This window comes from Gorilla gorilla, chromosome 8 (genome assembly GCF_029281585.2).
Source record: "Gorilla gorilla gorilla isolate KB3781 chromosome 8, NHGRI_mGorGor1-v2.1_pri, whole genome shotgun sequence".
In the NCBI taxonomy this organism is placed as follows: Eukaryota; Metazoa; Chordata; class Mammalia; order Primates; family Hominidae; genus Gorilla; species Gorilla gorilla.
Window position 1 is genome coordinate 141,359,673 of NC_073232.2, and position 144,179 is coordinate 141,503,851.

The following is a 144,179-nucleotide window of genomic DNA, read 5'->3' on the forward strand; positions in this document are numbered from 1 at the left end:
CCGTGTACCCCCAGAGGTTCCCTGAAGATGAGGACCTTGCATTGGCTGGTATATTTGTTACAATTGATGAGCCAATGCTGATTCATTATTATTAACCAAGTCCACAGTTTACATTAGGGTTTGCTGTCTGTGCTGTATATTCTGTGGATTTTGACAAATCATAATGTCATGAATCCACCACCACAGTAACACATGCAGGAGAGTTTTCTGGCCCTAAAATTCCCCTTTGCTCTCTCTCCCTCCCATCCAGTTCCTGGCAAACACTGATGATGTCTGATTTTATAAAACACTGTCAGAGTGCTTAACATGTACCAAGGACATTCTGAGGCCATAATTTGCACGACTTTATCCACCCTCATAACAATCTGTGAGGAAGTTATTATTCTAATCCTCATTTTTAAATGAGGATTGAGGCACAGAGAGTGTGTGACTTGCCCGCGGTCACACAGCTGGTGAAGGGCTGCAATGAAACTCACCATCTGGCCCCAGTCCTTGCTCTTCCCACCATGCCGTAGGGGCAGACGACGGGGGTCCAGCTGTGAGTTATGAATGAGCATGGGGCGGGGCAGTGGAGACATTATCCAACACGGTTCTGTGCTGCCAGAGACGAAGGGTGTCAGGTTAAAAAAAGATTACAAGGTAGACCAAAAATAACAATGCCCATCATCCGACAACCATTTCTCTTAGGACATAGACCTGATGCCAGAGAGTGTCAAAAAGAGCAAACGACTGAGCACTTGCCATGCACTGCACCCTGCTCAAAGCCTCTGATCTGAATCATCTCATGTGACCCTCAAAACAACCCCAAGAAAGCAGCACCAGAATCATCCCAGCATCGTCCCACTTTACAGACGAGCACACTCCACACTAGAATGCTTCTGTGAGTTGCCGAATCTGAACACCTGGTGAATCGAGGGCTGGGATTTGAACCCAGAGGTGTCCCTCCTGGCCCATGCTCCAGCCCCTTTGCTCTGTCAGACATGGACTAAACTGAGCCATGAGCTGTGAGCCATGAGCTGTGAGCCGTTCCAGCTGGGGCTGTCATGACCTGTGCAGGTCACTCGACCTCTCTGGGCCACATTTGCAAAAGGTTTCTGTGGGTCATTCCAACCCTCAGATTGGAGTCCTCTTTCAATCCATGATGCTAAATTTCCGTGTGCATAAAATACGTGGATTATTGGTGCAGCTCTAGCCTGAACACTGAAAACCTTGGTTCTTCTTTGGAAAAAAGCATCAGGTGTGACCTGAGCCCAGGGAGTCAGCCCTCACCAGGGCTGCTGTGGGGTAGAGCCTGGCTGGCCACTGGCTTCCATGGGGTCCCACCAACGCCAACTGGCCATGAAGACAGGGCTAGGATGCAGGCAGAGCAGGGCCAGGACCTCCCCTGACTGGGGCCATCTCAATGCCTGCCCTGGTGGGTCACAGGTCCCTCCACTGGCTGCTGTTACCGGGGAGGAGGCTGACACAGACCGGACCTCCTGGAGCAGTTCCACCAGGTAGGGACCGGCCACAGGAAGGGGTCAGGCCATTGCTCGTATAGAAATTGTTCAGGAAGAAGCACTAGACCTTAAACAGGGTGCTTCAAGTGATAGGGGACTTGCTGTGGCCTTAGGCCCAGCCATCTACATGTGAGGAGATGAATAGGTCTTGGCCTGTTGGGTGATGGGGAGCAGGAAGCTGGTGCTGCCTGGCTTCCCAGCTGGGTAAAGTCTCCATCACCCTGTCTGTAAAATGTCCAGGTTCTCCCAGAGAATGGTGGCTCCCTCTGTCCGAGCCAGTTGGTGAGCAGAGCCCCTGCAGTAACTCCCTGGCCCACGTCCTCATCAGGACCTGGAGTCCAGGCTGCTGCTTACTTATTTCGGAGACTATGCAGCAGCCATGATTTTCAGCCTCAGGAATTAACCCTGTTTTCAAGGTTGTTCGCTGTCCATCCCCTCACCTGCTCCCTACCTGATCTGATCCTGTCTCCCCAGTCCATCCTCTCCAAAGCCTTTCAAGTTTGAAGTCAGCTGCACTGATGGGTCACACCTGAGTTCCAACTGCCCAGCCATCAGGAGATGGATCTGGCCTGGGTCCTTGCAGTTCCTTCCTTGTATGAGCATGACAGCCTCAGTGCAGAGGTCCCTGTGAAGAGGGTAGCTGCCCCCAGTACCCAGCCCTGTGAGGAGAGGTAGCTGGCCCCAACACCCAGAGAGCTGTCACTGTCACGTGGGGAGAGGTGGCAGCTCCAAGAGTTGAACTGGGACTGGAGAAGGGAGTGGAGGAAGCTCATGAGTAAGGTGGACTGCCCAGCCAGCAGGCATGGTCAGAATGGTGTTTCATGAGTTCTTTCTAACTGGATGGTGGTGGAGAAAGAAATGGGCTGCCCCAGCACTCACAGGTTCCTGGTGGCTCCAGGAATGTGAGTCATAAACAGGTGGGCCATACATCCTTTCATTCAAACACTCATTGAAAACACACTTTCCAAAGACATGGAATCAACCCCAATGTCCATCAGTGATAAATTGGATAAGAAAATGTGGTACATATACATTGTGGAATACTGTGCAGCCATAAAAATGAACACGATTATGTCCTTTGCAGGGACATGGATGGAGCTGGATGTCATTATCCTTAGCAAACTAACACAGCAACAGAAAACCAAATACCACACATTCTCACTTACAAGTGGGAGCTAAATGATGAGAACACATGGACACATAGTGGGAAACGACACACACTGGGGCCTGTAGGAGGGCAGGGGGAGGAGGGAGAGCATCAGGAAGAATAGCTAATGGATGCTGGGCTGAAAACCTGGGTGCTGGGATGATCTGTGCAGCTAGTCACCATGGTATACGTTTACCTATGTAACCAACCTGCACATCCTGCACATGTACTCCTGAACTTAAAATAATAGTTGGAAATAAAAATAAGAAAACATACTTCCCTCAGGCACTGACCTAGGCTCTAAGCATGTGATGATTAATTTAGCAAGGTGAACAGACATGTGGGTGAGACTATGTGTGATTTGTGCAATAATACCAGATACATGGGCCTGAAAGTGAGGGCCTTTGTCCATCTGAGGTGGCCACTTCTCACTTGCTCTTGTTTGGGTACAGAATTGTCCAAATGTGTTCTACAGGCTGCTGGCCTCCCATAAGATGATGTAAAGAATATCAAAAGCTTTGGTGCTAAAGAACATTCTCAATGCACTGCACTAACACAGCCCAAGTGCTCCTTTCTGCAAGGCTAGTTGAGCATTCATATGCTGATGTGACCAGGGGTCGCCAAGATTAGCCCACAACACCATGAGATCACGAGACCCACTCTTTCAACGGACTTCTCTAAAGATCGGTCCACAGAGCACATTTAGGAAAACTCTGGATTTGATACTTCCTCGGGCTCCTTTCAGCTCACAGATTCCACACTCTATCTACAACTGGTAGGTCCATCCCTCAAACTGTATAACCCTACCCACCAAGTTCACCGTCCTCACTCCCAGCTCCCCTGCAGAAAATCCTCCCCACTTCTACCAAAAAGCAGAGGCTCCCAGAGCTTCTAACCAGCACATTCTGTCCCGTGCATCCTGAGAAACTCCCAGCTGCTCTTTGGACATCAGGATTATGCTGATGTAAGTCCATTATAACCACCTTCTGGACGAAATGCTTATTCATTTGATGCCAAAGTGAAATGACACAGACCTCTTCATGCTTTGTTTTCTTATCTGTAACCTGGAGATCCTATTACAACCTACTTTGTAGAACTGCTGTGATGGCTAAATCAGGGCCGCCAGAAAAATACCGGGTGCCCAGTTCAAAATATGCTTTCAGATACACAGTGGATAGACTTTCAGTGTAAGTATATCCCAAATACTGCATGGGGCATACTTACACCAATTTTTTTTTTTTTTTTTTGAGATGAATTCTCGCTCTGTTGCCCAGGCTGGAGTGCAGTGACGCAATCTAGGCTCACTGCAAGCTCTGCTTCCCAGGTTCAGGCCATTCTCCTGCCTCAGCCTCCCGAGTAGCTGGGACCACAGGCACCCGCCACCATGCCCAGCTAATTTTTTGTATTTTTTTAGTAGAGACGGGGTTTCACCGTGTTAGCCAGGATGGTCTCGATCTCCTGACCTCGTGATCTGCCCGCCTCAGCCTCCCAAAGTGTTGGGATTACAGGCGTGAGCCACTGCACCCGGCCCAAAATTTTTTATGTATCTAACATTTAAATACAACTATGCATCCTGTGTTTTCATTTTCTAAACCCAGCAACCCTAATTAAATTATGTAAAGCAGGTCACACAGTGCCTGACACACGAATAAACTCAGTGATTGGTGCTAATGATAGTTACATTTGCTTATCAGTCTCTGGTCTGGGCTCCAAGTTTCTTGAGAGAGAAAAAAACTCTTATTTCCATCTCTGAGTCCTTGGTGACCAGGTTAGCAGCTGGAGTGTGGCTAAAGCTATGCACTGTGTGTTGAATTAAATGGTAGGCTGGAATTCAGAGCTTCTTGGAAGGACAGCAGTGCACGAATATGATCCACTATCAATCGTGTCCCCCTTCCTTTTTCCCTGTTCTGCTATAGTGGAACCCATGGTGGCTAGTTTAATTGTTTATTATTCAGCAAATACTTGCAGTATTCCTACCACTTCCTGGACATTTCATCATACATAGGGAGAGAAGAGATGCCTCAGAGATAGGCCTTTCTCTCTGAGGGAAAACAAAAAGTCGCCCAACCAGTACCCTGGTGCGGCGTGGAGTGACATTGTAATCCTGCCATATTGAGGAGTGAAAAGGACTTCGGTGGCTGTAGAAAGCTGCGTGCATGTCCTCAGCCAGGGGAACAGCTCACGCACTGACACAGAGGAGGGGAGGCGTGGGAAGGTGCAGAAATGTGGAGGCTGGTGGGGGTGTTAGTGCTTCATGGCTGCTGTCAGGAAAGAGGACAAGCCTGGTGGCTTAAAACAACTGAAATGTCGTCTCCCAGTTTTAGAGGCCAGAAGTCTAAAACCAAGTGTCAGCAGGGCCCCACTCCCTCCAAAGCCTCTTGGGGAGTATTTCTTTGCCTCTTCCAGCTTCCACGGCTGCAGGTACTCCTGCGCTCACATCTGCATCCCTCCAGTCTCTGCCTACATCTTTCCACCACCTTTGGTTCTCTGTGTGTGTCTCTTTTAGGACATTGACCCTTGGATTTAGGGCCCAGCCAGATAATCCAAGATGATCTCATCCAAAGATCCTTAACTTAATCATATTTACAAAGACCCTTCTTCCAAATGAGGTGACTTTCCCAGGTTCCAGGGCTGGGATGTGGATGAATGTTTTAGGGCCACCCTGGGTGGAAACCCAGAATGATGGGGCTAAGGAGCTGCTGGAGAGGAGTCGGAAAAAGGGGTGTGGAGCCACATGTGAAGGGTTTTCTGTGTGAGGCTGAGTGCAGGCTTTATGCTATAGGCCCTAGGGAGCCATAGATGGTTTCATCCTGAGAGTGGCTTGCTTGGAATTGTATCCTGAGAGGCGCACTAGGGTACCACATTCGGGGGAAAGGGAGCCAGGAGAGACAGGCTAGGAGGGAAGGAGGGAAGATACAGCAGACAAAGGGCTCCAGGGAGAGGACCCCACCCGCCGTCCCCTCCCGAGGGTGTCTAACTCCGCGATTGCCCATCCACTTCCCATCAGCAAGGCCCCAGCACAGGACCATGGTCAGGCCTCTTTCTACAGAAAAGGGAGGCGCTGCCAGTCAAATCCTGGTTCCGTGGATAGTGTCTCTGCCTTATGAGGAAAAGGGACGCAGTGCTCAATGTGGAAGCCACAACAATTAAACCATTTTTAAAAGCAGCCCCCATGCCCCTCCCCTGTGCCACCCAGCAGGAACAGAACCCCAGGCCTCTGCCAGGAAGGAGGTGAAAAGCAACTAGTTCCATCAGTTACAGAAAGAAAGGCCAATGAGGCAGCCACGAGCTCAAGTGACCTCAGCGTCCCCTTCCCCTGCACTCACTGGTGACAAAGCTCTGTGAAACGTTCCAGGGAAACAGGCCACCTTCACACAGTGACACAAGGACCACTCCGCCTTGGCAGAATTAGACTCTGCCTGGGACGTGTTCCCAATCCTTCCCCCCAAACCCCCATAGCAGCAGAATATCCTGCTCCCTCAGGAGCATCCCTGAAATCTCGCTTCCTGGAGGAAAATCCTGAGTCTCCTGGAACAGGCCAAGTCCCCAAGCTGTGTACTTGTGCAGACCACGCCCCCGGTATCATAGTTTGCAATGAAATACCCAGGCAGCCCTGAGGCGGTTTGATCCCTGCTGACCCACTCTCCCGCCCTGCTCTGCAATCCCTGTGAGGTCATGGACTGTGTTTTGCTCACCACTGCATATCCCAAGTACTGCTAGGTTCTCTGTACACCCCAGTATGACTAGGTTCTCCAGCACAGAGTAGGTGCTCCTGCAAAAACCACTGGATGAGGGAAAGAATGGACAAATGGCAGCCATGGAGCCATAGGCCTCGGGTATGGAAATGTGGAGCAAGACAGCACCTGCCTTTGAGACACTCACATTTTAATAAAAAATGAGACATTATTTCCTAAAACAGACAAATGAGCAGAATACTTTAGTATATTTGGTGTATGTATATGTATGCATATATGAAGAGAAACACGGGGCACTCAGCCTTCCTGAACATCCAGGGAAGCGTCTCAAACTGGCAATCCACTAATAAGTCCTCAGGCACCGAGCAGTGAACACAGCGGCAGGAGAGGGCTTCACTCTGGGAGGCGAGACCTGGTTTCACTCTTTCCCTCCTGTCCATGCGGAAGCCCATGGACAGCGGAATGGCCTAATTGATCCCCTGCCAGCCAAGTCCTGGTTCCAAGAGGCTGCAGCCTGCCTGTTTGGAGCTGGACGGAAGGGCCTGCTCTGCCCGCCCCACGCGAGCTCCGCGGAAGGCACCTGTTTCTGAAGCCTCTCACTGCACGTGCTCCGCTGGAGCGGGGCTCTCATTAAGAGAGGCAGGCTGCGTCACGGCAGGGCAGTGCTAATTGGATGTGGTTGAAGGCTCAGGAGGGGAAGCAGAGACAGTTACTGACCTGTACCCAGAACTGATGACGACACAGTAATGCGATCGCCCAGACACTGCGGTGCTGCCTCTCCTCACTCGACCCCCTCTTCTCTGTAATGTAGACATCCGACTATTTTTTTTTAATCTTCTTGTATCAACTGTTACATCTGCCTGTGAAACAGCTGGGAAGGATGCAGCGTCCATTTTGCTATAACTCCAAGCACAGGAGAGGAGAGGAGAGGAGAGGACAATACTCAGGTCAGATTTTCAGAGAAAGGCCCATATATTCTATGCCAATTTCATCCAGGAAAAACCTGAAAATAATTTGCACAGACGTTAACACCACGACATGGACTGAAACTGCAGCTTAGAAGCACCTTCATGTTTATTCCTCTCAGCAGCTGGCATTCAGAATTATTTTTTAGTAATAGAAGCAATTATCTGGTACATTGCTAGAAGGAATGCTTATGCATACAGAGTTGTTCAGCACCTCACACTCAGGAACTGCTGCACAGAGAGCCAAATGGCTCGCTAGGCAGAAACAGGAGTGTGGGCACTGGGCATGGTGCTCATGTGTGGTGTGTGCACATGTGTGTTGTGTTTACACGTGAATGTGTGACTGCGTGCATGTGTGGTCATCGGCACACATGTGGCACACATGTATGTATGTGACGTGTGCACACTTGCATTCTATGCAGTCACGTGCATTGTGCACATGTGTGTGAGGTCTATGCATACACATGCACGTGTAGCTATGTGCATCGATATGTGCACACATGTACACACAGGCCGTGCACATGTGGTTGTGTGTGCCTGTGGCTGTGTGCACTTGTATGTGTATGTGTGTGGCATGTGTGCACTTGTACAGTCCACATGGATGTGTGTGCACATGCATGTGTGGTATGTGCATGCGTGTGTGTCTCTGTGCACTCTCATGTGTGTGCATTGTCCCTGTGCTTGCATTCTCGTGAGGCTTCGGGATATGCATGAGTGTTTCTGGAGAAACACCACGGGACGCAGGGTCCTGGAAGTGCCTGGGTAGGAAGCTCGGCGACCCAACCCAGAGGTCTGGGTTCATGCAGTGCAGCTGGGAAAGAAGAGGTGCTGTGAGCAGACGCCCCACTTGAGCTCAAGGCCCTGGTGCTGGCAGCCTGGGCAGGAGGCCTGGCACAAAGCAGCCCCCTGGCTGCTGCCCTGTGGCAGCAGGGAGGGAGGAGGCATTTTGAAACTCTTAGTGGTCAGCCTTAAATAATCATGCACAGACAGGCCTCCAGGTGCCAATAGGAAGTGGTGAGGGGGTGTAGAAAGGGAGGGCAGCTTTCTTCTAAAGAAGCTGGCCAGGATCAGCGTGACAGCAACAAAGTGTCGCTTTGATGGTTTCAGAAGACAATAGCTCGTCCTCGGCCTAAATGTCAACTATAGAGAACTGCAAGCCTTAAATTAATTTGGTCTCAAACTCCTACTCGGAAAATCCCTGGAATGATGTAGAAGCTTGGAAATGTGACCATGTGCACTATGCAGAGAGAGCCCCGGGTACCTAACCCCTGGCACGTTTTCCTCTCTATCTGCCTCCTTCATTTAGACAGGAGTTGCCAGTGGGACCTGTGCCCCTGATCCCAGCCTCTAAGAATCACATATCGTCTCTCTTGCTTAAAAAGAGAAATCCAGGGCTGACTCCCACCCAGACCCATGGCAACCATAGCATGAGAGACCCAGCCAAGCAGAGGCCAGATGGCTAGAAGTGGGATCCCTCACCTCTCAGGACACTTGTGTGTGCCGTGGCTCACAGCTGTACGCTGACCGGCTGGCAAGGCTCAGGGAGGACAAGCCATGTGGTTGCTGGCAGGAAATCTCAGTCGGCAGGGCTGCACCTGCTGTGGGTGCTGTGGCCAGGCCGCTTACGGCACCCCTGCTGCTTGACCTCTCTTGCTTCGTTTGTACAGCATTGTGTCAAGCCTAAACTTCCAGTGGTGTTTTTTCTTCCAGGCACACCTTGAGGAAGGTCACAAGGTCCCTTTGGAAAGGAGATTGGAGGACAGCCTAATGAAACTTCAAGAAGCACCATTTCAAATATGGAGTGAGCTTCCAGGTGGCCTTCGGCTGCCCCCTTCAAGAAATGTCCCCATCTTAAGAATGGCACACTCAGCAAAAGGAAATGAAGATCTTCCAAAGCTACTGAGAAGCCATCAGAAATTTACATGACGAGAGTTCTTGAGGCTGGAACCTTTCAAAAGGCCAGAGCTGCAGTCTAGTGCTGGGCAGGACAGCTCCAGTGTCATTTCTGCAATGACAGGGGGTGTGCCCCCGCTCCCAGGAATTCACACGGGGTCCAGTAGCCTCCCTGCTACCGCATCTGGGGGGCTTGGCCACAGGAACCTGTCCCAGGGGAGAGGGCCTCATGTCAGCACCTGCACATCTCTGGCCACCCGCCCGCTTCACTCAAGCACAGCCTGGCACTACATCTTCTTACGGACCTCTGGTTTATTGAGAGGCCACTCAAAGTCATTTGCAGCTGATCTTCCACACCTGCCATTAAGCAGATAATTAGAAGAAGGGAAGCCTGGACCAAGGGCGTTCTACTCACCTCTTCGGCCTGTGTGTGTGCTTCTGTGAGGAGCCTCAACGTCGGTCCAGTCTGCAGAGGAATTCGGACTCTTGCTCACAGGTTGTACCACTCCACCACTGTGGGCATGCCTCCTGGGGACCACTGTTTTCATAAAGTATAGAGTGAATTCCAGGTGATTCCTAGAGTCACAGAAAGCCGCGATGACCAAGTCATGGCTCCCAGGGCTGGGTGTGTTCACGCCCCTGCACAGACCTGGTGTGAGGAGGGACAAGGGGCCGGGCACAGCAATGCCCTCTAGGTAGAGGCCCTCTGAATGAGGACCTCAAGGCAGCATGAGTCACAGGTGCCTGGGCAGGTGCAGCTGCAGGATCACCTCCAGCGTCCAGTAGATACAGAACGGGAGGAAGCAAGTTCTTCCTGCTCCTTTCCTGGATGAGCCTGATTTTGGCATTTGGCAGATTTATGAACTCTTCCGTGGATTATGGTGTGCCAGGGGATGGACCAACGTTACCATCTGCCTAAGGGTTCTCCTTCCATCTTAGTTTACCTTGAACGAAGTACAAATAAAACCTTACATTTGTATGATGCTTTATGGTTTATACGGTATTTCTGCAGGCATGATTTCCTCATCCCCCAAATCTGTGCAGTATGGTGGGTCTTTCCATCCTTGCCCTGACATGTGACTTACCCAAGAAAGTCACTAGAGTGGACCAAGCAGGTGTCTCAAGGCCAGTCCTTCTGCCAGCTGGTGCAGGGCTCTTTCTGCCACACCCCAGGCACCCGGATAATCTGGCTACTTTGCCAAATTATTGAACAATGAGGCTTCTTTAAAGCAGTGGTCCTGTTGCCTGAGGAGCTGTGTAGGGCTCCAGGATGGGCAGAGCAGGAGTTGGCAGCTGGGCCAATGCAGGCTTCACTCCAGCATCCTCATGGCCAGGGTGAGAGGTCATGTACTCGCCCTGGGCCTCCCAGTGAGGGGACTGGAGTGGACATCCCTTCAGAGGTCCCTCTGTCTATTTTTAAAAAGCATTAGAAAAGAAGTTGGAGGGGCTGAATAAATGCTTAATTTTTTGAAGTTCAGAACAATCTTTTGGTGAAAACATTCTAATGGGGAGTAGCCAAGTATTGTTCCTAAAGAAATGTGGTCCATCCCATTTTTTAGTTGTAAAATCTAAATGCAGTTTCTAACTCACATAGCTGCAGTCACAGAATGTGGCAGGCTGGGGGTAGGGGGAGTTGAGGTTGCTCTCTGTCTGGGTTCTGGGTGGTGAGGACACAGGCTGAAGCTGAATGGGAGGGCAAAGACTGCACACATCAAGAACTTCAGGACACAGACCTAGAAAGAAGCCACTTGGGAGCAGAGCCCTCGGTGCTCCTTTCTACTGAACTCCTCAATACGATTCGATGCAGATCCCTCCCACGCCATCGAGGAATAGGACTTGGAGCTTCTGTCCAATAGCTTCAAGAGTCATCTGGGCCTCTTTTGGTATTTCAGCTTAAAAAAGATGTAAAGGCCTTCTTCTCCTGTCCAGGGAGCAACCTCCCCGAGGTCACCTAATGATGGCTTGCATCCCTGGGCAACGTGGGAACAAGGGACAGAGTGGAGAAGCTAAGGACAGTTAGAAAATATGGCCACAGGAAGGTGGGCTTGGGGTGGAGAGTGGCTTCGAGGCTCTCCTGAAACCTCTGAGTCCCGCCAACACAGCGTGTCCCAGAGTCTAGGTTTAGGAAGGTTCTGTTACTCTAAAACGTGTCTCGACAACATCCTAAATCTCCCAGTGAAGACATCCATCTGGCTGACGAGCTCTTTGGACACATGTACAGACATCCCAGGAAGAATTCAGAGGAGGAAACCTCCCTGTCACAGAAGGACTCTGTTTAATCAGATGGCCTTCCGCACCTCCCAGAGACAAGGAATGAGAGAGCCTTTTCCAAAGTATGTTTTGATAAGCACTTTGTATAAGAGACGCTTCCTGAAAAGACTATGGATAGGACTTCTCAGAACCTTGTTCACTTTGCTTCCCCAAAGTTTCGAAACTTCTTTGACTATATGACCATTTTTGCCTTTGGGCCTATGCACATGGCTTAGGAAATGCTGCACTAAGGAGAGAGAGTTCATCTTAGAGTTACCTTGATCTGAGCAAGAGTTCTCTCCCTTTGGAGACCAGGCCCAGGAGTACACCTTGCAGAGGAAGTGGTCCCAGGGTCCAGGAGAGAGCGAGGAGGAATGGCGGACATATAGCCAGCTCTTCCTGGTCCTGACCCACTGGCTTTCTCCACCAAGACACCAGACTTCCTTCCCTGTGCCACAGCCTTGCAGGCCCATCCTTTTGAGAATCTCACCATCACTCAGCATTTCTGTTCTTTGTGTGTGTTTTTTTTTTTTTTTTTTTTTTCTTGAGACAGGGTCTCCCCTCTGTCACCCAGGCTGGAGTGCAGTGACGCTATCTCGGCTCACTGCAACCTCCATCTCCCAGATTCTAGTGATTCTCCTACCTCAGCCTCCTGAGTAGCTGGGATTACAGGTGTCTGCCACCATGTCCAGCTAATTTTTGTATTTTTAGTAGAGATGGGGTTTCATGATGTTGGCCAGGCTGGTCTCGAACTCCTGACCTCAGGTGATCTGCCCACCTCAGCCTCCCATAGTGCTGGGATTACAGGCATGAGCCACAGCGCCTGGCATGTTCTTTGTGGTCTTAAGCACCAGAGCAGCCATGCCAGCGACTGTACACACAGACACACACACACACACACACACACACACACACACACACACACACACACATACACACGGAGAGCTTGCTGAATGTAACAAATAATAGTTTTGTGGGATTGCAACTGGATCTTCTCCCACCAAAACTGCTTGAGTAATCCTGGAGGCTCCAGGGGCGGCTGCTGTGAGCCCCAGGCCCTGTCCTTATGTTTCCATCCCTGGTATACTAAAGGGAAGGCAAGAATAACCTAGTCGCCATTGGGCATGGAGGCATCTATCTCATTTGCCCCTCAGATAATCTCCTCTTGTTCAGTTCCAGGCACAGTGAGGACAAGTTAAATGGGGAACCCACAAAATTGGAATTTGCATTCGGGCTGATGACGATGGAAAGACAATGGTAATGAAACAGAACTTAAGTTTGATGTCTGGGTATGCATTTCATGTGACTCCATCTGAATTTTTTTAAGTCCAAAATATTTGCAATTAGACTCACTCATGACCAAATTAAATCGAGATGCCTCTTATTTCACACAATAGGCATAGTCCTGAGAAACTACATGAGAAAAGAATTTTTAAAAATCAAATTATATTTTTCAAAGTACTTTGAGAGGTTTCTATTTAAAAGAATCCCACAAGGAATCCTCCCTTAGAATGAAGAGTGCTATTGTAATGCAAATGATCACCTCCTAATTTATCTGTTTTCTAAATTCAAATAAACTCTAGTTTATTCAGAATGGTCAAAGAGTGGGGTCTTGTGGTTAATTGAATATTCATGTTAATTTGGAATCAGCATATATACCATGTGTTGATTACCAATTTTCACGAAACAAGAATATAATAAAATACAATAAAATACACTTAACAACGAAATGATGCTGAACCTAATTACTTTTTCTTTGATAATCCAAAGGCATGTAGGACCTCGAAGCACACAGGCTGAGTTTTGAGAAAGAGATTAGGCTGAATTTTACTGAGGCTGGGACAAGACAGGACACGACCTGGGAGCTTTGGTTTTGACATCGATGTTTTTAATTTTTTTTTTTCCCTCATCTTGTTTCAGAAAAGAAAAACAAAAGCCCTGAAGCTCAGAGTATATTTTTTCATGTCCTGGAAATGTGCAGTCTCCAGCTGTCTGGGTCGTTTCGATGTGGCGTTGACAACGTTGGCACAGGTAGATCCCTTTTTCAGGAAGCCAGTCAAATTCAGAAAGAAAATCAAGATTGAGCTGTTCTTCTCTGCTGGCTATCTAATGAGGTGGGGGAAAGGCCAACAGTTCTGGAATAGGCCACACTCACAGACAGTGTCTGCCCTAGGAATAGATGGTGATCTCGATTTCATATAATGATGAAGGAAATGATTCGTTTCAAAAGCAAAGCACACAGCACCCATCCCCCATCCCTGAAGCAAAGTCTTATCCTTTTGCTTCTCTCCAAATACCTTTCTATCCACGCATGGGCTTGAACTTGTTAAGCACACTCCAACCCCAAAGTTCTTGATGCTTTAAAATCCATTCCCTTCCCTGTGGTTTGTTAGAACTGCTTTTCCAAGGAGTCCAGCAACCATCTATTCCTATTTAAGCAAATAAGGTTAGCTGTCTTTTGCCATTCACAATTCAACAGTCCTCCTAAATTAATTTTTCCAAAAGTAATTCAAATAAAAGCTTGGTTGCCACTACTCTTTTCTGAGCCACAAGATTGAATAAGGCATCTGAATAAAAATATGTATTACAGCCTTCTTTAATATTTAAGCATGACATTCATTGATTTGTTTCTTGTTTTCTGCAAACCTTGACAACATGATAAAATAAATCATAAGAACAAAATATAGTGGTAACATCTTTTATGGACTTCACATAGTCATCAATCTCAAGCTGTGAGTGAATTATCAGTACGGCAAAAAGATCTATGTTTTAAGATCTCCAATAGCACACTAGCTGGGGGTTTTTCACAAGCAAACTCAAGGCGAGTGACTGATAAGCATCATTATTGTTTTCTGAGAGTCTAGTTTATGGTGTGTAGTGCAGGTGTTGGCATATATGTTTTGGAAGCAAAGGTTTGATCAATTCTAAGTAGACATCTACCAACATATAAAAAATATAACAAGCCTTCCTGCTGAGCAGAATTATAGTATCCGCCACCCCATGTCAGCCTGACAAGCCCCGTGTTGTGCTTCTGATTATATTTAATACAGAATTAACCTTTCTTAATGTGATAACTCTGTGTGAAACATGGATCAAAGTAGGTATCTGGACATGTTCCCCATTTTATGTGTCTTTTGATTTTTAGCAACATCATTGTAAATTCCAAGAAGAAAAAAAACCCAGGAATTGTCATCTAATTGCCACCCCTTGAACATATATAAACAAAAAACTGGAGAACCAGTAACCTATTCCAAAGGTGACCCAACCTGGAGCTGGTGCTAGCTAGAGTTCAGAATAATGGAAAAGAGTCTGAAGCTTGTAACACCAAGCACAACAAAGCCTTTTCAAAATCATCAGTGCCTACAACTGTGAGACTGTGTCCCCACCATGCCCTCTCCAGGGAGCCTGCAGCCTCCGACCCAGCCATTTGTGAACCCACCACACGGCCTCTACACGTTTGCAGACACCTGAACCAGCGTATTCCAAGTGCTGTCCTGTTCTTTTAGCATTACGTTCTTGCAATCTAAATGATACTTCCCTTTTTACAAAATGTTGCAATTTCTTCTGTGTGGATGGTGGCCCTCGGTGGGGCTGAAGGCTTTAAGGGAAAAATCACCAACAAGCGATACATAAGCAGCATCAAATTCAATTGCAGCAAACCACAAGAGGATTATTCAGTGAGATTACCCAAATGATGATCAACAGTTACTCCTGGTAAGGCAGAAGAACACACTAAAAATCTAGAAGGGACATTCTAGGGCACAGAACAGCATCGGTGGATTTACCAGAGCTTTCTTTCAATCTGGAAAATGGGTTAATGACAGCTTCAGATGTGGGAGGCTTCAGTCTCTGGGTTGCAGGAGGAAACATTAAGATGTTTTTTGACATGTTGAATATATGTGGTTTCCCACAAAGTTCCACAGTGCTTTGCACTCCATAAATATTAGTCCTCTTCCCTCACAACTTGAACTTCATGAAATACGATGCGGTGGTCCACTAGAACACAGCTGCATGTTCGTGGGTCTGGAGTCTCAGGCACAGCTCATTTACATAGTCGGAACACCATTCATCACCCTCATAATTAACTCAAGTCAATTACACCATTCTGAAATATCTCCTCTTCTAGGCATGTTGCATCATTACCACCTACTTTTAATAAAACTATACTCACTCTCACTTTAGTTGAGTCACTGTAACTCATGGTGGTTTCTTTCTCTCTTTTCTCACTATTCTAACCAATTAGAGTCACTATGATTTTCTTTACTTGGCCTAAGAGAAATTACCATCAGTGTTATTGCTTGTTTGACATTTTGGTTTTCCATTTGTTAAATTTTATTAGCAATATTGGAAATGTGAATTACTATATCTTTGCAGCCAGGACGTTCTTTTGAGGAGTTCACACATCACTGGTGGCACTATATACAGCCATTGTAAACCTTTCAGCGTCTGCACTTCGATGGGGGCTGCCCAGGCACTACCATAAGGCAGTTGGGAAGAAATCATGGCTAATGCAGAAAATACCACTGGGAGCATCAAAGAAATGTGAAGCTGGAGATGGCCCAGGGATCCCCCAGCCTGAATGGCTTCTTTCTGGAGGTCCCTGATTTTCAGAGTCATAAAAATTGAAGCCTCTGTCCATTGAGTTCACCCTTGTTGCTAAAACATCTAATATCTACATGAGGAAGGGCTTTACTGAATTAGATAATAAATCAAACATGGATCAACTTACCTATAGGCATGGTTTACAATTTATTTGAGCCTTTTTGATTTCCAAATCAGAAAAATTGAAGCCTCTGTCCACTGAGTTCACCCTTGTTGCTAAAACATCTAATATCTACATGGGGAAGGGCTTTACTGAATTAGATGATAAAGCAAACATGGGTCAACTTAACTATAGACACACTTTACATTTTATTCGAGCCTTTTTGATTTCCAAGTCAGAAAACCAAGAAATGCCTAGAGGGACTGTGTATACTTTGGATAAATAGAGTAAGAAACAAATAGTTAACTAGCCCCAACACACACACAGCACCCCCACCACCACCACCAAGGCTCACTCAAGCATGCCATGTCCTCATTAAAACTAGAGAAGGCTGGCTCACCAAGTCTCAGGGCTATCCCAAACAGAGTCGTAAGGCAGTCAGGTATTTTCCTGTGATACCTAATTAAACTTCCTGAGATGTAACTAATTTGCTGAGTTTGGCTGGGGTGGTGGTGTTGGTCATATCACCCTAGGTAGCAGATACTTAAGACTAACCTAGAATGAGTCCACTAGGCATGGACTGTGTCTATGGTGTTCATGCTATGTCCCCATGCTCTGCATAGTGCTTGGTGTAGAATGGGGCTCACTAAGAACCTGCTGAGTGAGTAGTCTGGTCAGCCGCTTCATCCAGGTGCTGCTCTCTAAATGCTGAGTTCAGCACACCTGGATGCATTTATTGGCCTCACACCTCCGTGCCTCTGTTTCCTCATCTGTAAAATGGGGATGATACTAGTGCCCACCTCAAAGAGCTGCTCTTGGGTTAAACAATGATATTCGTGGTGTGTATATATATGTACACACGTGTATGCATAGATGTAGGCAGACAGACAGCAGCAGAGAGAGAAGAGAGAGAATAGCACGATATCCACTATGTAGCCTATTCTCAGAAAAAGAATACACTGTCCTTACACCGTCATCCGTTTGATTTGGGGTTAGCATTGATCACACCTTGTTGACATGGCATACTGAGCTGACTCAGTCCTGAACACATCTTGAGGTCCTACTGAAGTCAATTTAAAAAACGATGAGTTCATGTCCTTTGTAGGGACATGGATGAAACTGGAAACCATCATTCTCAGCAAACTATCACAAGGAAGAAAAACCAAACACCGCATGTTCTCACTCATAGGTGGGAATTGAACAATGAGAACACTTGGACACAGGAAGGGGAACATCACACTCCGGGGACTGTTGTGGAGTGGGGGGAGAGGGGAGGGATAGCATTTGGAGATATACCTAATGCTAAATGACGAGTTAGTGGGTGCAGCACACCAACATGGCACATGTATACATATGTAACTAACCTGCATATTGTGCACATGTACCCTAAAACTTAAAGTATAATAATAATAAAATTAAATTACATTTTTAAAAAAGTAAAAAAAATAAATAAATAAAAATTAAAAAAAATAAAAATCATGTAGGAATTCTGATGTTTGGGACAAGCTTGTGTGTCCTCCATAATTTCCTGTATCTTGTCACCTGTGCCTTCTCACCACTAGAAAAATCCACACTGAAGAGTGTCTGTGAAGAGCAAGGACTTCACAGAGGAAGGAATCCATGAAAACCTCCAACCTGTGCATAAATGATATATTAGGATTTTTTTCTTCCTGAATACTAATATATAATTCTCGAGAAAAAAGGATCACGTGTCCCTTTCTATCTGGTAGCCTGAAAATAATCTATAATATTGCATCAATATTCACTTAATAAAAGAGGAAGTTTGCATTGCTTATGCTACTTCCATTTGGCTCACCTAGCTTTTAGATATTATGTGGAAGAGCAGTCCAGCAACACCTATGCCTTGTCAGTCATTTAATTAAGCAAAGAAAGCTTGCTATTCATTTTATTTCTGTATATGTTAATGTTAAAAACTAATAGAAAACAGCTAGTAAATTGTCCCCTGCATATATTGGACACAGCAACAATTACTCTGGCAGAGAAGATATAATAAAAGAGGAAATTTTAATAGTATCCTTATTCCATTTATTCTCTTGGGCTTCTGTTTCAAGGTACTGTAGAAATTAACAATTATTCCTTCTCATTGTTTTTGATGATCTTTTTATATTATGCTCCTGACTTAAAATAAAAAATAATTTAAACCTACGGTTTTTTTATTCAATTTTATGGTGCCCTGAGATTTATATTCCAGACATGAGGAAGAACTGAGAAGAATCAGAAAATAATCCAGAGAGCCTTTTCTTCTTATTTCTTGACAACTAGTTAAGGCCATGCCAGTCATTAGTACGACGGAGATTATCTTGATTTCAACTCAGAAATTCACATAATAAAAATAATTATCTTATACATCACCGTATTGACAAATGTGTCTTTCTGGTACTTTAGGAATATCTGTCATATGATATATCTAAATAGTTGCAGTAGCTCTACTATATAAGGCAATTAACTGAGTTTATATGGCAAATCGTCTAAGGATTTCTCCGGAATGCTTGGGGAAATCTAACAAACTGAAATATTCTTCAATTTATTGACATGCGACTATAATACGCTGAAAAAAGTAGGCCACCAATAAACAGCTTTAGTTTGAAAACTAAGATCTTATTATAAATGTAGAGACTGTGAGGCCCCGGACTTGGTTGAAATGAAGAAGACCAATTTTACCTTGTAAAGGTTACATTTGTTCTTTGTTTTGGCAGAAAAAAATGTGGTCATGATGAATCACAGTGTACAGTCAAGACAATGGGGTTTTAAAATGGCACGTTTTTGCCAGTGACAGTTTCACCAGAACCACTTCTGAGGAGACACTGGAACCTTATTCAGCTCAAGTCACCTTTGGTTTGCATTGTACCTCTCGTGAGCTTCTCAGAGGCTGGTCACTTCACTGGCCCTGGAAGGTATGCACTCAGGGCCGTTTGACTCTTCCTGGTCCCTCCTAGGTGATTAAATCCACAGAGCTACACACCCCTCCAGGTCCGGCAGAATAGTCACCCTGGAAATGCACAGACAGATTTCCTAAGCACGGAAATATCCACTCTTTCCTACGTGCGCTAGTGTTCCATTGCTCACTAAGAAGTCACCACAAATGTAGCCACTTAAAACAACACACATTCATCATTTCACCACCAAGAGTGGCCGTGGCTTAGCTGGTCCTGTTCTCAGGTTCACAGGCTGCAATAAAGAGATTGGCAGTGGAGCTGCACTCTTCCGAGTGGGTCCCCTTCCAAGCTCATGGGGCTGTTGGCAGAATTCAGTTCCTTGTGATTGTAGGACTACAGTGCCTACTTTCTTGCTGTCTGTCAATGGGGACCACGCTAAGCACCTACAGGCTCCCATGGTTCCCTGCCACCAGCTCACTGGCTGTTCACTTCCTCAAAGCCAGCAGAGAGGGCCCAGTCCTCTTTTAAGGAATTTCACCTGATTTACTCAGGCCCACTCAGGAAAATCACCCTTAATTAATTCAACATCAAGCTGATTAGAAACCTGGATTCCATCTGCAGAACCCCTTCACCTTTAGCAAATAATGTAACCTAATCATGGGACTGACATCTCACAGGAGGAGGGCTGGGCATCGCCTGTGGTCCAGGTAGGTGACCATCACACCTGCTTTTACAAAGAGCTCAAAGCCTCTCTTATTATTTAGAGAACAGCAAGGGTAACCGAGGATTATGAGGCCTATTTTGGGAGCAAAACATTATCTGTCTGTTGGTTTGCTCTCCTTTCCCCCAAGATACCTGCTTTTTGTAGAAAATCAGTGCAAATCCCACATCCAGAAAATACTACCTGTGTAGCTACCTACCCCAATCTTCTTAGGAACCTTCCAGAACCATCCAGAGTGGTGTAGGGATAGGGGGAATATTGAGGACATGCTTGGGGGCAGGGTGGCAGGGAGTCAGCAACAGGCAGTTACAGCTTTGCCACCAAAGAAACAGCTGTCGGGATCAGAGAGTGTGTCCCGTCCTCTGTGAGGCAACTCCACCAAGATCCTATCCAAGAAGCCTCTGAGTGGCTGCCGTGCCTTTGGAGCCTGCAGTTCTGGCTGAGGGGTGCCATCTCCCAGTAACCCATGCTTGCATTTGCTCAGAAGCATGAGGCCACTTTTAATGTATTTTTAATATTCTGGTTATCATGCAAAGACTCATCGATGAGGAAGTTTAAGCAGTGTGCAAACAAGGCAGCCTGCTGAGTGGTGTTGAGATACCTGGCACACCATGTCAACACGATGAGCCTCACGTTGTGTTTCTGATTATATTTAATAATACAAAATTAGCCTTTCTTAATGTAACATATTGTGCCTCAATGCCATTTGTTTGAAATAAAAACATCCCTTCCTACTTTTCAGTTGTATTAAAAGGACTCACATGGTGACTACAATTTCTAGGCATTTTCATGCATTTGCAAAACAGTTGGAAAACAGAGCAATTCTGTGAAACCAGGCAGAGAGGAGGGATGCAGAAATGGGCTTCATTACCCAAAGGCAAGGCAAATCAGTCCAGACACTTGTGGTTGGGGGTGCTTAGCGTTGACTTGTGGTGGGAGCACCGAGGCCACTCTATCCCGAGGGTGCAGTCCCCTTTTCTTTTTCCTTCACCCCAAGCCCAGTGATAAAGCCAGGAAAGTCTCCCCAGGCTGCAGACCCTCACTTCATGCACTCCAGCCCACTGAGGAGCCCAGCGGGGAGCACTTAGGCAGGATCTGCTGGTAGGGGCTCCTGGAAGTGTGTCCGGAATTGGTGGGTTCTTGGTCTCACTGACTTCAAGAATGAAGCCGCGGACCCTCGCGGTGAGTGTTACAGCTCTCAAGGTGGCGCGTCTGGAGTTTGTTCCTTCTGATGTTCAGATGTGTTCGAAGTTTCTTCCTTCTGGTGGGTTCGTGGTCTCGCTGGCTCAGGAGTGAAGCTGCAGACTTTCGCGGTGAGTGTTACAGCTCTTATGGTGGCGCGGCTGGAGTTGTTCGTTCCTCCCGGTGGGCTCGTGGTCTCGCTGGCTCAGGAGTGAAGTTGCAGACCTTCACGGTGAGCGTTACAGCTCATAAAAGCAGCGTGGACCCAAAGAGTGAGCAGTAGCAAGATTTATTGCAAAGAGCGAAAGAACAAAGCTTCCACAGTGTGGAAGTGGACACGAGTGGGTTGCCACTGCTGGCTCGGGCAGCCTGCTTTTATTCTCTTATCTGGCCCCACCCACGTCCTGCTGATTGGTAGAGCCGAGTGGTCTGTTTTGACAGGGTGCCAATTGGTGCATTTACAATCCCTGAGCTAGACACAAAGGTTCTCCACGTCCCCATCGGATTAGTTAGATACAGTGTTGACACAAAGGTTCTCCAAGGCCCTACCAGAGTAGCTAGATACAGAGTGTCAATTGGTGCATTCACAAACCCTGAGCTAGACACAGGGTGCTGATTGGCGTGTTTACAATCCCTGAGCTAGACACAAAGGTTCTCCACGTCCCCACCAGATTAGCTAGATACAGAGTGTCCACACAAAGGTTCTCCAAGGCCCCACCAAAGTAGCTAGATACAGAGTGTCGATTGGTGCATTCGCAGACACTAAGCTAGACACAGGGTGCTGATTGGTGTACTTACAATCCCTGAGCTAGACATAAAGGTTCTCCAAGGCCCCACCAGAGTAGCTAGATACAGAGTGTGTACTGGTGCGCTCACAAACCCTGAGCTAGACACAGGGTGCTGATTGGTGTGTTTACAAACCTTGAGCTAGATACAGAGTGCCGATTGGTGTATTTACAATCCCTGAGCTAGACATAAAGGTTCTCCACGTCCCCACCAGACTCAGGAGCCCAGCTGGCTTCACCCAGTGAATCCCGCACCTGGGCTGCAGGTGGAGCTGCCTGCCAGTCCCGCGCCGTGCACCCGCACTCCTCAGCCCTTGGGTGGTCGATGGGACTGGGCGCCCTGGAGCAGGGGGTGGCACTCGTCGGGGAGGCTCGGGCCGCACAGGAGCCCATGGAGGGGGTGGGAGGCTCAGGCATGGTGGGCTGCAGGTCCCGAGCCCTGCCCCGCAGGAAGGCAGCTAAGGCCCAGTGAGAAATCGAGCGCAGCGCCGGTGGGCCGGCACTGCTGGGGGACCCAGTACACCCACCGCAGCCGCTAGCCCAGGTGCTAAGCCCCTCATTGCCCGGGGACAGCAGGGCTGGCCGTCTGCTCCGAGTGTGGGGCCCGCCAAGCCCACGTCCACCCGGAACTCCAGCTGGCCGGCAAGCACCGCGCGCAGCCCCGGTTCCCGCTCGCGCCACTCCCTCCACGCCTCCCTGCAAGCTGAGGGAGCCAGCTCTGGCCTTGGCCAGCCCAGAAAGGAGCTCCCACAGTGCAGTGGTGGGCTGAAGGTCTCCTCCAGTGCCGCCAAAGTGGGAGCCCAGGCACAGGAGGCGCCAAGAGCAGGCGAGGGCTGTGAGGACTGCCAGCAAGCTATCACCTCTCAGAAGGACTCCAGCAATCCACCTCACATCGAGGAGAGTTGCGCCTCCAGACTGAACACACGGTAGGTTTAGTTCTCGCTCCTATGTCTTGCAGGGCATTCTGATACTAGATTTTTCCATCTCCCCTTTCTGTTCTGATATGGTTTGACTGTGTCCCCACCCAAATCTCATCTTGAATTGCAATAATCCCCACTTGTCATGGGAGGGACCCAGTGGGAGGTAACTGAATCATGGGGGCCTGTGTTTCCCATGCTGTTCTCGTGATGGTGAATAAGTCTCATGAGATCTGATGGTTTTATAAATGGGAGTTCCTCTGCACATGCTCTCTTGCCTGCTACCACATAAGACGTGTCTTTTTCTTTGCTTTCCGCCATGATGGTGAGGCCTCCCCAGCCACGTGAAACTGTGAGTCCCTTAAACCTACTTTTCTTTATAAATTACCCAGTCTTGGGATTATTAGCAGCGTGAGAACAGACTAATATATATCCCAAATAATTCTGAGTTCAAACATAAAATTTGCTTTCTGCTTCTCTTAAGTTAGCAGAGATCACAGGATGCAGTAGCATTTCAGTTTGAGAAGGAGGAGAGACCCCACTTCCTGTATTTTCCTTTTTATGCTTTCTTAGGCTCAACACATTCTCAAGAAACTTTTATTAAGCAAACACACAAGATTATGAAGACCTTCATTGACCCCCTAGTTATGCAGGACAGGACACAACAGAGGGCCCCAAGCCTACAGTCCCTACACATTCAGGCCCTTATGATGCTATAGTCCCTGGCAATCCACAGTTCTAAATAGGCATTGCAGAGCAAGCCGCTCAGGGCTGTGGTCTCCCACAGAACCTGGGGCTCAACTGAGCTCTGATCTGAAGCTGTGAAGACAAGGACTCAGAGCCACTCCCCAGAGAAAAAGGCTGACGGTAGCCAAGGAGGAAGGCGAAAGGTATTTTCATGGATGGAAAAGAGGAGGAAATGTTGGCTTCACAGTTTAATATGAGGTAAAGGACTAGAATATTTTCCAAATGATGATACCTGGGGATATGTCTTCAAGTGGCAATTCAACAAAAGCAAAACTGTCCTTCTAAAGAAATCTAAAGAAGCTAAAGCTATTTTTAGACATGCTTTAGAAAATTGACATGTCGGTTGATGAATATAATGCAGCTGATAAAAGTAAATATTGCAATCAATGAAACATCCCCCCAAGAAAAACAACACTTTGAAATATGAAAATAAACAAGAATTTCCACTTTCACATATTAGTGTATACTAACATGCATGTCATATGCAGCAAACCATGTGACTCCAGAAATTCCAGATGACCACAGCTACACAAAGAACTTAGACTAAAAATATAAGCCCTGAAAACATTAAAAAAAAAAAAAAATGGAGGCCAGTCACAGTCGCTCACGCCTTTAATCTCAACACTTTGGAAGGCTGAGGCCAGAGGATTGCTTGAGCCCAGTTTAAGACCAGTCTGAGTAACAAAGCAAAACCCTGTTTCTACAAAGAAAATTCTTTTTAAAAATAAAATAATGGAGTTATTTCAAATGTATGCAGGAGGACTAGATTACTCAATGCATGATGTAAATAACTGGTAAACTATTTTTCAAAAAAAGTTAGATCTTTATGATACATCTTACAACAAATAAACTCCAGATGGAATAAAGAAGTAAATGAAAAATAGTATTATATAATAAAAGGGATAAGGCCAGGCTTGGTGGCTTACACGGGTAATCCCAGCATTTTGGGAGGATGAGGCATGTGGATCACCTGAGGTCAGGAGTTCAAGACTAGCCTGGTCAACACAGTGAAACCCCATCTCTACTAAAAATACAAAAAAATTAGCTGGGCATGGTGGCAGGCACCTGTAATCCCAGCTACTCAGGAGCCTGAGGTACGAAAATCGCTAGATTCCTGGGGGTGGATGTTGCAGTGAGCTGAGATCGCGCCATGGCACTCAAGCCTGGGCAACAGAGCAAGACTCTGTTTCAAAAAAAAAAATTAGCCAGGTGTGGTGGCGGGTGCCTGTAATCCCAGCTGCTTGGGAGGCTGAGGCAGGAGAATCGTTCCAACCTGGGAGGTGGAGGTTGCAGTGAGCCAAGGTCGTGCCACTGCACTCCAGCCTGGGTGACAGAGCAAGACTCTGTCTCAATAAATAAATAAATAAATGGGATAAATATACATGATTTAAAAAAATATATATGTACATTTTGAGTGAGGCCTTTCCAAGCACAAGGCCTAAATAAGAAAACAGAAGAAATGACTAGAGATTTCTCTGGATAAAGATGAAAACACTGCTAAAAGAAGAAATACCTAAATAAAATTAAAATGAAAGCAAATTGAGAGACAATGTTTGCTAAATGTGTGAGTAGCCTATGGTTATTACCCTGGACATAAGAAAAGACTCACATATCAATAAGGAAAAGATAAATCCCTATGTGGAAAATGGGCCAATACTGTGGCAAAGATGATTCACAGAAGAGAAACAGGAGCGGTGAATAGAGGAGCGCGCACGCTCACCTGGGGCTGCAGGTGTCACCACGTTGGTGTTTCCGTGGTGTCTTCCCTGTCGTTATCCTAGGAGACCTAGGAGAGGTTTGTTTGCCTGATCTGTTCCGCCTTGCTCTTTAATGGCCATAGCACTGTTCTCAAGAAACCGGTGGAAGGAAGGGGAAATTCTCCTACGTTGTTGGGTGAAAACGTAAATTGGTAAAAGCATTTTTTTTTTTTTTTTTTGAGACGGAGTCTCACTCTGTCGCCCAGGCTGGAGGGCAGTGGCGCAATCAAGGCTCACCGCAAGCTCCACCTCCCAGGTTCATGCCATTCTCCCGCCTCAGCCTCCTGAGTAGCTGGGACTATGGGCACCCGCCACGGCACCGTGCCTGGCTAATTTTTTGTATTTTTAGTAGAGATGGGGTTTCACCTTGTTAGCCAGAATGGTCTTGATCTCCTGATCTCGTGATCCGCCTGCCTTGGCATCCCAAAGTGCTGGGATTACAGGCGTGAGCCACCGTTGGTAATTTAAAACATGCATAGTCTTTGAACCTAGAATTCCATTTCTAGAAATATTTCTGAGGGAAACTAGGACAAGTACAAAACGCCCTGTGTTCATCAAGTTCAACACAGTATCACTTACAGTATCAGAAACTCAGAAACATGCTACATTTGGGTCCACTAGGTGCCTGAGCTTCCAAAGAGTGAGCAGAGTAACACCCGCCTTTCAGAAACACTGTGAAGAGTCGATACCAGGAAATAGGTGCAGAGCATGGCACACAGCCAGCCTGTATCATATTATTAGTCTCGTTGTTGTTGTTTAGCCATACTATGAAATACCAAATGGATTTAAGAAAAATGTTGGAGAAATTTGTGTATTCACCTGGGGAAATTTGAGATATAGTAAATACAGAGAAAGCAAGCTACAAAACCGCAATTGCAGGGAATTTCTATTTTTGAAAAGAAAAATATATGAATATGTATCATAAGCATTCTGAAAAGAAATATGCAAAATGTTAATAGCACCTATCTGTGGGTTCTGGGAATATGCAGTAATTCTTTATTCATAATTCTCTGTATGTTCTTATTTATGTACAATGATTATAGATTTCTAGGGTAATGAAACAAATGAAATATATTTTAACTCTGAAAACGATGTAGAGACAAAGAAAATATTTACGATGCCGTCTGGGATGGAGAGATAGACGCATGGTCCACAGGTCAGGAGCCATCCCTCCCCAGCGGTCACACGCAGGCACGAACGCCAAGGAGGCCAGCCGTTCTCAGTTCCAGCCCGGCCTTCCAGGAACCTCTGGAGGCATGCTTGTCAAAGGAGGAGAAGTGATCACACTTTATGCAACAGCCTGGTTAGTTCGATGTATAACTTTTCAATACTTGGACATGCAGCCTGTGGATGCCTTTATAGACTCTTGCTCTGGGCTCCGCAATGTCAGGGGTGGCTTGGGTCATGAGGATATCAGAATTTTCTTGTGGTCGATGATGTTTTAATTTTCTTTACTATTGTTATAAGTGGTTTTTTATTACAAAAATTAGAAATTAGGTCATAAAATAACCAAAATGACAGGTTTCCTTTGGGGGGCACGGCATGGCAATCCCCAGCCCACATCCCCGTCAGCTCATGCCTGGGCCCCCAGAGTCGCCACATTGCCAGGCGCTCTGACCTGCATCAGCCTCAGGCCTTGGGCCTCCGTGGGCCCTGCCCCTGCACAGGCTCTCCTGGGCCCGGAGGCCGCGACCCCTGCCATCCCAAGTGTTCCTGCAGCAGCATCCTCGAGACCTGCATTCCACTGCCTCTCAAGGGTCTGGGGGCTTTTCCAGAAACACCCGCCCTGATGCCTTGGGCAGACGCTGGAACTCCCTGTTGACCGACTGGCCCACGACTCCAAAGCGTCTGCCTGGCTGCCTGTGGTGAGGTGACCCTCCTTCCCCCCGAGGGGATAGGGTTAGACGGGGTGTCCAGTTCATTCATGGTCTCCCACCAGGCCAGTCCCTATCTCTCTCCATCTCCTGTGTGTCTGAGTGTGTCTGCATGAGTGTATGTATGTGTGTATGTCTGTGTGTATATATCTGTGTATGCATGTGTCTGTATATATAAGTGTGCGTGTCTACATGTCTGTGTGTGCATGTGTGTTACTGTGCCTGTGTGTGTGTATGTTGGTGTGAATATGTGTATGTGTGTGTATGTTGGTGTGAATATGTGTATGTGTGTGTGTTTCTGTGATCATTTTGTGTGTCTGTGTGTATATGAGTGCCTGTGTGTGGACGTGTGTCTGTGTGCATGTCTATGTGTGTCTATATGTGTCTGTGTGTACCTGTGCCTGTATATGTCTGGGTGTATGTGTGTGTGTGTATCTGTGTGAATCTGTGTCTGCGTATGTGTGTCTGTGTTGTCTATGTGTGTGTTTATGTGTCTGTGAGCAACTATATCTGAGTGTGTTGGTGTGTACGTGTTAGTGTCTATCTGTTTTGTGTCTATATGTGTGTCTCTGTGTGTTTCTGTGTATCTGTGTTGTGTCCGTGTGTGTGTGTTTCTGAGTGCATTTGTGTCTAGTGTGTGTGTGTGTCTCTGTGTGTGTGTCTCTGTGTGTCTGTGTGTGTCTGTGTTGTGTCTACGTGTGTGTGTCTGTATCTATGTGTGTCTGTGTGTCTGTGTCTGTGTTGTGTCTATGTGTGTGTGTCTGTATCTATGTGTGTGTGTCTGTGTGTCTGTGTCTGTGTTGTGTCTACATGTGTGTGTCTGTATCTATGTGTGTGTGTCTGTGTGTGTGTCTATGTTGTGTCTACGTGTGTGTGTCTGTGTTGTATCTATGTGTGTGTGTGTTTGTGTCTATATGTGTGTCTCTGTGTGCGTGTCTGTGTATCTGTGTTGTGTCCGTGTGTGTGTTTCTGAGTGCATTTGTGTCTAGGTGTGTGTGTGTCTCTGTGTGTGTGTCTGTGTGTGAGTGTGCATGCACAGGAGGAAAGGAGATGCCCTCACGGGTTGGAATGGTGCACCTGCCTGGCTTTTGCGGGCTGAGAGGACTGTACCCTAAGGGAGGGTGACTGTGATGGACGGGACCCTAGTGACTCTGGCTGTTGCAGCGAGCACACTGGCTCTGAATCCACTGCCTAAACGGCCTGGCAGTGACACCACACTGTGTAGACTCAGAGACCTGGAAGGTCCAGGTAGCACACAGTGGCTTGGACCAGCAAGCAAAGGGCATAAAGTCGTAGATTTTTGATAAATGCTTGACGGATGAAGTTTGCTCCTTGGGCTCATGGCCAAAGGAGCCAGCTAAATTTGAACATGCTGCAAGAGCTGACCTGCTGGTGTTCCACGTGCAGACACTGAAATTCCCTCCTCGGGCACAGCCACCTCTACTCAGGTTTTAACCAAGACAGAACTAGGGGATTCCTAAACTCAGGAAACATGACGGAAGAGTGACGTATCCTTTTCCTCTGAGTGCGGTATTAGCAGCGTATCGTGATAGAAGTCGAGAGAGGCTTTGAGGTATCTGCAACAACTACATTATGACCAGGAAATGTCAGCAGTTCTCACATTTCATCTGAAAAGGTGGTTTCTTTGCCCACCACAGACTAGCTCTGGGATGTGTTAAAGAAGGGCATATCACATGTTTCTTACATCATCTATACCATCTATTTGGTTATTTTCTTATATGACAACCGCATTTCAATGTTCGATTTCATTTCACAGATTAAAAAGATCCTTCTGGGAAGGGAATCCAAAGGCCACTCCAAATGCCAAAGGGGTCTGTCCAGGGCAGAGATGCCAAGGGCCCTGCCAGGGGGTGCCATGAGCTTAACACCCCATCAGTCAGCAACTTCAGGTTGCAAACTGGGCAAAACGAGCATTTTCTAAGGGAACCCATCCTTACTTCATACCTCCCAGCTTCCTAAATTTAAGTGGCAACTCCAACTTTGTTCCAGCACCCGGTGCCAGGAGCTCAAGATGAAAGAAGGCCATGGGATGGAGCCAACCACAATACAGCCTTTGAGCCGGGAGAAAGAATAGACAAAGCTGGAAAATAAGCACAGAGCTTTGTTATTATGGTGACTTTGGCTGGTGTAAGAAAGCACAGGCTTTAAAATGCTCAGGGTCACACAGAAGCAAAGATCTGGGGCCTATTTGTTTGGGAGCCAGAGATTTGGGGAGAAACCGCCAGGATCATAATTCTGGCTGGCACTGCGGGTAATGACCCAGAACTGGTTTGTTTTGACAGTTAAAATCCAAAGCAGATCACCAAGATGCTGCATGCAGTTTAAACCAAGCTGGGCCTCGCAGGCAGAGCCCAAAACCAAAGGCCCCAGTCGCCTGAGGAGATCTGCGCTCTCCTTCTCTCCCACCTGGGTAGAATTGAGCATGGAGGTTACCCAGGAAGTAACCTGGATGATAAGTTAGGAAAAATTAGGCTGCTGGGCTGCTCGTGAAGGCCAGAGCACATTTTGCTGGTAAACCTGCCAGATGCCCAACCATGCCAGAGCCCGTGCTAGGGGCCCCAGTATCTCCAGGTCTAATTTTTCCAAGAGAAAATGCTTGCAATTCTTTCTCCACCTGAGATGGAGGCTGTGATCCCGACACATAACCAGCCCGTTTCGGAATAAGTGTAACGCCTAGCTTGGCATTTTAAAGCTATAAATGGATATTTCAATCAGTGAAAGAAAATCCACAGAAAAACAAACAGGATATGACCCTTTCTCAAATATCAAGCCCCAGCATAAATCCAGCCCGTCCTCCCCCAGGAACATTCCAAGTCCAGTATTAGCCCCTAGGGTTGGAAAGAGTCCAAAGGTGAATTTAAAGGGAATTTTGGGAAACTCTTATAAAGTAATGAACATGTCTGACATTCCTGGCTGTAACAGGGTAGCTTGTAGCAGAGTGATCCTGCCACTGAGAACAACTATAAAAGCTAGGTAGAAAAAAAAATCTGTTTGAAGACATTGGAGACCACTCAAGACAGGCAGGACTTGAGGGTGCGAGATCCCAGAGGGAAGAGGAAGCGCTGAGATGAGTCCTCACTCACGGATGCTTTTTTCCCACTGGGGAATATGCCAATTTACAGCACAGGGCACAGAGTTGACAGGAAAAATGGGAGAACCTAGAAAAGTCTCAGTGGGCTGAGAAGACAAAAAGTAAAGTGTTGTACGGCCAGAAAATGAAGGGCCAAGCTTCTAGTGTAAAGGGAACCCCTAGAGAAGGGAGCCTGATATTCTGCACCCAATTCCCCCTGGGGCATTTGTTAATGCTGAGCTTCCCAGACACAGGGCAAGAGGAAGAGGAACCAAGAGGAAAGCAGCTGCTAAGAGGCTTAAAAGCTAAGCAGGGATTTTGGCAGGCTCCCAGCCCTGGGGACACAAAAATGGAAGTTCAGAGCCCACTGAGAAGGAGGGGCCCTGGTAAGTACTGCACGCTTTTAGCTGAGATTCCTGAAGGAACACAGCCCAGGAGCAAGGGCAACCCAAAATAGGTCACCCCTTCCAAAGCCAGATGGAAGCCTGGAAGGGCCAAGGCCATCTTCCTGCACTCCATCCCCCTCAAGGAGAAAATGATAACAGTATCCAGGGTCTTTACCAATGCACTTTTACATGCAAGTTTTGGCATTCAATTTAAAAATATCAGGCAAGACATGCGGTAGAAATAAATTATCAAAAAATCAAGGGAAAAAATGATAATAGGAACAGGCTCACAGGTGATCCAGACGTTGGAGTAATCAGACATGAACTTTAAAATAACTCCAGTAAACATGGTTAAGAAAATGGGTGAAAAATAGAGAGCTGCCCCACCAAAGTGGATTCCATAAGAAGGAATCAAAGTGGAAAATGTAAGACAGAATGTAAAGATTCAATCAGCTGACTCAGTTGAACATTAGAGAGCGCAAAAAAGAGGATAATTGAACTGATAGATCAGTATGAAATCTCCAAAATGGGAACAGAGGGGAAAATTGGAAAACACTGTCAACGGCATAAGAGGTATTTGGGATATGGAAAAAGATTCTAACATATGGTAAATGGGAAGATTAGGATAAAAGCATCATTTGAAGAGATGTTAGTTGAGAATTTTCTACTTCTGACAGAAGAATGTCAAGATGTTCTATGAACCCACAAAAAGGATAAATACAAAAACCACTTCATGTAAAAATTGCTAAAAATCAAAGACAGAAAGAAAAATGTTAGAGGAAGATGGACGGCTGGCTTCACAAGAGAAATGAAAAAGTTAAAAGACAGTGGAAAGAAATCTTGAAGATGCTGGAAGTAAATAAGTGCTAAGTTAGGAATTATATGCTCATTGAAATATCCTTTGAAAAATAACACATAAGGTTCAAAAAACTCGAATGTTCATTTCCAGTAGACTCACACCAAAAGAAATGGTAAAGCAAATTATTCAGGCACAAGGCAAAGGTAGGAATAAACAAAGCACATCAGAAAGAAGAAATGTGGAGGCAAATCTGAAGGAATAATGATTGCTTAAAACAATAATAATAATATGTGGAGAGTTTGAAGTATATATAGAATTAAAATGCAAAAGAACAACAGTATAAAAGAGAAGAGGGGAATAAATGTAGTTAAATGTAGTTGCACCATTGGAGAAATGGAAAAAGAACTATACTGAGGTTGACTCTAAGAAGTCAAAAATGTACAAGTTTCCCAGACTGAGGTGGGCCCATAGAGGGTGAAAATTAAAGAATAAATGGTAATTAAATTGGCTGATGTCAGAAGAGAGAAAAATAGAAGAAACGAATGAATACCAAAGAATAAGAGGTCAAATAAAATCTCTTCATACCAAAGGTTACATTAAATGTAAATGGAATAAATATGCTAATTAGAAGACTAATATTTTCTTTTAAATAAATTGTTAAAGCCTAACTATAGGCTGCTTACATATATGCTAGATGATACTTGTTTTGATTACAAGAACAAAATTGAATTGTAAGTAAAACAATGAAAATAAGTAAAAGAGAGATCCTATGCAAACACCAGCCCAAAGAAGACTAATAAGCCTATATTAATGTAGACTTTAAGACAAAATGCATTACTAGAAATACAGAGAGATAGTCCATAATGATAAAACAGACAGCTCTGCAGTAGGATAAAACAATCCTAAATTTGTTTCATCTAATAAAATGTCCTCAAAATATATAATACAAACCAAAAAGAAATAAAAGTAAAGCCACAGAGATCCACAAATTTAAATGGGGATGTTAACACACCCCTTTCAGTGGAAGGTAGGCAAAGCAGAAAAAAGAAAATCAGTAAGTTTATAGAGGATTTGAAAGTCACAATGAACAGATCTGACTTATTTAACATATAGAACACTGTACCCAACAATTGCTGGATATATATTCTTTGCAAGAGCACATAAAACATTTTTTAAAGTAGACTATATGATGGATTATAAAATAAGTCTCAACAAATTTCAGAGGACTGGAATCATACATAATATAATCTATGACCAGAGTAGAATTGAGCTAGAAATCAATAACAGAAGGTTAGTAAGAAATTATTTTGTAATTATTTGGAAATTAAGAAAAGAAATTTTTAATAAAAGCATGGTAAAAAAGAAATTATAATGAAAATTAGAAAATATTTTGAACTAAATAATAATATATATAATATATACCAAAATTTGCAAATGAAGTTAGTGCCTAGACAGAAATGTGTAGCCTTACATGCACATGCTAGAAACAAAAAGTCTAAAAAATGATAATCCAAGCCAAAAGTATTTAAATGTTTTGGTCTCAAAATCTCTTTGTAGTCTTACAAGTTAGTAAAGGTTACAAAGAACCTTTGTTTATGTGGCTAATATCCATTTTTATTTACCACATTCTAAGTTAAACCTGAGAAATTTTTAATTTTTTATTAATTTATCTTAAAATAATAATAATAAATCCAGAACATCTTAATGTAAATAATCTTATGTTAAGAAAAATGTATTCTAAAGCAGACTATTTAGTGCCTTGGCATTGGGTAGCATTGTCTTCCATTTTTGAAAATTTCTAAAATATCTGGCTTAATGGAAGACAGCTGAATTCTCATATTTGCATCTATATTCAATCTATTGTTACATTTTATTTTGGTTAAAGTATATAAAGAAAATCTAGCTTCGTACAGATATCTAGTTGGAAAAAGGAGAAGTATTTTAATATCTTTGTCAAATAATTGTGTATGGTCTTCTTTGATACTACACCAAAATTTGGCAGGTGTAGTTTCTAAAGGCTAATTGCAATGTGAATCTGAATCCATATAAATACAGCTTTTGCATGCTGTTACATTAAAACCTATTGGTCTGTTTTGCACATTAAATGGATAGTTCACCCATGCATCATTTTGTAACATAATGCAATGGTTATTTGGAAAATATTGGCTAAGTGAGTTATGCACATCTTGTAAATGTTTATATGTGCCTTCATACAATTATTTTAAAATTATATTCATTAATATTCATTAATATCTCTACCTATCTCATCATAAAAGTCTTAAAGTACTGAGAAGCTGTTAAGTTAATAGTGGGAACAACCTTCCCAGTTTTCCTGGGACTATTATAACTTTAGCACTGAAACTTCTGTGACCCGGAAAATCCCATGGTCTCAGGCAAACCAGCATGGTGGACTGACAGTTGGTAGATGCACATTTTCCATAATTTTTAATTTTGCTTAAGTCGTTGAATTTTATCATTAGCAATAAATGCTTTTGGAGGTTTTTTTGAAATGACAGACTCATTTGATTCTTCTTTTGAAAAAATGTCTGTCAGATACCCAAGTTAGAATAACTATAACTTGTCTATTATTTGTGTTTTTTTTTTCAAGTGAAAATAGAAGTCCATGAACAAAGTGGCAAGTTCACTTTGCCTCTCAAACCACTACAAAACTACTTTACTTTGAGGCAATCACTAGGCTTCAGTGCGTGGCCAAAACACTTTATGCATACTTCCCACTGTGCCATACAGAATATTAAAATTAATAATTTTTGGCTGCTCATCAGATATATTTTTAACTGAAACTAGGATTTTGTTTGCAAGTAAGTGGCATTAAAGCATAAAGTGACTCCCAGTACATGGCGGTTGTCACTATGCTAATTCAACCTCGGGCACCAACAGTTTTATTCACCATTGTTTCTGCATCATCAGTGCAAAAGAAAACACAGTAGAAAGGGTAATAAATACTGTACTATTGTCTTAATGTTATTATGAATATATTGCTGATCTCACAGAGCTCCTAAAATTATCCTGAAGATCCCCAGATTTCCCAGAAGACACTTTGGGAACTGGCGATCTAAGTACCCATATCACGAGCCTAAAAACGACAGGTAAAGTGAGCCCAAAGAAATGAAAAGTATAAGAGAAATTAACCATTCAATATATGGATTTAATAGCATATTATAAACAGCAGCAGAAAAAAGAATAAAGGTAAGAGCAGAAACCAGTAAAATATAAAGCAAATATAGCAGAAAATAAACAAACACAGCCTGAAGTTGGCTTTTTGAGAAGTCCAACAAATTATATGAATGGATATAGTGAGACTAGTGGAGAAAAAGAGAAACAATAATAACACCAACAGCAGAAACAAAAAAGGACTCATCAATAGAGATATTCAGACATTAAAAAGATAAGTAATAACATGGGATTTTGAACAACTTTGTGTCAATACATTCGGAGAATTTAGGTGGAATGGGCAAATTTATTGAAACATACCAGACTCAGGAAGAAATAGGAAGTCTGAAAAGTTAAATGTCTATTAAAGAAATTAAATCTGTTGTTCAAAGACACTTTAAAGGAAAAAAATCAACGTCCACATGGCTTCACTGGTGAATTGTTCTAAATGTTGAAGAAAGAAATGACATGAATCTTGCACACCTTGTTAAGGCTAGCAGAAGAGAAACAACTCTTCCAATACATTTTTTGAAGCCAATATAATCTTGACACCAAAATCTGACAAGGACATTAATGAACAAGAAAAACTATAGGCTTATATCTCTAATTAACATAGATACAAATATCCCAAATAAAATATCAACAAACCAAATCCAGTGATAAAGAAAAGGTGGGTGTATCACAGCTCCAAAGTGTTTATTTTAGGTTCAAGTTTGGTATAAATTTGAAAATTAGTCAGTATAATTGACCACATTGATAGTAGAAAGGAAAAACCCTGAAAGCATTGTAGCAGAAGCAGAAAATGACTTTAATAAAATTCAGCATTCATTCCTGACAAAAATTTAGCAAATTAGCACTAGGAAGAACCTTTCTTAATTTGACAAAGCACACACATACACACCAGCAAAGATTACATTTACTGATGAAATATTGAAACATGCCCCCTGAAATTGGGAAAAAAGGCAAAGTGTCTGCTAATATCACTATAATCACAACACTGTACTAGACATGCTAAGTATTGTAATAAGACAAGAAAAATAAAGGTTTAAGTGTTAAAAGGGAAAAACTAAAACTTATTACTTTTAGTTGACGTGATTATGTATGTGGAAAATCTTACAGATAAATTATTAGACTTAATAAGTAAATTTATCAAAGTATCTGGATTGAAAGTTAACATACAAAAATCAAAATTGCATTTCTATATACTAGAATCAAACAAGAGAAAATGATTTTTTCACAGATATTAATTATAGTATAGCATGAAAAATTATTTATCAAGGAATTAATCTTCTGAAAGATGTACAACCTCTGCACAGAAAACAGCAAAACATCACTGAGAGAAATGATAGGGGCCTGAAATGAGTGAAGGTCTGTCCTGGGCACATTGATTAACCAACTCAATAGTGTAATTATGTCAGGTCTCTAGAGCCTCAATAAAATCTGTCTTAGAATCCTAGGAGGATTTGTGTGTGTGAGATTAACAAACTGGTCTTAAATTGATGTGAAAATGCAAATGGCCCTCTTGAAAATGAGATTTATTATACTTAAATAGGATAAGGAATTAATAACTAAAACTCATGATGCAAGGGTAAAGAATCAACAAACACAAACGTATACAGTTATACGTGCAGTTGTGGCAGTGTTTTGGTGGAAGACAGACCACATATACAAGGGCAGTCCCATATATTATAATGGAGCTGAAAAATTCCTGTTATCTAGTGACTTCCTGATGATCTTGACCCTGTGTAGGCCTAGGTTAATGTGTATGTTTTTGTCTTCATTTTTAACAAATTTTTTTTTAATTCAGCAAAAATGTTGAAAATAGAAAAAGGGTTATAGAATAAGAATAGAAAGAAAGAAAATATTTTTGTATAGCTGTACAATGTGTGTTTTGAGGTAAGTGTTGTTACAAGACTCAAAAAGTTAAAAAAATTAAGTTTATAAAGTAAAAATAATTATGGTATGCTAGTTAATTATTTATTAATTTATTATTAAACAAGAAATTTTTAATAAATTTAGTGTGGCCTGAGTGTTCAGTGTTTATGGAGCCTCCAGTAGTGTACAGTCATGTCCTCCTAGGCCTTCACATTCACTCACCACTCACACACTGACTCACTCAGAGCAAGTTCCAGTTCTGCAAGCTCCATTCATACAAGCATACCATTTTTTATCTTTTATCTTTTATTTTTACTGTACCTTTCCAATGTTTCGATGCACCAATAATTAGCACTGTGCTACAGTTGCCTAGAGTATTCAGTACAGCATCATGCTGTATAGATTTGTAGCCTAGGAACAACAGGCTAAACCACATGGCCTAGGTGTGTAGTGGGCTATACCATCTAGGTTTGTGCAAGCACACTCTCTGACTTTCACACAATGAAATCACCTAAAGATGCATTTTTCAGAATGTATCCCCATTTTTAAGCAACACATGACTGTGTATGTATAAATGTGTATGTGTGCATGGATGTGTATACGCATGTGTGTATGACCTTTAAACCTAATACATCACCAAATGCCTCTGGTAGCCAGTGGGGTAATGATAGCCTTTTCAAAAAATGGTGCTCTAGAGACTCGATATCCATGAGCAAAAAAATGAACCTGACACTTATCTTCCACCATACACAAAACTCATTGCCAGATGAATCACAGACCTAAATGTAAATGGCAAATCAATAATAGCTTTTAGAAGGTAATATGGGAGGATATCATTGTGACCTTTGGGTAGGCAAAAATTTCTTACATAGAAAACAAAAAGCATTAATCATAAAGGAAAATATGATTCATTGAACTTAATTCAATATAAAAATTTATATTTACTAAAAGATATCATTAAGAGAATAAAAGAAAGCACAGTGTGGGAGAAAATATTTTCCATACATGTGTACAATAATTAACTCAGATCCTGGATATAAAGGGAACTCCTACACTTAAATAAGAAACAGACAACTCAGTTTTCTACAAATAATCAAAAGTATGATCTATAAAAGGAAAATTGATAAATTTAGACTTCATCAAAATTAAAAACATTTATTCTGTGAAAAATCCTGGTAAGAGAATGAAAAAATAAGCTATAGTGGGAGAAAATATTTGCAAACTACACATCTGACCAATGAATAGTATCTAGAATATATAAAAACTCAACAGCAATAAAACCAACAATCCAACTGGGAAATGGGAAAAAGACATGATGAAACCTTTCACCAAAGAAGCTATACAGATGGCCGATAAGCGCGAGAGCAAAATGTTTAATGTCATTTGCTATTAGGAAAATGCAAATTAAAACCACAACAAGATATCCCTATACACCTACCAGAATGACTACAATCAAATACGGGGACAGCCCCAAATGCTGATGAGGATGCAAGGAAACAGTATTATGATCCATCGCTGGTGGGAATGTGAAATGATATAGCTACTCCAAAAAACAGCTTAGCAGCTTTTTTATAATGAAACATGCAACTATCACATCACCCGGCAGTTGAATTCTTGATCATTATCCTAGAGAAATGAAAACATAGGTTCACATGAAAACCTGTAGATGAATGCTAAAATCTGGAAACCACTTGGATTTTCTTCAACATGGCTAGACCAACTGTGTACAACCACATCATGGAACACTACACAACAATGAAAGGAGCAAACTATTGATACCACAACCTGGATGAAACTCGAAGGAATTGGGCTGAGTCAAAAAAGTCAGTCTCAAAAGATTACACCCTGGAGGATTCCATGTATATAACATTTCAGAAATGACAACGTTATAGAAATGGAGTCATTGTTACCAGGGATTAGAAACAGGGTGGGAGGTGCGGCTACAAAAGGACAGCATGTGAAACTCTTGGGGTGGTGGAAATGCTTTGTGTCTTGATTGTATTAAAATCAACACCCTGCTTGTGATATTGTACCTTAGTTTTGGAAGATATTGCCATTGTGGGAAACTGGGTCAAGGGTATACAGAATCTCTCCAAATTATTTCTTTCAACTGTTTTCAATATACAATTACCACAACATTTTAAAATTTAGTTTAAAGATAACTATGAACACCAATTTAAAAAAAACCCAAAAACAAAAAAGAGCTGATATTCACTTTATTAAATAGTTTAAACAAATGGATAATTAGCATATTGAATGTGTTCAACCTAATTAGTCATCAGAGATTTGTAATTTAAAACTACAAACATACCACTACTTATTCACCAGAATGAAAGGGGGAAAAAAATGACAATTCCAAGTGTTAGCAAGATGTAGAGTAACCAGAACTCATACCCACTGCTGATGAGTGATGCAGCCACTTGGAAATCTACTTGACAGTGTCTGATAACAAAGAACATTCATATAGTCTATGACCCAGCAATTTCACCTCCAGATATATACTCAATAAAAATGCATATTACTCACCAGGGGACATGCACAAGAATGTTCTTGGCAGTACTATATGTAATAGCCAAGAGCTGAGTGAAAACTCCACAAATGTCCATCAACAGCAGGATACATAAATGTGTTCTGATTCTCGCATGCAGTAGAATATTAGACAACAATGAAAAAGAATGGATTGCTGCTACATAAAACACCGTGGATGAATCTTGCAGAAATCATGTGGAAATAGAGAAGCCAGATGCCAAAGACAAAGGAGTAGAGAATGCATCATTTCATTCGCATAACGTTTTGAAACAGGCAAAACTTATCTATGAGGATAGAAGTCAGAACAGTGGTCCTTTAGCAAGGTAGTGACTACAATGAGCATGAAGCAGGCTTCTGTTGGCTCAACAAGGAGAAATGCAATGACATTAAATGTTGTTAGCACCAGAATGGGTGGAGCTCTTGTTAAGGACATCAGAAAATTATCCCACCTATTCAGGGTTGAAGGAGAGAGGTGATGAAGAATATAGAAAGCAGAAGAAACTCATGATGAAGGATGCACCATATCACAGCTGGTGATACAAACACAGAAACCTCAGTGATGGTCTCATCCTCATTAAAGTTTTGGAGGAAAACATGGTATTGCCTAAGGTTCTGTGATTCTTTGGTCCTGAGAAGAGAAAGCCAGGGGTTCATGTAATAGCGTATGGGAAATGTGAGTGAGTACATTTATCAAAGACAATTACAACATATGATTAGCTCTACAGAAGGGAAGAAATGTCTTGGCGATAGGGTACTGCTAGGAGGTGACTTGTCTCCGGTTTAGTAAGGAAAACCCCCACTTGTATCTAAATTATAAAGAACATTGCTTTTCATGCTGCAAATAGAGAGCTCACAAAAAAATCAGGGCTCCAAAGAGAACACACTGCTCCACCTTCATGATAAGACGCACACTGGTTTAGGAGTGATTTATCTACCTTTCCCAGTATCTGTAGAGTTATTAGTATTCCTCTTTTATATATAACTTAAGGGGGTGTGAAATTGAAAATTCTGTGAATTCACTTTTTTTAAATGCCAATTTTAAAATGCCACAAAATTATTTTTCCAGCTTCTTACTGACTTGATCCTCAAAACCATCCTGCCTGTCTGGGGGCAATCTGAGTGTTCCGTGAGTGAGCAAACAGGGTACAGGTGGAACCTTAGACCCATGGCTCACAATGGCTTGCACACACACATCCATCTATGAGTGCCCAGGCAGTGCCAGCAGCAGCCGAGGCAGGACGGGGCTGGGGGATTTTAGCAGAGTAGAACCATCCTTCCTGGCTCAGATTTGAGTTGGGGGAAATCCCATGTTCTTTCTTTTTCCTTTTGGGTACAGAACCTTGTATGTTTCCCTGCTTTCCGAGTGTCCCTGATACTGTAGTGATATCTAAATGAAATCCATGCCTAAAATGATTAGCCTCTGAAGCCAGATTCCTCCTGCTCAAAGAGGTGGAGATAGAGACCATGCTCCCCAATCACTGCTGCTCATTGCTATTTGCTGAACTTATAGGCAGCAAATATTCATTTCAGATGCGGCCAAAAAGGCTCGTCTACCAAATATATAGCTATGTTATTTTCTCCATGAATAAAAGATTTTAGGAAAGGAAAAATGTGATGAAACTAAAACGTCCTTACCTGAGGATCTCTAAAACCTGAAAACAATGAAGAAAGGAGTTTATTCACCAATGAGAGGCCTCTGTTTGGGGAGTTTATTCACTAATGAGAGGCCTCTGTTTGAGGAGTTTATTTACCAATGAGAGGCCTCTGTCTGGGGAGTTTTTTCACCTATGAGATGGCTGCCAGGGGTCTCGGGTAGGGAGCAGTCCCAGGGGAGGCACTGACTCCAATCCCATGAAGCTCAAGGACACGTGCGTCTTAAGGACTCCATGTCGTCATCAGATGGGGAGCGGCGGCGGGCGGTGGGACTGGAGTGAGGGTGGGCAGGTGCCATCAGCACCCATGAATCCATACTTGAACTGCCCTTTGTTCTAAGGGGTTTATTTCACCCATAATAGACTGTGTTGACTTCAAAGCAGCCCTCACACTTGTGGGGTGATAGGCCAGGAGAATAGAGCTCATTAACAATTGTCCTTTTCAAATGGAAATTGTTCTGCCTTTATGCAGGGTGACTGGAGAGCCCCTCATAGAATTAATGCTTTCTCTTTTCTCTCTGTGATTCTTTGGGTCCTTGTATGATTCTGAATGGAGATGGGAAAAGGGAGAGAGAGCAAATTAAAGAAATATTCATAACACTTTTCTCCTAGCACAAGCTCAATGGGTCAACCAAAATACTCAGAGACCATCCAGTCTCAAAGAATTGAGTTCCCTCACCAATGCCCCCCAAATAATAATATAAGACAACCACGTCTTTGCATGTCAAGCATTTAACCATTTGCTGCAGGGTCCATACACACATACACACAGTGGGCTGAGTTGAGCAACAGCCACATCTTTTCATAAAAAGGAACCACTGGGCCTGAGCTACTCTGTGGCCTCTTACACAATCACTTGGGAGACCATATGCTCCCCATGCTGGAAGCAATGTTTAAAAACCCAAGCCCAGCTACTCTGGAATCCCAGGGACTTTGAGGAAGGGGAGCTCCTGAGCAAGGGCAAGGCTGGGCGATATTCCTAGAGATGCAGTTTGATTCCTGAGGGAGGGCAAGTCCTGGTAGTGTTCCTAGAGATGCAATTTGATTTGATCAAGGACTAGGTCAAACCACAGCTCTAGGCGTGGCCTCCAGGGGTTTGTCTCCCCAGCGTGACCTTAACATGTTTTCCAGTCTCCCTGGGATCAGACAGCCTCTTGCTCCCACACCCTTTGTCCCCAGGGTCCCTGTCTCCACAGAGAAACCCCGCTGGGAGTGGGGCTCCAGGCATCAGGCTAGAGAAAGAAGAAGGACATCCTACACTGCTGAAAGGAGCCGTGGGGGAATGACAGCTCACCAGATGAGCATAATGGGGGCTGCAGAGAAATTTCAGGACAGGGAAACGACATTTGATGCCTGAAGGGAAAAACCTGTGGCAAGCTTTGGGATGTATTGCTGTAGCGGGAGACCTTGGTGGGGCTGACCCTTCAATACAGGATACGCGTTAATGGACCCAAAATATTGAAAGCAAATATTGACTCCAGCTCCTGAAAAGACTTTAATTATTTATTTTGAATAATTTGATACTCAAGTAAATTAATGCTAAAGCATTTCTCTGTTTGTGCCAAATCAGTGCTTCTCAGTGGGAACTCAGCCCATCTTTGCAGGCAAGCACTCACTCTCAGTAGGCAGTCCATTTCTGCAGAGTGCCATTAAGTTAATTTCAAAAAGAACCAGTAAAGGTATATGGAGCAGGCAGTAATAGCATGGAAAATATCCAAAATTACTAGACCCAGCAACAGAACTTGGATGCCATTTTCATGCACTAATAATTTGTAGTCTACATATTGAAGGTAACTATAAACTGACTACTTTCCCTGCTAAAGCATTCGGGTAATTAAAAATACACTGTTAGTTGTCTACCTTTCAACATGGGGGAACAAGATGCCTTTTTTCTCTTCCTTGGTAAATGCAGTTTGCAGACTATTATCCAAAGTGACGCTGAAGTCCTTTGTCACAGGGATTATTTCAGGTCCTTGTTTTCCTTCAGGAGTATCAGGTGGGTTTGCCCACCAGGCCAGAGAACAGAACAGAGATGCTGTGGGGGAAGTTCCAGGAAATGGTTTCGTTTTAGATGGATTACTGTACTAGGAATTTGTTAATGGGGGCGATTCTGGATGAACCACACAAAATTAAACATCTGACAACAGGAAGGCCCCACCAAAATACAGCATATGCTTTTGTTTAGAAGGGAAATGTAGAGAACATGGGCAGGAAAAAACTGTCAAACAACATTTTTAACTTCTAAGACCAGGTAAAAAGAAGACAAAGTATTTAAAGTTTCTATGAACCTCCTCTGTGTGGGTACTTCTTGCTGCTTCACGGATTTCCAGGAGGAATTACTTCTTTTCACTTCTGTTTCATCCCTGACAGCCACTGTTTAGGCTGTTTTTATAAGCTACCCATTTCTATTAATCCCTGTAGAAAAGAGATCAATTTAACCAAGGAAAGTTAAAAAAAAAAGCAATCTTTTTGCTATTCATGAAGGATATCAATATTATAGCAACCAGACTTGGCCACAGTCATTGTTCCTTTCCCATGCCTGGAGAAGTTGTAATTTCAACAGTACAAAGCCATTTAACTATTAATTGGGTCTAAGCTATACCCATGCAATTAGTCAAGTAATCACTCCAAAGGACAGCGGCTTTGATCTTCAGAACGAAGAGATATGAAAATGACAAAGAAGCAAAGTTTCATTCTGGGTTTTCCATGCAATTTTGGTTTACCTCAATTGGAAATGTGGGTGAGTGCTTTAATTATGGAGACAATGCAAGGTGGCCCCAGGGAGGGCCATGGCTTCCAGACCCACTCAGTGCTACCATCTGGTGTGGATCTTTTCAAGGCACTCTCCAAAATTATCAGATGGATTTGGTAATTCTCTCAGTAATTTACCCAAAAGAATTAAATTGTCTCTTGAGGTTTCAATCGTCCCTGGAGAGGCTGTATCCTGGCATTTTAAAAGCAACAGCACAGGCCGGGCGCAGTGGCTCATGCCTGTAATCCTAGAACTTTGGGAGGCTGAGGCGGGCAGATCACGAGGTCAAGAGATAGAGACCATCCTGGCCAATGTGGTGAAACCCCATCTCTACTAAAAATACAAGAATTAGCTGGGCCTGGTGGCGCATGCCTGTAATTCCAGCTACTTGGGGGGCTGAGACAGGAGAATCACTTGAACCAGGGAGTCAGAGGTTGCAGTGAGCTGAGATCGCACCACTGCACTCCAGCCTGGTGACAGGGTGAGAGCGAGACTCCATCTCACAAAAAAAAAAAAAGCAACAGCACAGAGGCCTGGAAGCCAAAGAGTTGGAGACTCAAAGACAGATTCCCTACTCATCTGCAACTCCCAGAGCTAGACGGACTCAGTATCTTCCCATCTGACATCTTGCCTGGCACTGGCTTTTCTCTTAATCCCTTCCATGTTCTATGGTCAGCTACAAAATACAGCAGACTCACACCACATGATGTTTTGCACCATAGTGGGGGTTGTTTCTGAGGCTCCTTCTGGATTTTCTGCCTTCCCAACCTCCCCAGTGAATCAGGCTATGTATATCATATACATACAAGGTCTACCTGACCTCCCCAGTGAATCAGGCTATGTATATCATACGTATGTATCAGTCAATAGTTGGGAATGTGCTTGAGCTGCCTTCCTCAGTTTCACCTCCACAGCTCCCTGGGAAGCTGACATCGCCACCACTGCTGTTTAGGCAAGTGAACATGAGGCACCTTCCCCAAGATCAAAAAGCTAGGTGGACTGAGGAGTAGGGCTCAAACACAGCTCAGATGCTGCTGAAGACTCATCCAGAGCCTGTCCTAACTTCACACCCTGAACACACAGGTGTGCTGGGCTTGGGCCCTGTGTGGTGTCCCCAGAGCTAGAGAAGTAAAAGAACAAGAGGGAGGTGTCGGAGGCTGTGGACAGGCTCCGTGTGTCCCCTCCCCTTCCCTGGCGCAGACGTGGGTGGTCGTATCTACAATATGAGTTCAAAAGAACTGAAAGTCCTCTTGTCAAAATCTCTCCCTCACTCAAGGCCTGACACTGAGCAAGAAATTCCCACCTTTCAGTTTCCTCCTTTAGGCTAAGTCGCACGTCTGAAAAGCTCTGAGAAGCATTGCATGGGAGGGGAGGCCCATTAACTCAGGATCCCGCATTAGCCCACATTTCCAAATTTGCACTCAGCAGGACCCAAAAGGAATGACATTCAGTACTGGAACATCTGGATCAGAGAAAAAGGGAGGGAGGGAGAAGCCGAGAGTAGTCATGGTGAGAAATAGGGCAGAGGGAACTTTCCCCAGGAACTGGGAAGCCCTTCATTGGCAGGTGCCAAGTGCCTGGACCGGATGAAGAAAAAGATGAAAGACAGACGGAGAGAGAGCGAAGTGGACAAAGGTGAACTGGGAAGCGCTTCTAGCAGCTGATAAGACTGAGAGGGCCCATTCCCCAGCTTTGCCTAGGATGGACATAGACAAGCCAAGGCAGTAGAAGTCACCCTGGTCCAGGACGCTTTGCAAAGGCAGCCAGCATGGCAGAGTGATAGGAGTGATTGAGAGCTTGCCAGCACCATCTCCCCGCCATAGAACATGGTACCACCATTAGAAATGAGACCTGGGTGCCTCTTAGGACAGGAGGAAAATGACTTGGATATGTGTCCTTCTCTCTTCCTAGTGCAAAAGATAGCACTACCACCGGACCAGGAAAGATATTGGAAAAGTCTTCATAAAAACCCTGAGTTGCCTGTCAGCCAATTCATAAAACCCTGAGATGCCTGTCAGCCAAGAGTGACCTCCAGGACCACTGCATGGGAGATATTTCCTTAGGGCCTCGCAGGCAGCTACAATGCAAGCCAATTTACCTGATGTTGAGATTTGGGGTGAGAAAGTGAACCCTCCAGTTTCCCAGAAGTCTGTCTCACCAGATGCAGAGACTCAGCCTCTTCCAGGAAGCATCAGGATTGGATTTGGGTCTGAGTGGCCAGCTTTCAGCAGGACTCATCCTGTGACTCCAGGTCAAACTTGCCAAATGTCTTCCGCAGATTAAGTACAGACCCCTGGATCAAACCCAAATGTGGAGGCAAGGAAATCCACTTGCAAATAGAATGAGGGTCTTAGACACATTGCACAGGTTTAGTGAGGGCCTGGAAACTAAATCTGTGTTATACCCACCCCCACCAGTAAAACTCAAAACTGTGGGCCAGCGTTCATGACGTATAGGAGTTTGTAACTTCATCTTCTATAATCCATTTCACACAAATGCACTCCGGCTTGCTTCCTGGGCTAAAATAATACAGGTACTTATAAGAATTCACCCACAGAGTTAACATAGGCAAATGCTTTGGTCCCATAATATATGAAGTCAATGCTTGGTTTCTTCTAGGATTCAGGCACATGCGCACACGCACACACACACACACACACACAAAGCAGAAAGGGTAGGTTTTCTTTTATCCAGTGCTTCTACTGCATAGAGAAAAAGCAAGGGCTATATTTTATTTAATACGACATTTTCAAATATTTTGTCCTACTTTCTCACACAGCACCAAAAATACCCTACGTGGTAGGAAAATAGAGTTAGTGTAAACAGAGGTGAAGTATAGCTTGCTGAAAATGTGCAGAATGAATTTTTGGTTAAAGGATGGAGAGATTCAGGATGGAGGCAGCAACTCCTCTCCCCGCTACAGGGATGCCCGGTAGGCAGTGGAGAAAATGTAGTAAGTACAACTAAAACTGGATTTAATCATTGCTACTAATAAAGGGCCAAGGCTATATAGCAATTTACTGTGCTGTTGGCAAAATGAATTGCTTAAGGCACATTAGCAGCACATTAGATAACACACACGCAGTAAGTAAATTATGATTAAAATAACCATAGAGTAAAGACTGTACATGCTCCACCACCATAACTCTTTTTAAAAATCTTTTAAAGATACCTCCCCCAGTGAATCTGTTTATCACCTCCTACAATTTTAATCAAATTCAATAAGCATATTTCTTACTCTATAAAATGTTTTCGATTGGTCTTTTTATTTTTTTTTCCAATTGGTAAATGAAAGAATGATGTCATATGACAGCATTAAATACTCTTAAACAGACCATAACTAACATCGGCCGTATAAATTATACATAAGCTGACATTTTTATGCACTTCGTGAAGAATTGCTTCTTGGGTTGTACAATCTTTTCCAAAACAAGCTCCTCAGAATAACGTGACTGCTTATGTTTCATGGCCACAAATGGGTAACTGAATTAGCATTCATTTATGAAGTTTTCACAGGGAACCCTTCTCATTCAAATACTTGTAGATTATAATTTATTTTTATCTGAGGCATAATTTTTCATGTGGAAGTTTTGCCAAAATCAATAGAACCAGAGCCAAGCCCTGTTCCCTATTCCCAACTTAGACCCTCCTCTTGGCTGCTGCCTCCACGTGTCTTCTCTAGCTGGGAAGGTAAACAAATGAGTCTGCCTCATAATCGTCATCTCTGCCAAAGTGCTGAGCTGAATATTATTTTTTACCAGTTCAGCCCACCGCACTTAGAACTCTATTCACACACGTTTTAAAATGGCTTTTTGCATTCTTACGCAGGAGTGCAGGCTCTTGTTATATGGCAGGAAAACAGCATATTTCATTTCTGATTCACAAGGAAAGTCCATGCCAAAAGTGTCAATGACAACCCCAGGTTTCGAAATAGCCTAGATTAACACAGAGAATGTGCAGGGGCTTGGGAAACCCTCTTCTGGAGGAAGGGGTCGTATCAGGTCCTCTTTGTGCCTGCAGACAGTTGGACTCTGTCCCAAACCAGACACAGTGTTTTCTTATAGACACGGGCAATGTGCAAAGAGAGCAGGATCTGGCAGAAAAAACGCTGAGGTATTAATCAAATAAGAAAGTCTAAGGGCCACCAGTTTTCCACAGTGTATCACCACAGTACACATATGAGGATGAATACCCTGTTTGCTGTGAGTTTAAATGTGTCTGAATAATCCTGGTGACGTTGCAGGGACTTTTGATTTCAGTAATTTATCGTATATGGTGAAAATTCTTTTGTTGCTTTAATTTGCAAAGGTTTTCTTTCAATTTTCTGAAGTCCAGACAGTACCATGTACCCAAGCAAAAAATGCACCAGGAGATGTGAATTGAGCTAACGCATGTATAAAGTGCTGGGCGCCTAAAAGCTTGACAAATACGGGACTGCTATTATCATTATTGGGATTTTCACTGATACCTCTGTTATGGCTCACATTCAAATGCTGGGTAATGTTGACTCTGGTTCAACATATTTGGGTGTATCTCTTGATTGGCGAGAATGCACTCCGACTATGCCTGTGCCATTTTTGTCCATTTCTCTATACATTTCATCCCTAGCCATACTGCTGTAGCAAATGCTGACACCCACTAGGATTTTACTTTAGCTGAGATATTTTGCATTTGCTTATAATTGAAGAAAACCCTCTTTGCACACCTAGGAGTTAGTGCAGCTTGTTAGCCCACACCCAACACGGATCTCAAAACTTTGTGAATCCCAAATTATCACCCTCTCCAGGTTTTGAGTCTAAAGCAGTTTGGACAAAGGGGCACATTCCCTGGCTGTGGCTTATTGCGGGCACGCAACTGGGTGCCTGGCAGATGCCCTGCAGAATACTGGAGATGGCTGAGTTATGACCAATGAGAATTTCAAAATAGGAGAGCTGATATGCAGAGACAGCTACTATGTCAGGGAAATTACGTGGGCACATGAATGCACGTATACATATGTATGTATGTGTATTGTATGTGCATGTGCACGTATGTATATGTGTATATGTATTGCAAGTGTGTGCCCACAAGCATATACATCAGACTCAAAGATGGAATTTTATTCCTATTGCAACTATTAAGGCTTTTTTGTAGCTTGTGGACACAGCTCTTTTCACCCTGGCCTTCCCCGGTGAGGTGCAGCTGGATTGTGAGAGGCACCCTTAACTCCCCCACTGGAAGTGGCCCAGGAACACCACAAAAACCCCAATGGGCTTCTCTGAGGCTTCTGAGTCAGGATGCAAAGAACAGAAGCTGGGGAATAGTAGTACATAAACTCAAAGCCCAAGTGCTGCCCGTGATGCTCCTCAATGAGTGTAGAAATCTGAAGCAAGTCCAGATTTAAAATCCTGGGAGAAGGACCAACAAGACAGAAATGATTGCATTTAATTTTTATACTTCGGACTGTAAAGCAAACGACCTCTTTGATTTTTTCAGCATTACTGAGACATGTGAGGAAGGAATTCTAAGAATGAGGACACTTTCACCCCCATGACCCTATTTGTCCCAAAGACTTCACTTACTGTCTTTGTTGATGACTCACAAATCGAAGTTTTCGCCTGAAACTCTCTCTTGAGGCCCAGACGGGCATCTCACAACAGCTACCATGCTCCAGCACTGAGCAAGTGCCAGGCAGCTTCTAGATGCTTCCTTTGAGTTAGCCCAACACAGGCAGGGGAAGCAGAGGATCAGAATGGTTAAGTCCAGGCCTATAGGCATCAGGGAGGGTGGCTGCCTCTGCAGCACTCACTGCAGTCAGCGTGATGGACTCAGCACCTGCCATCTTCACCCCAGTGTCCCAAAGGCACTTCCAACTCTTCATGTGCCACAACTTAACTCTTCTTCCCACTCCAAATATGATCGATGGCCTGTGATCCCTCCCTTGGAGAACAGGACCTCCCACCCTCAAGGGGAGAACATACGGGCCATGTGTGCCCAAAGGTGGGAATCTTGGGGGCCATGTTAGAACTGCTCTTGCCACAAGTCAAAATCTGAAAGCATAAAGCTTTGGCCAATCTTTGAGTGCATGAAGACAGTGGTCACCTTTGGTGAAAAGACACTTGGGGAGAAAGTCTGGGTTCCAACCTCCCCAGGAATGGGCCCTAGCATGAGGAGGGCACTGGCTGTTATGGCCATAGTCACCATGATCTGGCAGTGTGTATTCACTGGCACCCACTCCTTGCCAGGCACTGTGCCCTGTGTCCCTCAAGGGTATCACAACAGTTTGCCTCACCACAGGAGAGCTTTGGCTATGAGGCAGAAATTTGCAAAGAAGGGCTGGAGTGAACCACCTCTCCTCTGTGATACCTGCACTCGAATAGACAGGCTTTGATTTAATGGCCTGGAAATTAAGGGATGCACTCAAGGAGCTGCCCTCTGGCAATGGAGGGCAGGATGCAGGCATCTTCTGTTGATGGCATAGTCATCCCTCCTGTTGGCCAGTTTGTGGGTAATTCTGGAGCAAGCTGCCCAGGAAGAAGGGACTTGACTACCCTAGGCCCAGAGGAGGGCTAGCGTACAGAGATACCCCTGGCTGTTTCTAAGATTCTCTACCTGAGAGACGCAGGTCTGAAGAGGCCGACTCGTGGGCATGGGGTGGTTCATCTTCCATCTACCCTGGGAGCAGCCCTGCTGCCTCAAGGCAGGGATTCCTCAAGTCCAGGGGTCAGCAAACTTTTTCTGTAAAGGGCCAGGCAGTAAATATTTTAGGCTTTGCAGGTCTCTGCTGCAACTACTCAACTCTGTGGTTGTAGCACAAAAGCCACCATAGAAAATGTATCTAACAAATAAATGTAACTCTATTCCAAAAAAAAAACTTCATTTACAAAAGCAGGTGGTGGGCTGGATTTGGCCTTTGGGCTGCACTTTGCTAACCTGGCTGGAGTCGCCAGCCCTGAGTGAGCAGGGTGAGGCAGAGGCGGGCGTGGAGTTCACTCCTGGCTTTCTTGTTCTTGGGATTCTACTTCTCTGTAGATTTTCACATCACACCATTCCAGGCCATCACTTAAGCCCGACTACCATCACCCCCCATGGGGTAGAGTGGAATGAAGAGTGTCCTCTCAAAATTCATGTCTACCTAGAGGCTCAGAATATCACCTTATTTGGAAACAGGATTATTGCAGACATAATTAATTAAGGATCTCAAGGTGCAATCATCCAAGATTTAGAGTAACCCCTAAATCCGATGAGTAGTGTGTGTATTTATCAGAAGAGGAGAGGATGCAGAGACACAGGGAGAAGGCCATGGCGACAGAGGCATAGATTGGAGCGACACAGCCACAAGCCAAGGAACACCAGGAAGAGGCAAGGAAGGATCTTCCCCTAGAGTCCTTGGAAGGACCGGGATTCTGCTGAGACTCTCAAACTTCTGGCCTCCAGACCTATGAGAGCATGAATCTCCAATGTCTTAAGCCATCCACATTGTGGTCATTTGTTGTGGTAGCCACAGGACACTCATACAGTTGGGCTATCTTAACAGCCGCTGAACCAGAATTCCTCCCTCCAGCATAATGCAGCACTCCCCAGCCTTCCTCCACATTGCATCCAGAGAAACCTTCCTAAAATATACGTCCAGTCATCACATAGCCCGATGCTTAAACCCCTTCAATAGAAACTCCATTTCCTACACCATGACCAGGCTCCTAAACATGGTTCCCCACACACCTACACCTGTACTTCCCTCCACTCACGCCAAGCCTCGATCACACCGAGCTGCTTGGAATCTTCTGGTTGCGGTAGCAAGCTCTTACCTCCTGGTGTTGGTATGCACAGTCCCCCGTCTGAACTGCCTCCTGGCTCCCTCATCCTGCCACTCTCTCTCCTGCAAGATCCCTCTCAGAGGGCATCTCCTCTGGACAGATATCCTTAACCACCAGTGCATCATACCCTAAAACTTGACTCAACTCATTGATGTGTTTTCCAAACTTCTGACATCACCACCCTTCCCCAGGATTTTCCACATCTTTGCACAACTGCACTTTATTTTATTATTTTTTAAAATAAATTGATTCTTTTTTTAATCAAGTATATTTTGAAAATAAAAATCATTTGTACCATTATGATAAAATGGGGGCGGGGGTCCAAACTGCTTTTTAAAATAAAACTGTAACTGCAAATGAAATGAAGCAATGTTATTAACATTAGAACTAGATGCTGGGGAGGCCTATTTTCATATTAGGAAAAGAGACTGGCAAGCGAGAGCCTTTCTCTCTGTCATTATCAGAAGAATTCAAAGAGAATCCACATGGAGATATTGTAACTTTCTTCTTCTTTGATTCAGTGCTCCTGCACCCCACGCTGTTCGCCCCTGAAGTCTGCTCACCCGGGAGCCTGCCCAGCTCTCTGGGAAACGCTTGTGTTTGTTCACAGCTATCTCCCCTCGTAGCCTCTAATCTCCTGGGAGGCAGGACAATCCCCATCACCTCGTGCAATGCTGGCATTTTTGTAGATGACCAATTAATATTTGTGATCGAAATGAGTGAAAGAAAGACTGAGAAATACCCACAAAATTCTGTGGCTCATCAGACAATCAATGTGCTCTATTATCCCTGTCAGGCAGGGAGGGTTATTGGAGCCATGAAAGCACACTGGGGTAGTTCACACTGTGTTCAGAGAGGAACTTGAGAACTCTTTGATGGGGCCCCCCAGCAAGCTGCGGCCTGCTTGAATCTAGAACCAGATCTGTGCAGTAAAGGGCCCACTTCCTGAACTTGTTCCTTTCCTCATTCCGCTCCTGTCTGTAAGAACATGGGAAAGAGCAGACGATAACCTCACTTTCACATTTAACTACAAACCAGGTCCAAAATGAAATAGCTATCTGCTCAGACATACACATCAGCCTGCTTTTGATACCATAAGATCATTTTAGGGTCACCCAGGCAGAATGAGCTCAAACCTTCGCAAGGAAAACCAGGTCTGTGGCAGCCGTTGGCCGAACGGCAAGGCAGTGAGGGATTTGCGCTAAAACCCCTCTCCTCACCCACTTTAGCAGAGCACCAAAGCACTCAACCCAGAGCCTGCCTTTCAGAAGTGTGTGTGCATGCGTGTGTGTGTGTGCGTGCGTGCCCACGTGCATGTGTGCCTAGTGGGGAAGGGTGGGAGGTTCTGTGCATGGGAGATTCTTCTAATTGCACAATGTGTTTCATGCGTCTTCCTCCTCCTATGTTAGGATGATGTCCACAGCCACTCAAAACCTGGGCCTGGCCACAATGGAAGGTAGCATTTACCACTCACAAGGCATTTTGCCAGTTTCCCGGGTTAAGGATGCTACCTTTCTGTGCAGTGAAGGATGGCCTAGGCCTGGTCTTTCACAGTTGAATTAAGACATTGGGTTTGCATATTGAACTTTTTGCAAGAAACAAGTGGACTTCAGGATAAGTTTCATTTTCTAGATGCTTTTGATTAAAAAGAAACCAAAACTAATAAAAAAGAATATGGTGTGAGGCTTAGCATTGTGAAATGAGAATCAAGAGATGTGAGTTTGATTCTCAATTCTGCTGCAAAGCTGGGAGATTCTGGCCCTCAGGATTAGTATTTTGAATGTACCATTTCTTCACCTGTACTTAAAAGGTGAAATATTGGACCCAAAGGCTATACAAACTCCAAATTCTAATTTCAGGCTTTTTGGAAATTATAGGAAAGATGTGTGTATGATGATGATGGCTCCCAGAGCTTAGGCTGGCTTGGAGACACAGGGGAATCACCCCAGTGGAAAACAAGAATCCACACGCTATTGGGCTTATCCTTGCCCAGGAGTTCATTTCTCTGTCCCTCTCTGACCCAAGCTTCTCCCTCCAGCCTGCTGTCTGAAGTTGGGATGAGCTGGAAGGACCATGAGGCAGATCAGTCCTTGAGTAAAGTGACCCTTTTGCCACTTTGAAACTATCTATTGAGCTCCCATTCTGTTTCACGATGATTCTAGGTGCTCGTCCATTAGGGAACAAACAAAGATGCTTCCTTCCGTGGAGAGACATAAAATTAACAAGAAATGTCAAATCATACCTCACATAGTGAAGTAGCTGGTAACTGCTATGGGAAAATGTAGAAAAATGAAATGGAGTAAGGCAAATTGGCATTCAGGGTGTCAGGGCAGGCTGCCCATCAACAGATCCTCAGGGTAGCCACAATGAGAATGGGACTTCTGGTCAAGGATTTGATAGACATGTTGGCTGAGCCATGAGATTATCTGCAGGAAGTGTGTTCTAGCAGAGCTCACGGCCACTGCCAAGGTCCTGAGGCCGAGCCTGCCTGGGATGTTCAAGGAGCAGCAAAGAGGCCAGAATGCCTGAGTCAGGAGTGTGGGGACTTAGAAGCATAGGGGATGATTAATTGCATGTGGTGACTTGGCTGGGCCTCAGTGCCCTGATAGGTGACAAACATTATTCTGGATGTTTCTGTGTGGGTGCTATTGGCCAAAGTTAACATGGAAATGAGTGGACTTGAGTAAAGCAGTTATCCTCTATGATGTGAGGGGCGTCAGCCAATCAGTGGAAGGCCTGAATACAACCAAAGACTGACCTCCCTAAGCAAGGGGGATTCTGCAACAGACTTGAACTTGCCCTCAGACCTGAATGGCAGCACTGGCTCCTTCCTGGGATGCCAGCCTGTGCCAGCCCACCCTGCAGATTTGGGATTTTCTACCCTCCATAAACACTATTTTAAGTTACTTAAAATAGATCTCTTTCTAAATATGTACCATCCCATTGTGCTTTGGTGGAGAACCCTGACTCACCCAACACAGACACAGAACTGTGGGCATCTTGCAGGCTGCGGGAAGACCTTGCTCACTCTGAGGCAAAGCCCTGGCAGCATCTCCACGAGAGTTGAGGGTGGACTGCTTTGAACACCTTCCTCTTTCCCAGGACAGCCAGCTCCTCAGCACGAGAAGCTCAGCAACTCCTTTGAGGATAGGGAGTGGGAAATAAAGGGTCACAAATTGTATGATGTTTGACCTAGATGTAAAATTGCCTCCCCAATGTGTGAATAAGATGGAATAACCTTTCCACCAAAAAAAAAAAAAAAAAAACCATGCTGTATACAAACAGCATCCGATTATATCAAAGAAGACTCACTCATAGAGTACGGAGCCCAGGAGGCAGGCAGCTCAGGATGTGTCTCCACCACAGGCCCCTGCTCCTGGACGGCTCGGGGAAGCACACTGGTGAGGGCATCCCCTTGCCCACCCCCACCAGCCCCATCTGGGCTACAGCTAAATCCTCTACTTCCCAAGTCCAGCTTAGGGCCTTTTCCATGAAACCATGGGAAACCTCCGGAGGAATTTTCTCTTCCCTGCTCTGTTCTTCCACAGTGACCTATGGACATCAGGGTGCATCCCTCTGCCATTTGGGATCCTGCTCGCTAGGACTTTCAGGAACCCAGCAAATGCTGGCAGGAGGAAGGAGGAAAATGCCTGGTGGATTCTGATGGTGTTGGAGAGCAATAACATAACCACTCCCAGGCCCTGCTCACGACAGCTCTGCCCCTGGCCCTTCCAGGTCACTCTGACTTCTGATGGCTAGCTAGAGGGAAGAGCTTGGGATCAGAGAGGGAATTTTCTGGAAGCCTCCTGACATCCATGTCCTCCAGGGCATAGACCTGGGTACCTTCTCCCATACTCCACAGGAGGCCCCTCCCCTGCAGGCACCTGGCTGCCAGCCACTGTCAGCTTCCACTCCACATGCAGCAGGTGATGCAAACTGACTCAAGTTTTCACATGACTCAAGTCCTAAGTTGCTGACTCAGCACTGGCTTTGTATTTTTTCTGCATTTATTTCAGCTTCAAGAAATGAGTGTGTTGGAAATCCTATGCACTAAACAGTTTTTGGAAACAGACTCTATCACCAACTCCCTCTTGCATTCCCAACTTCACCACAGAGTCTCGCATTCAATCAGCATCGACGCATTAAACACATTATGGAGTGCGAGAGAAGCACAGTTATGAGAAATAAAAATAGGAAAATACATCTCCAATGATTAGAGGGCGTCTCAGGATGAAAACACTGGTCTTCTGTCAACATAGAACACCTTTGCGTCACACAAGAAATCAGAGAAGAGGCCCGCTGCCATCTGTAGTTTTATTTTCCCAAGCCCAGGCAGAGCCACTTGGCTCCCCACGTGCCAGGGACTTCACAACTTCAAAAATTCTTTTTTTTTTTTTTTTTTTTGAGACAGATTCTTACTCTGTCGCCCAGGCTGGAATGCAGTGGCATGATCTCTGCTGACTGCAACCTCTGCCTCCTGGGTTCAAGAGATTCTCCTGCCAAGTAGTTTGGATTACAGGCACCCGCCACCATGTCCGGCTAATTTTTGTATTTTTAGTAGAGACGGGGTTACGCCATGTTGGCCAGGCTGGTCTTGAACTCCTAATCTCAGGTGATCCACCCACCTCGGCCTCCCAAAGTACTGGGATTACAGGCGTGAGCCACCGCGCCAGGCCCAAAAATTCTTAATGTGAATCTTAAGTAGAGAAACAGGAAGAGGATCAGGAACAGTGAATGTTCATATCCAAGTTTGATGTTTGTTTTTCTTTTAACTTCTTAACTCTTGAAACATCTTATCAGTGAAACCACAGAGAGATGTTTCTCTCTCATTCGCATGAAATAACAGACCACAGCCCTTAAAATTAAAATAATGAAAACACTCAAGTAACTCTTGATGTTGTTAAATGCAAGATAAATATTTGAATGCTTCTTTTTTTGCCAACATTTTTTACATATTTGTGGAAACATCCAGGGAAAACTGTATTCTGTGAAGGAGAAAAATAAGATAGAGCCAGGGGAGTTTTAATTGAGAGTCTCTTACTAAATTACTCCCTATGTGCAATTTTCCCCTTGGATAAGCCACGGCATTTTCAGGGGCAAGATGCTTCTGGAACTTGGCAGTACTCTTTGGCACTTCCTACAACTGTCCACAAATATAAAGAAGGGAAATTCCTTGGTTAAGATTTACCTCAATGCACATAAATTTCATCTCTGGTAAACAAGTAAACTTTTGTCCCTTGCATAGAAGGAATTCTTAGATTCCCTCGTGGCTTCATGTGGCAGCCAGCATCCCACCATAGAGGCCAAGCCATTCTCCCATCAGCCTCCTCTAAGGCCAGGGGCATCTGAAGATGACTTGAGAAAGAGGACATCTCTATTGCAATGTCCCTAAGTGACCTATACTCTCAGAAGAAAAACCCGCTGGATCCAATGACCACACTCACAGGGGCAGAACCAATTTTAAAGTCTTTTCCCGCTACAAATTTTAACCCCAGGCGTATGGAAAAATTCTTCTGAGAGAGATGCTCTTTCTGGCTTTTATACCTCTCTCATGGAAAATTCTATAGCAAACAAGGTTTTCAGAAGGCGTCACTCTCAGGCATCGGAAGAGATCTGTGGAAACTAATAAGCCATCATAGAGCCTCACGCTCTGGATGCTCAATAAACACCAGCAGAATGAGCGTCTGGTGAGATTCTCCTACGGAGGTCCACAGCTTGGACAAACTAGAGTTGATAGTCAAACCATTTATCGATTTGTTTGCTCACTGTGTTTCTGTATCTAGAAGTAAAGAAATTAAGCTGTTTTAAAATTAATAATTGATTCTTCCCCAAAACATCTAAATTGGCTAATAATCATAAATTTATCAAAAATAAAAAGGTCTACCCAGGCTATAATTAGGATTTGGAAAATGGCCGGCTCCCTTATTAATGTTATCTTGGATGATGAAAACACTGAATTCTGCTAGTTCAGCAGATTCTATACCTACCCAGTAATACACGAATGGGTCAGGTCCCTCAAAATTTCAGTAATATTCTAATAACAAACAGCGTTCGGACAGAAATATTAGCTTTTGGAGATCAATGAGGTAATACTTTCGGTCATTTGTTAATATGATACTTGTGGTGGTCAATATTCTTTCAGATGCATGTCTCAAAAATACTGTGGTGACTGTCAAGAAGTAATACATCCACCCAAGTTCCAGGGTTTGTTAGAACCAAGTAATGATGAACGTGAAGGAGTGAATAGAAACAACTAAAGCCTGGGCTGGAGGGAAGCACAGATGTACTGGAGTTTTTGAAAATTCACATTTGCTTTCAGTCATTTAAACTTCACCAGGACTGACCCTAGCATGAATCCAAATGGTCATGTGATGTAAGGGCATTCCGTGATTTGCGGTGGCAAATGACAAAATGAACGCTGTCTTAATCTTGCAGACCTAGTCAAATTATGAGACAGGAAGCACCAGGTTCTCTCGGGGGATAAACAGAAAAATTCATGTGGACAAGACGTTGCAGCCTCAGTTATCCATCTGGCTGTCAACTTCACTAGGTGTGCGCCATTGAATGGACCCACAGCAGTGGCTGCATTTGTGAAGACAGGCAAGGATGTGAATATGAATATGGAATGGCTGTGGCTGTGGACTTGATTGTAGATGGATCAGGAAGTGGATGAAAATGTGAATGTTGCCAGGCACGGTGGCTCACACCTGTAATCCCAGGACTTTGGGAGGCCGAGGCAGGCGGATCACCTGAGATCGGGAGTTCACGACCAGCCTGACCAACATGGAGAAACCCTGGCCCTACTAAAAATACAAAAATTAGCCAGGCATGGTGGCGCATGCCTGTAATCCCAGCTACTCAGGAGGCTGAGGCAGGAGAATCTCTTGAACCCAGGAGTGGACATTGCGATGAGCCGCGGTCATGCCATTGCACTCCAGCCTGGGCAACAAGAGTGAAACTCCATCTCAAAAAAAAAAGTAAAGAAAATGTGGATGTTGAGATGGAGGCAGATAGGCATGAGCCTGTGGATAGAGACATGGATGTGAATGGGGATGTAGATAGGAATATGGTGGGGATGGGGCTATGGATGAAGATGCAGATGGGGAAGGGGTGGGGCATGGGGTGAGGATGGAAATGGATATGGATGTACTTAAGAATAGGAAGATGGATGGGGTGTGGGGGGGCTGCTGGGAACACATGGGCATGAGCATCTGTGTATGAATGTGGGGTGTGGAAGGGAACGGAATCATGCCATTAGCAGTTTGTGCCTCACCTCCAAATGTCGCAGCTACAAAATCTTATCCCCTCTTGAGATGAGATTCAGCCTGACCAGTCCACTTTCTCTGCCTGACATGAAGCATCTGCCATTTCTTGGGGGTGTTGATTTATAATATGGATATTGAGTTTTATTCTGAAATTTTGTGAGTTGCAGTAGTCCGGTGCCCTTTCTTCTGACCACCCAGATCTAGCTTTCCCACCCCCCTGGACTAACTGTCTATAGTCAATAGCCATTGACTAATAGTCATGGTCCCCTCACATCATCCTACACCTTCAGGAAACCTGTATCCTAAATGGGTGACAAAACAGACAACTGTGTAGTTGAAAAGTGAGAAACATTGATTATGTCTTTAGCTAGCTAGTATAAATATTTCCTGCACTTGGGGCAAATATTATGATAGAAACAAATCTTCAAAACACTATCACTTCCACAGTAATTTCTATCATTTAAATGCCTGCTAGAGCTGCGAATTTTTTTTCCGTACCCCAGGTTTACATTTGACTTGTTTCTGACAATCTTCTCTATTGAATTCAGGAATATACCCCTAACTAGTGAAGGTGCACCTGGCCAATCGCCTCCTCTCCTGCTATTGGAATGAGTCAATAAGTCAATTACGTGTTCAGCAGACATTTCAATGCTGTGGGTCACAAGAACCTTATAGCCTCTGTGCTACACAAACTACTCAGTCATTCACTCACACTGTCACTCACTGATTGCACAGTGCCTGGGAAATTATCCCAAGATTGCATAAGATTGATGGACAAATACTCTAGCCTCACTTTGCTGGAGTTGGAATGGCATTCTTCTGCAGTCCTCTGAGATGCTGTGTGCCTCCCTTGGGAGTCCCGGGGTAATTACACACCACAGTCACCATGTGCATCTCCACTGTGGGGTGGTTGGAATCAAATTCCTCCCCACGCCTGTCAGGTCAACGAGCTAAGAATCCCTCCAAAGATGTGAACTTAGCTGGTAAGCTCAAAGGTCTGACTTTCATGAGCCTATGGGACTCTCTTCTTTTTGACTGAAAGGCCACATGACAGATTTGGTTAGGCAAGCGGGGCTCTTCAAAGAAGTGTCTTTAGGTTTTGTCACTGTGCCAGCATCTATATGAACGCTGCTTCTGGTAGAATTTAGAATCATTAATATTATCCTCGTGGAGACTAGTCAAGGGTCACATGAGAACGGTTGGCTTTCAAAGGCATTCCATAGTCCACAGGGATCATTGCATGTGTGGAGACATCTCTCTTTTCTTGTGGGAGGCCCTGCCTCTTGGGGATCTGGCTGACAGAGCTCAGGAGGGGAATTGGGGTCTGTGGATGTGGGTGAAGCATCACTTCAGAGGGTAGCTGAGCCGGAGGAAGTTGAGCTGAGGCCTCCTCTGCTGAGAGTCTGTATGAGAGAAAACACCTCTGGAGTAGACTCTGTGTTGAAAAAGTGGCAAGGCTACTCCAGCCTGGCAGGCTGTCGGCCAGCGTGTTATGTCTGATGGGAGCGGTGACCACCTGGGTCTCTCCGCCATTCCCGATGGGTCAGTCAGGGCTCCCAGAGAACCAGGAGGTGATGTCTCATTTGGTATGGTGGTCTCATTTAAGTTGGAATGGGAGACGAAGCGGGGCTATGCCAAGTTTAAGAGGATCTAGAAGGAGGGGGTCATAAATCATTGCCATGTGTTGGCACCCAAAGTTTAGCAGCAAAGCTTATGATAATGATCAGAGCCACTGGGAAAGCTGCACAGATTTACCCGTTGACTTGAGCTTTATGAATCAGGTGGCCATTCAGGGAGTTCATGAAAAGCCAATTAGAGAGGGACTTTTTCCAGGTCATCTTTGGGCACTGGAAGGGTCTTTAAGGTTATGGGATCCTGCAGCTCAAGGACTGAGATGCTGGGCTATGCCTTCTGGGAGGCACAGGGCCTGGGGGCAGGAGGAAGAGCTCCCCTCACCAGGGAGGCAAGGGCAGGGTTGAGCTGACCCCACCTCATCTGTGTGTAGGCAGAGACATAGATAGTTCTGTCTCTCTGTCTCTCTCTCTCTCTCTCTCTCTCTCTCTCTCTCTCTCCATCTATCTCTGTATCTATATATCTATGTAGAGAGAGACATTAAGAACTTAGCTCATTAAATTGTGGGATCTGACAAGTCTGATATCCACAGGGCAGGCCGGCTGTCTGGAATCCCAGGCAGGATTTCTGCATGACAGTCTGGAGGCACGATTCCTTCTGCTCTGGGAAGCTGAGATTTTTGTCTTAAGGATTTTGAGGGATTGGATGAAGCTCACCCACATTATCAAGTACAATCTCCTTTACTCCAATCGACGGATTATCTACAAAACACTTTCCCAGTGACCCCTGTACCAGTGTTGACCAAATCAGCCAGGCGCCACAGCCTAGCCAGTTGACACGTAAATGCAAGTATCACACCTGGCAAGGCCCAGGTTTCCAGACACCAGCACTGCGCTCTCCATCAAGTCTCTCTTCCCACCTGGTGATCCCTCCCCTGCCTGTCAATCACAGTCTGTCTGGAGAGCACTGTCTTCCTCTCCTTCCCATATGGCCCTGGTAATTCATCTCCTGCTCCTGCCCAGACCTCCAGGTCACCCCTTGGGGACCTGCCCTTGGTGAGGGCAGGCCAGTGATGGAGGTCCACCATGCGGCCTCTGACCTCCCTGCCTCTGTGCAAGCTGCTATAGTTTCCACATATTGTCCCTCCCACAGCCACTGCATGTGCACCCCTCTTCACGTCAGGCTGGGACAAGATGCAAGTGTCCAGAGGGGGATCCCGCTGGCAGGACAGACTCAGAAAGCAGTACAGTCCCCGCAGGTGGAGGCAAGGAGCAGGCAGAGGCTCTGGAAGTGCGGAGTGCCCAGGACACAAAAGCGGAGCAGGGTAGAGAAGGCAGAGGGGAGGGGCACCAGGAGAAGAGGAAGGTTACTGGTCTCTCTGAGGGAGCCCGAAGGATGTGCAACCACCAACCGAGGGGCTCAAGGTCAGCTCCAGCCCATCCCACAGACCGGCCAGCACTTCTATTGACTGCCTGTCCCCAATACTTCCCTTAACAGGGTAAGTGAAGATACGTCTTGACCGTGCCTAACACAATGAAGAAATGATGCGTGGGAAGAAATCCCAAACAGGCTTTCTCTTCTGGTGGTAAAATGCTGACACGTCACATGGGGAGGCCACAGAGAAGCTGCGCCCACACACTGCATGCTGCTGAGGCCAGGCAGAAAGCCTGGTGAGATCAGCTTGCCTGTCCAGGCTGGAACCCTGCCCCGTATCCTGGGGACACAGTCAGTGGTGGTTTTCTGAACCCAGACTGAAAGTTCAGGTCTCCTTTCGGCTCCTCCAGGTGCCACCCCACCATTAGGGAGGAGCTGTGTGCAATCCGAAGGCTTCAGAGGCTCGTGGAAGTTTAGAGACCGTAGTGCCCACCACTCCATTTCAGAGACAGGGAAGCTGGGACCACAGAGGACAGGCCCAGGCCCAGGCCCAGGGCACAGTGCTGGGACAGGGGCTCGAGACTCTTTCCATTATATTCTGATCCTAAATCAAGGAGTACACTGATCAGCAGATCTTTAATGTGCAAGAAGATTTTCTGAGATTCTTAAATGTTTTTAATATACCTGAATTTCAAACAACTCTTTTTTATACAACTGTGCCTATAAAACAGTGCCCATCGACAAGGAGCGGTGGCTCATGCCTGTAATCCCAGCACTTTGGGAGGCCGAGGCGGACGGATGACCTGAGGTCAGGAGTTTGAGACCAGCCTGGCCAACATGGGGAAACCCTGTCTCTACTAAAAATACAAAAAAAATAACCAGGCGTGGTGGTGGACGCCTGTAATCCCAGCTACTCGGGAGGCTGAGGCAGGAGGCTTGCTAGAACTCAGGAGGTGGAGGTTGCAGTGAGCCAAGATTGCACCATTGCACTCCAGCCTGGGCAACAAGAGCAAAACTCCATCACAAAAAAAAAAAAAAAAAAAAGGTGCCCATCCTCATGTATATTCAAAAGGGCATCAGGAGGAAGGCTCCTGCCATCAGCCACTGCACTGATGAGAACAGCATCCCCGCTATGCTACACCCACCTGGAGGAGGAGCCAGGCTTCATGCCACCCACTGGGAACAAAGATTTCTCCTATCTGGTGGAGGAATTCTCATTCACCAAGGACTTCCTCCGAGGGACTGTGCTTGTGTTCTTCCAGGTTCCTTGTTACTTTGCAGGACAGTTTGAGATTTAATCTATTTGTATGATAAAATGGCGGGGGGCTGGAGGGCTTCCCTTCCTCTCCATGTGGTATGGTAGTCTCATTTGAATTGGAATGGGGGATGAAGCAGGGCCATGCCAAGTTTAAGAGGATCTAGAAGGAGGGAGTAATAAATCATTACCATGTGTTGGCAGCCAACATTTAGCAGCAAAGTTTATGATAATGATCAGAGCCACTGGGAAAGCCCCACAGATTCACCCATTGACTTGAGCTTTATGAATCAGGTGGCCATTCAAGGTAATCATGAAAAGCCAATTAGAGAGGGACTTTTTCCAGATCATCCTTGGGCACTGGAAGGGTTTTTAGGGTTATGGTGATCCTGCAACCCCAGGGGCTGAGATGCTGGGTTGTGCCTTTTGTGAGACCCAAGGCCCTGGGGCAGAAGGAAGAGCTCTCCTCACCAACGGGGGGCAAGGGCAGAGCTGAGCTGACCCCACCTCCCCTGGAGCATTTTTGGAAACAAACACCATGCCTGTGTTCTCTGCCAGGATATATTTTGGAGTGATGGTGGTTGGAACCATTTTGTAATGTTTTGGGAAGTAGATTTGGACTTGTTCCTCCAATGTGGGAATAATATTCATCTATGAGAGGCTGGAAGGAAACCACGCAGAGAACAGAGATGGGGAAGCTTCGAAGGCAAACAGGCAAGAGAGATCTGTGCCCAGTGTGAAAAGAAGATGGGAAAAAACAGGAGAGAAGGGCTGGCCTAGTTGACATCATCTCACAATATTGGAATTGAGAAACAGAAAATCCAAAATGCTGCATAATCCAAAACTCACTTCTAATTGGCTATGGAAGGCATCGTGGAATTCGTGGCAGCAGGTCACCATCTTAATTCTATTTTTTGGTCCATATTGAAGGGAACATTTCGGGAGGAGATATCAAAGCACAGCCCCGGGTGCAGCCCACGAGTTGAATGTACAGGTGGCAGGGTCCTCCCCAGAGTCAGGCCGTCCCCGGGGGTCATGCACAAGTGGAAAGAGCAGAGCCCCCAAGCAAGGAACAGGAACAGGAACAGGCCCACCAGACACCTTCCAGGATGCACAGGCTCTGAGACCCAGGCCCATTCAACCCATCCATGCCTTCCTTCTGCCCGAGAGGGGCACCACCTCTGAGGGAGGCTCCCCTTCATGCTCCTGCAAGAGCTGAGATGGCAGAGTGACAAACTCGCTCAGGCTTCTGCACCCAAATCCAGGGCTGTCAGTCTCCACAGCCTGTGGCCACTCCTCCCTTCAGGCCAGCGGTGGCTGGCAGTGCCAGTCCCCTAACAGGAGGTATTGCTTGGCACTGAAAGTAGGTGAAACTCCTGCTACACGAATGAAGATGAAACTCACTCTTGGCTGTGAAAGATTTGCCCAGGACTCTGAGGCTTCTTCCCAGGCACCCAGGCCAACTCTGGCAGGCCGGAGTTCAGGGTCCCTTCCTACCTTCTGGCTGGGCTGCCCAGCTTTCCTATACTCTAAGTTGCTATCCCAGCAGGAGGGCAGCACACCCGTCCCTCACCTCAGAGCAGCTCTCTCCCCACCTTGTCCTCTGCAGAAGGAGGATAATGGTGACGCTGATCCTTGCTGATGGAGCCTGGCCTGGCACCTGCTCAGGTCATCTATCGGAAGGGCCGTGAGACAGGTCCTGCCCGATGCAGGCGGTGTTCTCTGGAAGCTGACACTGACACGTACTGTGGGGCGCAGAATACTGATTAGGGATCAATACCTGGGAAAGAAGGGGGAGGATGGGACAGAGGGGACGAAGCCGCCACCAACTTAGCAAGGAGTTCTGGGGCAACTGAAGCCTGGGAGAGTTGGTTCCCTGTCAGGAGCAGAAGGCCAGGCCTTCGTACCCTACTTCACTCCATCACCTGCTGTGACCTGCCCAGGAAGGGCAGAGTTTGGCCCTGCAGTTCCTGATGGCTGGAGGCTGCCTGCTGACCACCCCCCATCGCTGGGCAGTGGGGGTCTGAGAGGCGCATACCTGTGCTACCAGGTTTGTGTTATCCTCCCTCTGCAGGTAAGAGAACCGAGGCATCGAGACGTTATCCACTGCTCCCAGAGTTGCACAGTGAGCTGGTGAGGGCTTCAGTGCCAGGTAGGCCAGCTCAAAGCCCAAATTCCACCCCCTACATTAAACCCCTGCCCATGGGTATAGCACAGTTTAAATGAGATAGAGCCTGTAAAATGCTCAACCTTGCGCCTCACCAATCTACTCAACCAGTGCTACCTGTAATATTATCAGAAATAATATTTCTGCTCTGGGCCGGAATGTACAAGGGACATAAAAATGGTTTCATGAGCCACATTGCATAGTGACATTGCAAACAGCACTGTCCCAGGCAAGGCGACAATTAGTGAGAATTTGAATCTCCCTCATTTACTTCTCTGTAAACAAGAAAGTTGGACTTACTGCCCCAGGGCACTTTCAGCCCTGGCGTCCAGGATGTGCTGGCCCTTGGCACTGCCCTAGAGAGCCAACCTTGCTCTGACCTCAGGGCCAGGCCTGGCTGCAAGGTGAGCTGGAAGTGCGATTCCTGAAAAGGAAGATATCTCCCAAGTGAGGGTTATGTAGCCGGGGACAAAGCCCTACGGCCCAGCTATGCACTTGCCCTGCTTGGATGTAGGACGAAAGGAGTACGTCATGGAACAAAGCTAGAAGCTGTGGAAGCATACTGAAACCCTTCAGAACTTCACAGCCATCTTAGCCACTCCTGGAAGGGTGTTGCCTGCAACATCACGGCCACACCCGTGACTGTCAGCATGCCCCAAGACAGATAAGGACAAGGAAGGCACACTCGCTGCTGTGTGACCTTGAGCAAGTCCTTAGCCTCGCTAAGTCTCTGCATTCAAATCTGTAAGACAAAGAAGACAATACCTAGCTGGAACCTGGGCCGCACACATCACATCGTGGGCTCAGCAGACATACCTGCTCTGCGTCTCCATGCACATAGAGGAGGTGAAGAGGGGGAGTGTGCCTTCCATGTCCCCATCTCCACCTCCTCTGCATCTCCTCGCCTGCACTGAAACAGCCTGAGAGGGGTCTCACTGCTACCCTTGGTGCACTTGGAGAAATCATGGAGAACCAGAAATGTGCCTGAAAAAGGAAAAAATGATCACCTTTCCCAAACAGGAAACAACCAATCCTGAAAACCATAGCCTGGTCAACTGGATGTGGATGCCAGATGGATCCCTGGAGGGTTCTAGACACATAAGATAGAGGAGGCAGTGACCCTCTGAGGCATCACAGCAGCTGTAAGCAGGTGCACCCACAGCCCAGCCCATGCACTTGCTGCTCTTGCTTCCTGTTCCGAAAGAGAAGGAACACTGTCATAAGGTTGAATCATCTTGATTTGGAAAAAGTACTCATCTCTTGAGGGCATTATGGGGGAGTTGTGAGAGCAGAGCACCGGGGGACCTTGGGTGGAGGGTTTGGGAGCTCCAGCTCTGCTGCTGCTCACCCAGCACCCCATTTGGGACTCCAGAGAAGCAGAAAAGAATTGTCACCTGTCGAGCCCACGATGTGATGTGTGCAGCTTGGGTTCCAGCTAGGTATTGTCTTCTCTGTCTTACAGATTTGAACGCAGAGACTTACGAGGCTAAGGCCTTGCTCAAGGTCACACAGCCAAAGATGGTGGAATTGAGAGTACAGATAGGCCCCCACTTACAGTGGTTCAACATATGATTTTTTGACTTTGTACATTCAATAGAAATTGTACTTTGAGTGCCCATACAACCATTGTGCGTTTCACTTTCAATACAATATTCAATCAATTACATGAGATCCTCAAGACTTTATTATAAAATAGACTTTATGTTTGATAACTTTGCCCCACTGTAGGCTGATGTGTTCTGAGCACGTTTAAGGTAGGCTAGGCTAAGCTATGATGCTCAGCAGTTTGGGTGTATTAAATGCATTTTCAACTTAGGCGGTTTTCAGTTTACGATGGGTTAATTGGGACGTGACTTCATTGTAAGTCTTGGTGCATCTGTATAATGATAACCATAAACCAGAGATGAGGACTGAAAAAGTGCTGGCAAACAAGAAGAGAAACAGAGACTCAAACAGCCCAGGAGATGAGACCGGGGCACCTCAAGCCAAGTGGGCAAGGAGGAGCGTGTTCTGGGAAAATCCTGAAGGCATGGGCTGTGTCTCCAAGTGGGCTTTGCTGTGTTCCTACCAATATGCCGAGGGGCCAGGGAAGGGCTGGCCTTGCTGAAATGACCAAGGATAGAGAAACCATAAGGCAGTTATTATCTCCATTTTACAGGTGAGGAAACAAGGGCAGAGAATCTAACTATGCAGTTTACCCAAATTCAAAGAGATGAATTCTGAGTCCCAAACCAAGGTCTTCGGCCCCGTCATTAATAAAATTGGAATTACAGCACGTGTTCCACTTAACTCACAGCAGTATTTGAAGGATCCAGGCAAGACCCAGTTGTATTATATTTATGTGAATAAGATGAAGGAATGCACACCAGGGGCCAGAGCCCAGCACAGGAAAGTGGATTCACTGCTGGCTGAGCAGTGCTGATTGATGAGTGAATGTCACCTAGGAGGCCACCGTGATGTGCTGCTGGCTGCAAGGCTTTGTCCTGACCTGACCCAGAGCATCATTGCACAGACACTTGAGATGGCAAGTGTGTAGGCCACGCAGCGTAGGGAGGGAAGTTTTGCTATCGTGCTCGATTGTAGTGTGAGGCTCAAAAAGAGCAACCCAGGTTGAATGACATGAAACCAAATACAATCCAAGTGGGAAGCATGGAAAGCTCTGTATTTAGGTTTTTAAAAAACCAATTCTACAAGCACAAGATGGGCAGGGTGTAGCTTTACAAATGTTTGCATGAGAAATCCCTCCCTGATTTTTCATGCAAACGTTTGTGACACGGTGGCAAAAAAGTGAGTTGCTCTGGCTACAGAGAGCTTCCAGATGGAGGGAGAGCAACATTGGAGCAGAGTGGTCCATTCTGGGTGGCGCATTTTCAGAGGAAAGTTAACACCATAGACTGAATTCAGAGGTGCGTAATTGAGGCAACAGAGAACCTAGAACTTATGTCGTGTGAGGGGCAGATTGAAACAGCCATAGGTTCATCTGAAGTCAGGACTTGGGGAGGAGGGACATGAAATTTGTCTTTGTACAGAGGAGGTAGGAGCAGACATAAGAGCTCTCCAAAGATACCATGAGGACAAGCAGGCTGAATTTTGAGAGGCCGGTGGCCTTTCAATATCAGGAGGACCTTTCCAACAAGGTCCTATTCCTGAAGGCTGGGCAGCCTTGGACGCTGGGAACATGGAATGGAAGCAGGTAGTTCATCTGCCATGAACAGTGCCATGTAGGTCCTTGCCCTAGAGAAGGGCTGTCCTGAACTGTAGTTTTAAATGAGGACCCTTTAGGTCTGTGGAGGGTAGACCAGTGGCCCAAGAGTGGACTCCAGGCACCAGGCCCTGCCTCTGCAAAAGCCACTGTTCATCCTGAGCTCATGTCAATAGTTAATTTGAACAAGGCTTCTCTGGCTTAAAAAATGAAGTTCGGAAACCACAGCTAGGGATGGCTAAGAAGCCCAAGCAGCTCCCAAATGTGACTTCCCTCCAGCCTTGCAACCAGCACACAGACACATGGAGGAGTTCCAGAGTCCAAGCCTGGATGTTGAGAAGAAGGACCAAGAGACAGGCAAAATTCCTGTCTGGAAAATACTTTAGGAAGTGCAGTAGCAAGGTAGAGAGGTATTTACAGTTGACAGAAGTATTAATATGTATTTCAGTTGCTTCTTACCAACAATGTGTTTGTTTGGGTATAATTTGGGACAATTTCCTAATTACATGGAATATTTGAAGCCAGGGGCATATGTTTGACATTGACTTGTCTGTGAAATTGTGCTTGTAGGTGCTGTTTTTCATTTATATTCATTGCTACTGTGCCCTGTCTAACAGAAATAACCCGGCACTGATGGGGACAGAGTGAAGATCTTGGAACGAGGTGACCCAGTGGTTTAAATTTCGTTATGGTGCTGAACATCCAGGCAACACACACAACTCAGTAGAAATGCAAGCAGATAATGCACCCAGGACCTCACTTCAGTCACACCCAGAGCAGCAGGAAGGACAGAAAGTTCCAGAAAGAGCCATGTGCCTGGCTGAGGCATTTTCACTGCAGGAACAATGTGATGTGACTGAGCACAAGGCTGCCTTTGGGCTTTTACACCACAGTTCACCTGGTCACATCCCACTGCAGGTCCATCTTGGGCACTGACTGATCCATCCATCCACCCACCAAGGGTTTGCCAGACTGGAGATTCCAGAAGCGGCTGAAGCTGTGGTCCTGCCGCAGGGTGTCGGGGCTGGCAGGGCAACAGTCATCACATCAGTGGATATGAGGTTGGCTCAGCACCCAGGGTGGGAAGGGCCTGGGAGAAGGTCCTCCCAGGGAAAGCAATGTCCACCCTGGCCTTGGATTCAGGAAGAGCAAGCTCCCAGAGAAACCTGAGGGTCCTGGGCATGGTGGACTAATGAGGGCAGAAGACGTGCTGTGGACAATAGGGAAAGGGGCACAGGGGCTAGGTTAGGAGGTGCCTTACTCAGAACATGCCCTGAGCAACAAGGAATGATTTCAGGGGCTTGGGCAGGAGGTGAGTCCGTTGACGGCAGGGCTTGGGGAAGATTGATCTGAGAGCCATTTATACTCTAGAGAGGTCACTGTGGCAGAGGAAGATGCTGGAAGCTCAACTCAGTCATCTTGGCTTGTCTGGACTGCAAGGAACCTGCCCATCCATGTAATAAATGCTACCTAGCCACTGGAGTCTGGCCACAGGAGAAAGAATCTCCACATGGGCAGTGTTATGGTTGAAAAGTGTCCTAATGCCAAGCATCTGTGGATATAACCAAATGTGGAAACTAGGTCTCTGCAGATGATCAAATTAAGATGAGGTCATTAGGGGCCATGCATCGTGGCTCATGCCTGGAATTCCAACACTTTGGGAGGCCAAATCAGGAGGATCCCTTGAGTAGAGGAGTTTGAGACCAGTCTAGACAACATAGCAAAACTCCCTTCTCTACAAAAAATACAAAAATTAGCTGGGTATGGTGTCAGACACCTGTTGTCCCAGCTACTTGGGAGGCTAAGGCTAGGGAGAATAACTTGAGCCCAGGAGGTCGAGGCTGCAGTGAGCCATGATTGCACCACTGCACTGCAGCCTGTGTGACGAGGGTAAGTCTTTGTCTCAGGAAAAAGAAGAAATGAAGTAATTAGGGTGGGTCCTCATCCAGTGAGGACTGGTGCCTTTATAAGAAAGGGACATTTGGACACAGAGACAGGCATGAGCATAGGCAGAAGCCACATGGGGGTGGGGGCAGAGATGGACATGACACTTCTGCAAGACAAAGAACACTCAGGATTGCTGGGGACCTCCAGGAGCTAGGAGAGCCATGGAACAGACTCCCTCACAGCCTCAGAAGGAACCAGCCCTGCCGACACCTGGATCTCAGACTTGCACACCCCAGGGCAATGAGTGAAGAAGTGTCTGTTGTTGAAGCTCCCTAGTGTGGGGTACCATATTACAGCAGCCCCAGGGCACTAGTACAACCACGCCCCAATGTTTATCTCCCATCAGGAGAGGTATGCCTCTACCTGTCCCAGGAACTGAAATTGACTTCAGTGTGTACCATATTGATTCTGTGTGGGCTTCTTAGTCCCTGGACAAGAAGACTGACCGTGAGAAAGTCCATCTCCATTGGATCTGATGCTCATCCTCATGTTGCTGACCATCAATGCCTCTTTCCACAAGAGTTATCATCTCAGTGTTTTAGGGCAGGGAGGGCCTATATTTCTGACTTATAAATGGGCCAGCCAAGGTTCAGAGATACCCCTTGGATAAGGTCATACAGGCTGGCCGGGGTCAGCCACAGCCATGGGCCTGGAAATGAAGTCATGGGAATTTCCACATTCTAGAACTCCTACCCCAGCATCATTTAGTTTTCAATTCTGCAGCTTGGTTATTAGCAAATACACAAAAGTCCTTCTTAATCAAAAAAAAAAAAAGCTTACATTTTACCTTTTCATTTTAATAAAAAATATTTTGGGGGGCTGGGAGTGGTGGTTCATGCCTATAATCCCAGCACTTTGGTAGGCCCAGGAGGGTGGATCACTTGAGGCCAGGAGTTCAAGACCAGCCTGGCCCACATGGTGAAACCTCATCTCTACTAAAAAATACAAAAATTAGCCAGGAGTGGTGGTGCACACCTGTAATCCTAGCTACTCAGGAGGCTGAGGCAGGAGAATCACTTGAACCCGGGAGGCAGAGGTTGCAGTGGGCCACGGTGGCGCCATTGCACTCCAGCCTGGGACACAGAGTGAGACCCTGTCTCAAAAAAAAAAAAAGAAAAAAGAAAAGGAAGAAAAAAGAAAAAGAAATATTTTTTCTGAAGATTCTTATCATGGTCCTGTAATTATGTTTCACATATCACAAAGGTTCCCAGTTGGGTGGCAAGAGATTATGTCTGGCCTCAATTGTTTCTTACTCATAATGTTGGGGCTTTGTGGCTTTGCTTCAGCCCTTGGGGAAGTGATGGCTCTGAAATCTGAAGCTGATCCAGGATAATCCAGAAACACCTCCAGCCCAGGCAGAGCTGCTGCTCTGTGATTGGTGCTATGTGCCTTGCTGGCTAGGTGAGCACACTGGTGCTTGTGGCTGCATGTATTATTCAAAGAGAGGAGGGCTAATTTGGAAGTTTTGCTTCTGTGAGGCTGGGACACTACCTGCAGAACAAGAACATAAATCACACTACACTGGTTTTAAAATCATGGACCTCCCAATACCTAGCACTTGTCATTGGGGCATCTGTAACGGAGGCCTCACCCCCAGCAAGAGGAGAGAAACCGCATGCAATTTAACTTGGAACTGTGGACACCCCCGTAAGGCAGAGCACAGCATCAGCACTTGTAAGACGAAGTTACTAGCTGTCAACATTTGTTTCTTGGGCTTTTAATGCTGAAGTATAAAGCAATACAACCAAAATACCTCCTTCTTGAATAAATGAATGCAGTAGAATAAGTGAAGTCAACTGCTGGAAAACTCATGGTATCTAAGCAATCAGATACTACTTCCCCCCCCAAAGAAAGCCTCCACCATTTGTTAAACCACTCATCCATCCAACAATATTTTAAAGCACTCACTGAGTAAGAGACGCCGTATTATGTGCTGGAGTTAAGAGATGAACATGGCTTGTGTGGGTCCTACCCTGGAGAAAAATAAGATAATCAAATAATGCCAGGCCTAGGAATGGTGCCAGTTGTGTACAAGCGCTACACAAACACAGAGACTGGAAGACTAGCAAACTGGATTTCAAGAAACATTTCTGGGAAGAAGTAAAATTTGCATCAGACTCTGGAATAGAAGAAGAATGTGGGTGTAAGGTAAAAGAAGACGAGGGTGTGCAAAGTGATGGAGGCATGAAAGGGTGATGCATTCGGGGAAGAGCTACCAAAAATGCCTGGAACCACAGTGGGGCTTGGGTCTATGGGGGGACCCCTGGAGACTGGAAGACAAAAGATTAAGTGTGGATTATGGCTCTCCTTCTCTGCTAGATTCAGGAGATTGAACTTAATCCCATAGACCCTGGGGGAGCTATTGAAGGTTTTGCAGCCGGAGAATTGCATGAACCCATTTTACCTAAAGACCAAAGACACCCACATACTTTTGAGACAATTCAACCACAAAAATAAAGGCAGGCTTGCTCGTGGAGGTTGCTGTAAATTCCTAGACCGCACATCAGAGGCATTGATTTAAAATTTAAAACTACCTCTCTGTGACCACACCCAGCTGCTGGCCACAGGGTGGTGGCAGGTTTTCCTTCAAAAGTTTCCCCCCCCCCACCCTGATTTGTGTAACTCTCACAGTCACACTTGTTCTGCGGGCTTTGTCCTATTTCTCAGGCCTTTTACATGGGGACAGCTTTTAAATAAAATAAAAATTCCTCTTGCTTCTTACAGATTGGATTTGATTAAATATTCCACTGATTAAGGGTAAGCAAATGTCAGCTTCAATATCATAAAAAGAGAAATGAGAGTTCATACAGCAGCAAAGCAAACAATCCATTTTCATACTTTATTAGAAACATTTATTGCCATAATGACTACATTATATTAAGCAAGCAGGTGGAAAGGTGTTCCGTGCATGATATCTTCAAATATCTTTATTTTGAAGATCTTATCCCTCCAGTATTTACAGATGTTTTATTCCCTCTACCAGAGTGAGGGCTTGAGATGCTGTGATTTTAGCTCCTCCATAAGCACTCGATGATCATGGCCTATTCTTGTGTTTCAAACAGTGGGAGCTCATTCAATGCACTGTACAACATGAGGTGCTGTGGGTACAAATAGCAGAACTCACTGGGCACTGCTCAGTCTTCTTCCAAAATCTTTGGCTCACATTCTAAGTGTACCTCCAATTTTTTCCAATTCCTCCATAATTTGATAGTCACATAATTCTGCTCTGGAGTCTAAAGCCAAAAGATAAAGAAAGGACTGGTTCTTTCCCTCTACTGTCTATGTCACTTTGAAAAATCTTGGAAGAGCATCTTAAAGAGGAGATTTTTTTAAGCCCTTCTGTCCTCTGGTGTGCATTATCTGCAGCTGTGTAACAGTATTGCCATGAACTTAGTGGCTTAAGGCAATATACGTTTCCATCTCACAGTTTCCAAGGGCATGGCTTTGCTGGGCTCTCTGCAGGGCTGTGATCAAGGTGTCAGCCAGGATTGGGTTCTTTTCTGGGGACTCGACTGGGGAAGAGTGGAGCATTTATTTCCCTGTGGCTGAAGGACGGAAGGGCTCAGTTTCCTGCTGGCTGTTGACCGGACACTGCTTTCAGCTCCCCGCCACATAGCCCTCTCCATAGGACCCTCAGAACATGCCAACTTGCTCCTCCAAAGTCAGCAAAGCAGATATTACAGTCCTATGGAATGTATTCACAGGCTTTTCATCACCTGGCCGTGTTCTATTGGGTAGAAGCTTGTCACAGGCCTGCCCACACTCCAGGGGAGGCATCCCACAGACAGGGAAACCCCACTGGCAGGGAAACCCCTGCTGGCAGGATTGTGAGGCCACCTGAGGGGCTCTTTGCTGTACCTTCCTTGACTCTCTTAGTGTCCATTAGAACACCTGGTAGAGCCAATTTTAACCACAATGTCCTATCACAGAACTGAATTCTTTCCAAATTTTACAAAATGGAAAAAAAAAATCCATGTAGTTGAATAAATCATTTCTTTCTTTAATGCCATAAATTATGATTTTCATTCTAGCATAACTTTTCTGTGCATATTAAAATCCCTAGTCTGCATAATTTACAAGTTTTTAATTTCTGCTTTTCTTTGGCAAACAAAAGTGAACGTATCAGAGATTCTGATTAGGAGACAAAGTGGAGTATTTGGACTCAGCCAAACAGCAAATATTTATTGAACACTTGCCAAAACTTCTGCAAAAATACCCTGAAAAACAGAAGAGGGGACTCAAATAAGGCCTCTGCATGGAGAGTTTGAAGAATGCGTTGGAGCAGGAGATGAGTATGTGAAAGGGATTGACTGCTCGGCTTCTCTCTCAGTTGACAAGCAAATAATTAGAGACAGTACTTCCTGGCTGTGCAAAAGTCCAGATTGCACATGCAGGAAGCAAAACCACGGCAGAGAAAAGCAGAGGTGCACACACAAAGCTGGCAGCCAAAGCTTCTGTTTTAGGCAGGGAAGTGGACTAGATACACAGGAGAGCCCTCTGCTCAAACCAACCAGATTCTATCGAACATAATTGTAAATGCATTGCTGGGTTCCCAGAAAATAAAGAACACAGCCAGAGCCCCAAAAATGTGAGCTGAAATCAAAGCAGTGGGAGAAGGAGGCCTATGCAGAGAGGAAATGTATATGTGTGGGCCAGGGGATGGCCAGGGTGCTAATGTCAGCATTGCACTTCTAGGACTAAGCTTTGGTTCACTGACGGGATGGAGGAGCTGAAACTAACACTTATAGATTCAGGCTGAGACTCTGGGGCCAGGCTAAAATTTGTCCAAGTCAGTGGTGGTTCATGGTTCTCAACACAAGCAAAATCTAATGAAAATCTTCTATAGAAAAAAATATACTTAATTAGACCACCAGTATTTTCAGTGAGTAATATCTATCAAATATGAATTCACAATCAAAGGTTTCTCATGCATACAAGGAAGCAAGTCACCATATGGGAAAACAAATCTTCAAAATTAGTCTTATACAAATAATCATAGGAATTATGCAAATGCTTATGTGTTATAAGCCAATAACCAAAAAAAAAACAAAAACAAAAACTAAAAACCCTATGTTTTGGAAATTTAAAAATGCTTCTAAATGACATGTTTATCAAGAAAGAAACCATAATAGAAGTGCTTAATATTTATAGTGAAAATGTTACATATAAAAATTTGTGTGACACAAAAAAGCAGTAAGTAGAGGAGAATATTCAGGCCTATATTAGTACATGAGAAAAGGGAAAAAGATGGAAATATAGAGAACATATAGAAGAAAAGAGTAAAAAGTATTTCAAAAGAAGATTATGAAAGCCAGTTCTTTGCAAATCAAATAAAACAGACAATATTTTCCAAGAAAAAGTGTAAGAGACAAAAACAATATTGAAAATAAAATGGGACCAAAGTATAGCTCTTAAAAAATATTTAAAAGACATTTTAAAACTACCATGAACAACTTTATGCCACGAAACTTTAAAACTTAGATATATTGGGAATATTTCTAGAAAAAAAAGTTCCTAACCAAAACGGGCTCAAGAACAAGTAGAAAAATTGAAAGTTCTTTGACCTCTAAAGATTGTTTTAAAATCCCAAAAACACCAGGCCCAGATGGTTTTTCAGAAAGTTTCACAAAGTTTTCAAGGAATAGATAATTTTAATTGTATGGAAACTCTTATGCAGACTAGAATGAGTTAATACTCTTCAACTCATTTTATGACCAGACAAGCCTGGTTACCAAAAGATATCTAGACCAGGGGAGTACAAAAAATGAAAAATCACAAGCCAGTGTCACTCATGAGAATTAGTACACAAACTGAACCAAAATATTAGCCCACCAAGTCTATCAAAAGAGATATAACATGGTGACTAGATATATCCAAAAAAAGCAGAGATAATATATTTTTTAATCTATTAATGTTATTTGTGACATTGCTGGTTTATAATATTAAAGCCATATGATTCTATCAATAGATACATACAAATTTGACAAATATTTGACCCAGATTAACTATTTAAAAACATTTGGTAGCTTATTATGCAAAGCCAAAACAAGTATCTTTTTTTATCATTTTCTCATGAATATTTATTAGCACAATTTGACAAATGTATATAACAAACTCCTATATACCCAGCTACAAACAGATCATAAACTTAAGCATAAAGAGGAAAACGGTAAGCCTTCTAGAAAATAGCACAACAGAATATCTCAATGAATTGGGCTTAGAAAAAGTTTTCTTAAATAGGATAAGAATAAACAGTATAAGGAGAAAACTCTTCACCTAAACAAAAGAATTGATGAGTTCAAATTCATTACAATTAAGAATTTTTATGCATCAAAACTACATTGACAGAGTAGAGAAACAACCCAATGAGATCTGTAACACATAAAATTGACAATGGTTCCATATCCAAAATGCATCAAGAATTCCTCTGGATCACTAAGACAAAGACAGAAAAATGGGCAAGAAACTTGAAGGTGCCTTTTATAAGAGTTTATCCAAATAGCCAATGAATATAGAAAAACTTCTCATTCTCATTAGTCATCATAGAAATTTGAATTAAAACCCAACAGATGATCTGTACACTCACCAAAATGGCTAAAGTTAGAGACTGACAACACCAAATGTTGGCGAGGATGTAGAGCCACTAGAACTCTCACGCATTGGTGGTAGAAGAGTAAATCAAGTAAGTCGCTTTGAAAAACAATTTGGCATTATCTACTAATTGGATATATGCATGCACTATGACCCCAAATTTCATTCTGGTATATTTCCAACAGAAATGTTTGCTCATGTGCACCAAAAAAAAAGTGTCTACCAATGTTCATAGTAGCAATGTTTGTGAAAACCAAAAGCTTACCAAAGGAGGAAAGTATATGCATAAATTGTAGCATATTCATACTTTGGACTCTATAGCTTTAAAAAATTTACTGATTATAGGCCAGGTGTGGTGGATCATGCCTAGAATCCCAGCACTTTGGGAGGCCGAGGCAGGTGGATCACCTGAGGTCAGGAGTTCGAGACCATCCTGACCAACACGGCGAAACCCTATCTCTACTAAAAATACAAAAATTAGCCAGGCATGGTGATGGGTGCCTGTAATCCCAGCTACTAGGGAGGCTGAGGCAGGAGAATTGCTTGAACCCGGGAGGCGGAGGTTGCAGTGAGCTGAGACTGTGTCAGTGCACTCCAGCCTGGGTGACAGAGTGAGACCCTGTCTCAAAAAAAAAGAAAAATAAAAAATTTACTGATTATAGATAGATTCATACAATGGATTATCTATAGCTTTAAAGTGAGCATATTAATGAACAGATACTTTGCAAAAATATGAATGACACAAATAAATGAAAAAGGGATCAGTCTCATTAGTAGTCAACATAGCTAAGGTGGCAATGAGAAGCATTTTACCACCAAATTTGCAAACCTAAGGAGGTCTGATAACATCAAGTCTCGGGAAGGTTGGGAATCGATAAAAGATGTTATATATTGCTGGTAGAGGTGAAAATTGGGACAACCGCTTAGGAAAAAATTTGGCAGCATCAGGCAAATTTGGGGATTTGCAGGTCCTATAGCCCAGCAGATCTCATGATGGGTACACACCCCAGTGAAATCTTTGCATATTTTGCATATGTTCATAGCAGCTTTATTCATTATAGGAAAATTAAAAAAAAAAACTGAAACAACTCAAGTGTCCATTGACAGGATATGGATAAATAAATGTGGATATTCACGCAAAGGAATGTCATCTACGGTGTTGAAAATGAATTCTTTATTCTACAGCTACAAGGAACAACATGGATGAAAATTATAATGTTGAGTAAAAACTGCTAGCCACAGAAGATTGTGGGCCGTCTCTGGGGCAGGAGTATTTGAAATCCCCCTGGCAACAAGACTGTCATCAGCTGAGAACAGGTCTCTGGAGGAGAGGCAGCTGTGAGCTCTTAGCTGCCAACCCTTGGTAGCTGGGGAACGAGGGCACAGCTCTGAGAAGGGCCCAGGGGGTGGCACTGAGGGCATCCACACCATCTCCCATACGTGACTGTACAGTGTTAGACTGTCCATCAGAGACTTCTCCCATTTACTATTTTCCACAGGTTCTTTAATAAAATATGTACTAATTAATGCGTATCAATATCAAGAACCACACCTTAAATAGCTTTAAACTAGCTCAATTTGTTTTTTTCTTTTTCTTTTTAAAATTATTTTTAATTGTAGTAACATACACACGAAATGTTCCAACTTAACCATTTTTAACTGTGCAGTTCAGTGGCATTAAGCACATCGATATTGTTGTGCAACCATCACCACCTCCCATCTCCAAGAGTCTTTTCATCTTGCCAAATTGTAACTCTGTCCCCAATGAACACTAACTTTCCCATTCTCCCCGCTACCCACAGCTGGCAGCCACCATTCTACTTTTATTCTCTACGAATTTGACTGCTGTAGTACCTCATATAAGTGGGATCATGTAGCATTAGTCCTTTGGTGACTGCCTCATTTCACACAGCATCATGTACTCAAGGTTCACTTATGTTGTAGCTAATGTCAGAATTTCCTTCCTTTTTCGGGCTGAATAATATTCCATGTTATGTATAGACTACATTTTGTGTATTCACTTATCCATCAATCCACCTTTTGGCTATTTTAAATAATGCTGCCATGAACATGAGTGTACAAATATCTACTCAAGACCCTGCTTTCAATTATCTTAGGTATATTCCCAGACGTGGAATTGCTAGATTGTATAAGTCTATGTTTCATGTTTAAAAAAAATCAACATACTATTTTCCATAGAAGCTGCACAATTTTGGTTTTTTTCTTTTAATATAAAGTTGACACTTTGCTCAAAATTCCGTCATCATCATTACCACCACAGGAAAAAAACAATTCACATTATTTCAGGTTACCTTTTTCTTAACTTCATCCTTACCCACTCCAGTCAGCTGTACGTAAAATGTCCATCATTTTCGGGATGTCAAAACTTGTTAAAACGTCCATTTTCTTTAGATATACTTCATTATTAATCATCTTCAAATGGGCTGCACAGAAAAGGAATTGAACATTATTTATAATAAAAACATAATGCAATTAGACAGACATTTCCCATTGCTTGCTTCTTCTCTCTAAAAGAATAGTCAGATACAAAACGCTTTGCAAAGAATCAGAGATTATCAAGTAAAAATGGTCCTATGATTACTAAATTCAGTGAATCCTAGGTGTGTGTTTAGTATTATTGCTGCACAAAAAGAATAGGCAACTATGTGTGATCTAGATAAAATTACAGAAAAGAAAGAGACAGAATATATGGGGAGGGATCTTGCCAACTTATATTTGTGGAAGAATTAAGAATTAGAAAGTATAAACTCATTTTAATTGCATTTATAGAATTCTGCTTTCCTTGGAGATGACAATTTCAAAGAACTAATGTGGGCTCTGTCCTGAGCACCAGTGAACCTAAGCATAGCCAATGGTGGCGGGTGAGGGTGGCTACAGAAAAAGTGGCTGATTCATTAATTGCCTGAGCATTTGTATTCTCATGTAGCAGGCACTATGGTAGGTTCACACTCATTTTCTCTAATCCTCATAACAGCCTTGCAAATGAGGTTTTTGTTACCCCCATTTTACAAATAAGAAAATTAAGGTTCTGAGAGGCTGCAGAGAAAGTTATGTTAAGTTCAAAGCAGAGTCACAAAGCAGCCTTGTATGCTCAGCCTGGCTCTTTCTGGAGTCCCTTCCCCAGTGATTGCTCCAGAGCCTAGCTCTTTCTGGAGTCCCTTCCCCAGTGATTGCTCCAGAGCCTGGCTCTTTCTGGATTCCCTTCCCCAGTGATTACTCCAGAGCCTGGCTCTTTCTGGAGTCCCTTCCCCAGTGATTGCTCCAGAGCCTGAGTCTTTCTGGAGTCCCCTCCCCAGTGATTGCTCCAGAGCCTGGCTTTTTCTGGAGTCCCTTCTCCAGTGATTGCTCCAGAGCCTGGCTCCTTCTGGAGTCCCTTCTCCAGTGACTGCTCCAGAGAGGGTCTAGAGAGAGCAATTGTTCAGGGCCCCTGCAGATGAAGTTGCCTTTATTTTGTTCTCATATCGGATGCCAGTTTGGCTGGTTGTACAGTTCAAGGGTCAAAATCTTTCTCCTTCAGAACTTTGGGAATATCGCTCCAGCGTTTCCTCAGTGTGGCTGCTGAGTATAGACCCACGTCCTTGTGATTCTTGGTTCTTCCTAAGTACCTGTGCTTTTTATCCCTTTCTCTGAAAGCCTTTAGTAATTTCCCTTTATTCTCAGTGCTCAGAAATTCAGCAGTAACCAGGCTAGATGCACATGCTTTTTTCACCTACCCTGCTCAGCAGTCAGCAGTCTTTCAATATGAAGACTCAGGTACTTCTTCAACGCTGGGAAATATTCTCCCATTATTTCTTTTTTCCATGACTTCCCTCAATTCCCTTTGTTCTCTTTTGTGTTTTGGGGGCATGGAGCCCAGTGTCTCTCCTGGGTCCCTGCACCTCCCTGGCCCTGAGACCCCCCTCTGACTCCATCTGGGGCAAACACTGATGCTGCCCAATGCTCAGGGCTGGGTGAGGAGGGGGTTATCAGGTGGCACAGCTCCTGCAAAGCTGTCGGCATGGTGACCCTGAGGGACACCAATGAGCCCTCAGGTTCCACTGTCCCCTTTCTCAGGGGTTCTCCTTCATGCCCTTCCCTTATGTACATTCTTATCCTTTTCTGTCTCTCAGAGATTCTTCCGAATGTCTGATCCACTATCCTTCTTGTTCTATTTCCAGTTTCTGGGCATTTTTAAAAAAAATATTTCATAGCTGGGAGTGGTGGCACACCTGTACTCACAGCTACTCAGGTGGCTGAGGCAGGAGGATCACTTGATCCCAGGAGTTCAAGGCTGGAGTGAGCCATGATGGCACCACTGCATTCTAGTCTGGGCGACAGAGTGAGACCCTGACTCTAAAAAATAAAAAAAAAAAAATGTCATTTCATGGCATTTGTGGCTGTCCCCATATTCGAGTTGTAGAAGTATCTGCTCAGCCCATCCTGTGTCTCCGAGTCAGTCTGTGCTTTGGCTCTTGATGTAATGCATAGAGTCAAGTACCAGGTTTTCGTGAGTTACAACTGAGATCAGTTCTTTTTCTATGGCATTACTGAAAGCAGACGCTTACCCAGAAAACCCAGAGCATTCCTATTACAATCACTTAGCGTCACTTAGTTCAGGTTTCTATGTTATGCTAATCAGCAGCAAGTATTTCACCAATGGTTCAGAATCATAGACTAGGACTGCTCCTCTTTCCTGCTCATTTGACTGCAAATCTCAACAGCACAGGGACTGCCTGACCATCCTCGAACCATTTTGAACAGCTGGAATGGTGCAAAATGAAGCTACAACAATCAGGATTGAGTTTTTATTTTTAGCACATTTTTATTTTGTGTTCCTGCAATAGTTTACACAATTTATGCAGAGTCAAAGATATGGTTTCAAAGGTCAGTGGATGCCTTACCGTGTTTCTGTAGTAGCATTTGGGTCTGTGTTCGTATATTTCATAAGTTGGATCCCATAAAGAAGTTTTACCATTACTTAATGTTTTATTTACTGTTTAACCAGTTTGTCAAAAATTAAGAAATAAATTATGCCCATACGAGATATATTAGAAAGGTCAAAATATAAGGGTAAGGTACAAAAATGTTTGTTACCAGCTCTCTGTGGGGTCCTAAGGATGTTTCATGCCATCCAGCAGGATAGAGAAGCCCCTGCTCAGAAAGGCTGAGGGAAAAGGAGATGCTCACCAGAAATGCGTGCGGCTCAGTTTTAGTGGCTTTTCCAGACCTCTGCGGTTGAACAAAACCTCATGAGAAGATACATTTAGCAAATGGTGGGGAAACCTGGAAATCGGGACCTGGATTATTAAAGGGCGAGAAGGATTTATAATTTAACGGGAGATTTTGTGGCACTCCAAAATGTTTATTTTCGGGGATGTCAGAGCCATGAGGAGTTCCTTCGAGTTAGGATGTTTTGCTCAGCATGGTCACCTTGTTGGCTCATGAACTGGAAAAGGCCAGAGCTTTGCTGAAAACTACCTGAAGGGCTGCTCGGGGTGCCCCCTTCAGCACTCAGCACTGTTCTCTTTGTACGGCTCTGCATCCGAGGAGCAGGATATATTTACGATTGGGTTTTAAGCAATTTCCCTACTCCAGGGTCGTGACCGGGTTGCTCTCAAAGCTCTTCTCCTTCCCATTTCACAACTCTCTGCCGCTCCCTCAGACCACTAAGGAATGATGTGTAAATTTCACACGGCTCCCAAGTTTGGGTTGGAAGAGCATCTAAAAATTCAGTTGCTTATCCAGAATTTATCCAAATATCTTTAGTTAGACAACCTCACGTGGTTGGCCTTTCTCTTGAGACCTTCCTGGGCTTTAGCCCAGCCAGAAATACTATACAGGCAGCCAATCAGTAAGTACAAAGGCACACATTTTTTTTTAAAACACCAAGACTTTAAAACCTACTCTTTTGAACCTCAGAAATGATTTGGATTGGCTCATGCCTTCCACAGAGGTCAGAGTTAGAGCTCCATCTTCCCAGTGTGCCACATGGTTATTGCTAGAGTCAGAGAAAGATCACGAACTCAGAGGCTGGTTAAGAACAGAGCAGGAGGCCCCTGGGAAGGAAAGACAACACGTTCTCAAGTGGAGCACATTCTATGCTAGCTGATTCGTTTTCTATTGCGCTGTAAGAAATTACCACAAACTTAATCACTTACATCAACGCAAAGTTATTCTTTTACAGTTCTTAGGTCAGAAGTGTGTGATCAAGGGGCCTACGGGGATGCCTTTCCTTGGAGAACTCCATGGAAAATCCACATCCTTGCCTCTTCCATCTTGAGGTACAAGCCTTCCTTTGCTGGTGGCCTGTCCCGGCATCACTCCAATTTTTTGCTTCCTTTTCATCTCTCCTACCCCTAACTCAAATCCTCCTGCCTCCCTCTTCTAAGGATCCCTCGTGATTCCACTGCACACACCCAGAAAATCCAGGATCATCTATCTCTAGAGCCTTTGTATTATGCATGCAGAGTCCTTTTTACACTGTAATATGACATATGCACAGGTTCCAGGGATTAGAATGTGGGTATTTGTGAGGCAGCTAGCCGCCAGCCTACCACAGCTAGTTTCCTCTGAACCAAGGCAATTTGGACTCCAAAGCTAGAGCATGAACTCCAACAGCTTCCATTTTTAGGAAGCAGGACAATTGCTAAGACCCAGAATCCGTATTCAAACTCATGCCATTTAAGAGGCCCTCGCAGCTGAGCTCTCACTAATGAGGTTGAGGTGTGATGGGGAGAGTCGTCTGGACCAGGTCAGTGGACAGCTCAATGGGGCCATGAAAGAGAGGGCCTGGTGGCGTGAACCTGACGTGTCACTGATGGGCACTTGTCAGCCCAACGTATAGCTGATGAGTTGCAGGAGAAGCTCAGCCCTCGCAGCCCCGGGGATGACCTGCATCCTGCCTCTTTCTCAACAGCATGCCTGCTTTTCCTCAGCTCCAGAGTGACCCATGCCACCTCCCTGGGCCTCAGTTTCTCCTGGCAGAGGAGAGGCAAGCACAGCTTTCAACCCCGCCATAGAGACATCCGGCGGCAATGAGGAGGACTGCTTGCCGGGCTGCGTGCAGAGCATCATACTTAGGATCAAATTATTCCCCCCAAAGAGTCGTTTTTCTTCACCCCTGGTGGCATGCTTCTCGGAAGCGGGGAGCGAAGGGGTTCCTGCAGTGACTAACAAAATAGATTATGGAGACAGCCACTTATCTTATTTGTCATCTCGCCAAAGAAAGGCTGCTCTGATGTTCCCAAAAAAAAAAAAAAACTCATCATCTTTATCAAATGAGAAGATTCAGGAACCACAACAGAGGCTAAGAGTGTAAATCCTTTGTCTTCTCTTCTCTCGTTAATACTACGGCAAGCAAAGAGAGCAAAGAGAAACCAACCCTTGAGAAATTTGAACCTGGGATGTTGGAATTGGAGGCATCAATTTCCCTACATGCATCCTTACCTTAAAGAGGGGCTGCTCTGTCTCCCAGACCCCATAACCAGTTAACGACAAAGCGGGTGCAGGGGGATCAGTTCCAAATATTAGTTCAGATATCTGTTCTCTTTTCTTTCTTTTCTTTGGCACGGAAACTGGTACCTTTCTGGGAGTATTTTTTGTACTTGGTTTACCTGGGTTGCTATGACATATTACATGTAAGTTCCTTGAACACCGTGGATCTCCCTAATGGGTATGGACAACCAAGGCTTTGGAAATAAAAAGCCGTTTGTGTGAATCACGTTATTTGATGGGAAAGAAAATGAAAAGTTGCCACTTTCTACTCTGCTATGCTTTTCTTCTTTAAAAAGTTTATTTGTATACTTTTTAGATTAAAACTTTTTATAGATGTATTTAAGGGTATACTTTTATAGAAGTATCCTTAAATACATCTATAAAAAGTTATATTCAGAAAACTGAAAATTTAGAAACAGAGAAAGTCACTGTCCCCAGAGCCCTTTCCCACCCAGCGTGGGTGTTGATGTTTGAAAAAATGACCTAATGCAGGTAACTTATTGCAGCCCCCAAGGTGGTGGGCCTGGGGGCTTTCTACAAGTCCCAGGACAAGCCATCTCCTGAGAGTCATGCGGCACACTTCTAAAGCCCCAGTGCTGCCACAGCAACAAGGTGCCAAGGACCAGCTGGTGACCCTGATAGCAGCAGACACTGCAAGAGGGTGTGCTGAGGTGCTCACGGCCCCCAAATGTGCCTGCCCATGGTTTGTCCCTTGTTGCTGGGACTGAAACTGAAGCCGGCATAGAGTCTTGTTGCACGGTTCCCTCCCATGGCAGAGACCTGGAGGGTGAGAGGTGAAGGCCTGCCAAGCTTGATCACCCTCTCCCTCCCCCTTCTATCATTTCCAAATGAAAAATTAAAAAGACATCACAGTCTAAGTGGCCTGTGGTGCCGATGTCTCAGCCAGGTAGGGAGCTGAGCCATTTCTCTGAATCCAGAGTCAGGCCATCCCAGTAACTCCACCACCACTGTGACTTGTATCGCTCTGCCCGCGTCCTAACGCAACTTGGGGAGTTGGGTTACAAAATGATTTGTGATAATGGGTGTGAAGGAGAGGGTTATTTGACTTCGGGAAACAGAGCTGCGAGTTGGGAATGATATATGAAATGGAACATCCACGGCCAATGCAGAGTCGATGCACGAGCTACAACAGTCTGTCCCCGCTGTGCTGAGCAGTCTCCTTGTAACCAGACGCACAAACGTTCAGCTCAATCAGCAGCAGCCTCCCAGAAAACCGCAGCAAGCCCCTAAGTTGCAGATAAAATATAACCAGCTAACAGGCATGCTGTTAATTAGCCAGAGAGAGAGAGAGAGAGAGAGAGGGAAAAATAATGGCTTTCCACATGCACAATACTCAACTCTCTTCTCCTCTCCTAAGTCTTACCATCCATTTGCCTCCAAAAAGGCCAAAAATAAACACAGCCATCTTTTTCACGAATGCTGAAATTGAACTGGTTATCACATTTGAAAGGTGAGAGCTCTCGGGCTTAAAACTAGAGGTGAGCTATTTTTGCCTCGTTTATTCCAGCTGGAAAATAAAGAAGAGATTATTACTGAGAGAGAGTTTCTTCAGCAGGAAAAAAAAAAGATGTTTTTATAGATTTTAAAAAACACTTTTGTTAAATATGGGTTTCCTCTCTTAAAATTTCAGAAATACCATACAATCAGTGTGCAAATAGTTATGGTGACCTGCCCACCCCGGGTCTTTGTTTTCACCCAGCCTCCCATGGGCGGCGAGCCTGCCGAATCCTTCTGGATCAGACAGGCAGTGTGCTCTAAATGTGGCTTCATTCAAACTGTAGCTCCCACAGTCCAAGATTTTATACTTTTACCAAAAAGCCAGGACAAGCCCAGTGCTGCAGGCCAGAGTTTATCTCCACAATTAAGACGGCCATCCCAGTCACACAATACATCATAATGATTTAAACCATTCAAATGGTGCCAAATAATTAGCAGATGAAACTCACGGAGTCCAACTGTATAACTATGAGATTAAATTAGCCATTTATGGATTTCAGAAAGAAAGGAGACTAAAATGTTTTATAGTGTAGTTAAAAAAATCATTGAATGAGTCCCTCATGTTGAACATTTCCTCATGTCAGAAGCAGGGTGGATGACACAGAAACCATAAATCCAATTGATAAGTGTTAAAATCACTTTAGTCTGCCATCTTAGGAGAAATTCAATAAAGCCAAAAGAAGGACTTCTGTAGACACAAGTCTGGTGCCAGTTACCTACAGACATTTACACTGCTCATCTGAAGGGGCGCGTGTGTCCCCAGATTAAGTATATTTGGTTCTTTAGTAATTGTTTACTTTAAAAAGGCTTGCTTCATCTAGCGTTAACATCCTAGACAGCAGTTATGCAGATATCATATGCACATATGCAGTTTTGTACATCTGTGTGTTACACATCAGTGTCTGCCCTGTGCCGTTCAATACCTTCACAGTAGCATTTTAATTTTAGCCAAAACAAAAAAAAAAAAAAATGGGGCTCTGAGGCCTCTTTCTTCTTCCTGTAAATGTTGGGCAGTGCTTGCTCTGTGTTACTGATAACATGTGACTCGGCTAGTATTTCCTAAATGGCAAGCCAGGCGTGTTGTGCTAATAAAAGTCATGGCCTAGTTTTTAAAACTGGTCGCCCAAGAGGACAGCCCCAAAGACACTCACTGGTTGTGCATCATTGTGTTTGGAATGACGAGGGTTTGTGTTTGCTCATTGAAGGAAAAAGAGTAAAAATTTGCTCCAGTTATCTGTCAGCTTTTTAAATGGGAGCCTTCGATATAAAACCAAGCCAGATTTCAAACCTGGATCTCCCAGGTGGGTTGTAAGGCTCCGCATATCAGGAGAGGTGGGCTGAGGCACAACACTGCCTCTACAATGATCCTCAGAAGCAAGGATCCTTTCTTCCTCTGCAGAGGGGGAGGAACGAGCCTTTCCCCCAGCCCAAGAGCCTCGCCAGGTGCTTTTATCGGAAACTTGCTATTTTCCCTGGGAAGCTGTGTGCAAACGCAGGCTGACAGATAGAAGAATGTGCCCATTACCGTCAGCCAAGTCCACATAGCTTTGCAATGTGTCCCCTTTTAGTGGCTTAGACTCCACAGCCGCTCGCGTTGGCAAGCACGTTTCCTTGGCTTGTCCCTTTGAACTGTCCAAATTAAGTGTTTCTGCTTTTTTGGTTCGTTTGTTTTTAATCAGCATAAATAATTTTTGAGGGGAAGGAATACCAAAGCACAGCCTCTTCTCCCAAGTCTTTTCTCTGGCCCCTGGAGTGTCTAACTCTGCTCCCAACTCCAGCAACGCAGATGACGGAGCCTGGGGCAAAACCAGAGAGAGAGGGGACACGGACACGCGGTGCATTCAGCTGACAAACAGAAACAAACACCTTTCCAGCAGGTTCTACATAATCGTCCAACAAAACCAGGGAGAAGGTATTTTTGATGTAAATTCCAGGCAGCTGTGCCCTGTATTTTCTTGAGGAAATAACACCATTTGCTAAAGACGTCTAGCACTGGGATCTCGGCAGCATCACAATTTCCTTTCTTGTTTACTAAAAAGCCCAGATTTTGGCTTTTGTGTCACACCTAAGCATATTGGCTGGCCCTGCACGCCGCGTGCGATTCCCGGTTCTGCGGCGCGAGCACAGCTGCGCTCTCCCAGGACGTACCTGGGCCCCGCGCTGTGAAGAAAGCCATTTCACGGTGCCAGCTATTCGCACTCCAGTGCCACTTGGACTGGCAGAGACTGAGAACTTTGTGCAATCGCGGTGGAGTGGGTGAAAATGAATCAGATATGAAAATGTCTGAGGCAATAAATTAACACACAGCAGGGGGGGTGATAGCTTAATCCTGTCTCATCCAAACTCTACCCGACACCCATTATTGTTACAGGAGGTGGGACTCGGTGACGGTACCGGAGCGAAAATGAACATTCCCCAAAGAGTTCAAGCTTTGCAATAGGTATGTAATGTGATTCTGTGACGGAACCCCCGCCACTCTGATAGTATTTGTGTGTTGAATTCCGGGTAACCTGCCAGCGACATCTTTCATCTCGGTTTTATTTAATGCAAAGGGAATGCCTGTGACATTTAGAAAAACTATTGAAAATGCAGATCGTTGATGAAGCTTATCAATGTATTTTTTACTACAAAAGAAATAATTCTGCAAGTCTCTCTTTTTCTCTCTAAAGGTGGATATCAGCAGGTTTGACAATAGCAATTGATGAAACAAACAAACAAAAAAAATCAAATCCTCTAAACATTTTGCCCTGTTTCCAGTACCAGGTACCTGAGAGTAACACATATTTTACTCTTCTACGAATTCTTTAATTTTTGTTTATTCTTTGAAACATAACTGATCAAAGTCTGAATTATTTTCCTTGGACAAACCCTTGTGAGAGATATTTAGAATGCACACCCGCCAAAATGAATCTGGGAACATATTCATATTCAATTGCTTTAAACAGCATTTCTCTTCTTGCTATTTTGCTTGGAGTATTTCATGTTCAAGGTCTTCGGAGGTAAGATTCCAAAGTGCACATTACTACTACTTTAAATCAATAAATTGTTTCTGGAGTCACACAGTACACAAGCCCAGCCCTTCAAGACTTTAGAAGGAAAAGCAAGTTTGAAGAATAACATTCCTTTCTCCCCATAAGGTGGAGAACAACACATTTTTTATAAACACTCCATTTTTATTGTTTGTGAGGAATTTCCAGGCTAAACAATGAATCTTATGGTTTGATTTTCCTTTTTAAATATATGATTACCCCTTCAGATAAATATTGCACAGTTTTAACTATAAAATAAATGCATACCATCTTTAATGAGAGGAGATGGTATTCTGTCTCCTACTTCAACTTTCTGTTTCTAAAAACTACATACACATATTTATATTAAGTATGGTACTTCTGGGAATGTCGGTAGATTAAGCAGAATTACAAGATGCTAATAAATTATGTCATCTCTCATTTTCACCACCCTAGCAAATGAATTTCTATGGTCTTATTTTTGTCGTATTTTTTGCTTGCTCAGATAATTTTCTTATCAGTAATTTGGAAATTGCTCACTCCTTTCACCCAAAATTTTTAAAGGCTCATTGTAGCCACTATAACTTAGCTAGTTTAAAGTCAGATAATTAAACACACAAAGATAGACTCTTTTTTTTTTTTTCATTTATCCTTTGGAGACTGGAATTTTAGCACAGCTAAAGCTATGCAAATTGGAAGCAGTTGTCTATAGATTTCTTGCTGCATATTAAGCCACTTGCTCTCAATTCGCCCCTGCTGGGGGGGAATTTCAAGAATAAAATTGTATATTGAGACGTGATTCCTAGAACAGCTGCCCCAGGAAGGTTTAGCAACAACAAGAAGAAAGTGTTGAGGGCAAGAAGGAGAACATGTTTAATAAAACCATATAGTTCATCAACAGAGCCAGATTAGTCAGACAGGAGATACAATCTCCCCGCCACAAACACAAAGCACAAAACAACACACATTTCCTCAAGGAGAAGAAATGAACGCTGCTGATTCCAACCGACAGAGTTTTTCAAGAGGTTTTACTACTTAAAAGTTTGTAATATTTCATGGGTTACAATTTCTTTCCTCAAAGATGGTTTAGAAGACCGCATGTTTACTGAACAACCGATTTTTTTGAATGTCTTGAATTAACAAAAGCAGATACAGTGTTGCTATTGGGGCTCCTGGATTACCTCAAAGGAAGGGAAAAGAGGGGGCATTTTTATCTCAAGTGCCTTCTACTGGCCATATGGAGGCAGCAAATAATTCCCGCCGCTGGGGGGACCCTGCTGCCAGGTGCCAGGGACTGTGCTCTGGGGCCTCTGCTGCTCAACCAAGAGTTGACTCTGTGTGTGTGTGTGTGTTCACTCACATGCACGTGCATGTGTGTTCATGTGTACAAGTGTGTGTGTGCATGTGTTCATGTGTGTTTATGTGTGCAAATGTGTGTGTGCATGTGTTCATGCGTGTTCGTGTGTGCAAGTGTGTTTCTGTGTGTGCTTGTGTTCGTGTGTGTGTGCCCCTCACATATCTTCCTTCTGCTCCCCAGTCTCTGTCCTTGCTTCCCAGAGGCAATTTGGGTGCCAGACTCGGGGCAATTTACCTCTGCTTCCCTATTCCTCCATGCTCCGTCCACTGGCAGATATGTTGTGTGCTGCTGCTTCTAAGGATGTTTGGTATAAAAATGAAGCGAGGTTTCCTTCTGGCTTCATAAAAGCTTTCTACACACACACACACGCACACACATAATCTTGACTAATTTACTATCAAAAACTGACCAAATTGACCAAATCACTTAAACTTAAGTCAATATGAAACCTACATTGAGAAAACCAAGCAGATTTTTCCAATGGCCAGGCCCTTTTGCATGAACATGTGTGGCTTCCAATTTTCCACCTTTTCCAGACTTTTCTTAGTGTTGCCTAACAGTCTTGAGGTTTCTCTCAGACCCAGCATCTCTCTCGAATCTCCCACCTCTCCCACCTCCCTGAGTCCGGTGTGTGATGGGGCTCAGCTGACGTCTCCCACCCCCTGTCCCCAGAACAGAGCTTCTCCTCCACCATTCTCCGAGAGAAACTCGCATGTGTCATCCTGGAACCTCATTTCCAGTGACTGAAATGAGCTCCGTGCCACGTGGGAAATGTGTGGCTGTGGAGTCTTTCTGAATACATTTCACGACATTGATTTTAAAGACTCTACCACTGTTTTTCTTTGGATTGTATGATTATCATCCTCATTTAAAGGCCCCAGAACTCACATTGTAAACATCAACTGACTGTTTCTGACTTCTGATTTTCCATGAAAATCAGGGAACACTCCAGTACTTTGGGGAGCAAATGTGTGAATGTGATGTGAACGAAAACGTGCCACTCAATGGGCTGTGGAAAGTTCCCCATTTATGTCTGTTCAGAGCCCAATTCTCCTCTTAACTTAGGCTCAAAATTCCCACTGTTGATGTTACACCCCTAACAAATGCAATTCCATGACTCTTTCAGTAAGGAGTGTTGGCATGTTCTTAACATATAGAATTATATAAATGCACTTTATGACATCCTATCCAAAGGGGTTTACCACCTGGAGGAAATGCTGAACAGTTAAGAAGGAAAACCAAAAAGACGATATTTTTACTTTTCATGATTAATTTACTTAAACCTCTTTGTCTTTAAAAATCTCAAAAAAATTTGGTCTTATCATTAGCAATGGGCGTTGTGGATCTGTCTGGCCCCAGAGTGGCCCACACTGGAGATAACGACCCAGCCGGTTAATACGGCCTCATGGTCCCACTTTATGCGTGTAACTCACTTAAAGACAATAGATTCTCTAAACAGAAGACATGGGCCTGGAGGAGGTTGGCTCATATTCGCGTGTAAAACACTAAACTCCATTCCTGGTTCATGGCCCTTGTGGAATATCCTAGGAGAGGTGAACTGATCAAGATGTATGCCAGAATTTGTGTTTCTGAAATCAAATTCCATTCTTTCCAAGCATTTTGATCAGAAAAATACTGAGTGGAAGTGCAAAAAGAAAAACAAACAAATAAACTAAGACTGAGCCTGAAAAATCTATTCCCGTTGAAGGTTGCAAACTGTATCGCTACAAACTTCTGGTTTCATTTCCCTTAAAATTGTAACCACGGTCTGCATGCCGGGTGCTCTGTACCGGAAGCACCGCCTTGGAGATGCAGATGGATGCTGTGTCTAAGGCCGTGGAGTTGGTAAACGAGGGGTTTACAGGCTGCAGGGAGCAGGGTGATTCTCCACAGGCAGCAAGCATATTACAGCATTCCTTATATAGCGCTTGCTTTCCAAATTTCCTCTACACTTTGTTTACTGTATATTCCAATAGTGTAATATTAAACAAAAACAGTGTGTCCTACGCCAGGATGATTGATTACCGCACCGTCACAAGGTCACCTCTTAGGGACAGGCTGGGTGCAGGAGGGGCTGTCTGACTCCTACAGTTAACACTATATCCGCATTGTATGAATGTCACCAGCAATCCAGTGATTTATTGCTTGGAAGGCTCTGTTCAATTTTTTCTGCCTGACCAAATTGCACATTTTCTAGAAAAAGAAGCAAAAATATTTCAGCACATGGATTGCCTCCACTCCTCATTTTCTCCACTAGGTTCCACGTGCATTTGCAAGGATCCTGGTGATCTGAACCTTCTCTTCTCCTTCTCCTTTTTTCCCCTCTGTTAGATATTTGGCAAAAATGATTATTACACTAATGAAAAGGTGCAGCAGGAGATTAAGGGCTTTTTAATCAGATTTTGGTAACATCTGTGGGCCATGAGTAAGGGCAGCTGTATGCTCTGTTTCTTAATTTTAGCTAGATTTACTTTGGATATAAAATTGTTAGCCTCGGGGAAAATTGAATGGGGGTTGGGAAGGGGACGATACTCTTACAGAACACTACATAACCAAAACTGTTTCAAAACAGGGGGAGATAAACCTCTTTTGCTCTAGAGGGTATTTTTTTTTCCTTTCCTAGAAAAGATATACAATGAAACTAAAGAAGTATGGTTATAAAAAATATTCATCCAAATTGAACAAAAATATCTTTTGTACACAGGGGCACATTATCTACACTAGGATAAATGGAGGTTTTTACCCACAATTTATTCACACTTTCTAAGGGTTTTTTTCTCTCTCTCTCTCTCTCTAAGCCACCACTTAAAATAACTTGCATCAGCCTGCAATATCCAACTTGCATTATGCAAATATAGATGAAACAGACAGAATATATGGTCTAGTAGGCCAATATATTTTAAAGTGAATTTGCCTTTTTACTTTTGACTATTTATTTGTCCTCTCTGTGGGAGCTATTTAGGCATCAAACACTTAGCACAGTAATTTACATAAAAAGTATCTCAGGTTTGTATCGTGATCATGGATTATTTACTTGGGATTCTCAACCATCAGAAATGGAAATTCTGAGTATTCTGAACAAGGTAAAAGAGACAAAATGAAAGCATTTTTTGAAATTTTTCTCAAGTTCAGTAGAGTAATAAAATGTCCCTGTGAATATGACCCATTTGTGTATGTTGACTGTGAGCTTTGCTTAATTTCATGTAGGGGGCAAAAGAAGTGTCATAAGGGAGAAAATAGGAAAATGTAGAAGAAAGTAAGTTTTTCAGGGCTGAAAGGAAAATTCTCACCAGAAGTTTAATGTAACATAGGATTTTAGAGTGGTGTCCTCATTCACTGTTTCTTTAGCCAATAAGTTAAACAAAAAAATCCTAATGAGTAGTCAAAAGTGATCTTACAAGATATTCAGCAGTCAGCTAATAATTACATCCTAAAATTAATATTTTGTCCATCATCTTTTACAGATATTTCTTCTCTGTGAGCGGGAGCAACGCCCAAAACCTCATTGCAGCACAACAATGGGGAGTAAGAAAAGCCCCAGGTCTCTCAAAATGCCCACAAGGCTTTGTCAGAAATTGCGCTAGAAGTCTAGTGGGAAATGCCCTTGTATCTGTGTTTGTGTGCAGAAGACGGCCCTTATTCTTTAGCTAATGATCAGAAATTTTTTTACTAGACCTGCATTATGTCAAAAGGTTCTAACTCTTCTGTGCAGTGGATACCATAAAGGACAGAATCAATCATTGCTACAAAAGCAGACAAACCAAACATATGCATGGCACATTCTTGCAAACCAGGCGCCGGGAACCTGCAACCCTTGGGGTTTGTGTGTAGGTGACAGAGCACTGGCTTTTGTATGGACTCCTCATTTCCCTTCCTGGGACTCAACTCTGTAGTTTTTCCCCAGAGGGAATTGGATCCACCCAAAAGACCTGGAAAGAGAAGGAGAGACAGAAAAAGAGAAAAAGGAAGGAGGGAAGAAAAAGAGTTTTCAAATGGAGAAGACCTTCAATTGTAAAACATTCAAAAAAAAAAACATACAAGAAAATGCTCAAAAATGAAAGTGACAAGAGTGGGCATGTTCTTAAGACCATTTGTCCATCTCAGTTGTAGGAAACTATCAGTTATGATAGCACAAGATTGTTACAGAATGAGAAATTTTGGTACCTGTCACTCTGTGAAAAAAATCTCTCTGGAAATCATAATTCATATGGGACTTTCAACTCAGCAAGGAAAGTCGCTGCGTCCTCCCCACTGTAGCTCTGGTCTAATTATGGACAACTGCTCTCAAGGGCTGGTTCGGGGCATGACCATGACCCATCACTTTTGGGGACACATTCTCCTCGCCTCTTGTGAGCTTCGATACTTTCCCTGACACTTTAGATTCAAAATGTAGACAGGTTTCCCTTTATTCATTCCGATTACTGAAAAACAAACAAACAAACAAACAAACAAACAACTTTTGGCTGGCACAGTGGCTCACACCTGCAATCCCAGCACTTTGGGGATCCTAGGAGGGAGAATTCCTTGAGTCAGGAGTTCAAGACCAGCCTGGGCCACATAGGAAGATCCCATCTCTACAAAACTTTTTTTAAAATAGCCAGGTGTGGTGGTACACTCTTATGGTCCCAGCTACTTGGGAAGTTGAGGTAGGAGGATTGCTTGAGACCAGGAGGTTGAGGCTGCAGTGAGCCATGATCACACAAGCACTGCTGTGCTCCAGCCTGGTGACAGAGTGAGACCCTGTCAAAATAAAAAAAAATAAAATTAAAAAAAAATCTTTTTGTTTTCGAGATATTTTCAAAAGTCCCATATTCCTGGGATGGGCATTTGGAAGAACAGTATGAACTGTCTGCTGTATATTATGGAATGAACTGTCTGCTATATTTTACGGTATGAAGTGTCTGCTGTATGTTACGGGATGAACTGTCTGCTGTACATATTACGGTATGAACTGTCTGTGGTATATTACTACTCAAGGCTTTTTGTTTTCCCATTAGTAGCGTCCAACCAGAGAGTTGTCTTTCAAGAAAGATTTCTGGGTTTATCACCAAGGATCTCAGAGAAGTAGAGGCTGAGTCTAAAGAGAAGCGCCGCTGCAGCCAGGAAGGAAGGTGGCAGATGGGACTCCTTTTTCCACTTGGTAGACTTTTTTATTGAGTAAGACTTTCTCTTCTGGTGAAAGAGAAAGTCACAGACCTCATCCAGTGAAGGCTTCATCTCTCTGCCATGGATTCACCTCTAGTGGTGATTAAATTATGTGCCTCATTCTGTCTCTACCAGGGTGGAAATCCGTGACTTTCTAATTTGTTCCTACTTCCCTTTGAACTCACATCCCAATTAGTGGCACTTTAGTGGCAGTCAGGGGACAGCACATAGTGAAAGAAACCCAGAGAAGCTGACAGAGCAGAGCAGGCTTGTGAGCTGGGGTTCCGCAGTGTGCTAGGGATGCGGAGCCTTCCCAGGGCAACACGACCGCACACAGTGAGTGTTACAGGCGTGTCTGAGTTCTGTCTATGCGTTTAAATGTATACATCTATTTTGTTTCCTCTTAAAGGCCCCAGGCCACATGTACTAACAATTCAGATTGTGTTAAGGAAAAAGAAGCCCTTCTCACTACACATACACACACATGCTTACATGTGCAATACAAATACAAAGTAAGAAAACCAACAACATCCCAAACATGCCACAAGAGCACAAAAGGGCTAGATTTCTCCTCACCAAGAAATACCACTCTCTCTGCTCCCCAAACATGGGGACTCCGGGTTTTTCTCAGGGCCACAAAGAAGGACCATTCCATCCAACAGGCAGTATTTCGGAACCTGCACAAGGCTTCCACATGTTCCCAGGAGCTCTCTGTCTCTCTCCACCTGTGAATGGCTGAGTGGCATTGTCGGCTGTTTCTTTCATTCCCCCTCTGCTTTGAACACAGAAACTAGCGGGGTTTTTTTTTTCCTTTGTCAATGTCTCCCAGAAGTAGTAGTCCCTACCCCAATGTATATGGGAGCACGGGATCATAGGTGGATACCAATTGGTCGTTGCTGGGACACCATTCCTAGAAGTCTCTGGCAGTGTGTCTAAGAATAATGTCAGTACATTGCAGACCCTACAGGTGCCTGTGGGCAAGATGGGTATTTTGGGATCTCAGATGGCACGGGTAATTCTGGGACTTCTCCTCACAGGAGACAGGGAACTGCCATGGTAATGTTGATTTCCACGCTTTATGAAGACATGACAGAGAAGCACTGCTAATTAAACAAACATGAGATGAACAAGACAACAGCAATAAATTGTGAGCTAATTTAAAATAATAAAAGACATCCAAAAGAAATGAATCACAATACAGAAACATAAAACCCTGTTTAAATAATTTGGGGGTATGTTCCAGAAACCAGGTGCTAAGTAATCATTTAATTCTTCATTTCCATGGAATTCTTTGAGGTGCCTCACTGGGTAATGATTTTTAAAAAATCACAGCTTAAATAATTTAAATGAAAACATGTCTAAGGATGTTACGTGACAAAATTTCTGTAGTTTCCCAACCACATTTTGGAGGAATGTTTTCAAAAATTATCTGGGCACTCTGTAAATGTTAAGGTTTTTTCATTACAAGGTTTATGTTACTTGGTGAAATTTTGATGTAATGAAACATTCAGCTGGACCTTGTGCTGCATGTAAAATAAAATTATTCATTGAAAATCAGACCACAGGCCACCTACTGTTTTTTTTAACAAATGGTTGAACTATCACGGGGTTACAGAACTTAACATGTAAATTGCAGTAGAACTTATAATTTCTGAATCAAATCCCGGAAGACTGCCATTTAAGTCAAATATATGAGTGAAATTTTGCGTCTGTGCTATAATAATGCAATGAAATGGTCAAAAATCTGCACATATCTGGAGTAATTATTAACCCAATAATAATGTATTTTTAGTTATTTAATCAAAGGTATGAAAATTATTAATGTCAAGTTCTTCTTACAAAAATGAAGTTTTAACCACCAGCGTTTAATTTCAAGGGTGACGATGCTAAATCTCACCCATTAGGGGAATTTCTCACAAAGCGTACAAGCAAGAGAAAGATTGCAGCTCACATTTCAGGTCATTACTAGGAAATAGCAGAAAAGAACTATTTTTCTCCAAAATGGTCTCGAGCTAATTTTTAACATTAACTGAAATTGATCAATCTTCCACAAACTCAACTTGATCTATGGGCTAAGACAGAAACCATGAAGCAAATCCCATTGAAATCACATCCCTCATAGGTAAACATCAGTAGGAAGTGCGGGGGCTGAATATTTCTGCCGCACACTGCCCAAATCCTATTGTTTTCTATTTTGTGCTGCAGGGAAATCTGAAAGGTGACTTTATGTCACCTGGTAGCAGTAATAGAATTTTTCCCTTTTGCTTCATCCCCTGAATGTTAAAACCTGCTGGTAATACAGAAATGTCCATTTTCATATCAGATCTGCTTAGGAGGTTGGGTTGCCCAGGAGTGCCTCAGTTGATGTCCCCTTTATGGCCCCACTTGGTCTCCATGGATTTCCCTTGGACAAATGTCTTGCCTTCCACCGATGACACAGAAATTTCCACCTGTGACATTCTGGCTGCCTATACCCCAAGACATAAGGAGGTAAAATTTTATTTTTGCAGCCATTGGGTATAAACATATTGCACCTCACCCTGTCTTCCCCACGTCTGGGCGGTCAACAGGACCAGCAGGAACTCAACTCTGGCGTTATGGGGAAAATGAAATTTGTTCCATAGCTACTGGAAGAGCAGAGTCCACTGAAAGTAAAGGATGATCTCCAAAGTTTCCATCCACCAAATGACACCACTTCCTTTCATATTCCACTTATCCACTCACCCCCTCAAAAGTGACAGGACGAAGTTGCCTTTTATTTTGCACCTGTTTTCTGAAAAATGTGTAACTGTCCAGAGAAATGGGCAGAAGAAGAGAGGAGAACGCCAGGAAAGGCCCTGAATAAACCAGTAACAGAATGTCAGTATCTGAATATTCAAAAGCCAGGCCGGGCAAGGTAGCTCACGCCTGTTATCCCAGCACTTTGGGAGGTGGAGGCAGGTGGATCACTTGAGGTCAGGAGTTTGAGACCAGCCTGGCCAACATGGTGAAACCCTGTCGCTATTAAAAATACAAAAATTATCCAGGCATGGTGGCAGTCATCTGTAATCTCAGCTACTCAGAAGGTTGAGGCAAGAGAATCGCTTAAACCCGAGAGGCGGAGGTTGCAGTGAGGCAAGATCGCGCCATTGCACTCCAGCCTGGACAACAAGAGCGAAACTCCATCTCAAAAAATTAAATACATATGAATAAATAAATAAATATTCAAAAGCCATTCATAGCCCAGAGTTAAAAGGATTAAAGACAGCACCTTTGTAAAAATAGCAACAGTCACCAATGCATAAGGACAAACATCCTTTCTTAAAGCCCTGGAAGCTCCCAGGCACCTGACCTGACCCACACATCCCCTCCTGCCTAATACCCCAGACTTAGTGCAGCACCACTGCCAGCCCTGCCGCTCACAAGTCCTGGTATCAATATCGCTGGGTCGGCTTATCAGCGTTCTCATATTTCACCTGAGAACCTGCACCGCCAAAGAGCCGATGATGTACCTCTCCCATCCTGGTTCTGTTCCTGCCCCACTGGCCCAGTGTGATTCCTCCATGGTCTTTGAATCCTCCACTGTCACTACTCTTCCATCATTATCTAAGGTGATCGGTCAGCTCCGTGCCACCCCCTGTCTTTTCGATCCAGTGCCAACTGCACTACGGAAAGCTGTCAGTCCTGCACCTTTTCCATCTGCACTGAGTCTCATTAACACCTCTCTTTCCTCTGGCTATTTGCCATTGCGACTTAAGGAGACTGTTGTTCCTAAACACACACAAGAAAACCATGTTGAAATGCAGTTGTGGGTCTGTCTAATTTAAACTCACAAATACTGAGTAATTTTGAGTTAAAATAACTCATAGCAAGCTTTAAAGCAACTTTTAGCCTCTCCATTTCCATTTAAACCAAAACTTTGCCTGCAGCCTGGACACAGAGTTCTCAGTGAATCACCCAGTCAATGCATTTTTAAAATATGTTCCTACAATGACCAATATTTATGAATTTCTAATCTACCAGAGAGACATAGGCCTAGAACAGGAAGAGTACTTTCAGATATAATAAATGGCAGCTGAGAATATAATGTGTGTGTTGTATTTAGAACAATGGTTTTCCCTTGAAAGGGCCTGATAGATGGATAGAGACACCTCTGTGCCCTCCTGAATACCCACTCTGTCTTCCTTCTGTTTCAAGAAGAACTTTAGGCTTTCATAAGACATTTTTTTGTTTGTTTGTTTTTGAGACGGAGTCTCACTCTGTCGCCCAGGCTGGAGTGCAGTGGCTCGATCTCGGCGCACTGCAAGCTCCGCCTCCCGGGTTCACGCCATTCTCCCGCCTCAGCCTCCTGAGTAGCTGGGACTACAGAAGCCCGCCACCACGCCCGGCTAATTTTTTGTATTTATAGTAGAGACGGGGTTTCACCGTGTTAACCAGGATGGTCTCCATCTCCTGACATCGTGATCCGCCTGCCTCGGCCTCCTAAAGTGCTGGGATTACAGGCGTGAGCCACCGCGCCCGGCCCATACGACTTTTTTTTAAATCAGGTGCACAAATACTTCCTAGAAAACCCATCCTATGGGATAACCATATCTGACCATCCACTCGGAGAAGGGAAATCGCTGGATCTGACATTTCACCGTCAACAAGGTACACACCCAGGATTCCCAGAAATGTTTAGTGGGATCCAAGAAGTTCCAGCCTCTGACTGTTACAGGAAGTCATCCTCCAGTCAGATCCCGAAAGTAGCAGTATCCTCACTGTGATCTTCGGATTCCTGAGGCTGCAGAGTTCCATATGGCTTAGACTCTTCATTTGCTATTTGTCTGTGGACCAAGACTGAGGCCATCTTGGTTTTTTCCACCCTGTCTTCATGTCCATGTGTCTCAGGGGAAAGGATAGAATGAGGACTAGGAAACACCCATCACAGCGTTGCGCTCACCTAGCATCTGCATAGACTGGGTCACTCTCAGCTTCTAGATGGCAGGCTGGGCATGGAAGTGGTGGGAGCCTGGACCTGCGGGGCTACCCACTGGCTGGATCCACACATCTTGGTTGGACCACTGTGCACCCAGCAATGATAACCAGTTAGCTCACGAACGAAGGAAGAACAGTGGCTCCTTACCCCTGTGCCGGTGCATACAGACTATGGGCAACCACATTCTCCTGGAGTCCCTACTTCACTTTCCTTCTTTCTCACTAGACTCTGAGCCAACTGCCAGTTGTATTATGGTTTCAGAGCCCAGCACAGAGCATGTCACCCAAATAATTGAGTGACTGCATCTTCCGTGGGACCCACATTTATTTAAGATAGGTGTATTCACAGGGATAATTCACTAGTGCTCCAGGCACCTGTTATGCACCAGAGGAGTCAGGGGAGAACACAAGAAGGAAACTGAGGCTGGGCCTGAGGAGCTCACAGGGAGCATCTGATGCCACTTCTTGGGGAGCACCCAAGTGCATATCCCGCTTATCCACTCTTCCCCCCAAAATGACAGGATGAAGTTGCCTTTTATTTTGCACTTGCTTTCTGAAAAATGTATAACTGGGCAGAGAAATGGGCAGAAGAAGAGAAGAGAATGCCAGGAAAGAACCTGAATAAACCAGCAACAGAATATCAGCATCTAAATATTCAAAAGCCATCATAGCCCAGAGTTAAAAGGATTAAAGACATCAACTTTGTAAAAATGGCGACTGTCACCAGTGCATATGGGCAAATATCCTTAAAGCCCCAGAAGCTCCCGGGTGCCTGACCTGGCCTGCACTTCCCCACCTGCTGAACACCCCAGCCTAATCAGCGCCACTGCCAGGGTCTTTACAGTTTGACACAGAGGTTTTTGGGTGCATTTTCAGGAATTTCCTAAGTAGGTTCCGATATTTTAATGGTGCCCACTTTGATGGCTGCCCGTGGTGGGTACCAGTTGATGTGGGAGTGATCAGGGACACTATGCAGCGGGCTGAGGCCTCCACAGCAAAAGAGAAAACTAGCCCAGCTCGGTGTGTCCACCTCAGTCTCTGACCTACTCCAGGACAGACCCACCATGTAAGGCCAGCACTCATAGCCACATTTAGGGAGCACCTAGTGCACAACTTGATATGGTACCCCGTGCTTAGAAAGCCCGAGGCTCATAGCCGGGGGCTCACCTGGCAGCCCCTGACCCATGCCTCAGCACCTGGGTGCGAAAGGCCTTTGGCCATTCTGGATTGTAAACCAAAAATAAAATTGAAGGTCCCCCACCCCAACCATTTAAATGGACTCCCTCCTCAGCCAGGGTACAGGAAAGTTAACCTGAAAGACTTGGTCAGGCCATGACAGGAAGGTGGCATCTGACAGACCTTGCTATACCCTCCTCCCTTTTGGATTTCAGGAGAATCCAGCCAGCATTTAACATCAACACAGAACTTAAGTCTGATAAGAAACATTTACCATCTATTCTTTCTGAAGCCTACTACCTGGAGGCTTCTTTTGCATGATGAAACTTTGGGACAACCCAAACATTCCTTTCTACTGGTAATAACTCTTTCAACCAATTGCCAATGAGAACATTTTTAAATCTACTTGTAACTTAGAAGCCCCCATGCTTCAAGTTGTCCTGCCTTTCTGGGCCGAACCAACAAACATCTTAAATGTATTTGATTGATATCTCACGTCTCCTTAAAATGTATAAAACCAAGCTGTACCCGGACCACCTTGGACACATATTCTCAGGATCTCCTGAGGGCTGTGTCAAGGGCCATGGTCACTCATATTTGGCTCAAAATAAATCTCCAGATATTTTACAGAGTTTTACTCTTTTCATCAACAGAATGAACACTTTTTGCCCTTGATTTTTCAGTATCTTTGTGAAAAAAATTGACTTTGGAAATGCTATCACTAACCCTAAGTCAATTAGAGCACACTGAGGGGAAACAGTTTTTAAAATATGGCTGTTATGGATGGAATGTTTGTGTCCCCCACAGATTCATATATCGGAGCCTCAACTCTCCATGTGATGGTATTTGGAGATGGGACCTGTGGGAGGTGATTGGGGTTAGATGTGGCCACAACGGTGGGGTCCTCATGACAAGATTATTGTCCTTATAAGAGACATGAGAGCTTGCTCTCTCTCTCTCTCTCTCTCTCTCTCTCTCTCCCTCTCTCTCTCTCCCCACCTCCATCTCTCTCCCCCTCTCCCTCTGTCTCTCTGCCAGGTGAGGACATAGCAAGAAGGCAGCCATCTGCAAGCCAGGAACAGAGCTCTTCCCAACACTGCTGGCACCCTGAGCTTGGACTTCCAGCCCCCAGAACTGTAAGACGATAAATGTCTATTGTATAAGCCACAAGTCTATGGTATTTCATTACAGAAGCCCGAGCTGACTAAGGCAAGGGCTCTACAAAAGAAAGCTATTTTTGAATTCAGGGAGCCCAAAAACCATAATCACCAATTATTTTTGCTTGAAATTAGATAAAGCAAAAGTGACTTCATGAGAGAGTAAAAGGGGAAAGAGAGGAAGAAGAAAGAATATGGAAGGAAAAACAAAGTCTGTGGAAAATTTTTCTTTGAAGCATTCAGCTTGGATGCTGAATGCCAACCTTCAGTCCAGATTGGATTTTTAGAGCCAAATTAGATACTCCTAAAATATTTCTGTGAAATTGAAATATTTTTGTAAATGCCTGAATGAATGGCATGGCTATAATAAGCATCTTTTCTGGGCTAGATTACAGCATCATACCAAGTTAGAGTCCTAATTATCAGGTTTTCTTGGGAACAACTGGCTGAGCACACTTGTACTAAAATATATTTAATTTGGTTTTATATAGCACCTTTTAGTACATACTGTGCCTTATTTCAAACTGCTTTAATGAGTAATGAATTAGATACTTGCAGGGCAATGACTCCAAATGAATGCAGGAGATACTACAGGCTCAGCAATAGCTCGACTTGGAAAACCAGGGCCTGCGTGGAAGCTTAGCTCCTGTTCTCTGCAGGAAGGGCCATGCTGCCATGCCTTGCCACACAACCTCACAATGCACAAAGTGGCTGAGGCTGGGGAGCCTACGGGAGCAGCACGGGGATTGTGGCATGCTCTGTGGTGGGGCAGGTGCTAGGGAGACATGAGGCTGTGTGCAGCTGGCAGGCAGAGTGGGTACCTGGAGAGGACAGAGCTGCCCGCAGCCGTATCTCAGTCAGCAGACAGCAGCAGGGAGCCAGCCATCAGCCATTGTGTGTCCCCAGCAGTGGGCTGGTTGAGCATGACATTAGGGAATTTGATTAGAAACAATTTTAGAAAATCCAGGCAAGCAGGGACTAGGACTCAGAGTCCTGTCCCCACACTCAGGTAGGTCCCTAGAAGCCCCTCAGAGCCTGAATTTCTGTATGTTTAAGGTGACCATTTGTCCCAGTTTGCAAGTTGCAGAGGGGTTCCCTGGGACATGTGCCATCCTGCAGAATATTCAGTGCCAAGCTGGGAAAGTCCTGGGCAGACAGGGACCAGTTGGCCACTCCACCAATATCCAGAGTGGTATTCCTCAAAGGCTGATGCACAGACCATCTGCATCTGCTCATTAAAAACCCAGACACCTGTGCCTTCACCTGAGACCTACTGATTCCTAATTGCATGGGTGAAGAATCCAATAGAGTGCATTTAACTAGTGCTTTGGTTGACTCATATATGCAAACTACTTCTTAGCACCATTTTCCTAGAGGAGCTAAAAGAAGCAGCAAGCATTTTATCAAGAAGGTAATGCTGAATTTTCCCTGAGTAGAGGCAGATTCCCAGGCCAGACAGAGCTGAACCCTCTCAATGGGGTCCAATGGTCCCAACCATCAAGGACAGGAGGGCTGGAGGGTTGGAGAACTGGGCCCATCCTGATTCCCTATGATGCTTAAGTAGGCCAGATATCACACTGTTTCTTCCTCAAGAGTGGATAGGGCAAAGCTACCCTAAGACAAAGCACATGGGCAATTCTCCTCTATTTCCAGCATCTTGCAAAGCCTTTGGAAAGTGAGGGTGAGCTCTGCAAAGGAGGAGGGATGGAACCCAGTGCATCCTGTGCAGATGACCTCCCGGGGATGAGAAGTTCCATCAGGGAATGACCGCTTGGAAAGAATGAAACTAACTTTTGCTGATTTCTGCCTGGGTGAGAAACTGTCATCTTTATCATGATCAAAACTTGCTACTACCACTCAACTAGGTAGATAATACTGGGTCCATTATTAAGATATGACAACTGAAGCTAGGAAAAGTGACTTGCCCAAGGTCACATGTCAAATAATAAATAAAGCCAAGAATAGCAGACTCCACAGCCCCGGTCTTTCCCAGTGTACCCCCCCACCCCCCACCGTCCTTTAAATCTCACAGTTCTAAGGCTCCTGTTTGCAAAACCTCATGGGAAAGATACTGCCTTCAGACTTATGTCAATGTTTGTCCAACTTGTCACAGGTTCTGCTGCTTGCAAAGGGTCTAAATCCCCTCTGTTCACATCCCACCATCACACTACCTGGTTTTCATCTCAGCTCCACTCTTCCCAACTGTGTGACCTTGAGAAAATTACATGATCTCCCTGGGCTTCACTTTCTTATCTATTACTGAGTATAGTAATAGTGATTTCCTCCCTATTAAAAAATAATACCATGTTAAAAGTAACATAAAATAGGAATGGGGCCTATCACGTACTAAATGCTCAACAAGCGTAAGCTGTTAGTCTATCTTTATGATAAAGCGTGTATGTGAAATGGCTACTGGGTTTACAATATTACGATTTGGACATAGATAACCATAAGATCCAGAAAGGAGGAATGCTCATCTGTTTTGTTGTCTGCCTGAGGTTTGTTTTCACTGCAATGTTCATGAAATTATATTCAATGGCTTGAGGCACATACCATGTGTGAAAAGGTCTAGCTGAGAACACAATAATAAAACTAATTCTCTAGCCTCCAAAATCTCTCACAAGGTGGAGCAGTAGCCATGTCCAACTGAGTAATAAGAGAAACTGTACAGCAAAAGCCTGCTGTGTGCCAAGAACCTTGTGTCAATTACCTGTTTCACTGTTTACAACAATCTCACCAATTATATTCACCCATTATATGTTATTATATATTATATGTCAGGCACTGTACTAGATGCTGGGAATATAGGAATGAATAGGAAAGACCTGCCTCCTGTCCCTTATTGAGCTTCCACTCTACTGCAGAAGGTAGATGTTACACTATCTATAGACATTAGTATTAAAGTTCCTTGATAAATGAAGAATAACTTAGCAGGCTTAAAGATATTAAACGACATTCAAGTGACGTGGCCAGAATGTGATGGCATCTGAATGCAAGCTTTGGTCAGCTGAGTTTCAAGGCTTGTACACTCTCCCCCATCCCAGTGTTTATAGCCTACCAGACCAACTAGAAGAAAGGTCAAATGACAGAAAACAATATATAAGAGTATAGAGAAACTACTATTGAAAAACCTGAGGAGTAAGTGACTAAATATGAGTTCAATAGCCTGAAAAGATTTTAGAGATAATAACTTTTATTTTGAACGTGAAAATAATTCTGATATCCACAGAGGCGAGAAGGGTATTCCAAGAAGGAGGAATAGCATGTGTAAAATAGTGCAGGTCAGAAAGGGGATGCTGAGCCATGAGGCAACAGTAGGTCCCCTGAGCCTGGAATGTCCCTGTGGGGGAATGGGGAGACAAAGTGAGAGCCTGGGACAAAGCTGAAGGCACAAGCCAGGGAAACTTGGCAAGAGCCTCAGACACTGTCATGAAGAGTGTGAATTTGATTGTCAGGACAATAGGGAACCTTTGGAGTCTGAGCACGAAAGTGGCAGGAGAAGCAGGTGGAGCAAGGCAGTGAGCATCGTCCTCTCCTCACGCTTCCTTCATTTCTGGTGTGAACTTGGGAGAAGCTCTCACCAAACTGCCCCCCCCCCCCAAGTTACCCCTGCTCCCACAGGGGAGAACCCACTGGTACTAGCCCACGAGTTCTTGCCAGTCTTTCCAGCCGTTTCTAAAAGGCAGCCATTTAGGAAGTTATTTTTCTTAAGCTCCCATCTATGACATCATATCAGACACCCCCATCTACTCAAGGCAGGCAAACATAAGTGAATCTCATTCTTTCTCAATGATATGCACCCACCAAGCCATAAAGTTGAGCATGCAAGTCACCACCCTTCACTTGGGACACAAATATCTGTACATTTTTGCCAGGGTGATCAAGATTTCAATAATGAAAAAAGATAAGATGACCCATTCTCTGGAGATGAGTCAGCCTCTTTCTCCAGCCACCTCGTTATCACTGAATGGGCTCATGAGAAAAGTGTTCATGGCGGCAGGGATGGAAGCTTTGCATGGGTTCAGCAACATGGACTCCCCATGCACTAAGACTGACCTGGCTAGGACCACTACTGAGTGCCCAATCCAGCAGCAGCAGAGACCAACACTGAGCCCCTGATATGGCATCACTCCCCAGAGTGATAAGCCAGTTACCTGGTGGCAGGTTGATTACATTGGACTGCTTCCCTTATGAAAGAGACAGCATTTTGTTATTACTGAGTACTTAATGTAGATATGGATTTGTCTTCCTTTTGCACAATGCTTTTGTCAAAACTATCCATGGACTTCAAGGCTCTATTATACACGTCATGGTATTCCACACAGCTTTACTTCCAATAAAGAACTCACTTCACAGGTAATGAAGTGCGGCCATGGGCCCATGTTCATGGAAGTCACTGGTCTTACCCTGTTTCCCACCATCCTGAGGCAACCAGTTTGACAGAACGGTATAGTGGTCTTTTGAAGTCACAGTTGCACCATCAGCTAGGTGACAATACCTTGCAGTGCTGGGGCAAGATTCTCTGGGAGGCAAGGTTCTCTGTATATTTTCTGAATTAGTGTCCAATATATGAGGCTGTTTCTCCCATTTTCAAAACTCACAGGTGGAAATGGGAGTGGCACCATTCATTATTACCCCTAGTAAACCACTGGCAAAATTTTTTTTTCCTGTGCTGATGGACTTGTGTTCTGAAGGCCTAGAGGTTTTAGTTCTAGTGGAAGGAGTGGTTCCACCAGGGGATATAATGATTCCATTAAACTGGAAGTTAAGACTGCAACCTGGACACTTTGGGCTCCTCATAACTCTAAATCAACAGGCAAAGAAGGGATTTACTGTGCTGGCTGGGTGATTGCTCTGGATTACAAAGGGGAAGTTAGACTGCTATTCCACAACGGAGATAAGGAAGAGTATGTCTGCAATACTGGAGATCGTCCAAGGTGTCTCTTAGCATGATCATGCCTTATGATTAAAGTCAATGGAAAACTACAGCAACTGAATGCAGGCAGGACTCATAGCCCAGACTCTTCAGGAATTAAGGTTTGGGTCACCCCACCAGGAAAAGATTCATAACCAGCTGAGGTGCTTACTGAGGACAGAGGAAATTCAGAATGGGCACTGGAAAAAGGTGGTTACAAATACCAGCTACAATCTCATGACCAGTTACAGAAATAAAGACTGTAATTACCATGAATATTTCTTCTTTATTTTCCTAAGAATATGTGTGTGTGTCTTTTTTTCTCCCCTCTCTTATCCCTTTATCGTGTAACATAAGATGCATTGGCTTTATATCATAATATTTAAATATTGTTGAAATTACCTCACAATATTTAAGTTAGAAGATATCAGGAGAAAGGTAAACATCACTCAAGGATTTCACCTCCTCTTCGGGAGAAGAGGTTAGTGCATTTTCAGCTGTACACAGGATAGTTGTATCATGTTAGGCAGAATTATGACCTTGTCATTGACTTTAGAGATTAAGTATGGTTTGAGGACATGTGTATATGTGTCAAGTTGACAGAGGTACACCTCTGATGATTAATGTTGTCAACTCTGAGTGGGCTACGGGGTACCCAGATTCTCGATCAAACATTATTCTGGGTGTTTCTGTGAGGGTGCTTTTGATCAAATTGAAGTTTAAATTGGTAAATGAGTAAAGTAGATTGGTCTCTCTAATGTGGTGGGCCTCATCTAATCAGTTGAGGGCCTGAATAGATAAAAAAGGCTGACTCTCCCCCAAGTAAGAGAGAATTCTTCCTGCCTAGATGGTCTTCAAAGTGGAACAATAGTTTTTTCCTGCCTTTGTGCTCTAACTAAAACATCAGGGCTTCCTGGGTCTCAGGCCCACCAGCCTTCAGACTAGAACTATACTGTTGGCGCTCCAGGTTCTCAGGATTTCAGACTCAGACTAGAACTAAACTGCTGGCTCTGCTGGGTCTTCAGCTTGACAACTCACTCTGCAAATCAAAGGACTTGCCAGACTCCATGATGGTATGAACCAATTCCTTATGATAAACCTCTTTCTGTGTGTGTACACACACACACACGCACACACACACATCCTATTGGTTCTGTCTCTCTGGAGAACATTGACTAATGTTCTAACATTGACTAATACATTTACTAAATGTAAGAAAGTAGGGTTTGTCTTTTTTGCTTACTACTTTACCACCAGTACCTAAAGCAGTGCTTGGTAGGGGCTGGGCTCAGATGTTTGTTAAGGGAGTAAAAAAATCAATGAATTTGTTTTATGAAATGGAGCATACTTTCAGCAGTTTCACTACACAAAACAAATATTAAATTAAATGAATAAAAACTCAAACACTGGGACCTTTATCAGTTCTTTACACCTTTGCAAGGTAACACAATTGTAGCTTTTTAACACAATTGTAGCTTTTTAATTCCTCACCCATCACCTGGGAACCTGAATTAAGTTGCCACTGTTTATATCCAGTTTTAAAATGGGGTTAAGATAAATAGCTTCTATACTCACTAATGAATCACCGTTAAAATGACAGAATGAAAAACAAAACACTACAAACAATTTTTTTTTAAACCAGAACTCCTCTATAACCCCACATCCCCACATCTGAAGGACTTCCCAGTACAGTGAAGAGCCGAGTAAGGAATACGGAACAATCCCTGGACAAAACACTACTGGCTGTGGCCACAGAGCTCAGAGAAGACTTTCAAGCCCCAGTTTTTTTCTGAGTAGGCAATTCACTATGGGAGACAAAATCTGACATCCCTAGTTTGGAATCAAAAGAGTCGAGCATGCCAGCTTGTAATAGAATTCTCCCCGTATTCTGTATAATACCATGGAGAAGGAGAAGAGAGGTGGATGAATGAGGAGACATGTCAGTGGCCATATTTGCAGGAAGCTGTTGGTTGGAGAGGCAGAGTCGGGGAGATCCTGTTAGAAGCAGGCTTGCAGTTGTTGCTTTCTTTGGTTGGAAAGAGGTAATTGCCAAAAAGATTTATCATCTTATGGAACTCTGCTGATAATAAAGGAGAAGTCTGTCTGCCAGGATGCTGCCCTGGTCCTTACCAACATTAAACTTCCTTAAAAGGCTGGCCCATGAATAATTCACCTCCTTCCAAGATGAGTAATAATTTTTAAAAATGGATAAGCAAATAAGCACAGAATATATTTAAATTGCTACTTGAAAAGGAATAAAATGAACAGGAAAACAAATGGTAAGTAAAGAACACTGACTAGAAAGAAGTTTCTGTGGAGCAGATGAAAATTGGTACCAAACATGCCCCACTAATTTTTTAAAAATTTAATGAGATAATTACTTATTTAATGTAAAATCTCAAAGTAGAGCTACAGGAGTTTAAAAAATATATTGACTGGCAACAGTAGGAGAAGAAATAAGAGGAAAACTAGGAGTGGATGAAAAAATAAAACCATCACAGAAATGAAGACCACCTTGACCAAACCGCAGTCAGAAATGTGCATTTCTGGCAACACAGGAAGAGACATGGAGGACAGGACTGAGGAACTGAGCAAACAAAGTGGAAATAAGGAAACGTGGGTCAAAAAGTAGAGGGAAAAATAATGCATAGATAAGACAGAAATAAGATAGGCAACAAACACATAAATGGTATCCCTGAAGCAGAGCACTGAAAAATTGAAACAGAAAAGGAAAACAAACCTTTGAGATATAATTTAAGAAAACTTTTCAGAAATAAAAGTCAACTTGAATCTATGGATTGAAAGCATATGCTATGGACCAAGAAAAATGATATGAGCAATCAATACTGAGTTACATGCTAGTGAAGCTGTTGATCCTCCAAAAGAAGAAAGAATCCTTTGGGGACATAGAGGATTAATCAGCTCTAAGTGCCGGGTAGTGCAAGAACACAACGAACGGCCCCGTGAAACCCCTGGGGAGAGAGAGTAGTAGCCCAAGAATTTTGTACCTGGCCAAACAATAACCCAACTATTAAAGGAAACAAATGTGCCGGAACTCAATAAATATAATACCTATAAGCCCTTCTTATAGAAACAACTAGAGGGCAAATCTCAGCCTAGCCCAAAGTGAATGGAACAACCATCAGCCAAGGACTCTTCATGAGCATCAGCCCCACTCACCAGGAGCATTAAACTGTGGCAACACTGGGAATTTTCATAAAAGAAAAAATACAAACATGTATAGGTATATGTATTTTCTAACTGTACATATGTACATGTATGTCTAACTCTACATTATATAAAAACAGCTTCAACAGTTGGGTAGTGATGAGGAAGAGTGGATTTAGAAATACTGCAAGTTCCCAATTTTTCTCATCTTTACATAAGGAGAACAAAGATGTAAATTTTAAAGCTGATAAATCAAGTAATACATGTAAAAGCATATATAAATGTACAAATGCAATAAACACCAGGAAAATAATATAATTTATATTTATAATCTAATATAAATACATTATAATAAATATATAATTTCTATTATCATTTATAATAGAAATTATGTTATATGTTATATATGTTACATATAATTTATATTATATATAATATTATATAATTTATTGTATATATAACATTATATAATTTATTGTATATATACTACATTGTATAATTTATTGTATATATATTATATTATATAATTTATTGTATATATTATATTATATTATTTATTGTATATATATATTATATAATTTATTGTATATAAATTATATATAAATGTCATGCATATTATATATAAATTTTATATAATAAATTATATAATGTCATTTATATATTATATAAATTTTATAATATAATATATTATAATACATAAATTATACATAACTACATATTATATAGTATTATATATGTTATAACATATATATTATTGTATATTATAAATTATAACAAATTTATATAGAATATAATTCTATTCTATATAGATTATACTATTAATAATTATACTATTAATATAATAATATTTATATAAAATTATAATATAATTTATATATCATGTAACTTTGGCTGGGCTTAGATGTGCCCAGTTGTTTCTATAAGAAGGATTTATATTTATCCTATTTTTTGAGTTCTTGCATGTTTGTTTCCTTTAATACTTGATCTATTGTTTGGCCAGGTACGGTAATAATGATATAAAACTGGGTGGTGAGCAGGTGGCAGAGTATAGATGTATACTAGTCATGTCATTGCTTTAATTATTTATAAAAAATATTTAACATTTTTACAAAACAATGAAATAACCCATCTTGAAAAATAGGGAGCAGAGGGAATCCACTTCCCAGGGTTTGGCACCAGCTTTTCACTTTATTCTGTGCCTGAGCCAGTTTTCTTGTGCTGAGGCCACCAGCAGCAACACAGGTTTCTAATGGTGGATCGGTGGTGGCACACTCACTAACATAGGCAACGGCTTTAACATATGACACAGTTACATGCAAAGCTAAATTGCATTAGTTCAGACCGTAAACTACATAAGCCACATTATGTCATTCAGTCCTCACTATAACCCTGTGAAGCAGATATTGTTTTATGTCCCATTGCTGAGAAAAGGAAAACTTTGAAAGATTACTAGGCACACACAGAGAAAATTGCGAAACTGGGACTTGAACTTGAGTCTCACTAGCTGCAAAGTGTGTGCTCTCAAACTGAAGGAGACCTTACTTTAATCACGAATTGAGTTTTTTATGATGCACAAAGAATATTTGCATATTACTGACATCAGATTACAAAAGGAGATCATTATTAACCTAGCTTCTCAGTCTGGAATGTCCCTTCCCCTCAGGCTTTGTCAATTTAAATGTTTCTCATTCAAGGCATGACTCACACATCATACCCTCCCCACCCCAGGAATTGCTGAGGTTGGCTTCCCCTGAGCTGCCACAGTTCAGCACCCACGTGTAACAGGGCTGTCATTCGGCCATCTAATGTCATTTAGGCACCAGGCACTGTGCCTTGTCCAAATAAATGGTAATTGACAATTCAGAAATGATATTAAATTTCAACATTAGCTTTACAAATTGACACTTTTATCGTCTTTGGACCACTTTATCTTAATGTAGATTTTGAGTTTTTTTGAGGCAAAAGTCAGGGCACTCCACCCCTCTTCTACTAGGTGAAGAGCACACAGCTCATATTATGGGCAGTTACCAAAACTAAAAACACAGGCTGGGCAAGGTGGCTCATGCCTGTAATCCCGGCACTTTGGGAAGCTGAGGTGGGCGGATCACTTGAGGCCAGAAGTTCGAGACTGGCCTGGCCAACATGGCGAAACTTTGTCTCTACCAAAAAATACAAAAATTAGCCTGGCATGGTGGTGCATGCCTGTAATCCCAGGTACTCAGGAGACTGAGGCATAAGAATCGCTTGAACCTAGGAGGCAGAGGTTGCGGTGAGCTGGGATCGCACCACTGCAATCCAGCCTGGGTGACAGAGTGAGACTCTGTCTCAATAATAAAAAAATAAATAAATAAAAATACAATTGTGACCTTAAAGTTATTTCTGGGGGTAGGGGGAAGAGAATGATGAAAAACAAACTGTAGAAAAAGACGGTGATTCAAAACGTTGCAGAAACAAACGCAAATTCTGTGCAGTCTCCATAGGTTTATGATCACATTGAGGATGCTAAAAATCTAGAGTCAACTTTCAGTTGTCCAGTGTGTGGAAGGCTCCAATCTGCGACTTCTCCTGTTCATTCAGCAGGAGGTGGGCAAGAGGTAAAAAAAACCCAGCGTGACTGTCTTTTCTACAGTTAATCATCTACTTCCCAGACAAAAAAGAGGCTCCTGACTGTTGACTCTTTAACATTCTCCTTTGATTTTTGCTACCACGAAGGTTTTAGGGGGAGAACTACAAGTTTTAGGAAATGCCTTTTAAATTTCCTTTACCCATCTGTATAATCTTCATCTTTATTTCTTTAATCCCCATTGCCTATGCATTAGCACCTCAAAAGCTTATTAGTTAGATCAAAGCAGACTTAGGAAGGAGCTAGTCTATCTTGAATTTTATCCAAAAAAAAAAAAAAAAGGCTACAGTCAAGGTAATTTCACTTTCCCTTTAAATAGCATATTTCACCCATATCCCAAAAGACCTGTTTGTTGTTTTTCTTTCAATTAAAGAGCACAGTCCCTTTCTAGAATACATAAGGTATTTTTTTTATGAGTTTCTCAGTTTCCCACTGGCTAGATTCTGGATAGAATGGAAAAAATGCACCTTTATCAACTCAGGAATATTCATGGAGGAAACCTCACCCGTTTAATCTCATCCTTTTCCACAACATGAATTGGGATGGCCTTTGGAAAAAATTTAAGAAGGGGAAATGAACACCTTGAATGCACGCAGGGTGTGCAGGGGTAAACAAGGTTAGACACATTACTATTTTCCTATTGCTGCTGTGGGTCCTGCAGCAGGAACAGAAGGCCTCCGGGAGGAACTTCCTCCTGAAGCCTCTCACCCATTCACCTGGAGGAGCCAGGAGTGGGTTTGGATTCTGTGGAGTTTCTCATCTTCCTCTCTTTCCCCCATAGCTTTGAATGTCCATGAAGCGGTTACCCCAAGCTTGGAATGATGGACTCCATGAGTCGAAAGAGCCCTAACTCCAGACAATTTCATGATCTATTCTCAATTCTCCGTTGCTGTTAATTAACCGCGGGGGTCCATGGTTTTGCCCTGTGCTGTGCAGGTGCCTCATGGGACGTCATGCCCGCCACCACTGCTCCGGCACAGTGCTGGGCCCAAGAGCAGAAGATAAAACACAAAGTGATGGTCAAGATCATTCGTCAGAGGAGGAAGCTCAAGAGTCTTAGGAGGGAAATAGACACCTCGTGGCTATAAAGCAGTTCGTCCCGGACATGACTGGGGAGTGGCTGGGTCAAAGAGTAGAGGCCTGATTAAATAGTAAAAAATCAAACACCCCCAAAGAATGGCCAAACTAAAGCCTTTCCAAGGCATTTTTATGCCAGCCTCTTTCTCTTAGTCAGATCCCTGTTAATGTTGGAGGGGCCAAGATGACCTGAAACCGAACAAATTTAAAGCCGAAGTAGCCATTTGCAGAAAATGACTTCTTACTTTGGGACAGCCGAAAATGTCTGAAAACATGAGTAATGTGTCTTACAGCAAACAGCATAAAACAAATGTCGCAAGACCCGCTTCCTTATGTGGTACATTGTACTTTTATGCATGTACGCTGTGTGAACAAGAGGGTTAAAAGTTAAACAGTCGCCTAGGGCGAAAGGAAAACGCACTGCACAGGTAGGGAATGAGCTTCTTGACTTCGTAACTATTACTATATGTCTTTAGCAGGAACTCACAGGCACCAATGTGCAAACATGTCTTTCCTTAAGGTGCTGGGTATTATGAAATTGGGCTGTTTTAATGTCTGAAATAGCCATCTGACCTTTAATCCAAAGTCATAAATTTATCATTGTCTGAAATTGGTGGACTATCATTCTTATTAAGGCCAGTTTTTAGGATTTAGCATTTACAGAATACTTGGTCTCCAGTGTATGAAAAGAGACGTGAAATTCACCGGGGTACCCTGGAAAACGGTTGAATAAAAAGGAATTAGCTATTTTGAAGCCGAGACATGGTTCCATTGCTGAACGAACTAACAAAGGCAAGAGAGAAACAATGACGGGTAACATCAAGTTAGTCTATATTTCATAAGATGGTAAATACCTAGAAGTCATGTTTATGTATAATGAATTACAATCCTTCCACATTTACCTTAGTAACATTTTACAGGGGTTGTATTTTACTCTCAACGACCAATTATGTCATCATTCTGGCATTTACCTGGACATAATGATACACAGGAACCCATTCTTGTAACATAATTCATTGCTTAAAAGTGTTTGTAAAGTCACACGGCATTCTACACACACATAATGACTCAGATATTGCTATTAAATTTTACTGATTAAAGTTTAGTAAACCTCAAAAATCTTACATTGGTTTCTGTGTATCTTATTAATCCTAAAGGAAAAGATATTCAGCTATTTAAATGTCAATAAATGTGTAACCCTGTAAAAAGCAGACATTGTATATTCCGTGATACAATACCTCACCTACCATTTTAATGGAAGATAGAGACTTGCTGTTTTAACTGTTAAAGGCAGGTCATTTAGACTTTCACTGCTACCCCCATATTATGTCATCTATTAAAATATGAAAATACACTAAAAAACGTGCACGTACACACCTTCACACCTCATACTCTCATACCCCAGGTTCCTTTCCTTGACTCGTTAAACTGAGTAAAGAAACCACAACTGTACCATTGGTTTGCATTCATTCATTTTAATTTAGATTTGAGAAAAAACAAGAAGTCAAATCCTTTTATAAGCTTGTGAGGTCACCAAATTTAAATTATGCCTCTGCCTATAAAGCACATTAATAAAAGTACTATACAGAGGGAAATTTAATATGAATGGTTAAAATGCATGGAATTCAGATTTTACTGTCAAACAGCTCAATTAAACAAATTGAATTTTTAAGCAACAAAAGGGAATTGAATCAAATTAGGAACAGAGTGTGGTGTGAAATGTGGACCTTTATGAGGAGCGCCGGCCCCTCCAGCATGAAGCCTTCTTTATTTGTTGCCTCGGCAGTTAGAGGAGGCTGGCAGAACCACATCACAACAGGATAAAAATGTTCACCGTTGAAACACAGTTTTTGGCTCCCAATAAATCATCTGTCACTTCATCACAGCCCAGTAGATAATGAGCAATAAAGTTTTCACACTCAGGGAATGAGGACACAGACACAAGAAATACAGCTGAATCCGTAAGTCTGGCTCTCCTGTGAGTGGAAAGTGCTTTGTATAAGAAATGACCCTAAGATTTCCTCCAAACAAGAACACAGCATCTGTACGATACACAATTTGCCACATTAAAAATTAAATCGCATTTATTAGGAACTTTAATGACAACAGTATGTTGAGGTTGATATATTAAATAAAGCACAATGTTGATCCAGAAATAGCTCTGTGCTCAAAACCAGCATTTCAGGGTGGTCTATACAATGAGTCACTATAATTTTTACTGGCATTATTTTAAATGTTTATGTGCATACACTATTCCCCATTGGTATTTAAATACTGCTAATGTATCTGTAATTCCAAAATAATTTTTATTTGGATGGGTTTCTCTATGCCCCCATCCCCATAAAATTCAATTGAAAAGAAAAAAAGTCTGAGCTATTGATTCCAAAATCATATGCTGGTGTATTTCACAGATGCAATCCATTTGCAGATGTTCTACAAAGGTTTCACCACAATTACCTTGAATTGTTTCTGACTTTTATTTGCCCATCTCTGCAACCTGCATGTGGGTGGTCCACTCCATAACCAGAAACTACGAGACAGGAAATGAACCAGAGAATATGGGAAAGGGAAAGAGAAAAAAAGAAGAGAAGAAGGAAGAAGGGAGGGAAGGAAAGAAGGAGGGAGGGAAGGAAAGAAGGAGGGAGGGAGGGAAGGAGAGAGGGAGGGAGAGAAGGAAGGAGAGAGGGAAGGAAGGGAAGGAGGGAGGGAGGAAGGGATGGAGGAAGGAAGGAGGGAGGGAGGGAAGGAAGGAAGGAGGGAGGGAGGGAAGGAAGGAAGGAGGGAGGGAAGGAAGGAAGGGAGTCTCAGTGTCACATCAGTTACACTGAATAAAATGTTTCATTAAAAATGCACTCTGAAACTGGTGCCATTGAATCTGGGGCAGTAAGATGACCCTCAAAACATATCTTTCTTGCAGTGGTGGCCAGATGGTGGGTCAGGCACTGGAGGGTGCCGACATCTGCTGGGACAGGAGCTGGCTTCAGGGCATGGGAAGGAGGGAAGAGCCATCCTGCCCTTTGTTACAGGAGCTTTGCCATTGGCTCTCATTGCTGAAATGTGTATGAGGCAACAACCTCATGGTTCTCTGAGGGGTTCCAGACCCCAGTTTCCAGAGGCCCAGTGGTGTGGCTCAGCAGGGATGAGAGCTCAAGGCCAATGCGAGTTCTTGCGTGGTTCCTGTCTCACAACCCCTGAGACTCACCACCCATTGGGAGGGCATCCAGCCTTCACATTGTCCCCGACGGCCCAAGGGAGGGTGGAGGGGGGGCTTCCTGCACAAGGATGCCAGGCCGCACAGTTGGAGCATGATGTGAGTTGTGAACCCCAACTTCTGCTTTCCAAAGTCCACCTCCTGGGATCCAAAGTCCACCTCCTGGGATGGGTCACATCACAATCCTTATGGAAAATGGAAAAATAAACTACCGATTATAAATAAAACTCTCAGTGGGAGGTGTTCCTCGTTTCCCAGTTGGGGTGAACCAATTGCAGCCTGATAGCACTGCTTTGAACTAAAGAGGGCAGGAGAGTCTAAACGGCCCATCCCAGATGTTCTCACCTATGGGGTGGGTTCAACAGGATGACTGTGCCCTGTCACACACTGCTGACCCAGGACCCAGGACACGGAGCAGGCAGGAAGCTCCAGAGGTGGGTCTCAGGGAGGCTGAGAAAACACTCTCTCTCCTCCAAGCTGGTGGCTGTGCCATTCACTCAATGATGGTTTATGGAAAGATGACTGCAAATGGGGTGCAAATCACAGGAACTCTAAGACATCCATCCAACCCCAAATCTAGAATTCCCCTACCTAATTTCACATCTGTTCTATAAAAGTTTCTCCATCTGACAGAACTACAAATTTTAATGAACGCTTCTTGATCTTATTAACGTGTGTAAAAATATAATCAAACAACAAATTATAGCAATTTGCAACTGAAAGATATTAAACTAATGCTACGTGCTTCAGAAAAAAATGACACTGATATGTAAATACATGCAAATACAGATTTCCTTACTGTATTTTGTGCCTACTTTCTGAGAAAGGCAAGTCACTTAAAATCTTTATTTCTCAGTTGTATTCGTTAAAATAATGCATGTTAATTATATTCTGACATTCATCTGACAAATAACTGATAAGTTACACAATGTAACTACTAATAATCCATGCAGCCCATTTTATTATCTTATGAAATTAGAGATCGAACATTGATTATGACTAATAGGGGATTTCATCCAATAAAGACAGCACATGAAGAGAAGTATATAAAAATTGGGTAGCTGGCTTTTGAATAGCTAAAAGGAGCTATGTTAAGTCATTAATTAACAAAGATGAATGCTCTGGGTGAAGATGGCAATAGTCGTACTTTCTTAGACCAGAGATGAATTATTTATTTCTACCCTAGCTATACCATAGAGTGCACGCAGAGTTTGTTTAGCAACAATAGTAGAAATATATTTGCTACAGGGGCAGCCTGGTAATACTGCTTGTTAAGGCATGCTATTTGTAAGCAAATTTATATGAAAAGTATGCCATGTCTAATACTAAACTACTCCAGCCTCAGACTGAAGGGTGATTTTACAAACGTCCTGCAGCACTCCATCATCCCTTCATTTTAATGTCTTTATTTTATGATTTTGTTGATGAAATACTACTTACTCAGTGCTCAAAATCCCTTTTAGGCTGCAGGCACTGGCTAGTTGACATGGCAAGCTATATTTTACGGCCATATATTTCAGCTCTCTCTGTCCAAGTTGGAGGACACAGTAGCCAAGATGGTTTTTCATCGTAGAAATATATTTTCATATTTATTTATTGATTTGACTAATGTATCTATTTTTCAATTCACATGCTTATGTTTCAATCCATTAAAGTGATTCATGGTCAAATAATATGTTATTGCAAGTACAAAGAGGAGATAAAAACCACTGCACATTTGCTATAACACAAGAACAAAAATAATAAAAAAAAGCATTGCATGATTAAATATAATTTTAATCCCCAAAAGATCAAAACTGAAATGATGTTTTTAATTATTTCACAAAAAGGCATAAAATAAAAGTTTTTTGAAAAAGTGGGATGCAATTACCTATGAAATCAGTTTCCCAGTAATAAATATTTTGTGGATGTTTCTTAACAAGATTAAGTACTCAGTACAGATTTAGCATCAGGCATGAAATTAACAACAAAATAAAAACTAAAACAGGTTTCCATTATTCAGCAGGAGAAGGCTAAGATGGTGAAGCTGACCAGCCCCAAGGCATAGGAGCTCCGTTCACCAAGTGCCTTGCTAAGACCTACATTGTACGGCTGTATTGTTAGGATCCTAGGTTTTCGGGTGAAGATAGCCAAGCACACCTGCTTTCCTACTGGGGAGCCGGGCTGCGCCTAGCCAAGCCTTGAGATGGCCCTTTCTGTTTGGCTCCAAAGGGCTCCTCAACTGCAGAAGGTTGAGGAGAAAATGCTGCAGGGCTGTTGCTTCTCAGCCCTGTCTCCCCGAGGTCTCATAACAAACTTCATTTTCCAGGAATGTTTGTCTAAGAACTCTGCAGTTTTGAAATGATTAAAACACACACATATGCACCCATGTGCACGTGTGCATGCATGTACTGTGTGTGCGTGTTTGGAGAAGGAGTATATTACTTCAGGACACACTACCTTGCTAAGCCATTCTGCTTAAATATAGAGGGTGAATTCTTCCGAGAGGCATAGAGAAGTGCAAAGCCTAAACTAGCTCAAGACAAGAAAGGAAGCCAATTGATTCTCAGAGCAACTACTGAGTGTCTGCCCCAGGAACAATCAAGCCTCATGGTCAATGAGCTGTCATGGAAACAGAAAACTGACAATAGAGTGTGCTAAAAGAGCAGCCACCTCTCCCTAGAAGAATGGGGGAAAGCAATTGATACTGAAGGCAATGGACATTTTAAGGTAGGGTTTAAAGGGGAAGTCAGATTTTACGAAGGAGTTGGGAAAACCTTCAAGGCAGAGAATACAGGGCTGTGAGGGTTCTGGCTCCCTGTGGAGGGTGTGATGTCCATCATGGCAAAGCGGGAGGCGCCTGACCAGGCAAGGGCAGGGCACAGCAGGTCAATACCAAGGCCAAGGTGTTACGACACTTCAGTCAATATCCAAAGGCTATTCACTGCTCATCTGCCATCTGCAAGGCACTGTGCTGAAAGAGCTGGGTTTAGCCTCCTGTCTGTCCAAAATATTTTCTGCAGAACTGGCCAGACCTTAGCTGCCTTTTAAAGAAATCTGGAAATAATAAAATTACTACTGGTGGTATGGAGAAGGGCTGTATCTCATTATTATCATCGCATGGGGTCCTCTCCCACCTAGCCTCTGCTCTTTTTCACAGCCTAACCCAGGAGGCCTATATTACAAGTGCAGAAGCATGGACCTCCCCGTTGGCTGCTCACTCTAAGACAGGTGCCTCTTGCTCCTGAGGCTGGGGTTAGGATCAGGTGATGTCCCATGGCAAACTGACGCATTCTTCCAGAAAGGACTCCTGAGCCTGTGTGTGCAAGAACAGAAACTGCAGATGAAATTCATGCCCTTTTAGTGTTTGCATGCTATAGAATTGGAGAACATTTGAAAGATTTAGCCAGGAACTTGGGAGATGCCTGAAACAGCCTTTCTAAGCATGTCCAGGGGTAAACTGAGCTCAGATCTTGCTCCCTGTCATCTGCCCCAAACCAGGTCAGCTGTTCTTCCCTGGTCTGCAGAACTTAGAACTGCCTTCCTGCTCCCTGCTGTCTTCCAGGTGTGTCTCTCTTCACTAGACTGTGAATTCCTAGGCTGAAGGAGCTGCATCATGCACAGGACACAGTAGATATGCAATATATTAAAGAATGAATGAAATGCCCCGTTCTCTGGAAGCTATCCTGGAATCAAGATTGCAGGAATTTAAGAATAAGAAAAAGAAGAAAAATAAAAAGTACTCACAATCCCATGGTCAAGAAACATCCATTTTAACATTTTGGCACATTTCCTTTCTACCTTTTTCCATGAGAATTCACACTTTTAAAATTAATCTTTGGATCAAGCCATTCATACTATTTCCTGCATTTTACACTAAATATTTTATAACAAATAATTTTTCTAACTTTTTCTCATAACAATCTTGAGTGGTTGCCTAGAATATCATGGTATGAACGTACCATGAATATACCACTGTTTGCATTTTTTTCCATCATCAAAGGTGCTGCATCAAAAATCTCTGAAGCCAAGTCTTTCTAAACATCTATAATTAATTCCATAGGATAAACCTTAAAGTGGAATTTAAAATACCATGAAATCTTTAACCGACAGACTGTACGAACATGCTTTACCTTTATCTGTGTCCATTATCCAATACTCTCCCAGCATCAGATATTACCATTAAAATGTTTTTATAATTAAAATTTGATATAAGCTATTTTATAAGTAAAACAATATTTTTATGTGCATTTTATTACTGGGCAAGTTTAGAGATTTTATGCTTATTGGCCATTTATATTTCTCCTTTTTAATTACTCTTTTAAATCCTCTGCATATTTTTTCTTTCCATACTTTAATTTTTTATTTAATATTTATTAGTTTGTTACTTTAACTGCAGAGAAGCATAAGGAAGAAAGCTAAACTTCTTCATAGTCTCACCCCAATGATCTCTGTTGACTTTAAAAAAAACAAAATATGTAAATATTAGAAAATTCAACAGCATGCCTTCTTTCTAATCTCAAAACCGACTGCAGTTCCTCTTTGGAAAGATTGTCACTGAAAATACTGTTGTTTTCTACCATATAAACCACATTACACACACACACTCACACACACACACACACACACTCATGGAGAGAGACAGAGAGAGCTGTTTACCTTGCTTTCACAGTTAATAACATAGATTAGAGATTTTCTCATATAACCACAAACCATATTATTTTCCCAACTGCACAGTATCTATCATATAGATGTACCACAACTTATTTAACCATTCCCTATGCTGGACATATTGATCGTCTTTATTTGGGTTTTGTTACTTTAACAATACCACAGTACCAGAACGAAAATACTGGTGTGCGTGCATGTGCACGTGAGTGCAGAGAGAGAGAAAGAAGGAAAGAGGCCTTTGTGAGTACCAGGACAAATTCCTAATGATGAGGGTTTGCAGCTTATATTTGTCTTAGTGACTAAAATAATTCTTTATAAATTGAAGATGTTAACACTGGAATTGTAATATAAGTTGCAAAAATTTCATCATAATTTATTATTTGCATTATAATTTTTTAACTTGGAACTGCATTTTTGGTAATTCAAATCTATGTGCTTTTCTTTCTTAGTTTCTATGTGTGATACCACACTTTAAAAAGCTTTTGTCACAGTAAGAGTAGATAAACTTCTACATAGATGTTTTCTAGTACTAATGTAGATCTATTCTTAAGCTTAAAATATTCATCTTTCTGGTACCTATTTTTGGTTTCATTGTAAGGTACAGATCTAATTTTTTTTTCAAATGCTTAACTAGTTACCCTAAACTGTTGACCAAATAACCTACCCTTTTCTTACTCCTCTAAAATGCCATCTTTATTGTATACTCCATTATTTATGCCTCTTTCTGAAATTTCTTTTCTGTTCTATTGATTCATTTATCCCCACACCAAAAGCACATTGTCTTAATCACACCAGTATTTTAATATCTAGTAGGTCAAGTCCTCTCTCATTATTCTTATTTTTCAAAATTTCCTTGGCTCTTCTCAGCCATTTATTTTTCCAGATGAACTTTAAAAACATTTTGTTAAGTTCCACCCCAAATCCCACTGGGACTAGAATTGGATATTCATTGAATTTGTAGATGAATTAGGCGAAAGTTGACATCTGCACTACTAAATCTTCTCATATGGGAATATTATTCTTTATATTCATTTAAGTCTTTTTTTTCCTCTCCCTTGGCAAAGTTTTAGATATTTTAATACTTTTCTAGGACATTTTGTAAGTTTATTCAGACATATCTTACATTTCAGTTGCTAGTATAAATAAGGTCTTTTTGTTATTATATGTTTTCAGTTTTTTATGTAACATCAAAATCCATTGTTTTCTGCACAGTAGTTTAATATTAGTTAAAATATTTAGTCTTAGTTAATATTATTAAAAATTAGCTAATCTTAATATGTTTTCATTGATTCCCTTAAGTTTCATAAATAGAGTCACATCAACTACAAACAATGCTAATTTTATCTCCTCCATTCTAGCCTTTGTGTGTCACTTTTCTTACATTTTTAAAGAAATTCTCTAAAACTTACAAGTAGCCTTTTAAAATAGCTTTCATAGCGTTTCATCTTGTATTGTTGCTAACTGCAGAGGACATGATCCTAGAGAAATCTGGAAAGTGGAGGGATGGTCTTATATCAATATTGTTTTCATGTTAAAGAAACATCCTTTTTTTCCTTGTTATTATTATCAAGAACAAATGTTAAATTTCACCAAATAACTCTTCTGCATTAAACAAGATGTTCATGTGTGCTTTTTCCAGTGCCCTAAAAAAGTTAATAGGTGCTACCAGGTATCTTCGGGTGATTCCTTGTTGCATACTGGGAGTACTATTAAATAGCCACAGGACATCATTCTCATGTTTGGAATCTCAAGTCAGAAAAGTTTGAGTTCAAATCTCAGTTCTACTACTTCCTGATTATATGACAATGAGCAACTCCCTTGACTTGTCCAGGCCATGAGACCTTCCAGAATATTCCATGAGATCTATTGCACAAGCACATGTTCCACATATATGAATGTTAGTCATCATTTTGAATAACCTCCTCCTTTCATTATGCTCAAAATTAATTTAAGATGTTCATATCTATTTTCATAGGTTACATTGATTTATGGTGGGTTTTAAAAATATCTTTAGCTTTGACATCAAATATCTTCTCATTTTAACAAATTGAATTGAAAAGATTTCCTCCTTTTCTCTGCCCAGGAATTAATTGTAGCTTGGAAGTTGGAAAGAAGTGAAAATCCCATTTGAAACCAGTGGTGATTGTTACAGTTTCGAGTGGTAGAGGGGAAATTGCTTTGTTGTGTTTGGGCTTTAGTTTCAGATGGTGAAAGAGTCTATTCAGGTTTTTCTGTCTTACGTTGATCATCATCTCTGCATCTAGTCATATATGTTCCTGCAGCCAACACTGTGAATGGGAAAGTGATTTTTGCATTTTATTTTGCTCTTATTAATGGGAATATATGCTCCTTTTTTTGTCTTTTCAAAAAACCAGCAGTCAATTTTATTCACCAAACATTGTTTAATGTTTCTATAACATTCTAATAGGTAATTCTATTCTTATCACCTCCTTTCTCCTACTATTCTCAGGTCAACTTATGCGATTTTTGTGTCTCCTCGAGTGGAATGGTGTTTTTTATTGTTGATAATATTAAAAACATTAACAGCCACACATTTGCATATTGATACAGCTGTGGCCACATCCCATGAGGCTTCCTATGCCCCATGCTCATATTATTTATTTCAATAACTGTAATTGAGGTTTGTTTCTTTTTCCCATTTTTACTGACCTATCTTTTCCATTCATGGGAAAATATTTTTAATTTCCAAGTAGTTGTTTTGTTGATATTGTTTTATAAACTGCTATTATTTTTCTGCATTGTCATGACAGACTGTGTCCATATAGTCCTTTTGGGGGAATATATGGATGTTTTCTTTTAGAACATGTGATAAATTTCTAAATGTTCTATGGACATTTAAAAATAGTGTCTATTTTTGGGAGGTATAAACTTTATTATATATTAATTATACTATTAATATTCCATACACTAATTATATTATTGAAATTTCTTATATCATATAATATTTTTCACTTGATACTAACAAGAAGTATGTCAAACTCCTCCACTAAAATGGTACTTTTGTCATTCACAAACATCTACCAATATTTCCTTGATCTGTAGTCACTATTAACATCTAATGCTCTGTGCTATTAGAGTTTATATTCATTAGACTGAAGCAGGTCACCCAGGAAACATGGAGAAACAACTTCCTTCTGTCTCCACCTACACCAGTCACTCCAAGGCTGCTTCTTCTCTGTTCTCCAGACTCAATCTAGGGCAAGTCCTATGACGTTTCTGGCATTCTTAGGTAAGAGCAAATCCCCTGGTCACTTCTGGTTACAAAAATAGCTTCAGTTCAGAGCCTCATCTGTCCAGTGTAATATTTTCACCCTCCTAGCTTCACATAAAATGAAAGCCGATCCTTCCCACAGCTCACACCTACCGCAGACAGAGCCTGGAGTCAGTGCCCCTGCCTCCTTCTTTCTGCTCTGCCAGCTCCTCCCCTGTCCCCCCAACCCCCAGGCCTGCTGCCATCTGCCCACTCCAGGGATCAAATGAGGGAGGAGGGAGAGGGGAAGGGATTATAGCCCTGGCACCTCCAGGCTTCAGGTCTCAATCTCTCCTTTTTCCTTCTTATCTTCCTCCTTCCCTTCTCTCTCTCTCTCTCCAACACCGGGGGTCAATCACCTTTAAGCACCTCTCAGCCAGGACCTCGACCTAAAGCCTGGGCCATGGGAAAACAGCCGGTTAGCCCCATGCCCAGTGGCTGCAGTCACTCCTAACCGCAGCCCTCCTTTCATTAACTGCCTGGCAGGGCGCGGCAGCCACAGCCTTTCACCCTTTGGAGCTCCAAGGCTGCAGCCAGCCTTCAGGCCCTAAGCTGCAGGGGCCACACAGCAAGTTCCCAGGAGCCTCTCCCCGAGGGCATGAGAAGAAGCCCACCCTGGCACAAAGGTTAGGGAGAAACCCACAGCAACCAACAATTCTCTCCAGAGAAATAACCTTCTAATCCCCCTCCCCTCTCGCCATCATGGACCTTTTATTCCCCAAGAGCCGGAAAACTGGGTTTTGACCACCCTGTTTGCACTTCCTGCACAGGTGGGCTGACCCCTCACTTTTGGAAAGCAGGAACCGGCAGTCCCACATCCTGGGGCCTCAGCCAACTCTGAGACTAAACTAGTTTCACGTTACCAACCTCTTACAAAATTCATCATTAGTCATAATGGATGCCAATACAAAATATATACCCTTATTCCATTTAACGACTTTTTCATTTTATTGCCATATTAATTCATTCTGGTATGCAGTAGCCTTGTATATTTTTAGCCACCATGTAGTCTTATATATGGTTGGATTATCTCCTTTTATTTAGACTTAAATCTTTGCCTTTTAATGCAGTAACTTATTCCATTCCTATTTATTAGAATAATAGATTAGGTCTTCTGCCAGCTATATCATGCTACCTTTATATTTGATTTTTCTGTCATTGTTGTCTGTCTTGTGCTTTGCTGATCAAGTTCCCCTGGCATATATACATACACATATAAAAATATTTTGAACATTTTGTCTGTTATATAAGTTTTTAGGGCTGCCATAATAAAGTACCACAAACTGAGTGGCTTAAATCCATATAAGTTTATTATCTCACAGTTCTGGCAGCCAGAAGTCTGAAATTAGGGTATCAGCAGGACCAGGGTCCCTCCAAAGCCTCCAGGGGAAGATCCCTCTTTGCCTCTTCTGAAGTCTGTAAGCCCCAGGTGTCTTTAAGTTGTGGAAACATCATTCCAATAGCTGCCTCTGGCGTCACACCGCATTCTTTCAAGAACACCAACTGTATTGGATTAGGGGCTCACCCTTCTTCATTATGATCTCACCTTAACAAATTACATCTGCAACAGGCTTATTTCCAAATAAGGTTGCCTTCTGAGGTATTGGGGCTTAGAAATTGAACATTTTGGGTGGGGGGCGGTGGCAACACAATTCAACCCGTACCATTTGGCACCTTCGGGTACTCTGGAACTGTGGTGAACCCTGGCGCTTTCGAGTAAGCACTCAAAAACTACTTATGAATGAATAGATTTAAAGGAAGGACAGCATAATTAATGCCTGGGAGCAAATCCCACCTGTGGATTATGCTCGGCTTCTTATCCCCCGAGGGCTCCTGGCAGTGGAGCCCACTGGGCTGGAGGACGGAGACAGGCATGAACTCTCAGGAGCAAACGTGGTAACAGAGCCTGTCAGGATGTGAGTCTGCTGTGGACCCAGCTATCTGTCACTGACATGAGAAAGTCCAAGCAAACTCGTGTCCCTTTTTCCTAAGAGATTGGAATAGCTCGGAGGGACAGTGTGGGCTCTGTCGCCTCACTGAGCCATCCGCCATTGTTTGTTGATGGATTGCTGGGTTGTAACTCTGTTGCAGGTCCAGACACCTGCATGCAGTTGATGCTTTCCCCACTGTCCCTCCCCTTAATCAGTTTCTTACTAGAAATTCCTATTAAAGCTTTATCGGGCAACCTTCCAAAAGGCAGAAAAGCTCAGGTATAAAAATCGATCCACCCTGGCTCCTTCGCATGTGCAAGTTTAGATTTCAGATTTACTCCTTCCAGGATCTTTTCCAAATTCTGACCTGTGCTTTATCCACTGCTCTTTATTTCTTAGACATATCAGCCAAAGTTCTTATGGAAGAAGGAAAACACTAATTTCAATGAATTCTATTTAACTCTGAAAATAATTCAGACATGCAGAATATGGATGATCAAAAAATGCCCCATCCTCATTTCTTAGTAAATTGTGAGAATCAACTTCCCCAAAATGGTCCTCTATTAGAGACAGCACAAATCAGTTACTGATATTCACAAAGATGAACATACATGTTCTGGAAAGAACATACATGTTCTGGAAAGAACATACATGTTCTGGAAAGAAACAATGTTCTTTTCTGGAAAGAAACAAAACCAGATGTTCTCTTCAGGGCTGACCCCTAAATGAAGTAACCTTAGAAGGAAAACAGCCTCAGTTCAGAGCCATGGGCAGTAGTTTCAGGTGAGCCTGGGGTAAATTTACCCATGCAATTTGATTCCAGCAACCCAAAAGGATAAATATTTATTACCCTAGTTATAAAACCACCAGAAAAAAAAAATCAAATCTACAGTCACAATCCAACCATTGCAGTGGCTGTTTCAGCAGATCTTGTTTCTGAAATCTGAGCAATTGGACAGAATTCTTGGAGAAATGTTCAGACCCTGAGACAATCCCTCCTGCCTTTCCATCATCTGGTGCAAACCTGCGCCTGCACTCTGATCTTCTCAAAGCAGGAGAGCAAGTTGGGCAGCATCTCACAGATGTTTGTGTGTAAAAGTTTGGTTTGAGAAACCTGTATCTCTTCCTGTGGTGCACAAAGCAAACCCCACTGTAAAGAGAGGTTTGTCCCTAGGCTGACCTGGTCCAGCCCACCCTCCCCAGGCAAGGTGTCATTCTTTGTAGGAGAGAGTATTTGCCCAATGTCTGTGATGGGCTCTCAGACTGCAGAGAGGAGAGTGAAGTTTGATTCTTCACTGCCTATTCCTCCAGCTTCCTAACATTTTTCCGGTTGTTGTTTCAGATGATGCTAACTCACTCCCTGGAATAAAGAACAGCCTGCAAGTTCAGCATTACCATGTCCTTATTTGCTAGTTCAAGTTCTCACTATGATACAAAGAGGGCAAAGACATAGACTCCCCTAGACACAGGAAGAGTCCTCGCTGCTTTGCTTGAGCAGTGAAATGGGAGGTCACAAAAGTATAGAGAATACTTTTCAACTCAAAGCCAAGTAAGTGAAGGTCTAGCATGGTCTACGCTTTAATCACCAGGGGCAGCAGCAGAAACCAGCAACTCCACACTCAGGCCAGGTCTCCTCATAGTTTCATCCATGACACGGTTAAGAGGCAAGTGGATGTCAGCTTGGGGTTTTGTACACTCAATGTCAACGGGAAGCAGAAACAGGCATTGAAGTTCAGGCCCATTTTAAGTATCACTCAGTCTGCTTGTGTTCACCATAAAGAGTAGCGGCAAATAAGTCCTCATTAAATTTCCCAGACTATATTAAAAGTATACTCTGATTTTGCATGTTGAAAATGTTTGTGCTTCTTTTAAAAATTCATTCAAATGACACTGAACAGAAAACTGTTAAAGAGGGACACCTGATATGTGGATTTCAAGGGACCGAAAGCCATGGGAAGCTGTGATCTTCTGGGATAGCCCAAATGACCGTGTTTGCAGTGACTGGAACCCCAGCGCTCATGGGCATAGCTAGATAGACACGCAGTCTAGCTGCCGTCTCCTGCTCAGCTTCATCTCACAGCGACCCCGTCCCAGCTCATCCCATTCTCCCACCTAAAGCCACGTCCCATGGTCCTGCCCAGCATCCTGGCACCCTGCTCCTTCCTGCCCCTGCCTGGCCTCTCCTTAACTTCCCTGGCATCTGCCTTCTGGGATCCTGGAGCATTTTCCCTCTGCACCCCCTCCACACTGTTGGGTGTTGAGATTATTATTCCCTTCCCAGTTAAATTTGTTTCGAGTGAGTGTTTTGGTTTCCTGTGGCTGCCATAACAAACTCACCCAACCTGGGGGCGTCTAAAACAAACAACAGAAACTTCCTCCCTTACAGTTCTGGTGGCCGGGAGTCTCAGGTGAAGGCGTTGGCAGAGGTGGTTCCTTCTGGAGGCTCAGAGGGAAAGTAAGTTCATGCCTCTCTCCTGGCTTCTGGTGTGCACAGCAGTCCTTGGTGTTGCTTGGCTTGCAGACACATCTCCCCAATCTCTGCCTTTGTCTTTGAATGTGTCTTTGTGTCTCTCCTCTTCTTGTAAGGACACTAGTCATATTGGATTAGGGGCCCACCCTACTCCATTATGACTTCATTTTAACTAATTACCTCTGCAAAGAATCTATTTCTAAATCAGGTCACATTCTAAGGTTCCTGGAAGGACACAAATTTAGGGGGGATACTGTTCAACCCAGTACACTAGGGATCTGACCTTGAATTTTAATATGCTACTCTCAGTGCACCTGCTCCAGTACCCTACGCTGAACAAACAATCCAGAATTAGGTGTTGGTGATTAATTTTACCTTATCCTGTCTTGTCCCAGTATGGACACTTGATCCAGCAGAGAAGACACATGGGTGTGGCCCATGGACAGACTTACACAGATACATCATGACCTCTTAAGTTGCCAGAAATCATGAATGAAGGGCAACAAAGGATTGGAGACTCTGCAGAGAGAGCCCTGTATCAACATATGCCTTGAAAGAGTTAAACTTCTGAAGCAAAGGCTACAGAGTTAGTGAAGCCACAAATGCTGGGGAAACTGCACGGGCATTCAGCCCCACAAGATCCCTTCTGAGCACAGTGCAGGCAAATGCTGGCATGGAAAGGACCCCCAGATGAGCCAGGAAGTCTTCCACTCCATCATGAAGAATTGTTCTCTGGAGTGGGGGCCAGCAGGGACGTGTTTGAAACACTTACCATATGTGCCTGAGAAGGGTCTAATTTGTCCATCTTGAAATTTTGCCTTTCTTTTGAAAGGAGAGTTAATTTAAAGTAATTTGTTTCACAGGTGAAGCCTTTTTCCAAGTGTTTAATATATCACCCTTGGTTGCCTGAACAATTAGAAATTGTCACCAAAGAAAAATGTCGCAGTTCATGTAAATAACTGTTTACCTAAAGGAATGGGAACCCGTGAGAGTCAGCATACTTTAATGAGGCATGACAACAGAGAGAAAGCCCGGGCCGGCTGCATCTGCGAAAGCTGACATTGCTTATGGTAAAAATTGGCCAAAACAACTATTATTTGTTTTTTCTTGTCAGAAATAATGTAGCTTGAAAATTTTCAACAGGCAGCATGAGCCCAGACCATTTGTTACTTCTAATGGCCTAATTGTTCTCCTGGCAGATATAAAAAATTGGGGCACTTGTATCATTTACCTAAATTTCTAATTAATGCAATGGCAAAAGAGAAATTGGAGCAGGAAAAAAAAAGTTGAGCAATGTGACTGTTGGCTGTTATGTAACCTGTCTTTGTTAACTTTCCCACTATTTTCCCCAACAGCACATACTTTTGATCACCAACTAGACATCATACTGTTTGTTTCAACAGGAGGAGGGAAAGATATGCATCATTTGCTCAGATCTTCAGGAAATGGGCCTTCTGCTTTCTTAGCAAGCAACAAAAAATCCCATTGCAATGAAAGGTGAGTTACATGCAGTTGGCATTTCCTGAAGAATTTGTACTTCTAGCACCCCTGAGTAGCAGAGACATACATTCCACATCTGTGTAGCTCCTAGACCATGCTCAGGCATAGATTCTAATCCATACATCTGCAATCGGATTTCTAATTTTAAGGCTTTGGCATACAATGAATCATCTAATGTTTGAAAATTCTTGGAATCATGCATAGCTGTAAAACAACCTCTTACTATAGAAGTCTTAACATTCTGTCTGTTGGACCCTTGATGATGTTTCTCTTGCAGTTCAAAATAATTCCCCTGAAAACGGAGGTAAAAACGCATTCCAGAAATGAATTTATGGCTGACGTTAACGAAGCTATAATAATGCGAAACAGCAGTGCACACTGTGTTTCCCTTAGAATGACAATTCCATGAAACGTTTGGTGAAAAAAAAAAATCTGAGGCATACTAGCTTTTCTTCTTAGAGCTCATTGAGACATGAAAGTTTCTGAGACGTTCTGCAGTAAAGAACCATCTTTCAAGGTATTTAGATCCTCATTTTTCAAATGTATTTGACTTCATGATCCTTATTTTTACGTGAAAAAATCATATCCTGCAGAAAAGAAATCTGTGGAGCCTAATTCTGATAATGAAGTACTTACTGGTTTGTGAAGGAATCCATTCCAGTGATAACGCTAATAATTGGATTAAGAGAGATGAAGTGCACGGAACACCTAGTGAGAGGCTGGGGTGTAGTGTCTAATAGATGTTAGTTGGCTAGTGAAGAAAGAAGAGGGGAAAATTACTCTTCATACCGAAGTTTAAAACAATACCTTCTGAGGCTTTCCTCCATGACTTAGAGAATCAGAAACCAGAACTAACCACAGGTATCTGAGAATGACCGATGCCCCCTCCTTCAAATTGCCTCTGCTCCAAAGGACAAACTTTGGATTCCCATAACAGCAACTCACACGGAAATGTTTCCCTGTCCTTCAAAAGCAGTCAATGCCATCTGCATAGAGCCAGCTTCTGGGAGTCCTTTCCAAAACGTGGCATCCTGTGCCACCTCCATTATGGGGGGCTCATTCCATGCAGTTATTTTTGCTCTCCAGTTCCAAATATTTAATTCTCTGACAGCTGGCATATTTTGAGTCCGGATCAATCAGATTCTCAAAATAGCTTTCATGGGAAGCACTGTCACATCACTTGTCTCCATTTTATCTTCTTTCTCTCTAGTTCCCAGCCTATGGCACCCATTTCCATGATTTCAAATATTACCTGTGTGCTAGTGGCCCCGCATTTTATTTCCAGTCTGTGCTTTCCTTTTACTTGTGATCTCTACTTGGATATCTCAACTTAAATTTTACATGTGCAAAATGGACCTTTGGAATCCTCTGCCGTTCCCCCACACTCTGTAGTTCCAACCCCTTTTTTCCACCCATAAGAACAGAATCCAGCCGGTTTCTCGAGCTGAAAACCCAGGTGTCTTCCTTGATTGCGTCCTTGCACTCAGATCCAGTTCACCCACCAGATCTGTAGGGCCTACCACCAACTCCCATTGTGAGCAGGTCCAGTTCCCTCTACGGTCCCTGCCTTACTCGCCTCTCGGCCATTGTCCACTCTCTGTAGCTACTACAGTGGCCTCCTGCCCGCTTGCCCTACCTGAGGTTTGACTCCCTCCTGTCCATTTTCCAGAAAGCAAATGGAAGGACTTTAAACCGAGCAGTGAGTACAGTGTTATCACTTCCTCGCACAAATCCGTTCCAAGGAATCACAGTGACTTTCAAATAAAATCCCAACTTCTGAAGGTAGACCCTGGGTCTACCTTCTTTCTATCTATTTTTCTATCTTCTATCTATCTTTCTATCACCTTCTTTCTTCCCTAGCCCATTCCCAAATGTCACCTTCTACTCCCTTGTACCCTGGCAAGAGAGCTTCTGGAAGCTTCTTCTAGTAACCAGCTTCTCCTAGCCTCGGAGCCATCACTCGAGCCGTTCCTTCTGTCTTGGATGCTCCTCTTGCCACTCCCCTCTCCCTTCCCTTCCCCTGGTCAATGCCTGCTCATGCTTTGGTCTCTTTTATTTTCCTCTTGCTATTACATGTACCTTACGGCTGTGATTACACAGAAATCCCTGACTATTTCTCAGAATATTTCCTTTCAATCATCACTTTGAAGATTCTTTGCTTTTTTTGTTTTTTTGTTTTGTTGTTTTTTTTGTTTTTGTTTTTTTGTTTTTTTTTTTTTTTTGAGACAGAGTCTCACTCTGTCACCCAGGCTGGAGTGCAGTGGCGCGATCTCGGCTCACTGCAAGCTCCACCTCCCAGGTTCATGCCATTCTCCTGCCTCAGCCTCCCGAGTAGCTGGGACTACAGGTGCCCACCATTTTAACACCCGGCTAATTTTTTGTATTTTCAGTAGAGACAGGGTTTCACTGTGTTAGCCAGGATGGTCTCGATCTCCTGACCTCATGATCTGCCCACCTCGGCCTCCCAAAGTACTGGGATTATAGGCGTGAGCCACTGCGCCCGGCCCACTTTGAAGATTCTTGATTCATGTTGACACACTGCTCTCCAGAAAGGAAAATAATTTCCTCCTCTAGAGGGTAGTATAGGAATCTGCCAGTATCATCACACCTGTATCCATTTCCTTGGGCTGCCATGACAAAGTACTGCAGGCTGGGGGCATAGAACAACACATGTACATTGTCTTACAGTTCTGGAGGTTAGACATCCAAACTCCAGGTGTTGGCAGGACCAGGCTTCTCTGACGGGTCTAGAGGAAAATCCTTCCTTCCCTCGTCCTAGTTTCTGGTGTTTGCCAGCAATGCTTGGCCTGTAGACACAACACTCCGCTGATGTGACCTATGTTACCCTGTAGACGCAACTCCCCCGTGATGTGACATCTCCCTGTATCTTCACAGCATCTTCCCGCCGTGCATGTCTGTCTCTGTGTTCAAATTTCCCTGTTGTACAGGGCACCAGTCCTACTGGATTAGGGGCCACCCTGATCACCTCGTTTTAACTTGTTACCTCTAATAAAGACCTGATTTCCAAGTAAAGTCACATTCTGAGGCCCTGGGAGTTAGGACTCCAACATATGGTTTTGTAGAACAGATAGGACTCAACCCATAGCAATGCCCTGGCCAGCCCCTCTCCTTGCATTATCATATTTATAAAATATTATCTACCTGCTCACTTCCAGTTGCTTTAATTTCCTTTGGCATAGTCATTGGTGAATTTGTACACTTGCTCATTTTCCTTCATCACTTGAACTTCTTTTGTGGATTTCCAGTTATGCCTTTAACACATTCAGTCCTGACAGAAATTCTTCCAAGCTTTTCATCCACCTCTTCTGCTCTGCCTGCCCACCAGGGACGTTTTGATCGCCCAGTTAACAGAAGGAATTACAAACGAAGCACTGCACTTGTTCCTCTGGTCACTGGTGGTGAACATGCTTCAGAAGCATGAAAGTGAGCAACTTGCTTCTCAACAGGAAGACTGGACCTGTTGTCACATAGAATTGGCAAGAGCTAAAATTTATTTGCCTAACCCCCAGCAAAAATTCTAGAAAAGGATATTTCTCATTGGTTAAGTGAAAAATAACCAAAAATCCTCTGTGTGACTCATTTCTACCTGTTATAGCCTCAGTTATTGCAAACTATCCTAGCAGTGCCTATTTTTTAAAGCCCTTTTATTCATTTCCACTAAACATGCCAAGCACTGCTATTATTACATGAAGTGTGAATTTTTTAAAAACCATTGAACTGTATTATATTAAAGCAATAAAAGTGATTATCTAGTCCAAACCCCTCCAATTTACCAATGAGGAAAATGAGATTTAGGGAGTTAAGCCTAAGATTACATGGACAATTAGAGGAAGAAAGTAAGGTCTAGAACACCAACTGCCCACTCCCAGCTAAGCTCTTCACCAGCCTGGCTGTTGTCAGTCTTTGTAACTGTGGACCTTAGGAAATACCTCAAGGGAATGTGGTTATCGTTTGAGATAATAGTGGTTACTCTGATATTTATGACTATGTGACAGGCACGGTATTTCGTTTCTTACTCACATCTCTCACCTGAGGCCCGTAACAACCCTCTGTTGCAGGCGCCATTCCACTTTATGAAATAAGCCCTGGAGTTTGGGAGATCACAGGCCTGCTGCCAGGGTCACAGAGCATTGAGTTCAGGCCAGGACTTGGCTCGGGTTTCTAAGACGAGTGAGCTCTTTCCACTAAATTCCACTGAATTTCCACTGAAATTTTGACTTCCTCCAAGACATTACAGTCACACCTGGCCTTTTCTGGCATCAAAAAGCTCCTTGGAAAGGCAGAGTTATTGAAATAGCTACTGCAAAGCAACGTGTGCAGCTCTGAAATCTCAGTCCTGAAATAAGGCCTTCCATTGCTTCACTGCTACACACAAACCTTCTTTCCCCATCCCCATAAACTAAGAAACTTACATTTCTGGGACTGAAAAATACAGTTAAATTCAAAGGGCCATTTATGATATTTTTATAAAGATGTTTTCTCTCTTGCATTAATGGGAACAGTTCCTATTTAATGTAAAACTAGGCCCTGGCAGCGGTGTCAATATTTCTAGCTTCATTATTATACGTGTGGTCTGATTGATTCTGTTCATAGTTTTACTGTTAAGAATTAAGTCATGAGCCTTGTTTCTTAATCTCGTTTTATCCTTAGCACTCAGCCTAATCATTCTTTACATTAAAGGATTAGTGCTCGGGGTGCAACTGGACAAATAATAATCCACCTTGGAAAAGATACTTTTCCAAAAAGAGAACAAGGGTAATTTTTCCTTGTAAGCAGGCTTAGCAGAGAGGGCAATGGCCTTGAAGGTACTTAAAGAGTGCGAGAGTGTCCATGCATAGCAATTCCTCCTCAGTAGATGGGGAAAAGCATTCCATTTTCCATAACAATAATCCTGGCTTCTCGTGGTCCAGCTTAGTAACTCCATCATCGTGCAGCCCCCTGACACTGCTTCCCTTGGAAAGATTAAACACCTTAGCGTGTGGGTCCTACTCTTCAGCCATCCCAAAGTCTGTTGGGAGGTAGGACACAGGAGACCACCAGGATTTCTGTGGCCACTTGATGACAACGAACCTGTGCTCTCCACATTGAGGTGGTGGAGAAGTTTCAGGATCTACCCCAGTGGCCCCTGGTGTATGTTTTCCCACTTGGGAGACTTGAGTGAGCCCTGATTCACTCCACAGCTGAGTTGCTTTAGGGGAAAGAGCTACTACCCATTAGAGAAAAAGCCCTCTCTGTTGGAGGGGAATTACTTTAACCATTGAAGGGTAACGTCATTCATCCAGGTAAACCTTGGAGTCGAAACCCTAATGCCTCATTACTGACAGATTCCAAGGCAGCTGGAGATCCGGCAGAGTAAATATTGATGTCCACAGCCCCAGGGAGATTATCCGCCAGAACAAGCAGTGGGACCTCTGTTCCCGCTCCTTGCTCGAATACCATCATGCAGACATTGCCACCATCCACTGCCCCCCATTTGTAAAAGCACAGACTTAACATATGGAAGCGTGCTGGACTCTGCTGTATAGAGGATAGGCACATTTCTGTGTCCTCAGGGATGGAATGGCTGACTAGGAGCAGCATCACCCAAAGAAATCCCATAGCTTTAGGGAAAAGCAGATCTAGAGGTGACCTCTTACTCTGCCACTCCCAATATTGGCAGCCTTGGGCAACTCACCTGACTGGTCTCAGGAGTTCCAGTATCCTCACTGCCAAAATGGGGATAGAAATACCTATTCCTCAAAGGCTGGAAACAATAAATGAGGCAATAGATACAGATGTAAATATCTATTACAGTGACAGACACTCATTAAAGAGCCACCATGATTACTGTCAAAGCCAGACTCCACTATTGACAGAAAACCAAGAGGAAAGAAATGTGCAGCCCTGTACTGTCATTCACTATTATTTTAATTAATCAATTTCAGTATTGAGACTTCGAACAGAGTCATTCAAAAGAGAAACATTATAAGAGGAAGCTGAAATGGCTTGTGATCTATTTTTAAATCTGCTGCTTCCTGGTTGAAGACTTTGGTTAACTAGTTTATCGATGCTTTGTTTTATATTCCTCACCTATGAGATAGAGATGATTAGTCGTAACATAATTATAACATACAACTCAAAAAACACCAGGATACACTGCCAGTCAGTGAAAAAAGCCATTTATTATTTACCCGTTAATAATAAATGTTTGTTGAAATAATGAAAGTTAAATGAAAGCAGAGAAATATCTGTTTTCAATGTGTTACCAAAAATATATCTGAACCTGAGAGTTAAGTAGCTCCAGTAATAACATTTTTAACATACTTTTTATTCTTCCAATAGTCAAAGAAGTATCAAGTACCCAATATGTGCCTGCATATTGAGAACATGAGAACATTGAGGAAATACAGCCCAGGACTTGGGATCTAGTGGGGAAGACAGACAATTTTTTTTTGAGCACTACGTCTGTGCCATAACAGAGGAACAGATGAGGTGTTTGGAAAGCACAAGACAACGTAGACAGCTAAATAGGTCTGTTGAGATCAAAAGAGGCTTCCTGGAAGAGGCAAAGCCTGAGTTGATACTTGAAGAAAGAAAGAAGTGGGAACTCTTAAACAAGAAGATGAGCATTCCAGATGGAATTTCATGGTGTGTGAGTGGTTGCCACATGCAAAAGTGCAGGCCTCTGTGAGCAATACCAACAGGATGCAGTGTGAAGACCATGTAGGGGGTCATAAGAGAGGGGCAGAGGCCATATCAGCAAAGGCCTCATAAGCCATAGGTTAAACTCTACCTTTGGATAATGAAAAGCATTGACTAAGCAGAAATCTAACATTACCCATAGGAGAACATGACTAGAGGGGGTGAAATAGAGGCCTCAGTTAAGAGGCTAGTGTGTTAGTCTGCTCTCACACTGCTAATAAAGACATACCCGAGACTGAGTAATTTATGAAGAAAAAGAGGTTTCATGAACTTACAGTTCTGCGTGGCTGGGTAGGCCTCACAATCATGACAGAAGGTGGAGGAGCAAAGGCACATCTTACATGGAGGCATGCAAGAGATCATGTGCAGGGGAACTGTCCTTTATAAAACCATCAGATCTCATGAGACTTATTCACTATCATGAAAACAGCATGGGAAAAAACCCACCCCCATGATTCAGTTACCTCCCACCGAGTCTCTCCTATGGCACTTGGGGATTATGGGAGCTACAGTTCAAAATGAGCTTTGGGTGGAGACACAGCCAAACCATATGAGCTAGTCTGCAGTTTGGCCAAGAAACTATGTGGAGTGAGGAAGAGCCAGAAGCTTGAGATGACTTCCAGATTTCTGGCTCAGGTAACTGTATTAAGAGTGATGTAATTTGCCAAAAATAGAGGTCTCAAAGGAGGAGGGCCAGGTCTAGTAGAAGTGGAAAGGTAATTTATAAGTTAAGTTTTGGTCACAAAGACTTTTGTGTGCCTAAAGGATATACTGATAGAGAAATCCTCAATGCAGTCAGAAATACATGTCTGAAGCTTATAGCATATTCAATGGTAGTCATAGGAGACCAGAAGTCATGAGAACATATAAGATTTCCCAGGGCAAATTTGGAGAGTGAAAGAAAAGAGTGCCAAGGAGGGATCCTGAGAAATGACAAATATTTAGAGTCAGCTATAGGAAGAAAAATATCCAAAGAAGACTGAAGAGTTGGTTGAATGAGAGAAGAATGGTTTGAAAGCACATGGAACATTCAGATATCTCAGTGATTAAAATGGCAAAAGAGAAATGGGTTTCAAGAAGAGGAAAGTTAATTGAAAACAATAGAGGAATATTTTTAGAGTGAGGAAGTTCTAAGTATACTAATAATAAAATAGAAAATTTTAAGAAGACACATTTTAAAAATGTTAAATGGTAGATTTATACCTGAATATATAAGCAACTACACAAAATGTCAGTGGATGAAGTCTTCTAATTAAATGAAATGGAAAAAGCTGTTAGACTACGTGAAAATCAGAAGAAACCAATCTCATGCTACTTGGAGAAACATATCCTAAATGTTAGAACACAGAAAGCTTAAAGCAAAAGCATGGGAAAGCACATATTATACACACTCTAATTAAAAGAAAACTGTTGTGTATATGTTAAAATAAGAAAAATTGGATTTCAAAATGGGATTATTGCCAAAGATAAAAAGGAATGTATCATAATTTTAGAGTCCATTCATCTGCAAAAAATAGCAATCATAAATGTGCATGTACCTAATAATATAGCTTCAAAATCTATGAAACAAAAAGTAACAGAACTAAAAGGGAAAATAGTGAAATCTACAATCACAGTTGGAGATTTAGCACACCTTCTAAGTAATTAAAGTGAGAAAAAACAGTAATAATGCAGATTTTAACAGCACGACTAACAAACTTGACCTAATTGGCAAAGACAGAACACTATGCTCAATTATGTTAGAATAAGCATTCTTTTCAAGTGCACATGTAGCACATACCAAAATATGCCTAATGCCAGTAGTTGAGCAAATCTCAATAGATTTTAAATGATTAAAATAATTCAGAGCATGATCTGTCCATAGTGTACATAAGTTAGAAAATAATAATAAAAAGATAACTAAAAATTCTGCAATTGCTTGAAATAAGGCCGTTTACCAAAAAATAACCACCTATGTAAATATAAAAGTGAAATTATATTGAACTAAAAATAAAAAACAAAATTATATGAGATGTAGCTAAAGTAATGCTTAGAGGAAAATTTGTCACTTTAAATATATACATTAAAAGAAAGAAGAAAGACTGCAAATTGAACACTAAACATCCCTCTGAAGAAATAAAAATAAAAAACAGAAAATTATGCCAAGCACTGTGGCTTATACCTGTGATCCCAGCACTTTGGGAGGCCAAGGTGGGAGGATTGCTTAAGCCCAGGCATCCAAGACCAGCCTAGGCAACATAGGGAGACCCTGTCTCCACATAAAATTTTTAAAAAATATTAGCTGGTCCTTGTGACACACACCTGTGGTCCAAGCATTTGGGAGGCTGAGGTGGATGGATCGCTCAAGCCCAGGAGGTTGAGGCTTCAGTGAGCTATGATCACACCACTGCACTCCAACCTGGGCATCAAAGAAAGACGTTTTCTAAAAACAAAAACAAAACAAACAAAAAAAAACCCACAGCTAATTAAGTCCAAGGAAAGCAGAAGAAAGGAAATAATAAAGATGAGAGCAGTAATCAATGCAATGTAAAGGAAACATATAGTAAATAAGTAAAAATTATTTGGCATCTTTGAGGAAAAAAACGTACAATATCTCTAAGACCTTAGAAGATCAACAAATTTTAAAAATTAAAATTATGCAGTATCAGGAATACAGAAGGGGTCATCACCACAAGTTCTACAGACATTAAAAGGTAATAAGATGGTACTATGAATACCTTTCTGCCAGTGAATTTGAAAATACAGACTGGACAAATTACTTTCAAAATATAACCTACCAAACTGACACCAGAAGAAACATAAAATCGGAATAGTCCTGTGTCAACAATCAAAACTGAATTCTCCATTAAAAACTTCCCACACAAAAAAATACAAGACCCAGATGACTTTACTGTTGAATTCTTTCAAACATTTAGGAAGAAAATAATGTCAATTTTATACAAGCTCCCTCAAAGAGTAGAAAAAGAGCAAATACTTCCCAATTTGTTTGTGAGACTAGCAAATGCCAACTCCAGCTTATAAGAAAAAATATACATATTCTCTCTCTCCCTCTCTCTACATATGTATGTATATACACATACATATATATATGTGCACATAAAATATAATGTATATTACAACATACTATACAGAAAATGCAAAGTAAATGTATGTACATACGTATATGTTCATGTATTATATATAATGTGTCTTCTTATAACTTGTGTGTGTCCACATGCAGAGAGTTCTGAAAGAAAGGAATATATAATAAAGATAACTACCATTATTTTATGTAGTTGGAATTATCTTGTTCTTTTTTTATTGTTTCAGAATTTTCATTTTTTTAAGTAAGTATGTGCAACATTTATGTTGAAAATGTTATAGCTCTTTTATTTTGAAAAAATAAAGTGAATGTTAAGGCATGTTATATTTTTTAATGGTGTTATTCAATATAATTCACACCCCTTTTAATTTCCTTACCACTTAAAGTTTACAATTCAATGCCTTTTAGTGTATTCACATAACAGAGATCAGAGAAAATACTTCAAAAATGTCCCTTAGAATGTTAGTTTTAGTTAGATATAAGTAAACTTTAAAGTATAAGTTAAATCCAATAAATTATAGTGGGTTGTGGGATAAAAAGCCAAGTGAAGAAGTAAAGACTGAATAAAAACATGCATTTTCAAAAAGCTTGATTGTGAAGGAGGGGAAGAAAGATACTATCCAATGGGAAGCCCCACCATTGAGGGAGGGTATTTTCATAGGAGGTATTTGAACATAGATATCCTCTCAAAGCAAAGAGAGGCAATAAAAGCAACAACAAAGAAGAATGGTTTTATGGATTAAGACTTTCTGGAACAGATGGGGGAAACACAGTGAGACACACCATTGCCAGTCTTTATTGGACTTTGTTCTCTCTGTTCTCAGAGTCCTTGTTGTCCTGGTTTCCTTAGGGACCTACTTCACCCTGTCCTGCAGTCATTCCAGGTGCTTGCCAGGAGCCTGTGGCATCACCCTCTAGCTTGCACCTGCCATTAACACAATGGGGAAGCAAGGTGGGAGGGAAAAAAATTATTTCTCCCAGCCCCTACTTCTGGGTCTCCACTTCATCCCATCCTTGGAGACTTCTTGGAAACTCTCCCTGCAAACGACTGTGGCAAACTCCTTGGGTGCCGTGCCTAGCAGCATGGAGCAAGAAGGCCAGGAGGGTTGCCTTCAGGCTCCTCCTGCTTGGTTCTTAACCACCTAGTTTTTCTGGTTATCTTCAGTTACCAGAGATGCGCATCTCTGCCTGACATGTCTGACTTCCTTCTGCAGTGTTCAAGATTATTCCATACTCATGAATATTCATCCAAAGAAAAGAAAGAAGAAAATAATTGATTCAAAGGGTAAGATCTACTATTAAAAAAAGGAGGGAAGTGGGTAGAAACATGAGACAAAATACGATTTGAGTCTCGGAGTTTTAGGTGTGAGAAAGAGTAAATTTTTGTATATAAAAGAAAGTTCTTATACATAAATATAATTATATTTCATATACACACATATTATCCTATTAATAAAACTGAATCACTGAAGCAGACCCCAGCCCCAGCCCCAGCCCCTCTAGGGGCCTAGAAACAAGAACTTATCTGGAATAAAGGAGGAAAATGACCTCTTAGGAATCTGGTTGATTTTTGACGAGAAACAGTTGGTGATTTATAAAGTTCCCAAATTGTTTTTAAAAGATGATGGTATTTTTCTTGAAATTATCTAGAACCCTCTACCTTTGTCTCCTTCATACCAGTGAGAGTCCTTGCCCCTAAATTCAGCTGCTCCCCCCAAATAATAACCTCTTCAATCCCCTACTCTCCTGACCCACTCAAACTTGAGGTTAGAGCACCGGACAGTAGTTAGAGAAATTTTTGGCACTATAAAGGAAAAAAATTTTAATTTGAGCAACAGATGGACAATTGCATATTTCATTGTGGTTGGCAGCTTGCCTTTTCTTAAAGAGGCATTCACGAGCCCTGCCAACGGGGGCCTCAGGTGCTCCCAGCTGGTTCCCACTAACCAGGGTGGGCATGGGTCCAAGGCGTCTTCATGCCGGGCCCCGCTGACATCTTCAAGTGCACTGCAGCCTCAGGACCCTGACTGGCTCCCAGCCAGGGTGACTACTTTGTGCAGTGAATCAAAGTCACTGACCATTTCTGGAACCAGAGATGATGTCTGAAGACATCCTCAAATCCACAGCAGGCTACTGCTTTCTCTCAAAGAAGGGGCAGCCCTTACTTTCCAGAAATCCCATTATCCCATCTGTTTTCCAGGCAAATGCAAGTGGCAACCCTCCACCAAGGTGTCTTCTACGCACACATGTACTTCTTTAATTGTTTGGGAAATTTGGAGGTCATGAGCTTGGGAGACTACAAGCCAGTGACTTTAAAAACACAGAATGCTAGACCTAAAAACATCCTTGACCTCATGTACCACACCTGTGTTTAATTTAAAGGGTAAGGAAAGTGAGACTCTAAAGTCATACCCAGTGTGGAGCAGTGTTCAGTCCCTGGGTCCATGAAGCACACCCTCCCACTCAAGTAACACCCAGGCATCCCCAGTCTACCAAACGAGTTCCTCCTGGGACTTCCTTTTTCTCTCCCCAGAAAAACAATGTGCCAGTTGCATCCTGGTGACAGCATAGCAGTAGCACGGCTGGCCATTTCCTTTTTGTCCAGCAGGCCGTCTCCACCTCCATCTGGGGGGCAGATTGGATCTTGCCAGGTTTTAGATCTCAAGCCCGGCATTTAGTAGCACTCAGTAAAGATTCGCTAGGACATTGCAACAGTGCGTTGGCATTGATATTTCTCTCCATCCTGGCATGTTATGCAACAAAAGACGCTTCCCAAGGATGATCCAAGAATCCCAGAAAATGCAGCTCTCAGAAACTTATGCTGAACCTTTCAAATTTCAGAAAGAATCCCCCCCCTGGCTAAATCAGACACTCAGTTGGCTCCGATGTGGATGACTCCACACAGACAAAATGCAGAAGCCCTGAGGCTGAGCCAGGGTCTAGCAAGAGAGACAGAGAGTTCCTGCCAGCAGCCACTCCCTCTCTCCCCAACAGGGGAGGCACAGGGCAGCCCCAATGTGGATGGGACTCTCTCTGTTCTGCCAAGGTCATGAGTATTCCTATCCACTCAGAAGCCACTCTAGCTCTACTCTCTCCCTTTCTGGATTCCTGTGAAAACCAAAATCAAATACGTGTTAGGTTACCATTCTCCAAAATGAGAATCCCTGATACGCAGCAACAGAAACTAACATGTATTTAAACAGGGCACGTGGAACTCTTGGTTAACACCTCCTGACTCCAGATTTGAGGAAGACTTGCCAGTGACCCGCACAACTCCTATTTCTAGTTGCTTTCTCCTTGATTGTTATTTAAT